A 136962-nucleotide genomic window follows, 5' to 3' on the forward strand; every position below is an offset into this window, starting at 1 on the left:
CTTTTTTTGCTGAGCTTTTTTAAGTAGCCAAGGTGTGCAGTTGCTGTGCTTTTTCCGGCAGGAAGGACAAAAATTTTGTTTAAACCTGACAGTTTTTTTTTTTTTTTCTATTAAAAGAGCTACTTATTTTTTTTTTAAGTATAAAATTTAGATTTTATATTTTAGTTTCCCGCGTTGCGTGGGCTGGTAAATCCGAGCGTTTCTGCCACCGGTTCGGCATGCTACTTGATGCTGCGAACGTCACTCGGACCGCGCGGTAGTTTGTCATGCAGAGATAGCCACGCGTCCCCCCCCCCCCTTTCATTTCAGGGTGCAGTGCAGGCTGCAGGGTGCAGCGCCGAACCGAAACAGATGCAAATGACTTTGGAACGCCACAGGTCATAAATTGATTGGAGAGAGCGCCTTTATCCCTGGACAGAACTATAAAATATGGGGTACAGATGTCGGAACTGGATCTGGTTGCCATGGGGACCACGCGGACGGCGGCTGCCCTCGCGTGCCGGCTGTCTCGCTGTCTCTCTCGCACTCGCCGGAAGGAGCGTAGGAAGTGTGGCCATGCAAAAAGCGGCAGCGCTCCCCTCATTGTATCTTTGTCCCCGTTTTACGACAGAAATGCATTTCGCTTTTCGCTGCAGATCTGCGTGCGAGTTGTCGCAAATCCCTCGCCGCCGCTTTCGCAGGGCGGCTTGCCTGGTGAGAGATGGTTGCTGCCGTTTTTAAAAAGTTAATTTTCTTTTCAAATTAGTAAGGGAAAACGAAGAAAACGGGAATACTTATTTTGAATTGACGTTCCCTTTAAAAGTTCATCTAAAATTGTAAGTTGATCTGCTTTTGCTATTATATTTTTGGGCGTCCGTGAGTGGGCCTCACCAAAAGTGCTGATTTGGCGAAAAGAGAGTATAAAATGGCGGCTCTCGGAGGGTAATGAGAGAGAGAGAGAGAGAGAGAGAGACTGTCACGAGCGACGCGCACGCGTTACTAATCCCATTTACTGGGGCCGGGCAAATACGTATGACATCTCTTGAATCCCTCAAGCGCCGGTGTGCGTGTGTGAGAGAGAGTGCGTGTGCGTGTGTGTGCGTGCGTGCGTGTGGAGCGGACAGGAGTAGAGTGTCGAACGGAGCGAGGGAGTGAGCGGCGGAGACGTCGCGAAACTGACGGAATAGTTATTGAGGGGCTTGCTGGAGAAGAAGGGAGACAATAAGTTGTGCGAAGAGAGCGAGAGAGAGAGAGAGAGAGAGAGAGAGAGAGAGAGAGAGGAGAGATGCAGAAGGAAGAGAGGGGCGTAAATGCTGGAGAAGGAAAAAAGGAAACACAGAGAGAGGCAGAGAGAGAAAGAGAACAGTCAAAGTGATACAAGAAACAAAGGCGAGGGAGGGGGCTCTGCCTCTGTCTGTGTGATTGCTTCAACCGAGAGCGTAGCAGCGCAGTGTGCGGATTCGACGAAATAATAATATATAGAATGGAGGGGAGGGGAGGCTGCAGATGAGTCATTGTGTGATTAGAGACGAGGGTGGCGGGGGAGGCGGGGGAGGGGGCGTAGGGCCTAGGGGTGCGGGGCGGCGGCGAGTGTGTGGGAAGCCTGGAGCGGCTGAAAGCCAGTCGCCCAGGCCCCGGGCTGCCAGGCCCTAGGCTCCAGGCCCTAGGCTCCAGGCCCTAGGCTCCAGGCCCTAGGCTCTAGGCCCTAGACTCCAGGGCCTAGGCCTTGCCCGGCCCGATCGGCACCCGAGGAAACCGTCGTCGCCCCGGCCTCGTGTTGCCGTGTTCGGCTGTCGGAAATTTTGACAGTCGGGGTCCGCCCGCCGCCCCGCCGCCCCGCCGCCCCGCCGCCGGGCCCAAGAAGGCCTGGCCCAAGGCCTGGCCGCCGCGACGCTGCCGGGGTGCCGGGGTGGCGGTGGCGGCAGAGACGGAGTGGACACTGCGAAAAATGGCAGCGGGGGAGGGGGAGGGGAGGGCGGCGAGGAAGCCAGTCGCGCGACATTAGGAGGAGGTGGGGCGAGGCGGGGTGGAAGTTGAAAACCGCGCCCGGCACCGCCATCCACAACAGCGGAATGTAAGGAGTGTCTCAGTTTCCGGCCGGCGTGAAAAAACTGAAAACGCAACGCGGATTCGAACCCGCGTCAGTCAGTGTTCGGCGTGCTACCAAACCAGCGCCGCCGCGACCGACTTCCGAGAGCTTCGTCGCTCTGTCTCGCTCGCACCCATTCGGAACGCCCCATGAGTGCGAGGGAGAGACTCTCGGAATCAGTCCGCCGGTCCGCCGTCTTCCTGTGGGAATCACTCGCCCTCGTTACAGTCGCTTTCCTGGAGGCTGGAGGCTTTTTGCCCGCCCGCCTCGCCACGCCCCCGACGACGCCGCCCCGCCCCCGCCCCGCCCCGCCCCGCCCCGCCCCGCCACGCCCCGCCACGCCATACCGCATCCGGATTTTTTTTTCGCCTTCTTGCCATTTTTTTCCGGGTCGAAAAAGAGGGAAAACGTTGTCGACGCCTGTCTATCTAGCGCTTTAGTGCGCGCGGCCGCATCGCCGCACCGCCGCACCGCCGCGTCTTCGGACCACACCCCAGCCACCCCCTGCGCGCCGGCCTGCCAGCCCGGCGTCCCTGTCCGCGACCGCGCGTCAGCCATCTTGATTTTCGTCAAGTGATGAGGAGCCGGACCGATGGCAGGTCTGGTCTCGGTTGGCCGTGCAGTCCCTCCCCCGCCCCGCCCCGCCAGTGTCGCGAGCACACTCCCACCGCGGCGGGGCGGTTCGCCGTCGTCGTCGTGGACCTCGGCCGGCATTGGCCGGAAGCGCCGCAGTTTTAATCGAGTGGAAAATGAGCGGCCGATACAGTGACGTCACCGCCAGGCTGTGATTGGTCCGATTGGCCGGGTTGGTCGGATTGGCCGGACGATGAGGTGATAAGACGAGTCACCTCCGGGGCGGCCTGCTTGGCCTCCTCGCCGCTATCGAGTCGGCCGAGCCGAGGCCGTGGTGCTGACAGCGCAGTAATTGTCGTCCAATCTCGACACGCGTTTCCGGCCCGGGTTCAAATACCCGCAGGTCAAGATTTTTTTTTTAATGATTTGTCCCTGCGGCTGGGCCGCTGGACCGCTGGCGCGCCAACGCCGACGTGTACACATACGTGTGCGGCTGTCCCTCGGCGACTCTGCGGTCAGCGGCAGCACCCAGGCGCCAAGTGCTCAATCGATGGAATCACCTCATGAAGGGCGGGCGGGTGGTGGCGACGGGGCGGCAGGGCGGGCCCCCTCCGTCGAACCGCAGCGAGAGCGAGGGAGAGCGAGGGAGAGAGAGCCGACAGCGCCGCGAAAGCCGAGATGGACGCCGACGCCTCGATGTGGGCCCCCGCCGCCCCCGCCGCCCCCGCCGCCCCCGCCCGCCGCGAACACATCATCTGGCTTCAATTAATTTATGGTCAGCGCGCTCATTTTACGAGACGATTTTCATTCTTGAAAGTGTCCGATCCAATTCGAACGGCGTCGCCGTCGCCAACGCCGAGAAGGCGGCCGGGGCGGCCGGGGCGGCGGCCTCGCTATGATGAAGCCAAGACGTTGCGATGACCAGCGCGGCGCGGGGGAGGGGGGAGAGGAAAAGAGAGAGAAAGAGTGAGAGAGAGGGCTCTGGCAGGCGGTCCAATCAATGGGGGACGGGGCATCACTGGACGCTCCGACCGGGCCCCCCCCGCCCCCCCCCGCCCCGCCCCGCCCCGCCCCGCCCCGCCCCGCCCCGCCCCGCCCCGCCGAGACCGCCGCGCGACACGCCACGCACGGTGGACACGCCAGGCGCGCCTTGCGGCCAAATAAGCGACTCACGCCCCACTCCAAAGTCAAGCGTGATGAAAATGCGGTGCCAAAGATTACGCGTGCGTGTGTGAGAGTCTGCGTGAGAGAGGGTGAAAGAGAGGCGGAGAGAGTTGCCACTTGGGTCGCGGATTCATCCGCCCAGTGGCCACTCTACACACCGCGCTCATTTGCATACGCAGCCTCGCGTAAAACATCCCTCGTCGGCGCCCCCTCAAACAAGGCGTGGCGGAGCGCGACACCGCCGCCCCGCCCCGCCCCGGCCCGCCCAGTCATCAACTTGTTTACCCCGGGCGGGTCGGCCTTACCCCTTACCTACCCCTACACCCCTTTCAATACACCTCTCGACCCAAACAGGTGCGCCATTGTTGATTCAACCCTTTCGCACTCACTCCTCCACTTGACACACGCAACGCACACCTCCTCTCTCTCTCTCTCTCTCTCTCTCTCTCTCTCTCTCTCTCTCTCTCTCTCTCTCTCTCTCTCTCTCTCTCAGACACACACACACACACGTGTGGAATGGGGTAGATGGGCGTCGATCCGCTCTAGCTCGGCGCCTTCCGAGAGTTTACGGCCTCGCTTTATAAAAACATAAGAACCGAAGCCGAGACACGGAGACAGCAGTGGCATATGAAAAGATGATGGTGTCCTGCCTGCCTTCGGCCTCCGGTATGCAAGAGTGAGCGAGAGAGCATGTATGCATCTCGGATCGATTGCCGTGGCGTGACCTTCGGGAGCCACGGCGTCGGGAAGCGCTAAATAACCAAAATTGTTGGTAACGAATTCGACACGTGTTGGGCTAGCTCAACCGGTCCGAGCCACTGTCCGCAAAAGGCCTCCACCCTCCCAAGCCAGGGGGTTGCTTTTGGAAAGGAAAATCCCGAGCTACTTTGACTGTTGGTTCTTGTCTTGAAGCCGGCCGGTGTTGAACCAGCGACAGCTTCACTGGTAAAACTAAAGCGTAACTCTATGCTTGAGTCAAGCATAAAGTTACGCTTGACGACGTTACGCTTGAAATGAAGCATACTCGGGAAATTTCCCCATGCATTTAGATAGGGGAAATCTTGGCCGATGAGCCTGTTACGCTTGATTTCAAGCGTAAACTGATTACGCTTGAAAACAGAGGGTAATGCTACGCTTTAGTTTTACCAGTGTCGGAGCTGCTGCGTCGCCGGGGTTCGAACCCGGACCGCCGCTCACGCTGCCTCGCAGAGCTTTCGGTTTGTCCGACGCGAAGGTACTTGCTCGCCGACCTTGGCGTGCCGGCCAATGGTTTTGCAGGCTGAGTGTTGGCCGGCTGCAGACTGGTTCCGAGAGTCGCCTTCGTCGCTCTGTCTCTCTCGCACCTGCGCGGCGCGCCCCGTGAGTGCGAGAGAGACAGAGCGACGAAAACGACTCTCGGAATGAGTCTGGCGGCCGGCCGGCGTAGCGGGGCGCGGAGTGCCGAGTCGTGTCGGCCACTGCTCCGGCCGCTCCGCGCGCAGCGGGACGCTGCTGCAGCGCCAGGGGCCGTTTTGGTCGCTCTGTCTCTCTCGCACCCACGGGGCGGGCCGCAGCGGTGCGAGAGAGACAGAGTGGCCGCGCTGGTCCGGCGAGTCGGCACTTCCTGGCCTCTCCACCCTAATGACACTCTAATGATGCTCGGTGTTCCTCTTAGGGCACATATTTAGAAACAGCTCGACGCCCCGGACGCGGGACGCGCGGAGGCCCCCCGCGGGGCCCCGACGCCCCGCGGTGGACTCTGAGTGAGCGCGGCCGACCCGGACCCCGGGGTGCGACCGCCAGCCCGCCACGCCTCAAGGTAGATCTCAGTGACTTCTGACGTCGAGGAAGGCGACGCCACACAGTGAGCCTGAAGACCAGCGCGGGCGGCCAAACCTCTAGAGACGCGTTTTGAGCTCCAGAGTCGCTAAATGGGACTCAAACCGATCGTGTGATCCCACCAATGGATTGCTCTCCGAACGAGGAATCCATTGGTGGGGTCACACGATCGGTCCGAGTCCTGTTTAGCGACTCTGGAGCTCAAAACGCGTCTAGAGTTTTGACCGCCTCCACTGATCCTCTGGCCCACTGCGGCGCAGGCAGCCAAACACTTGCACTGAACAATTTTAAGCCAATGCATTCTTTTTCCCTGGGAGAGTCTGCTAGCCTGGACGCTCAAGCTTCGCCGAGGCCGGACAGCCGCTACAGTCACACCGCCACAGCACCCCCGCGGCCCGTCCTGGCCCGTCCTGGCCTGGCCCGCCTCGGCCTCGGACTCGCACGTCTTGAACATAATCTCCGCGGCAACTATATCAGCCCCTCCCCGCCCGTCCTGCAACACAAATCGATCGCCGTCCGCGCTGCAGGCTCTCTCCGAGGCCCGGTCGCTCTGTCTCTCTCGCACCCGCACTCCCAGTCCCGCGAGCGAGAGAGACAGAGCGGTGCACCCGCTCGGAATCAGCCCTTAGGCGTTTCGAGGCGGCCTCGCCGCACAGTGGGCCAGAAGACTGGTGGAGGCGGCCAACACTCTTGACGCGTTTTTAGCTCCTGGGTCGCTAAATGGGACTCGAACCGAACGTGTGACCCCACCAATGGATTGCTCTCTGAACGAGGAATCGATTGATAGGGTCACATGTTCGATTCAAGTCCTGTTTAGCGACTGTGGAGCTGAAAACGCGTCCAGAGTTTTGGCCGCCTCCCCACTGTGCGCCGTCCCGCCTCAAAAGGAGTCTGTGTCGCACCTATCCGGGACGCCCCGCGAGTGCGAGAGAGACAGAGCGACGCTCGGAGACGCTGTCCGTCCTTGCTGGGGGGGGAGGGGGGAAGGGGGCTGGAAATGTTCCAGGTCCGCGCGCCACTCAAGAAACACAATAGCAGCATCAACGCCACCGTCCTGGTGCACTTTGGCGTTCGAGCGACGCGAAGCACGACGGCACCGATCCTCGTGCAAAGCAGGAGCAGACTTCCTCGTCCGAGGTCCCTTTTTTCGAAAACCGTGGTTTTTGCGTCCCCTGCCTGGACCTCTGGGTGCTGCTGCTGCATGCTGGGTGCCCTCGTCGTGTCCAACTGCCAATCGGTGGAGGCAGAAAAAAAAAAAAAAACTATCGGACCTACCGAGTGAGGCTGAAAATCCTTATCCTTCTCTCATTTCCGCAGAATGGAGGGGGGAAAGTGCGATCGGCGAGTGTAGCGACACAATGAGTGACCACTGGCTGGGGGAAGAGGGTGGCTGCAGTGCTTTGCAGTGCAGTGACAAACAAGGGGCCACTCTGCATGCTCTGCATACAGCTCGTGTCCAGACGAGGACACTACTTTTGAAACAGAGCAAAACGCGACCGGCAAAAAAAAAGAAACGAGGAATAACAGAAAAAACTTTTGATCCCCTCGCGATGGCCTACTTTTTATTATTCCACCCCGCGGACACAATGACGGCAAATTTCGGGAAACGATCGAATGCCGCCGCTGCCTTGTTTCCGAAAGAGAAATCGAAGCAGCGAGGGGGGGGGGCGCCCACCCTCTGGACGAAAACCTTCGACTGGCGGCTCAACTCAGCAATCCAAAAAAAATAAGTTGGTTATAAAATATTGCAGCAATGTGTGGGTAGTCGGTCTTCTGGGTATTCGGGATTCTGGAAATTCCAAGGATAAGGAAGCCTTTCTCCATGTGTGCTTTGTCAGGGTAGCCGTATTTCGGCCGAAGGCTCACCGCCTTAGTCAGACTCCGAACGGCGCGTTCGACGCTCTGTCTCTCTCGCACCCTTGTGGCACGCCCCACGAGTGCGAGAGAGACGGAGCGATATAAAAGCACTGTTCGGATAAGCCCTCTGGCCCACGCCACCAGCCCATCCTTTGATTAGCACCACTCCGGATTGGACGGCAAATGACAACCGAGGGGATGGACTCATGGACTCACTCCGTCGTGGAGGGCGTGCGGGGCGGGGCGGGGCGGGGCGGGACGGGACGGGGCGAGGCGGGGCGGGGCGGGGCGGGGGCGATGGCGTCACATCTCAAACCGCACCGTTTTGCCCTCGCCGTCGCGGTGTGCTTCAAAGTGGCGAAAAGAAGAGGAGGAATGCTGCAGAAATAGAGATGATCACGCGGTTCCTTCGGTTTCTCCGCCATGGCGTCACTCCCCCCCTCCCCCTCCGTCCAAGACACGACCTTTTCTTGTTGTTGTTTTTTTTTGCTCCTTGTGCGAAATCGCGCGCCGGTTCGGCCGGGACGCGCTCGCCATGAAATGAAGCAAATTATTGTCACCTGTGCCCTGGCGGCCGAGGCGGCCGAGGCGGATAGGAGGAAAGGGGACAGGTATAGACGAGGAGGGATAGATTGTTAGTGGAGGCGGTGTGGGGTGTGTGTTTCAATGCCGCCAGGTATAGCCTCGTGCGAGTAACTTAATAAGCCCACCCCCCCTCCTTCTTTTTTCAAACCTCGCTATCCTCCTCGTCCCGTCTTCGTCTTTCCCTCAGGACTCCGAGATATATCGCGCCGAAGGCCCCGTCGGATTGCTCTCACTATTCGTAATGTTTACTTTCAATTTATTGCCGTATCAAACCGCCGCCTGACGCGGAACAGCCCGCCGCTTTCTCCACCGCACGATCGGAGGAGCAGACGGACAGACAGACAGACAGACAGACAGACAGACAGACAGACAGACAGACAGACAGACAGACAGACAGGCAGACAGACAGACAGACAGACAGACAGACAGACAGGCAGGCAGGTAGGCAGACAGACAGGCAGACAGACAGACAGACAGACAGAGCAGACGGACAGACAGACAGACAGACAGACAGACAGACAGACAGACAGACAGACAGACAGACAGACAGACAGACGGCTGCACGGTTGAGCGTTTCTTCGCAGATGTCAATTCAAATTGACATGTGGAATCGACGCGGGAATCGATGTAAAATGCATACATGTAGAACACCAAACGCAGTTCACCAAGACTCTGTGAATATAAATTTGCTCAAAAATTGTAAAACAAAATTCCTGAATTTTGCGGCCGAAAGACCGGGGCGACGGCACGCGGCCTCTCGCACTCATTGTCTTAATCTGCCCCAAACATCCCGTGCCAACACATGGACCGGCCAGACCCTACCCTTGCCGGCCTCCCCCTTTAGCCACCAACACACTAACACACACACACACTCACACACACGCAAAAAATATAAAAAACGAAAAAAAAAACGTAAAAAAAGGGTGTGGCACGCGGCCGCTCCCCTCACCCCGTGCCGAGGTTGTGGTTTTGCCGCCGCCGCTGCGGCAGTAGTAGCAGGTAGTCTTTCTCGCGTGGTGTTGCTGCAAGCAACCCTATCCGAATTGAGCAATATCCACACCCTATCATATACCTTGCGCGATACACACACACACACACACACACACACACACGCACACACACACAGACATACACGCACGCACACACAGGGACGTGCGCAACGCGCTTACGGCGTCAACAGGCGGCAGGGGTTTGACAGAATCCACTTTTTATGTTGTGATTTCCCCCGATTTCGCGGGGATAATGTGAAATGGAAACCGTAATTTTGTGTAAACATGTGAAGTGTGACGGCCTGACGGCCTGACGGGCATCGCGAGGCACCAGGAGGCCGAGGGCGCCGCGGGGGTGGATTTTCCGCTCGCGGACGTCGAGACACTTTTAAGGGATCGAGTGATTTTGAAAGGATTTGCTCGGCTTAGCAGGTGCTTTGTTTGACAGGATTGCTGAAATTTAAGGCACGACAATTTAAAAAAAAAACGGAAAATCCATTTAAGTTTTGTTTTACTTTTTTCGGTTTTACCAAGCGGATTACTGGCGACAACCAGCCGACTTAAAATCGAAAACAAAAGAAGCGCGTGTGGAGATTCGAACCCTCGCCTTCCGGATTTGTAAGTCAGTGCTTTACCGACGCGGCCACGCCGCCGTCACAAACTCCACGCGGTTTCCTTCTTCGGGAAACGATGCATGCCAGCTGACGTCACCGTGGCGCCTTCTAATTTTTTTAGTACTTCCCGCTAAGAACCAGCCATCGCGCGCGCCGCTCCGTTTCGGCGAAGGTTGAAGGACAACGGCAACTGGTTCGGTGAGTGGATTTTACTGTTGCACTTGGAAAAATACGGCCGTTTGGTGGAGCGAGCGGGCCGCTGGTCGCGCGGCGGGCGGCGGGCGGTGGAGGCGGGGGTCGCAGGGAGCCCCCCGCGGGGTAGGCAGGCCTGGCACGCCGCACGCACGGCCGCTGCACGGATTGCCTACGCCCTCCGTGGCAGGCGCGCGCGGACCCAGCCAGCCGGCTCTATAGGGCCCACCCCTTTGGCGGGACATTTTAAAATGGACTTCGGGCATCCAGGCAGGAGGCTCACTTCTGGGAGACAGACAGACAGACAGACAGACAGACAGACAGACAGACAGACAGACAGACAGACAGACAGACAGACAGACAGACAGACAGACAGACAGACAGACAGACAGACAGACAGACAGACAGACAGGCAAGATGCGCACAGCAAACTGCCCCATGAGTTCTTGAAGCTTTTTTTTTCTTTCACTTTTTTTTTAGTGCGGGCGCCGTGACGACACACAACTTTGTTCACGATATTTTTGACAGCTCGCGCGGGGCCGCCACCTTGCCCGGATAGCTCCGGCAGCTCCGGCCCCGCCCCGCCCGGCCCGGCGCGGCTCGGTGTGAGTTGAAGCCGCAGTAACGATGTGAGGCCGCACCCACACCCACACACACTCGCCGAACACGCACACCGACTCACTCTCTGCTTCAACACAACACACACACACACACACACACACACACACACACGTGCGCGTACGCGCGGCGCACACATGCAGCCTCGGACCGTGAAGAAGGAAAATCAAGCCCCCTCCGCGAGGCTACGCGAGGCTACGCGAGACTAGACGCCCAACGATTCCGCGAAGCGTCGTCTCGTCGCTGTGTCTCTCTTTCTCTCTCTCTCTCCCACACACACACACCCTTACGGGGCGCGCCGTGAGTGCGACAGAGACGGGGCGACGAAAAGCGGGTGAGGCGGCCGCCAAGCAGGACGTGAACGTCTTATTTCCTGAACGCGTCTCTGCCTGCGCGGCCTGCACGGCCTGCCCTGGCCCAAGAAGGCGCCGTGCCATAATTGGATATATGGTTAGCTCGGCCGGCGCGTTCCGTTTCGCGTTCCGTTCGCAGAGACTTCTCTAGATCCCATCTCTTTCTGCGGCGGCTCTTTCAAGAACTGGGAGGGGGTTGAAGATGCGGGGTCACGGGGGAGGGGGAGGGGGAGTTTTATTTTTATCATCCACTTGCGAGCAATAGGAACGAACGTGCAGGCTCCTCGTCTAATATCGATTTCGAGGGGGGTTCAGCTACAAAGAAAATAATTTCCCCTTTTTTCTTCGTCTTCTTCTTCTTCCGCCCGCCCTGCTTCTTTTCGGCGTTCCTTATTTCTTAAGGCGCGGCCCCGCCACGCCCCGCCGCGCCCCGCCACGCCCCGCCACTCCGCACACGGTGTGCGCGCGGGTGTGTGTGTGTGTGTGTGTGTGTGTGTGTGTGTGTGTGTGTGCGTGTGTGTGTCTTTGTGTGAGTGTGTGCGTGTGTAGACTCGAGTTGGGATTGGCGTTCGCAGTGCGGCCTGGATTACAAGGATCACGGTGTTGTGCAGGCCGCGAAAGGGAAGTGAAGGGGAATTCCTCCTTGGGGAGGAAGGGGGAGGGGGGAGGGGGGGGGCCACCGCGGCCAGACCACCGCCTCAGCCACCATGGGCACCATGAGCACGCCATTCGCCATTTCATTAAATTACGAGTCTCGCCACCATGCACCACGCCAACCGCGTCACGGAGACGAGGCGGACGGACAGACAGACAGGCAGCAGACAGCAGACAGACAGACAGACAGACAGACAGACAGACAGACAAGCAGACAGACAGACAGAAGCAGACAGACAGCAGACAGACAGACAGACAGACAGACAGACAGACAGACAGACAGACCAACAGCAAAACTTGAAAAATGGACGCCACTCGCTGCAACCGGGCACCGCGCGTCTCGGCGTCTCGGCGCGGCCATCCCTGCTCTGCTAAGTTCATCGCCACAAACGACATTATCAACTTGTCGCCGCCCCTTTTTTATTGCCCAGGTGCCCCGGTTTGGAGCCTGGGCGGAGCCTCCGCCTTCGCCTTCGGCCAGCAGTCTGATCCCGAGAGTCGTTTGCGTCGCTCTGTCCCTCTCGCACTCACGGGGCGTCCCGTGTAGGTGCGAGAGAGACAGAGCTCCCGGTCCGCGGAGCGAGCGACGGAACGGGAACGGGGAATCGGGGCGCACATCGCGTTTGCTTGAATATGCCCGGCAAGACAATAAATTATTTGCTCCCGACGACAAACAACTTCCCCGCCGTCTTCGCCTCTTCGCCCGGTCACTGCCGCCAGTCCGCCAGTCCGCCGCCGCCCCGCGGAGAGTGAGACAGAGAGAGAGAGAGAGATGGTTTAAAATTTGTCCGAAAAGACGAAGGGGCCGCGGGGGGAGCAGAAAGAATCGTCAAACTTTGTGTTGCAATGGCCAGGCGCGCGCGCATCGCGGGGGCGGGAAAAAAATGACTTGCGCGGACGGGGGGCGGGGGCGGGGGCGGAGTGGGGGCGGCCGCTCACTCCCAAAGTTTAGAACGACTGTCACATTGTGGCCATAATGCTGTGGCGTATCCTTCATTTTCAGAGTCGAGGAGCCTGACTGGCTTTTCGGGTGCAGAAGGGGTGCAGCGGCCGCCCCCGCGCCGCCCCGCCGCCCCCGCCGCCCCTCGCCGCCCCCACACACGGCGCAGGCGGGGGCAGCGGGGCGGCGGGGCGACCCACATCGGAGTGTTATTACCATCACTCGGAGACAAAGTTGCATCGGTGTTCGCCAACCCCGCCAACACCCACCCCGCCGAGGGGATGATTTTCCGGCAAAGCGAAAATACCGCAGGCCCTTGAGCCACCCCGCCCCCCCCACCCCACCACGCCCCACCCCGCCCCGCCGTTCCACCGACGTCGACGCTTTAAAATTCGGAATTGGCGTGACTGATGGATCTGATTTCACTTTGCCCAATCTCAAACGTTGAAGCCAGCTCGGGAATCTTGCCACCTCGCAGGCCAATTTTGGATCTTTACCCCACTTTTTGTCGAAAGCGTGAGCGTTGCTGTCGCGTTTCCCTCTTTCGCATTTATTTTGCTGCCCGTTGCAAACAAAAGCACAGAACAAAAATACTAGTGCAAGCTTATCCATGCGCGTCCCGTATTTTTATTTTTTTTCGTGCTTAAAGGGTTTGGTTTTGACTGGCTTCTCTCCGTTTCGGGGCGAAATTCGGTGCCGTGTGTCCAATCAAATCCTTCAATAAAAGGCAGCAAGATCCTCTCTGTCTCTCTCGGCGAGGCACACCGTATGCCTCTGTGCGCCGCGCATCTGCTCGTTTATTTGGATCGCCGGCCTCACCCTCATAAACCCCTTTCGTGTGTCAAGGTATAACATTCAATCCTTTTTCCTTTCTCTCGCGCGCTTTCGCGTTTTTGGGTCGCTTTACGACGTTTTTAAACCGTCCGCGCGACAAACCGTGCACGTGTGTGTGTCTGTTGTGTGTGTGTGTGAGTGTGTGTGTGTGTGCGTGTGTGCACCCCATCGGCCCACATCCCTCATTTGGCAGAGAAGGGTGCAAGAGTGCACAATGCGTGGACAAAGGGGTGGCAACCCTTTTCCCGATTTGGGGAAACTGCGCGACCCTCCGTCTTTCTCTCTCTCTCTCTCTCTCTCTCTCTCTCTCTCTCTCTCTCTCTCTCTCTCTCTCTCTCTCTCTCTCTCTCTCTCTCTCTCTCTCCGTCCCTCTGCAGCGCGTCATTGCCGCGATGCCTCGCTGATGCCTCCGCGTCTTTGTGCTCCGGCTCCAAAACGCCAAAGATTTAGCAGCTAATCTTTTCTTTCCCCCTTTTTTTGTTATTATTATTTTTCTACTTTTTTTTTCGGCGAACGGGGGAAATGGTATCATTGGGCGTCGCTATCGAGCCCGACGGCGCGCGGATAAGAACGGAAACATGCAATAAAAATTTGAAGCTGTGTGTGCGTGTGCGCGTGTGTGTGCACTGTGGAAAGTCGGCGACCCCGCGACGCGGCCTGCGCGCGACAGGCAGATGTTTTCCCCAAATCGGGGGAAAATGAAAATTATTGACAATGACTGCCGGATGCGTCAAAGGGGTCCGGGCCGGCCTCGGCGACGTCGACGGCGGCCTTCCCCGCGCCCGTCCGCCTGCAGGCCGTGCCGGCCGTGCGCTGGGGGACGCATACGGGGGAGATCAATAGTTAATACTCGGTGTAGTGCAGCCCAGCCAGTGTAGCGGACACGGCACCGTTTCTCTCCATTTCCATGATAATGTGCATTTGGCGTCCGGCGCATGCATTCGCCTGCATTTGCCCGTGCATTCCTCGGCGGCCTGTTTGCACTGCCGCCGCACCCTCCGCGACGAGGACGAGGGGACCCCCCCCCCTCTCCTCTTCGGCCGCCTCCAAGGCGGGACGAGTTGCGCCCGCTTTCTGGACCGGAATGTAAACCCAGGGGGCGGTGGTTTCTTTCGGTCCGAGTCGGAATCGAGACATCGACGACGAGCCCTGAGTCCACCACGAACGCCCCGCCCCGCCCCGCCACGCCCCGCCCCGCCCCGCCCCGCCCCGCCCTCGGACCGAGCCGAGGTGTTCCTGGCGATAAATTGGCTCCGACACTGCAGGTTGCTTCGTCATTAGTGCTGCTCCACACTCTGACGACTCCACGACTCGAATCGACAATCGACCCCCTTTTCGATTCCATCGCCGCGCCATGCCGCGCTCCCCTCGCGCTTCGCCGCTCCGCGTCCAAGCCGCACGCGTCAAACCCCGTAAATTGTGGGCCTCATTTGCATTTTTCTCCCTTTTATGACGATTTTGTGGAATCGCGCTGCGCGGGGCGGGGCGGGGCGGCGCGGGGGGAGGACGCCAAATCGAATACGACTGCGTGTGGATGAGCCGATCGCGACTGCAGGGGACCGTCCTGGCCGCCGCCGGGGGCCTTCCTTAAATCACCCGAATGTGGCGCACATCAAGCAAATGCAAACAGAAAAAAAATGTCAGCTGGGCGGATTCGAACCCACCTCCACCGCGTTGGGAGACGAGTCTCTAGTGCGCTCGGCTAAGAGGAAAACCGGAAAACCCCGAACGGCAAAAGCCCCGCGGTACCCTCGCTCCGCTCGCCGCCCAATCGATGAATGAAGGTCAAATGAGCAATGGCTGTTTTGCTCATATCTCGTCCTTGCAAAAACATTCACGTCTCCCATTCGGCCGCCGCGGCGTCCGTGTGTGTGCGTCTGTGAGTGTCCGTGCGCGTCGGTGTGCGTCTGTGTGTGAGCGCGGGCCGCGCATGTGAGTGTGAGCAGCGTTCAAACTTTCATGTGGTGCAAAAGTTCTCTCTGCGCCGAGGCGGGGCGAGGCGGGGCGAGCCGGGGTGCGGGTGTGGCACCGTTTCTGCGACTTCCCAGTACTCAGAGTCACCTTGTGTTACCGTATAGGGGCGCCGCAGCCAGGTTCGGGAGGAGCACGGCGAGGCGGCGGGGCGGGGCGGGGCGGGGCGGGGGGTGGGCTGGGGTGGGTGGGGTGGGGCGGGGTGGGGTGCGGTGGGGTGGTCGACCTGCTCAGCCTCTGTTTGTCCCGCCGCGCATCCCATATTTACAACTTGCCCCCTCCCCCCTCCACCCCGCCGCGGCGCGCATACGCGGACCCGCGCGATACCCTAAACCGATGTTTTTCTCCAGCAGTTCTGTCACAGTCTGTCGAAAATCCCGCGCGCGCGCGCGCGCGTCCAGTTTGATGCGCGCGATTTTGGAAAGTCTGAATGGCGAGACAAAGGGGAGGGGAGGGGAGGGCGGCGTAAAAGGGTTGATGGTTCTGCTCGCTCGGTTAGAGCGCGCCGTCCCGGGCCGTCCTACGCTGGCTAATGCGGACCGAGAGGACGGCGAGGAGGACCTCCCCGTCGTCGCAGTCGACGCAGTCGCAGCCCGGCCGCCGCGCGGCGACATCTTTTGTGAGCAGAACAATGGGGGAGCTTGCAGCTTCCAGACTTGCGAATGAAATTGAAAAGTTTTGGGGAAGAATCGGAGGGAAACGGCAGTATATCGCGCGGAGGGGGAAGGGGGGGGGGCATTTCGCATTGGTAGTGCATGGAAGGGTTGCGCACGGCGCGCGTCGGAATAGGGGTGTTTTTGCAGCGGTTTGCAAGCGCGAGGGTTCTCGTTAAATGATCTGTTTTTTACTTTTACTCTATTTTTCGTACTTTTTTTGTGTGGAAAAGAGTTGGATTGCGTCTGTTGTGCAGATTTCTTCACGCTCCGGTGGAGCCGCGCGCGCTCTACCTTCAGCTCCCCTCCGTCAAGGCGGATCCTCGTCTCGAACCGACGCGCGCACACGCACACACACACACACACACACACACACACACATCGACAGTCTGTACTTCCCCACACAAGCCCCACCGCAATGCTCTGCCAAATTTAGAGTGCCCGCTTGCTGCTGCACTGTAGTGAAGTCGACGAAGCCCAAAGATTCTGCTGCGACATTTCCAGAAGGCAAGCAATGAGGAGAAGGGCACAGCTGAGAGTAAAATTGTCTAGGTCCCGAAATGCAGATTCCGCGGGGATGGGTGATGAAAGCAGGAAGCGCGGTTTCCTGGAAGCCTATTCTCAGGCAGGATCCAGGACTGGGACTGGTGAGGTCCTGGACGCCCGGCGGCACGCGGCTTCCCGAAACGGCGCGACCTTTCGCCACAGTGGCGCGGAAGTAGCCGAAGGAGCCCAACCGAGCCCCACGCTCATTCGGCCCGCTCCGGCCCACGCATTGTCGCGGCTTGAATTAGCCGGGGCCACGTGGGCCACACGTGAGGGTGAAAGGCCACTGGGCGGGCAGGCCGTGCGCAGCACAGCGCAGCGCCCAGAGACAAGGTTCGCGGTTCGCCTCACCGTTGTGCGGCCGCTTTTGTGGGCATCAGCTGGTGCCGACGGCCTCACCGCGCCATTGTAAGCGTGCCCGGTTGCTCTGTCTCTCTCGCACTCGCGGGGCGCGCCGTAAAGGTGCGAGCGAGACAGAGCGAGCGAAGCGATTCGCGCATGCGGTCCGTGCGGTTGCAGTTGTTGGGGCCGACGCGGTGATGACGCGGCGCGGGCCGAGCCGAGTGAGCCGGCCAAAGGGGTAGGAGGGCGCGCTGTCTCTCTCGCACGTCCTCCGGGGCGACGTGTGAGTGCGACAGAGACAGAGTGACGCATATCGGCCTGCCGGCCGCAGGGGTGACACGCTGCCGGACGCCGCACGCATGCAGGCCGTCCCGGACCGTCCCGGACCGTCCCCACATCCGTCTCGCGCGTCTCCGCAACGCCCGCACTCACACACACTCTCACTCTCTCACACACGCACTATTATTCATGCAGGGTGCAGGGGAGATGCAGCTGGTCATATTTGAGGCAGCTGCCGCCGAGGCCGGGCCGAGCCGCCGCCCCCGCCCCCACAATGATGTGTGCATTCGAGGACCACTGACTGGCCGCCCGGCCCTCTGCCCTCTCGTCGCTGTCTCGCTCGCACCCCTACTGGCCGTTCCAAGAGTGATGAGTGCGAGAGGGACAGAGCGACGAGAGCTCTGTTCGGAATCGCTCTGCAGCCTGCGCGACAGTCCCATCAATCCGACCGCACTCCAAGCTGCGTTCCCGCGGCCGGCCAGCCGCCTTGTCCAGCCCTTGTCACCCCGCGGCCCTGGGTTGGGTTCGACTACCGCTGGCGGCGGCGTTTTGTCTATCCAAATCAAGACTATGTCTTGCCCCATCGCAGCAAAACAGAGTAAAGCCCGTGGAGTTTCTGTCCCGTAGTGTTGCGGGTAGGTCCCTGCGACCGGGGCGCGGCCCGGGGCGCCCCCACCTCCAGAGGGGTCTCGTGAGAGGCGACTGCACGGCACGGTTACGGAAACCCTCAGGTGATCCGAATAAGTCCGCCATTTCACATAAATTCCCACTCCATAATAGATTATCGAATTATCGACAAAACTTGACTACTGCGGTGGGTGGCTGCCATACTGCCATGCTGCCGCCGCCACGGCGCCACGGCGCCGAGTCGCGACCCGCCCACCCGACTTGTGTGAGTTTCCTTTCCTTTCCCTTGCCATCGGCCTTCGGCAGCCTTCAGGCTTCCGTAGTCTTCTGCATATTAGAGTCGCGCACATGGATTTATTTTTAGAAGCCGCCTCGAGTCGCCCCGCCTGGAGCGGCGCTTTCGATCCGCTGTCACCGTGCCTATTGATTTCAATCAGTTTACTTCGCGTTGGATTACCCGAAAGCGGGACGCGGGTTGCACTGTTGAAAAAAAAATTTGCGGGATTGTGAAATAATTTGTGACATCATGAAACACTTCCGCTTGATTTTTATTGATACCATAATGCAAGTAAAATGAAATCCACATTGCAATAGACTTACATGTACAGTAATTCAAACTGAACAAGTTCAGCAGCATGACAAAGAAGGATTACTAGCTATTATTAGCTAAAGTTACCCAGCGCACAGACATAAACATGGCTAGAAAACATGTAAGTATTTTGCAACAGATTAACATGGACAAAATATTTGTCACATAAATTAATTAAGGATAGAAAAATAATTCAGGAACACGCAAACTGGTATGACACTGCAGTGTTAACAAGCAGCTTCGGCGAAAACAAAGACTTAGATACCAGACAAATCACAATAATAGATTACTTAAAATCACAAAATTGTCAATCACAATCAAATTACTAAAACTAACGGAATCACCAGTACCACCCCAGCACTAACTTCTTGTATCTTCCTGCTGGTCAGAAATATGGTTAAGAAATCAGCCATGTTGTCACTTGCAGCAACATATTGAACACTAATCAGTCCTGTCCTGATTCAGTCGTTAATGAAGTGATATTTTGTATCAGTTGCTTTAGACCTCTGATCATTGATGTCTTTCTAGACTAGTGGGTACTGGTTTTGTTCCCTTGAATGCACAGTTGTATGGGCTCTAGTCCCACTTTGTACAACATGTTCCAAAGAGCCTCTTGAGCGTTAATGAACATTGTTATATATGCAGCACACTTCAGTGCTAGAATTTCAGCCATCTACATTCAAAGGCAGTGATCCTCTGTGATAGTCGTAGTCTCAGGTCTCAAGTTGAACAGTACTTTCTTCAAGATTCTTGAGTCTCTTCACTTTCTTGGGAGTTTTCTTAATTGATGGCACTTCTGGAGGAGTCTTTTTCTTGAGTAATTTGGCACTAACTTTTTGGCAACTGTCACAGAATTTCTTGGGTTGATCAATGAGATATTTACAAGAATTGCTGCGTAGGGTTGTTGTGTAACGGGTCTCATGGAAATCATTGTTGTCAATGTGACAAGTATCCAAGCTGTTCTTCCACAAGACCCTAAATTGGGGTTTGTTGATGCCATTGCATATCTCTAGCTTACGGAATCTTGAGATTAAACTAGAAACTTCCTCAACAAAGGAACAATGGGTTGCAGCAGTTAAGGGTGTGATGGTTTGATCTGGAAGCAACTTGTGACCATGAGCAAAACTTTGGACTTCACCAGATGAAAAGCTGATGAACAATGATCTTTGGCTAACACGTGCAAGATCTCTTGAATGAAGTGTGATGTGCAAGCCTTCGTTTTCCTTGACCACACTCCAATGACGAGGAAGAAGATTTTGAATGGCTTGCAGCACCATGTTTTCTGGATGCTGTTCTGCTTTTTTGATAGGTGTGGAGGTTAAATTGAGTACTGGTTCTGCAGGTTGCGGCTCATTGATGGTTTGTTGATTTGTTGGCTTGTTGACAGGAGTAGAGGTTGAACTGAGTGCTGGTTCTTCAGGTTGCTGTCCATTGATGATTTGTTGATTTGTTGGTTGGTTGACAGTTATGGAGGTTGCATTGCACGCTGGTTTCTTCAAAATTAAGAGAACTTTAGATGTTGCTGGATGTTTGAGTATGGAGACCGGACGCTTGCGATTGGAAACTGGCGAAGAGGGGCTTGAAACCTGCACACAATGCATTACAATTAGATACACCGCAGCGTGGGAAAGCAAAAGATAAATTAAAACGAATATTAAACATACAATTTTGGATGAAGTCTCTGTAGGTATTGGACAGCAGTCTGAGGTGGCATCTGCACTTATGGAAACCTGTGTTAACAGAATTTAAAATAAAACAATTCATTAGGATACATTTTCAGTGGAGATAATTGCAGGAGATATAGAGAGATTGAAAACAATTTCAATGGTTTTAACAACAATTCCCTCCCCCCCTCACTAAAAAAAAAAGAAGATAAATTAGAACATATGCAAACTAATGAGAGAGCTACACATGAACATCAAAACAACTCCTACCTGATGGGAAGGAAAAACTTTGTCTTGCTCCACAATCACTTGCTGCTCAGTTTCATCAGCTTCTATAGTTTGTTTCTGGTCATCAATGTCAAACACTTGAGTTTCAGCCTGACTAATAGAAACCTGCTAAGACAATAAAGAAACAAAGCCCAAAAAGCACAGGAGATTAGTGGCTGAGCAAAGCAAAAGCAAGAACTGATGCTTACAAAAAGACCTCTTACAGATTGGGAAGGAAGGTAATCATGATCATGATAGTGTCCGGAGAGGGTACGGCCATTGACCTATTATCACATGACAAACAAAAAAATGCTAGTTTAGTGGCTACAAACAACAAAAACAAGAAGATTTTTTCTCTCAGAATAAATATACATACATTTTTATTTGAGCAGTAGTCATGGTCATCTTGAGTTGGGAAGTCATCTCTATCATGGAGAAGCTGTTGTAACTAGCAAAAAATTTGTTAGAACATGAATAGACATTTTTACCAAGCCCAGGTACGGGTTTGTTTACGTATTTTGCCCATGAGCCAGAGCATTTGTGTGGGCGATATTTAATATTTTGGCCATAGTGTTCCATGAAGAATGTTGTAAGGAATGGAATACTGTGGCCAAAATATAGGATATCGCCCACAGAAATGCGCAGGCTCGTTGGCAAAATATGTAAGCAAAGCTTAGAAAGAAAGATCTATACTATGACATGTAAATAAACTAGTCAGTACATATCACATAAATTGAGTACTTACAGCTTTTTTCTTCCGTTTTCGATAGGATGTGGGTGAAAACATCTTCCTGACAGGCTTATGAAAAGTGAAGCTCTTCTTCTTCTTCAGCTTCGGAGACCCAGGCATGGCCCTGTAGTGAAGACAAGTACAGGCGATATGTAAGAGGAAGAGGTTAGGTAGCATATATTTGTCTAAATACAAGGAACTCTATTCTCAGTCGAAACTCGTGTCCATCAAGGTGCGTGTTCAAATTTAATTAAACAAATGGATACTCTTGGCTCACTTCAGTTTCAGTTGATTTCCTCTCAACAATATTCTGGGCCCATCACCTTTTGTGTTTTGACTATCAAGAACAACTTGTCATTAGATCATTTCTTGAGGAATACAGTGGGCCTTCATTCATGGAGCAGCAAATGATGTTTGGCTTCTTGCATACATGCACATGCATATCCACAACCCACAAAAATCTCCCTTGGAGAGCCTCCACGCCTCCACTCTCCACCTTTTCCCCCACGCCCCCTTGCCCTGGATTCGTCGTCTGTCTGTGTGTACACAAACGAACACGGACACACTCATTCGTAAATACAACGAGCTCTCAGGATCAGTCAGCTGACAGCAAGAACGGCAGTGGGATTTCTTGTCGCCCGAATTTTTTAGCACGATCCGCACACCATTCGGCGCTACGACACTCATGTAGTTTTGGTGGTAAGGAACATTTGAGAGGAAACGACGCACTACAAAGTTTCTCAGAGGATGTGAGGTTATGTCTGTCCAGAAAATGCCATTTAAACCCCCTCCACGTACATTTCCATTTGTCGCAACATTTCAAGGCCCCGAGAGGCCGTCTGAAAGACATCTCAGCTGCTTCTATTTTGTTTAAAAGATGATCTGAGTGTAGTGCAGCTGGTTGCGTTGGTTGACAACACATTTAGAATTTTGACAGCTTTTGGGGCCTTTATTCTTCTGCATTTGTTATGGTTTGCTTGTGCTTCATTTCGACTGGACCTTTTCATTTGAAGTTTGTATGCACCATTTTATTTCACAGGTTCATGTAATAGCCTTTCTTAAACTTTCATTTTTTGGCCTTTATATTAATATGGTTGTCTATATGTAAGTAGGCCTTCATTGCCTACAATAGCCTCCACACCTGTAGCTCCCAAACTTCATCGTACTTTGTTTTCAATTATTTTATTTTTTTTATTTCCCTCATTTGAGTCATTAAGATTTAAAAAAAGATGGCATTCTTATGAAAAAGTTCCTAGCTGTCTTTCACATTTTTTCATGAACGCTTCTAGCTTATTCTTTTTGCCTGTTTTCAGGTAATAAATGCACCATGACCAATAAGGAACTGATTGAATGTTTCACTGATGAAGGTGAGTTCTTAGTATTATTTGCTGCAAATCAAAAGTGTAAAACCATTCACAGTTGAATATTAAACATTAAAACTTCTACTTCTTCTTCCTCAACAATATTATAAAATAATGCTTATTCTTGCAGGGTCAACATTACACAATCATCTAGGAAGTGCTGTCTTAGAAGACGATGTGATTCATATTGTAGAAAATCGAAAACGGTTACTGGGAGATAGTTGGTATCACATTCCAAAACCGTTGTTGTTGAATGTTTTTCAGTATCTTTCAGCTCCAGATCTCATAAAAGCAGGTCTCACCTGTAGTACATGGCAACAGACAAGTACGGATGAGCTCCTATGGAGAGATTTACTGCAAAAAGACTTTGGTGTTGACACTTCTACAGGTATCAGACCAGGTAATATTCTTAGTTCTATCATTTTTGACATGTTCCTAGATTTTCCTTCAGATTCTTCAAAGAATAAGGAATTAAATCACCTAAAAATTATTCCATTTCAGGACAAACCTCTTGGTTGAAAGAGTACAAACGTTTGTCATACCATACCCCTCATTGCCAAACTAGTGAACTGAGAAAGCACACAGACCAAGTACTACATGTCAGCTTTGCTCATAATGGAACTATGTTTACTACCTGTTCCAAGGATGGTTATGTGGTTGTAAGTAAAAAAATAATAATTAAGCTCTTCATTTGTGATGGATTTTTTTTTTCATAGTGTTTGTTTATTCAGGTTTGGAATTCCAATCATCCTGTCACAATCAAACATCAAAAGGACATGACAAAATTTTGTTGGAAGTTCACACACTTTTCTCAGTTTAATCAGTCTGACACCCTACTGCTTGTTTCGGGAGTACATTTTGGCTTGCCTCAAAGCACATCAGGCGAGATTGCTGTGTTCAGTTTAGGCGGTAAGGACAATACTAATTTTGAAAATTAAAAAAAAAAACACACACACTTTTGTCTGCTATCAACTTTGTTTAATGTTTAATGTTATAGATGATTTGGAGTTGCAATGCCGTGTTCTAATGAAGCCATATGATATTTGTGGAGCTTGGTACAGTGATCAACATTTTCTGTCGGGAGATGTCCATCGGTTGGGCCACCTTATCAGTCAATCTGTGTTGTGGCTGAACAAGGCTTCACAAGAAACAGCTTCTGAGCACATCCCAATCATGAATCAAATGTTTCGATTCTACAACTGTAATGGCAGCTCTGTACGTGCTGCCATGTTTGCATCATGCCCAGTTGCAGAGAGCAGCTTATCAACAACTTCCAATGAAATTAGAGACACCTCAAGTAACTCCAGCTCGAACCACAGTGGAAAAGATGAAGAGGCTTATTTTGAAGACATGGAGAAAAATTTTGAGCTGGATTCCAAGGAGCTACAATGTGGTATCCCAAATCTCCAAGGTATAGGAAGTTTTGTTAAGTAGAATGAATTTACAAATGAGTAGTCCTATAGTCTTAGTGATGTTGTAATTTTGTAAACTTGACCTTTCTCTTTTCACTCTCAACAGTTGATGAGAAGTACGCAGACGATGCATCAGATGTGTCTGAAATATCAGAAGCATCTGTTGATACAGAATTGAGTGATGATGATGAGTTGTGTGTTCAAGAGGATAAGTTCCTAATATTCACCACTGGCTCGAACACATTTTCTCCGCACCAAATTGGTTTGTATAGACCTCTTTTAAGATTCAAATCCTATTGAGAATTGAGCTTTGTGTACCATGTAATGACTTTTTTTTAAGGTATCAAACGGATCAAGCCCATTTCTTTCCCACGACGAATGGACCCAGGGTTACCTTTCCGAGAAAGAATTGCTAACCTGAATCGAGAATATCAACCTTCACATGAAAATCCAAATGAAGTTCAAAACGAAATTGCAGAGGGGACAGAATATGATGAAGTGGATCACTTAATTGATCTTCATGGTCATATCATCGGCATGGGATTGTCTCCTGATCACAGGTGAAACTATTTCCTGTCCTAGTCTTTGCTTTGAAAGTTTTCCTCTATTTACATATTAATATTGTGTTAATTTTTATTCTGTACCTAGATTTTTATATGTAAATGCTCGGCCATGGCCTCCGGGTTACGTTGTTGAGAATCCTTTAATGCCTCCTCCTTGTGCTCAAGAAATAGACATTCATGTCATTGACCTCGCGTCAATGATGGAATGTGGCAAAGTTTTACGGTCACATATTGCTTATACTCCATTTAATGAATGCTTTTTTATCGCCTTGGATGTGTGTGATGAATTTGTGGCCAGGTATGTCAGTTAAAATTTATGGTAGTGTTTTTAAGAAAACTAATTTAATGTTTGAAGAGATAATTTTACCATTTTCATTTTATTGCAGTGGTGCTGAAGACAAACATGGTTATCTGTGGGATCGTCACTATGAAACATGTTTAAATAAATATCCACATCAAGATGTTGTGACTTGTGTAGCATTTAATCCTAAAGATTCCGAAATGCTTGTTACTGTGTCTGATGACTGTACTGTGAAAGTGTGGCACTCAAAGCATCGTGCCAAAGAGTTAGGGCTGGACTCAAAGTTGTTGCCCAAAGCTCATGAAGTACGCAAAAACTGTTGTGGCCACAGATCTGTTGCCAGTAGTATTCGAAGACCAGCTAATGGTGAAATAAAGCGATTGATGTCAAGGTTTGCAGTACAGTTTGGCTGGTGAGAAGGACATGAGAATGCAGTTTATTTTCCCTTAATTTACTGCATTGCCTTGCAGAAAGGTTCATTGGATTGTCTTGTTTTGCAAGAGTAGTTACCAGTGAGCAGAACTACAATTTTTGTGAATAAGAAATGGTTCCAAAACTGTATCCAACAATGAGCCTGTTTTCACAAATTATTGCATTCTTTGGCTCTAAAATTTTTTGCTTCCGCATATTGGGAAGATTACTATACATTTGTTTTATTTCATAATCAATCAACATAAGTATTGTTTCAACTTTGCTTTGCAAATCAATGGTGCTTTGTGTTGGAATTTTGTTGTGTGTAAGTTATAAGACATGGCTAAAATTAAGATTTACAAGGAGTGAGCAATTTTACTGTGTATTTACTCTAGTCATATAAATGATATTTTGTTCTTTAAAATTTGTTGTCCACTATTTATTTTGGCTTTGTCAAGCCAGTGTTTTAGGTTCATCTTGGTGTTTTAGAGAATGAATCATGAGTCATGTTTTTTTGTGAATTCTGAAGTGGAGGATGAAGCTTAACATTATTTTCCTACGAGAGAATACAACTAACCAACTATAATATAGCCAGCATTCATTCAAAGACAGAGTTGTAATCAACTCCATGGTTGTAATGTTGTACTTGAAAGTTAATGCTGTAGAGAAGTGGAATTAAGTTCATTTCAGATTGTCACAACTTTAAATTCCTTGCTGTTTTTCAATTCAGAAAATGGGAAAATTAGGAAAGGGAAAGAGGAAGGGGGAGGGGGGGATATAATTTACTTTGGATTGGATTTTACTTTTTTCAAACGTCAGTTTGTTTGACCAAATTAAAGAATGTTCTAAGATTTAAAGATAATTTATTCATGTTGGCTTTGAACTCAAAATGTTGTTTTGTGTATAGTTATATTTTCAATCATGTTGAGGCGGTAGTGTTTTTTAGTTGAAATAATTATAATAGACATCTGTATCTTTCATTGTATTTCCAGTTTTTGTACTGTATTGCTTTCTGTTTGAATTCTATATCTAACCAATTAAACAATACTATTTATTGATATTTTCTAACTATTGTTCTGAATCAATCTACCTTACACTCTTCATACCTGCCAAATACTTCCTTTTTGAGAAAAATTCTAGAGCCTACTGTTACTTATTCAGTCAACTACGACTAACCGAGAGCGTGGCAAAATCGGCAAATTCAAAATTGGCCGCTGCTGGGCTTTCCCCTATGAAAAAATTATCTTTCAGTACAGTATGAAAACTTAAACGTGCAGATTTCTTCCTTTTCGATTTTCCATTGTTGTGAGTGCTCTTGAGAAAATCCTGTCTTATGTCCGTCAGCTGATGAGATCACTGCTAATCACCAAGTATAAAGTCCATTTCAACCTTGTTAGTCAGTACTCAGACGCCGCGACCACGGCCGTTGGTCTGAAGATTCTATTTCAAAGTAAGCAACTTGCTGTCAGAGCAACAAACAGGAGGCCCTGTAGGCTGGGCTGCCTTTGCAACACCAACCTCGGTTAGATCAGCAGTTGTATTGTTTTGATGCAATTTAGATGAGCCATTTTGTATGTTTCTCGCCCATGGCGGGCCTTTTTCATTCATCAGACTCCGACTTTTTATGTACTATTTTTATTGACCAGCCAGGCCTAACCTCCTTTGCTAGGAGATCTTAAGCAGCTGTCATGTGTCATCTTGGTCAGTGACTTTGCCTTTGGCGGTGTTGTGCTGTCCTGTCGTATTGAGAGCTATGCTTAATCACACTGCCAAGTACATACGATTCAGAATAGGGGCAACAGCTGATTTAGAAAGTCTACTTTTCTTTGAAAGTTTTCACTTTATTTTTACTGTTTTGTTCTTCTACATCCACTTTTTATCTTGAGATTAACTGTATCACACCTTGGATTTTTTAAATCCTGACAGTAGTTGCAAAACGTCCTAGTCAGCTGTTCCTTTCTATGCAACATCAGCATCATCTTTTTTTTAAGTGACTGATCACAAAGTGGGAGGCTTTCTTCTGGATTGAACTGTTTCCTAAGGCACTGCATGCATCTTGGTTTAGCACGTGGATTGCCTCAGCCTGTACTTTGTTTCTTACAAGCTCTTTCTTCAGCCCTGCCTCCCTCCACCATTCCTTTGTAAGCAGGCATGTCAATCATGAGTCATATCCTTTGTCTGCAATTCTAAAGTTCAAAATTGGTATTTTAATTTTTATTTGATAAATCAACCTTGATTAATGATTAAAATGATTTGTCAAGAGAATTTATGCTGCCACGTACCTCCGACCTCTTTGTCAGAAGCCACAGAGAAAGAACAAAGTTTAACACTACTTGAATCCTCTCAACATTCCATTGCATGATTTTTCAGCTTCTTAACGTTGCTGATTTTGTTCTTTTCAGTAGTGTAGTGTTTGAAGACCATGTGATGCGAAGGATGCTGCTCCCAGGTAGAAGAAGATTTCCTCGCAGGTGAATACTAAAATAAATAAAACAATTTGTGCATCTGTATGTATTTATGTCTAACACTGGCTAGCTTCTGCTTCAAGATGTTGGACTTGTTGAATGTAGTTCCAGCTTTGAACTTCTCCATCCTTCTTATCGTTTGCCATTTTCATTCCATAATCTGCTTCTGCTTTGCATCAGTAACACATATCAATTGTGCCCAATTAATTTTACAAACATTTCAAAATTGCATAATATCCCTAAATGTTTTCAGATGCTGTAGCAAGCTGATACTTAACCAAGATGCTAATTTATCTTGAATTTAAATGCCATCCATCCCTTTCCTTCCCCCAAAAATATTCCTCTCTTTCTATTTATTTTTCCAAACTAAAACCCAATTTTTTTAATTTTAAAAAGAAATTGTTGTGCAGGTACAACTGGTAGTATTACAACTACTTTTCTTTTTCTGTTGCAGGTGTGTATGATTTGATTTAGCGACAATGGAGATAGACCTTTCAGCTTATGAGTACACAATGTGGCGTTTTCTATTTTTTCTTACATGCTTTAGCTTTATGTAAGTACAGAGAGCATGATGAAGGAAAAATTTTGAATTTTGTCTAGTATTTTATAGTTTAGAAGCAACTCCTGTCATGGTTTCATTGGAGAAAACAGGAGGCATATTGAAACTTTCCTCTTGGTTTTATACTAAATTAAAATTAAATGCATTTACAGGCTATTGCTGGGCAGTGCTCATCTGATACTTTCAGTATGTGTATTCCTGTTTGTTGTGGTGCCTTTGATCTTTCGCTACAGTTACACACTCCAAAGGAGTATGTTATTTTTGAATTTTGGTGAGTGTGGTTGTGAAATTCTGCATCAATGATAGTGGATTAGTTAAATTACTAAAAACTAACAAGTTTTTATACAACTTTTAGTGAGATGGCCAAGAAACTTCAATTACAGTGCACCAGAGAAAGCTGGTCTGTCAGGAACAAGAAACTTCCACTTGACCTCAGATGATGGTATTACACTCGGAGTTTGGTTAGTATGTTTAATGATGAATCTGTACTTCAAAATTTTGTTAGTGCTTAAGCAATTACTAAGTATTAAGTGTGCATGTCCACAGGCAAATTTTGCCAGGTGTCCTTATAAACGAGTCAAGGAAAGTAGATGCTTCTGACGAATGGTATGAGGCACAGTTGAAAGATGGGAAGCCTGTTTTTTTATACATGCATGGAAACTCTGGGTCGAGAGCTGCAGAGCATCGTCTTCAATTATATAAAGTGCTGAGAAACATGGATTATCATGTTGTTGCATTTGACTACCGCAGTAAGTTTTATGTCATGCAATGAATATAATAAGTTTTTTTGGGGCCACATGCCAACTTTCAACTTTGTTCTTGCCTTTAGGCTATGGAGACTCAAGTCCAGTCGAACCTTCAGAAGATGGCCTTGTGGCTGATGGTATGTTCATGTACAAGTGGCTCCAGAAGCGTGTGGGTAACAGTCCTCTGTTTGTGTGGGGCCATTCTCTAGGAACTGGGTGAGAAAAATGTTGCATGTAAATTTTTTGCTTTCTTCTGTCTCATGTGGTGCACAGTTACTCAAAAAAAGTTCTATCACTTTTAGAGTGTCTTCACATGCCCTTGCCAAACTTTCCACTGAAGGTATTGAAAGCTATGGCCTTGTACTTGAAGCTCCATTCAATAACATGAGGGATGAGCTCAGAGCTCACCCATTTGCCCAGGTAGGTCAATTTACATTGTAGCATCTTAGTTAAGAAGGTTCTATTAGAACTTATCTTATCTTTTTTATTTTCAGGTGTTTGCCTTCTTACCATGGTTTGATAACTGCTTTGTCTGGCCTATGTACAATAATGGTCTCAAATTTGATTCGGATGTGCATGTCTCTAAGATTCGTGCACCGGTCGCTATCCTTCATGCTGAAGATGACCGAATTGTCCCGTTTCATCTGGGGCAGAAAGTAAGTTTACCATCGGTCCAATAAAGCAATTGCTATTTTTTTAAACTAGGAATGTTAAAGCTTTTTCTCTTTTGCCTACAGCTTTACCATTTTATGCTAGAAAACCGCAGTGTGCAGTCTTTGGGAGAACAGTTTTGGAGATTTGAGTCCAAATTTGGCTATGGCCATAAGTACATTTATAAGGATCATTCTGTTCCTTATATTATTAAGTGAGTGCACGTACCAATCTTTGCTGAAACTGTATATCAAGTATCTCATTCATCTAAAATGTCTTTTCTCACAGGGAATTTGTAGAAACCAGTATTGAAAAGCGCAAGAAATCTACCCAAAAGACAGATTAAATATACCTTCAGAAGCATTCCACATTTCAGTATTGCAACTCCTCTAAGCTGGAAATAGCTTTATCTAATATTTAAAAATTGTGACTTAACTATAGAATAGTTGTCAAAAGATAAGTGATTAGCACAGTAGCAAGAGTGAAATTATTGCTAGCAATTTTTGTGTGTTTCATCTGCTACATCTTTTAGAATCATGGCCTTTCACAATTATCTTCCAACAAATCAAAAATTTATGGCATTTAGAGAGCATTTTAATATATCTGTGATTAATGAGATAGTAATTTCTTTTAGTCCATATTGGTTGTGAATGTTGTTTGTTATAGCTAGTACTGTTCACCTTGTAAGTTATAATATAACATTCCCCAAAGGCTGTTTTATCCTTAATTTTCACTTAATATTGTATTTATTAGGCAAATATTGTACCAACCCCTCTATTTTTTTATTTGTGTCCTTTAGGTTTTGCCCCTGTTCTTTTTTTAACATTATTTTTATATACCTAATTGGAACATGTGTTACTTAGTCCCCGCCTAGACAAGATAACAACCGAAAATAGGGTTTGTAGTGGTCATGAAGATGACCAGTACAAGCCACGAGAAAAGCTCACCAGAACGGAGATTCCCCTGGTTGTGCAGCGTTGCTATGGTTGACCCCTGCAAACAAAACCGTGCAGTTGCTGGTAGAAATGGGCTTGTTTCTCTCGTACTTTCTCTTCGTCGCCTATTGCCGATGTAATGATTGAATAGTCCTGTAGCAAACTAGTTCACAACAGCCCCTCGCACAGCCCCACACTAGCTCCTGTGTACAGTTGTTCTACTGGAGCTTGGTGAGAAATAAGTTTGTTCTTTTGTAACTAGTGAATTCATGACATTCTTTACCAAAGAACTTTTTGTAAATATCAAACAGAATGGGATGTTCCTTTAAGTCTTGCACCTACTAGAGGATTTTATCTTTTAGCCCATTCCAGGTGCCAGTATGTACTATTGTCTTTGATTACTTTCAAAGACTTTGCCAATGAATGGAGTATGAATAAAAACATCCATTGCTTTAATCATTTGATTTTAATGTTAGGTTTTGCTCATCAGCTTATTTTCAATAACATCAACAGACAGTGTGCAACTTTTAACATCTGACTATTAAGAAAAGGTAATAAAGTATACTTTTTACAGGATGAGTTATAACACACATACACACAAAAACATGCCATAAGTGAGCAACAGTCTTCCAACAAAGAAGCAATTTGGTAACAAAAAGTGTAATTTATATCACAACAATTACCGGTAATTATCATCCCTTCTGCCACCACCTCTTCCACCGCCTCTTCCACCTTGATCTCTGTATCCACCGCCGCCTCTATTTCCTTGGTTCCAGCCCCCTCCATGACCTCTGTCTCTGTCTCTGTCATGACTTCCCTGGTTCCCCCTGTTCCAGCCACCACCTTGTGCTCTGTCGTTGCCTCCATGGTGGTTGCCTCCATGGTGGTAGCCTCCTTGGCCCCTGTCGTTGCCTCCATGGTTGTGGCCACCCCCTCTATTGTTACCTCCTTGGTTCCATCCACCTTGCCCTCTGTCATTGCTTCCTTGATTCCATCCACCTTGAACCCGATTTCTGTCCCCTCCGCCATGGCCGCCTCGTCCACCTCGGCCGCCGCCCCGGCCTCCACCTCCACCTCTTCCTCCTCCACCTGTAACAGAAAAAAAAAACAAAAAAAAATAATTAATGGACATTGTAATATTTGAAGGAAATAAATAAGTGACTCAATTTACAATGGGCGCACCTGGATTGCGGTCTTTTTGCCAGCTTGGCATTTCAGGAGGAGGGGCAGCCTGATCAGTGGTGCGACCTCCTCTATCAGGAACCTTATAAACAGATCAATAATCTTAGTGTTGAAAAAAAATATGATAAACCACAGGCTGATATCAATCCCCCACAAGCAAATGATACTTTGCTGTATTTTTTATTACCAGATAGGAAACTACCAAAAAAAAAAACAAGGAAAATAATAATAAGAAGAGACACACCTGGCCGATGATAACTTTGTTCAGTTGTGTTTGAGTGTTCTTGCGCACCGAGGCACTGCTAGTTTTCTCAATGATAGCAAGATCAACACGGGCTGCTAGTAAATCAGATAGTTCAACATTTGGTTCAGCTGACATGGTTTTCCGTTTTGCAACCATTGCCTGAGCAATTTGTTCTCCTTTATGCTTTACACGATCTGACCACTAGAAAATTAATTATACAAAACAAACATTAGGCAAAAAACTAACATACCCCTCTTAGTTTTAAGATATAAATTTGCTGTCATTTAATGTCTGACCTGGAACGATTGTATGGTTACATCTAGTCGTTTGATTAACATTTCTCGACGCATCCTGTACTCCTCATGCAGGTCTTTCTGTACATTGGCAAGATTATGCCACTGTTTATCTGTCAAAACACCTTTGAACAAAGGTTGACTTAAAAGATCTGCTGGAGCTCTGGATGCAACTTCTTTGAGCTGAACAGAAAATAGAAAGTAGGTGTTAATCACAAGCTGTGCAGACACAGGTACCAAAGCTTAATCACAAAGAATCCTTACTCTTTGCTCAACTTTCACGAACAGCTGCGCTGGTTGTATGTTGTCTGGAGGCTTAGGGAATTTGAGAGCTATTAGCATACTTTTCAATTCACTGGCTGTTGTTGTTTCTTGCTAGAAAAACGAACAATGATATGTTATACACAAGATTGATTCAAACTTGCATCTTTTGTCATAAAATAGATGAAGTACATACAAGTTTAATTTCCATAAAAGGTGCAACTGCAGGGCGCTTGAAAGCAACCATACGTGCAGATTGCAGTTCAGTCACTAGATAGTGCAGTAAGAGGAGGACATTTCTCTTTGTTTGAAGTCTTTCAGAAATATGCCCCTCAGTAAGAAATTTGTATTGACAACCTGAACAAAGAAAGATTATTAGCATCATAAAAATGAACACAACTATTTGATAAAAAATTTAAAACTTACCAATTTCTTTAAGAAAACTACTAAGTTCCAAGAGAAATGAAGCAGCATCCTCGGAAGAAGCTACATCATTTACTTCCTCGTCCAACTTGCACAGAGCCTTTAACTCTGCTGCCAGCCAAACTACCACTTTACGAAACTCGTTTGACTTAGTAGAAAGCTCCAACGCGTTCTCCAAGCCTCCTTCTTCCAAAATGGGTCCTTCGTATCTAGGGGCAAATTGAAGAATGGACAGTAGCAGCAGGAAAATACTTCCCTTGACATAGCACACACTTACTGTAAAAAATTTTGAGATGAAATAAATGTGTTGGACACAGTAGGAAAAGTAAACTTGGCAATGGTAAATTGACGAGAAAACACACGAAATGCTGAATATTCAGAAATGTCAATGAGATAACCTTTCCACGTTATTACAGCATGAAACGAGACCTCTGAACTGATGGCTAGTTTTGGCCCTCTAAAAAAAATAATTACCCAACATCTTGCAGCGCATCAATAACGTCATTCTCCATGACTCCAGTAAACTCAAATCTCACAAGACAACTATCATCGGCGTTAGCGAGAGTGAAGGAACCGGCGACCAGGACGAAAATGAATGAATGAATGCGGATCCGGAGGGGGAGGGGAGGGGGTTTTAAAGAGGAGGGGAGGGAGGTGGGGAAAGGGGTTTGGAGCCATATTCATATCCACTTGCGGCAAGTAGCATCCTGCACGGAGACTAGATATGCCTGCCTGTCAGTTTCCAAAACATTTGCGCCGTGTCTTCTCCAAGTTTTAGTATTTTGGTTTGCAGGCTTTAGAAATGGATCAACAAACAGCAGTATATTTGTCCAAAGCAGCGGCCTGCCTGCCAGCGTCTGAAGGCATTTCACAGCTGAAAAGCCATCTGCTGTAAGTAATTTTCTCTTGAATGTGAGGCAGTGTTTCCACGTTTTGACAGGTTAATCTGTGGTTTCTTGTTACTGTAAAGGTTTGTGTTTCGTTGTTTCAGATGGGTTTCCTCGACTGTCTCAGGTGACAATGCCGTCAATAAGTCTACTATGTGTCCGAAATGCTGTCAGGTGTGGAACGATGGTAAATTTTCCTTGAAGCTAAAATCTTCAGGATCTCCAGGTCCACGCATGGTCAAAATATTAAGGAAGTTTGCCGAAACTCCTGCAAAATTAAACCGAGTGGAGAAAAGCTTAATGGAGAGATTTAAGAAAAATGTTCGAAATAAAATGGTAAGCAAGACAATTTAAATCTTAATTTTAACAGATGTTCAAGAGAACTTTTCTAATTGTTTCCATTTCTTCAGGTTCTTCACTGTCAAGCTTGCATGAATGAAACAGTATTGCAGACTACTAAACATGCCCATCCTCAACTTGACAAGTATATTATTAAAACTCCAGTACAATCAGGTGCAGCCACTTTGCCAAAGAAGAAAAAGAAAAGGGATCGTTTTGCTGGTCTGAATGTCTCTGCTGTTTTATCAGTAACTCCTTCACCTGGAGCTAAGTCCTTGATTAAGGTAACGGATCTCACCAGTGAAACATCAGCTACGCGAAGCACTGACCGGCAACAGCATACAAGCGGCACACCATCACTGCCCAAATCTATTCAGAGTGATCCGATAGGTCAATTTAATGTTAAGAAAGGACACCTGGCAGGCAAAAAGAAAATGAACTTTTTGCGGGAAGAAGTCAAGGCCGCTAACCAGGAAAGGTGGATGGAAGAGAAGAAAGCCTTATCAAAAAAGAACTCCAACATGAAGCGGAATAGTAAATTGCAAAATTACTTAAGGACAGCACCAAAGGAGATACACTTGGAGGACCGAATCAATAGCTTATTACAAAAGTAAATTTTAATAAAGACAGGATGGGACAAACTGTAGTCAGTGGTTGTATTTTTGTTCCTCCTCTAAGAGAGAAAGACCATTTGCTCTTTACAAATGTTGTGAATTTCACTTTGACCTTCCAACATAGGTACATTAATATACACAAATATATCACAAAGGGATTTAAAAATAAATACATAATTTAAGATGTTTCATCTTCTTGAAGATCATCAAGATCATCTTCCCACACTCCCTCATCTTCAACCTCTTCTTCATCTTGTCCTTCCGACTCGCTAGAATCTGAGATGCCCTCCGATTTTCTGGATGTATTTGCCTCCAAATTTATACTATCATCTGAAGAAACAAGAATTAATTTAAAATCCAAATACTTGTAGTTGTCAAAACTAATATTCTCTTAAACCCACCTGCATAAGGCCCAACTGTTTTCAAGGTTTCAACAACAAGATTGTTGATTATTTCTCGACATTGGTCTGCAAACCCAGAAGGAAGCCAACCATCTCGTTCATGGCATTTGACATCTGGTACAGGGAAAGGCACTTTCTCTATCATATCTTGAATTTCTGGCACATGGACATCACAGTACTGCAACAGATTTTTCACAAATAATGTGTTGTAAACAATCAAAGCAATCTGCACATATGAGGAGCAGCCAAAAGCATACTTGGTAAAACATTTGTCGGCTTGGAGGAACCATGCCAGGAGTGAATACATAATTGCTTTCCTGGTAGAGTTCAGCACCATCCTTGGATTTTTCAGAAGCCTCAGAACTACTGTATGGAAGTTCTTTATTCAACAGGGCTACTTTTGCCTGGCAAGCAGGTGTCATTTTGTAAGGTAAAAGGTAATTTGTGTAGCTTCGCTTGGCTTTCACTTTTGTCTTCATCCCACCTATAATGAAAGAATACTGAGCAATGGACCACAAGGACACAACATTCATCAACTTAGCCGAATACAAATATGTATCCTCACCCTTGCGACGTAAGCGATAATCTAGAGTCTGGTAGATTCTAGATGAAGGGTCCTTCCTTGGATCATATCCAAATCGAACCCACATGACTCTCCAAGGACCAGTGACAAAGTAAAAAGCTACAGATGGTAATAAGAACTTCAACTGATCATTAGAAAACTTAGTTTTGCACATAAGGGCATATTTAGACCATACAGGACGTTCTTCAAACAACTGTAAAAACACAACATAATGATTATAAATACTTTGAAGTAATAGAAAATAAAATGAGTTGAGGTCAAGGTAAATTAGGTTTATAACAGACCTTTCGGACAGATGCCAAATGCTGTTCCTCCAAAAATTTTACCCGTAAAAGCTTAAGGGCCATGTCTCTGGGCTTCTTAGGAACCTCTGGTACATCAAAGTTAACAAATATTGCATGAATGGATCTTCTTCTACGTGTCCTACCAATGATATTGTGTGGAACTGTTGCTTCAGCTGGTGCATCTTTTCTATACATATAACCCTAGGCAAATAAAAATAAATGTGTACTACTCTAGTATAAATTGACATTAGCATCTTGACAGGGCACTCAGTAGATAGGGACATTACCTGCACTGTGTCCATCCTTGAGAATGCAGCAGGCGGTAGGAAATACATGGCAGGATTATGTATCCAAGAAAGGGGTGCCATGCCCTCTGGTACAAGTGTTTTATAAATGCATTCCATTTTCATAGGATCATTGGGAGGCGCATGCATAGGCAAATATTGGAAATCACAAAGATCTGTGGTAAGGCCGTAGATGTCAATCAACTTGGGAACTTCCCTTTATAATCATAATCATTCATCCAATAAAATAGAAAAACACTTACTGTTAAATTTAAATACATCTCTAATTTTTCCTACGACTCTGGCCTTAGTGCTAATAACTTGATCATCTGTTTTCTTCCGTCTAACTTTGACTTTAAGCAGAACAGCAGACACTTGATGCTTGTCACCACAAGCCGGTTTGCAGAACACGTCGTCGGGACGAAACCGCAGTTCTAATCGACGATTTTTCTCACAGTAGGCCTAAGTTAAAAAGAAATGAAAATTGTGAAATCCCAAATTTTTAAGGGCAGTAAAAACACGACGATCAAATAAAGAAACACAAACAATAAATGAACATAACCTGTACCCACCGTCGAAATGCTTCGGATTCCACCTAGAGTGTTTAGCATCTTGTCAACGTTGACAACACGACCCGGGTACTCAATACATACCAGGGATTTTCCCAAACCTTCCTGAAATTGATTCATTGGGGAATCCATCGATAATTTTTGGATGAAAACTCGCCGCCTCTGCGTTGTTAACGAACAGACGAGCGGTCGAACATTACCACCTGTCGATCACAAAGCGTACACCCTCGCACAAAAACTAAAACGATGAAAACACCATTGAGAGAAAGAAATTTTGTAGCTTTGTCATCAATTTTTGTTTTTATTACGGTGCTGTAGCTCCAACAGATTAAAATCTGAAGAGAAAGATTCCCATAGTTTATGCCCGTAGTTTGGCCAGCCTGGTTTGTTGACAGGAGGTTTTGTTTTCAAATTTGTGTTTGGTGTCCCGGGGATGTCAACTATGGTGTATTTGAATCTTTGCTCGTTGTTAAGTCATTGAAGTAGTCTCAAATACCCGAAAATGATTTAGCGGAGTACCATTGAAGGCTGCTGACATGACAGACCCAGCTATTCTCTCTGCTTTGTGCCAGAAGCTTGGTATGTTTACTTTCAATGGAGGTTAGGCGACCTCACATTCCTCTGTCGCTTTATTAAAAATTTCATTAACTCATCACTTATTTCATTTATTTGATACAGGGCATGGCTTGGAAGAAGTTCGTGTTCGAGCTTTGGACTCAATCCTTTGCAAGCTCGATCGGGGTTTCCTTGAAATAGCTGATCTCATCCGGTCAAAGGATTTCATTGTTAAATTACTAGAATGGTTTGGTTTGCAACCTTGTCCTGCTCAAGAGCGGGTGCTAGCTCTTATCCTGAAGCTACTGAAAGTATGTGATTCTCTGTGCTCGGTTTCGCTTGAGCCTCTTTGAAGTCACCATCTTATTGACACTTTGTACGTTACGTTCTAGCACGAAGGTTCCGATCATTTAGTCGCTCAAATTGGGGCTCAACGTTTCCTTTTGGCTTTAAATGCCATAAGGGAAAGCCTCCCTTCAGACCTCTGTCCTTTACTGGATGACATTGCTGGCTTGGTTAATCGGTCACAAGTAAAAGAGTTGCCTGAGAGGGGTAGTAACATGGATCAGCAACCTAGTAAAAAACTATCAGAAGGAGACTTTGTGACTGGCTCTGGAAGTAGTGCTGGTATTGGCTTTCTGGATGCATCCCTTCAAGAAGCACTGCAAGTTAACCTAGGCCCTTCTGACGATTCAGTTGAGCAAATATTACATCTGCGGTATGAGGAAAACTTTGGTCCACCTTTCCTACTTTTTATTTTCATATTGGCACAGCTTTGATAACATGACTATTTTTCCTAGTGATCAAGACCACCTGGAAGCACCTCTCTCAAGCAGTGTGCTGAAACACATCTTATTACCGTGGCAGCCTCTTGTGTCTACTGATCGTCATGTCCTCATAGCTGTGGAGGGTTCTCTTGGAAACACGCTTGATCGAGTACAGCTATTGAATACATGCTCATTTCTTACGGATGTTATGATGAGAGATTTCCCTGCCGAAATATTTCTTCAAAGACCTTCGATTGTCATGGTATGAAGTTTATAACTTGATCAGAGTAAGAGCGTTCATGTAGATTACCCAGATCATTTCATTATTTCTTTGCAGACATTTATGAGACTTTTGAAGTCAAGCTTTATGTCTGGGGATGATTATCTATCCAGAATGATAATATCTTGCCTCCTAACTCTCACTAACGCCCTTTTAAGCCGCCTTCGATACTACCAGGATCCCAACATGGCTAATCAAAAACAAGAAGTGAGTCCAAGTTTATACAAGTCTTGAAGTTTTGGCAAGAAAATGACACGGATTTTACTAAATTTAACCTTTTCTGCCTTTTATTTTAGAGTTTTCTTCATCATGAGGATGACAATGGGTCTCAGACATCAGCCGAATCTTTTTTGTCCAACTTTGCAGACCAAACTGATGTTGAAGCTTTAAAGAGAGTACCTGAATGGAATGATTATGTCCACAAACCATCTGACCCACAGACCTCTTCTCATGCTTCATCACGAAGCCAGTCATTTCCCGAAGGCAATGGCAGTATGGGGAGATCCCACTATAGTGAGGCTCAGGTAGAACCTATTTTTCTATTTAAATATTACCCTGGATGTAATCATCTGAAATATGGCATAACACTTATACTATTCCATTTTTAAAGGTTCCTTCAGATAGTAGTGCAAGCGAAGAGTCTTCAATGTTGAGGCTTCATCAGTGTAGTTTGCCTCAGTTCAGTTTAATTTCTATGCGTTATGTTATACCACATGTTGATACACAGTCTGAAAGTACTACTCTACTCTACAAACTGAGCTGTTTGCTGACAAATTGTGTAACACCTCAAATATGGCTTGCCCCTGCATCTGATATGGTTGCCACTGACATTGCTACTCATTTATTTGAGATGTTGGAGAAACTTGGAGAAACATTGCTGATTGATCGGTAAGTTTATAATTATGCGTATTTGTTTGTACTCAATGTTTTCAGAGAAAAGAATTTTCCCTAACAAAGATTTTCTTATTCTTCTCCAGGTCGCAAACAGCCAGCCGCTTAACTCACTTACAGTTACTAGCAGTTACCCGCTACCTTCTTCAAAGTCTTGTACCCTTAGAAATTGCCGACCGATGTCTACCTAGACAAATGAAACAGGCTTTATGTGTTACCTTGCTGGATGGTTCCCTTCATGCATTCTTTCCCTCATTGCATTCAGATTTACGTCAGTACACTCAAGTGAGTGTCCCCTTTTTAATTGTTCTGCTCACTGGATTATGATTTGCAGCTCATGATTATTTACCTTGATGTATTTTAAATTTCAGACTTTCAAGAATGTGCGGGATGTAGACAGTGTCAAACTTTTTGAAAGCACTCTCTCAGTGGCTGAGTCCTTAAGCAGTGCAGCCAAACTGCTGACATTGGAAGATTTGTCAGATGGCTCCAAAGTAGTACTGAATACAGAATGTGCTCTAGTTTCTTTGGCATTCCATCAAGATTATAGATTCATACCACTAGTCTTGGACACCTGTGCAAAAAATTATCATAGGTATGTTTTGATTTTTAAAACTCTCTTTTGAACATCAGGTGCCCTGTTTTGAATAAAATTGATTTCATTCTCAGGTGGCATTTAACAGAGAGTGAAAACTCTACACTTTCTTGCATTTTGCTGAAATTATTGTCCCATGCTGACATAATTGTAAAACGGGCAACATATTCTCACCTTCATAGACTGGTTCTGGAGAGCCTCAGTGTGCAACATCCCCATCAATCTCCAGCAGAATCTCTTGCATTTTTACTTTTTAACACCCCATTGTTGCTAGAAATTACTACCCATGGAATTGCAAATGCGGATGATTTGGTAAGGCAGCCAGGAATACTCTGCAACTAGTGTATCTTTCTATTTTGTTCACTGTCTGTATCTTGGTCTGTATTTGTTTCCTTTTTTTTTCTCTCCAGGTACAAAATTATGCTGAAGACATCATACTGCATGCTCTGAAAGGCAGGTTTTTACTAGGGACTGCCCATTGGACACAGTTTCTGTCATCCCTGGAACCAGTGTTGCCCCTGTTACAATGTTGGTCTGACAAACCTACAGCTTTGGGCCGTTCTATTATCACCATGTTGAACCCGGATGTTGGCTCACAAATGAGCTTGGGATCTAATGAGGTTTGGACCATAAAACTTTCCTGGTTGTTACAGAAAATTCCCTTTTTCAAAGCAAATAATAAAATGAAATGGTGTTTGTTTAGCTCTTAAAGGGAAACTTGAGGCTTCTCTTCTCCAAAGACGATTTTGTAAGAGGAGAGGCTCTGTCACGTTTAATTTGGCTTCTAACCAAAGAGGAAGATGCATTCAACAAATTACCTCACATAGCCACATTGCATAACTGCGCCTCAGATAGGATATGCCTTGTGGAGAAAGCAGTCGATGTTTTCCATAATATTCCAGATGAAGTGTTCTACCAGGTATAATCTAATTTCTTTATGGAATTGATATGTGAATAACACCTAATGATTGTCGTAAATCAAACTTCCTGTTCTTACAGGAGAGTAGCCTGATTCAGGTCTTTGAAATTGTCGAGTCAAGTGATTTGGAACCACGAATGCTGTTGTCTGCTGTTACTCAGTTAGCTGCGATGCTAGAAGACCCTAGACATCATGAAACTTTCCTTTCCCGTGCTGGATTAAGTTTATCAATTGAATATCTACATGCTGCAGTTGTAAGATTCCTTCTGAACCCATTATTGCTGGTGTAAGACACCACACTTATATAATATTATCTGATTATATTTGAATTGTGTTTCAGTTTGATAAACGTTTTGAAGTCTATCCAGAAGTGGTAGTGCCGGTTATAAGTATATTAAGAAGTTTAAGTCTTCACAATTCGATAACCAGACATCAACTGTCAAAGAATATTGCCATATTTTATAGTGTTCTTAGAGGTATTGAATTTGCCCCTCTTTTGATTTTGCCCCTCTTTCGAACCAATGTTGTAACTTATTCAGATGCAATGAACCTCTCTTTCCTTTCAGGTCTTATCATGTTTCCTTCAGATATGCGGTTGCGTTTGAATGCATCTCAGCTTCTAGCTGTGTTGTTATACAATGATGTGATTATATCTGCAGCACCTCGTTCTTTGCCTGATGGCTTTGTCATTCGGGGGCTGTCAGTGCCTCACCTCATTGAGTCAAGAATGAATCTCCCTATAGTCTGTACAACACATTGGAGAACCAGCCATTACACAGAACCATTAATGACAGGTGAGACTGAACGGGTCTTCTCATTAATCAGTGGCAGTTTTACTGTATTCAATTCATTAAAAAAATACTAATTTCTTTTTATTCTGGTGTAGATGTGTTGTTACGTAATGAAGAATGCAGAGCTTTTTTAGCCACAGCCTGGAATTTGAGTTACTTTAAAAGTGATCAGTCACCACTTCTATGGACAGGCAAAAGTCTACCTCCACAGGTTCCTGTTGCTCAGAAAAACTTCTCATCATCTTTGTCCTTGAACAAAAAGAATTTGCAAAGTCTACAGGCTTCAGCTATACTTAATGTGTGTCAAAAGCAATTAGTTTGTATTCAAGAAGCATCAACACATTCTGATGTGACAAACTCTTTGGATATTTTAAAAAGGTGAAAGAGAGTACATTATTTTACAGTATTGATAAATGATGGTTGACAGTTCAGGCTAACTTTGAGATGCTTTCTTTTTGTCCAATGTCAACAGTGTTCTTGCTTTGTATAATATGATAAAGGAGACTCATTCAGTTGTTGTGAAGTCGTCATCAGATGTACTGTATTTTAAAAAATTATACAAAGATTTATCATGGCGTCAAACATTTAGACGGTTTCTTATGGCAGCTCCTGCAAGTGTAGAAGACCAGGCACTTTTGGTTCAAATTCTTCAGTTTCTGAGGGCACACGTTTCAAACTCTGCTTCCTTAGGTATGATTTATTTCAATTGACTACCATAATTTCTGAAATGTAACATCAAGGACTAACTATTTTCCTCAAAAACTAAGGAATTAACGACAAAGAAGGAAGATGGCTTTCAAAACTGCTTCAGCATCCCTCCCAGCCTCTTCCAAACCTCTTCCACACTGTGGCTCACACTGGCTATGCGGGAGATAATGAAATGCCTCAGGCACTTTCTCACTTGCCCAAGGTAAGTTAGTATGAAAAGGGAATATAAATAAGGGCATGTCTATTTCTTACTAACCATTTGTACTTTCCAGTGGAAGGACCTCTGCAAGCAGTTACTCAAAGTCATTACTGAGTGTTCGAACTTTGAATATTACCCATCTGATCATATCAATTCTGCCTTGGAAGCACCAAACAAAAACAGTGAGACTCTGGAAGGTAACAAAGAAAACAGAGGAAGTGCCCAGAAGTCTAAGAAAAACAAAAGTTCTAAATCTGGTCCCGGCAGTAAAAGAAATAGTGGGGCTGAACTGGAGCGAGCAGAGGAGTGGGTTGAAGAAGTTGTGTCCAGTGTAGCTGATGAAAAGCAGTCCTCTCAAAACCGAAGTTGGACTCATGTCATTCAGAACATTGTGAGTTGCCTCAAGTCAAGTGACACCCAACACTTCTATAACCTAGGTAAGTTCAGGACTCAGACATCATTTAATTTTTTCTTTCCTCTTCTAAAATAATTCCTGTTCCAGCTTATTTGAATTGGCTTCTGTGGGCTTTGACTCATCTTACAAGTAAGAAAGGCTGGAGCACTGATCTAAGAAGATCGGAATTGAAAAGTCATTTCTCAGAAGTGCTGGGCGTGCTTGTGGAGCTTGTCCAAGCTTTCCACTTGGAGTGTGGGAAGGGTGGCAGCTCATATATGGGACTGAGCATTACTCGGGCGTCCATTCTTTGCCTGAACCATTTATTAGACGAAATGCAGCAGTACCAGGATTTGAAAGTAAGTAAAAGTTTTCCTCTTCTTCACCTCAATTTTTTATTTTAAGCTCTCACTCACCAAATTTAATTATTCTCCCTCTTGATAGTGGGAAGACTTCTGGCACAGGGCAACAAGGAAAGAATTTAAAACAGCCTTTTATGTACCGTGGCTTCCCTCATTGTTCCAAAGTCGTGAGCCAGTTGTCAGAGCAGCAGCCTTACAACTAGCTGCTGGAGTGGCACTTTCTCCACAAGGTTGTGAGAATGTTATGAATATGTTAGTGGATCATCCTGACATCTGGATGACCCCTCTGTGGTATGTTAAAATTATCTATTTGATTGTTTGTTTTGTATTGGTAAAGCATTGATTTACATCTTTATTTTTCCTTGTAGCATACTTCTTGATAGAAATGAGGCCAGTGCTGTTCGTGAGCAAGCTGCAAATCTACTCACACATCTTGCTCGATGCAGAGTAGACAGTAAATCTTGTGGAGATAATGTGAGTATTTTATTTAGAATCTTCAACGAAAATTTGAGAAACAAAACAATTTTTTGCTATGCAATAAAATTAACTAACTTGCAGGCTCTTGAAGATGCTGCTTTTGAAGTGTTGCTTCAACGCATTTCAGAGGAAAGCTTTCTGGGAGAAATTTGGGCAATGCTTGACTCCTTATGTCTTGCTACATGCTGGGAACCTAGTCATAATTTATCTGGGGATGTCGGTGTTGGCTTGATGCACTGGTCAGTGTCAGAGAATGACACTGAGAGCAGAAATTTTGCCCACCTGCCTGGAAACCAGTACATTTTAGTCAACAATAAGTCTAGTAAGTTACAAGTGCTGGCATGTGTTGGATTTTTTGTTGTTCAGAAAAAAAAAGACAATTACTATATTTCTGATAGTACTGAATATTTTTTTCATATTCCAGGTTCAGACCATGACTTTAACCCTGTACCATCTACTCCCGCTCTGATCAAAAGTTTGTGCAGCTTTTTGAGCGCTATTGGTGATATGAATCATGACACCCTGAATACATTTGCTAAAGCAGGACTTTCCACACAGCTTCTAAGGTCTGTTATACTTTCTTCAAATGGCTGAACATCAAGCTTTGATTGAGCTTGATCTAATGTATTGGTTCTTGTTTTAACAGGTGTGTTGGTACTGTGCCTCCTCTGGACTCTGAGAATAAAAGGGCAGTTCATTTGTATTGTGACACTTTGAGAATGTATGCCAGTGTGTGTCATTTAGTGAGTCAATGCATTTCTTGTAATATTGTTAGCTGTCACTACATCCTTCAGCAGCCACACACATTTCACAAGCTTTTAATGCTTTTAGATCCAACTCTCTTTCGTAAGTAAAATTGTGAACTGTGGGAAGAATTTATGCAGCCCTTTTTCCTTCCTTGATTCAGAAAGTTGTCTTTTACAGATTTAGAACCTCCAGCTATGTTAAGTTTACGAAATAATTTGTGGACAGAGGTACTTTGGCTCATATCCACACTCATAGCAACGTCTAGTGAAAGCGGTGCATGCAGAGAGCAAGATGGGCATTCAGTGCTTCACTCGCTTCTCATAAGGTCTCGTGGAGAGCCACTTGCCAGTGTGTTAACCATTGCATTATCTGGTTCAATGTTGACTGAATTGCAGCGAGCTGGTATGGCATGTGTTCAGTCTCTCTTGTCTCACCCAGCAAGTGTAGCAGGACAGCCTTTTGCTGTATTGTTAGATGATGTGGATGCAGATTTCAACTCATCCCTTGTTGTAGTCCAACAGGTCCTGTGATAGATGTATATTTTTATCATTGTTAAATTGAGTGTAAATAGTTTGTACAACTTGTTTTACTGTTTTCCCCTTAGGCTAACTTGGACGACTCAATTGGAGCATCGCTTTCCCGTTCTTTGCTGGCTTTGTATGATGTGCATAGTTTACAAATGGGATCTGTGGATAAGCCTCATCCGGGTTAGTCTTTCCCTCTGAGTGTGATTGCAAACACAAACATTTGGAACTGAAACATTTATTTATTTATTTATTTAACAGGAAGCTCGGATTGGCAATCACAACGAGCGGCTGTGGCCGGGGCCCTCTCAGCAGTTCTGGAAGCATCAGTCACTGCAAAAGCAGTCGCACTGAAGCAAGGTTTAGTTGAGCTCCTGTGTGCTCAACTTGGGGCAATTCAGTCTCATTTGGTACTGGAACCTGGAGAAACAATGAAGCGTCTTGCCACCAAGAAGAAGGTTGTGATTCAAACTAACTCTAAAATATTTTTTCCCTCCCTCTCCTCACTTTAAGAAACCCCATCTACTGTCTTTTCCCCCCTATGTGATATTTCAGGTGTGTCCTGTGCTGCAAGATTTGGACCTACTTCTAGGATTACTGAACAGTCTTACAATACAAAATGTTCCGGCAAAAGAACTAGCCTCTGACGTTGGAGTGACTGATACTATTCACAAGCTTTGGATGTGGTGTCAGTCCCTACCCAATTTATTGCTAACTGTTTTGAGGTTTTTAGCAACTTTAACTTCTGGATGCACAGCAGGTTTGACTGAACATTCCACTTTCATTATCTTATTTGGTCAATCCAAATTTTATGTAATTGTACTGTATGCTTTTTTTTAGCATGCCATTCTTTGGTTTTGACAACCTGTGTGCCTGGCTTGGGCTTAAGGCGGACACCCTCCTCTCAAAGTCTCTTGCATACTTTGGTTGCTCTAGTTCTTCAAGAAACTGAAGCAGCTAGTGGCAGTCATGATTTAACTATTTTAACCATAGCTAGCAGTGTCCTTGGTAATGCCTGCTTTGTACCTGAATGCCGTACTGCCATCACAAAGGTAACAAATTTGATAAGAAGCACGTTAGCTTAACTGACTGTCATGGTAATGGTGCTGTATTTTATACTTCTATGTTTTCCCCCTTTCAGGGTAATCTTTTGCGAGGAATTAGGCTGCTTCATACAAGCTTGTCCAAGAAAAGTAAACAAAAAAGGCATGTAGAGACTATTTGGTTGAAACTTTTGCTCCAGCTCTCTGCTCATCAAGAAGGCCAAGTCATTCTTCCCAAGGTAAATAGCACAAATTATGTTTTTTGTCCCTTGTGACTTCCATACTGAGAAAATAACATCAAGCACTCATAATTGTGACTTTCATGCAGGTTCCAGATTTTTTGGAGTATCTATTGCAGCTATCTCAGGGACAAAACAAGAACAATAAATTAGCTCTTCTTATTCTAAGAAACATTGCCTTTAGCCCAATTAACCGGCCTCGAATGCTTGGTTCAGGTATTCTATGATGATTCTTTTCTTCATCACTGCTCATGAGAAGTTTTGCATAATTTTGTTTCAATCATCTTTCAGGTGAGTTCTTGCTGTTGATCAACAAAAAACTGCGAGAGGGTGATACAGATGAACAGGTTGCTGCTGCAGCTTCTCTATGGGCCCTTGTCGCAAACAATCAGAAAGGAAAATTAACTGCCAAATGTGTCGGTGCTGATGTACATATCTTAGATTCTCTAAGGCAGTTAGCTGTGTGCCAAAAGCCTGGAGCAGACTTTGTTGCCCAATTAATGAATTGCGTTCTCAAAATACTACGCCATGAGCCTGGGAATAAATTGTCATGAATTGATTTTTAAAGAATGTGCTAAAAGTAATTTGTAGTTCAAATTTTATCCATGAAGTACTGTTATGATTTCTAATTAGTTTTCACCAGCCTGTAGAGTGGGCTGCGAGTTGTAGAGCTTCCACATAATTAATAATTGTTGTTTGAATGGTGTCTATTATGCGGGAGAACTACAATAAGATTATCTTGTTAAGTTTTGTGAGAATTATTAATTCAGATCCCTAGCTTGAAGTATGAAAATGTCTATTTCTTTCTAAGAAATAAATGAAATTTTCATTTTAGTTTAGTTTGTACTACCCCTTGACATGACATGAGAGCAAGGTGCTGTTCCAACAATCTTTCTGGGCTTATCATATGCTTGGGAAGTAAAGTCAGGGAAAAAGATATGCCAAAAAGTTAAATTTTACAGGTTTATTGAGTAAAATTTGTACACTGTTTAATCTTCAGGTCATTCTTTTGGAATGAAATTGGAATGTCTTGCAGAGAAAAAAAATGCAATTTAGCTACAGTAGGATCAAATGCTGAGTGAAATGTGGAGCAGTTTGGACAATTGACTGGATACCTCATTAAAATAGTTACAACAAGATTTGAAACAATGGTCATTGCACTCCAACTTCTTTCATACATTTCATTTGCTCAACAAAAATAATGAAGACAAACATTCAAACTATCGTCCAGCAATAAATCTCACAGTTCGTATAAATAGAAATTAAAACTATGGCAGGTTTTCAAAACCCTTCACAGGTGTGGCACAGCCACATGACCAGTTGTCCATCACACTGCTGACCAAACAAACAATACTAACAAAGTTGGAAAATGACATGCTCAGCTCTCATGGATTAACCTAAGCCAAACAATTCCTCATTACAACACTGTGCAACTAGGCCTACTAACTGTCCAGGTCAGCTTTGAGGTGAGGTAATTGGATCTAGAATAAACTTAAATTTACAGCTTCCCTTCAGCTTCTAGCCTCTTCTTGAGGGATTCGGGCATGGCAGGGGGTGGGGGTCGGGGCATGCGGAGTACAACTTTGACAGCGTCATAGATGAACCACTGAAGACCAGTAAGGGTACCAATCATGATAATCCTAGCAGTGAGACCCTTCCACAGTCCTCCGAATCCGATCTTCTTAACGACTCCTCCAACGGTGGCACTCTTGTCCTGGTTGAGCTTGGATACAAGGGTGTCAGCAGGGTGGGAGACCAGTGCGCAGAAGACACCAGCAATGTAACCAGCAGCGAAGGTGACAACAAGCTGCTCGTTCTTGGTGCATTCTCCTCTTGGCTTAGGAACAACATACTGGTACAAAAGCTCAACAGTGCGCTCGAAGCAGGCGAACTTCATCATGGTGTAGGGGATCTGGCGGCACCACAGAGGCACCAATCCCTTGTAGAATCCATTCATGCCCTCTTCAGCGAGGATCTTGGGGTAGCACTGACGGAGAGTGTTGGCATAACCAGGCTGTGTCTGGATGCGCACCTTGGCAGCCTCCATGGGAGACAGCGCAATGTCAGCGAAGAACTCAGCTGAGGCGGAGGCAGCCAGGTACAGGGAAGTTCTGTACAGGAAGGCGTTCTCCTCGCCCAGCATATCAGCGTAGACAACCTTGAAGTACTCGTACAGGCCGAACTTGAACATACCCTGCATGGAGTAGCCGATGAAGGTGGGTGCCCATCCCTTGGCCAGCCCCCGCATACCGTCCTCCTTCATGGTCACGGCGAAGCCCTTGAAGATTCCGGGGTACTTGACGGCGTCCACCTGCATGCGGCATTTCACCAGATCCAGGGGGACGATGGCGGTGTGGGTGATGCCGCAGGACAAGATGCCACCGAGTCCGCATAGCGCGAAATACTGGTTTGAGCCGAATTCACAGCTGTCCCCGGTGGCGACGGCGGCAGCAGACACAGTGCGGCCCTTGACGAGGCTCTGTGCGGCGGGCTGCTCCGACTGGCAGTGTGCCACCGTGAAGGGGCTGAAGAAGGGGTTCTTCTTAGCCGCCTCGAACAGATTCTGCATCATCTTGATCACTTCTGGCGGACTTCCAAGGGGTAATTCGACGAGCGCACTCGCCACTTGCTGACTTTGCTCCAATGGTGGACCGAAAGGACGAGGGTCACGTGACCGCGCCACAGCCTTGGTCCGGTCGGCGCAGCGTTCCTCGGGCTGCCTGTCTTCTCCACTTCTTTTTCGTTTGTTTGGAACAGAGTCGTGAGAGGACGAAACATTTTTTCAAAGAAATGGTAAGCTAGACGTTTTTTGGATAAAGTGACCCACTGATTAGTTTTGGGAAATATTGATTTTATATAGAAAAAGGAACGATGGGTGAAAATCCCTAAAAGAAAAAAATGTTTTGTGACAGGTAAATTTTTCATAACTTATTTACAGCCTTCTCCCCCACCTCCCCTCCCCCACTTTTTTCTTCTGCTGTGCACCGCGGTGCTCAGGTTTTGAATCGGTACCTGGTCCAAACTTTGGTGCATCACTGCAGACAACTCCGATTGAAACCGGCGTTGAACAGTCTCCAAGCTGGTACTGCCACCTTTGCGCTTCTGCCCTGTCTAAGCTATGTCTACGTGCATGTACAAGTTGCGTCCGATTGTGAGCCATGATGAAACCTTGCCAGTCCCCAGCCACAACATGTATCACATAAAACCGATCCAAGAGGCCGCTGGAAAGGTCAGGGCCCATCTGGCGCCACCACGGTACGTCTTGCCGATATCTCGGAGCGGGTGCAGGAGTTGATTCAGGTTAGAAGCGCGTGCGTCTTAAGCTGAGTGTGCCGGGTGACGTGGACCTAACCTCTCATCATGACCTTTCTGTGTGGAGGAAGTGGCCCTAACAAGCAGTTTCCTTATTTGCTGCTCAGCGTTCTCCCATAGAACCACTCTGCCCGTTGGCACCCTATTGACGCCTTCGCTTCTGAATTGTCTTAGCTGTCAGTGTCATTCCGACTGATGATGCAAGCCTTGCTGTGTTTGCGTTATTTGTTTGGCTGCGCTTGTGTGTGCCATCTGTATTGCCAGAGAAAATGAGCAGATTGAATCGCTGACCTTTTGGGTTTAATCTGTTTCTGGTTTGTTCTAGGGTTCTCAAGGCGACATGGCCTCTCTGGAAGGGCGACAGGAGGACATCCTTAAAAAGCTTGCCAAGCTTAAGACTGACATTGAAGACCTGAGAACAATACTCCGACAACCTAGTCAAGTCACAGCAGCATCTGTCACATCTGCCGGCACCTGCCCTCCATGTCCTGAGGTAGGTTCAACATGGATATTCTAGTTGAAGTCATTAATTTTTCATGCCTAACATTTTAAAATTAATTTAAAATTGTATTTCTAAAATTTAGCTGGGAGAGTCACGAGACATTGTTGTGTATGCTAGCCCAGAGCATCCTCCATACTCCCTTCTTGGCCTGGCTCGCTTGTGGGGTGTGTCCTGTCCACTCCAGCTGACAAATCACACCCATTCATCAGTCAAAGAAACCCCAGCCTGCGCTGAGTCATTTTGTAATTCTGTAAATGGAGCTGCCCAAATGCGGATTACATTGGTTTGGAAAGATGGTATATATTTTTTTTCTTGAGCAATTTTTTATAATCTCTCTTCATTATTTTGCGGCTTATTGTTAACTGTATCCCTCATCATTGTATCCTTTTTTTTCAGTTGGTGCTGAAACAGAGCTGGTTATCAATCCTATCAAGCATATTTCAATTCGGGGTGAAACAAATATTCTGAGATTTTTAAGCAGAGTTGGTCCTAGCAATTTGGCATACGAAAACACTTCAGACCTGATACAGATTACTCAACTTGATGAGGTGCTAGACAACTGTCAGCGACTCGCTCGCAGCCGAACAGTCAAGGAGAAGCAGGTAATTAAACTTCTGACCACCAGTTGCTGTTTTAAAATACCATTGGGAAAACAATCTAAATGTCTACCTTGTCTCACTGCAGGCAATCATCAGAAGCTTCAATGCTAGTCTGGGCAAGTCAGAATGGATGGCTGGGCAGGCCAAGGTATCAATTGTTGACCTTGCTGTCTGGTCTGTTGTGAAGCAACTAGGAAGTTCTGCGACACTCACCCAAGCTACAACAAAATGGATGGAGCGTTGCAATGCACTCTTCCAATGAAATGTGCCTTGCTGTCCAAACCTTGGAAACGTCTGTGTATATGGATTATCTCTCTTATGCTTCATCCTGGCTGATGAAGGAGAGCTGTGTGATACCAGTGGTGAAGTAAAGTAACAGGATTATCTTGCCACTGCCTGGTATTTGCTACTGCCAGTATACTCATTGTTCAAGTCTTCCACAAAACTGAAACTTAATTAACTATTTATGCTTTTAAAAAACAAAATTAATTACAATAAAAAAGGAGAGAAACAGCAGTAACATGTCTTAATTAATTTCAGCCACCTTGTGAGTTCCCAGTGGTTGCAGGTGGGCAGGGGACAGGATCCAGCCCGTCGACACACCCGTGGGACTTCCCCTCAGACGAAGGGCTCGCCGCGCTTCTTGAGGGCGGCGAGGAGGGCGGGCTTGGTGGCGAGGGCGCGCTCCAGGGACGCCACCAGGGCCTTGGTCTGGAAGTAGGGCGCGAAGGGCATGTGCTGCAGCGCTAGGGCCGCCACCCGGCCCTCGCGGTCGCCCACCAGCAGGTTGTCCTGGCCGGGGCTGAAGAGCAGTGTGGTGGGTGGCGACGGGTGCGGCCAGGCGGTGCGGGACGCGGGCAGGTACGTCTTGCGGCGCAGGTCCCACATGCACACGTCGTCCCCGGAGATGGACGCCAGGATGGTGGAGTTGCGCGGGCTCCAGACGGCGTCCTCCACGGACTGCGGCACGGCGGGACGGATTGAGTCTCTCCATTTTCCGAAGTGTTGTTCCCGCGACTCGGCATTGGGTCTTACCTGCATCCCCCCAGTCAGGGTGACCAGCGGCTCGTCCAGCCCCACGGCCCAGATACGGACGGTCCAGTCCGCGCCGCAGGTCAGGAAGATCTTCTCGCAGAAGGGGCTGGCAGACGGACAACCTCAAAGTTTGGGACTTGTGCAACGAGCACCCAGGCGATTCGCAGCCAGACTAGTACCTGAAGCTGAGGCGGTACACGGGGCCCGCGTGCGCCGCCACGACGGCCTTGTGGCGCTGCAGGTAGTTGGTGGAGCACGTGTGCACGCAGCCGTCCTCCGTGGCCACCATGTAGCGCACGGGGTCGTTGGGCACGGGCGCCATGCACAGCACGGCGGCGAACTGGCGCAGGCCGACCTCCCTCTCGGGGCAGTGGCCGGAGGCCTCCAGCAGCGGCGGCACCCCCTTCTCGCCGCCCTCCGCCATGGCCACGCGCAGCATGGGCGTCCACTCCAGGCCGCGCTCGCCGCGCCGCCACCGCACCACGCGCCCGTCCTGCCCCGCCGTCACCAGCACCTGCTCGTCGCCCGTCAGGAACTCCTGGCCCGACATCCACTCCATGGACCAGATGGGCTCCCAGGACGGCGAGGCCACGCCGCTCTCGCTGCCGTCGCCCGCGTCCGCCACGACGCTCTTCTCGGTGGCGGACACGTCGAGCAGCGCGAGGCCGCCGTTGCACATGCCGACGGCCAGCAGGTTGGGCCGCGTGCCGCAGAAGCTGAGCGCCGACACGGGGGACGCGAACCGGTACAGGCGCTCCGGCAGCTTGGGGTTCTGCGGGGCAGCAGAGTGGGAACGATCGACGTCCAGTGCGCTCTCCGAACCTAAGCCGCTCGGCCGCGCGGACTTGCCTTGGCGCTCCACATGCAGACGAGGCCGGTGGCTTGGTCCTGCTGCAGGTACTTGCCGTAGCCCACGGCGAGCAGGTCCGTGTTCTCCTTGTTCCACGTGAGGCAGGTGACGGCGCGGCCCGCCGCCCACTCACCCTCCAGGTGCCACAGCGGCTCCAGGTGGTACTCGAAGCGCAGGTCGGCGGCCAGGGGGTCGCTGGCCGGGATGCCGCGGTACAGGACCTGCTGGGCGCGGAACTCGCAGGCCGCCAGGATGCGCTCCACCTGCAGCGCGGCGCGCCGGAAGGACGGCAGCAGCAGCACGACGCGCAGCCGCTCGTCCTGCGTCTCGTCCTTGGCGTCGTCCTTGGACTCGTCCTTGGAGTCCACGGAGCGCGTGTCCGCGTCGCTCAGCGACAGCGACCGCTGCGAGGAGATGCGGTCCAGCACGGTCCGCCGCAGCATCCGGCGCCGCCGCTGCACCGCGCGTCTGTCCACGGGGCTGGGCTGCTGCTGCGGTGCGGGGGACGGCGTGGCGGGCGGCGCGGCTTGGGGTTGGGCGGCGGGGACGGGGATGGCCGGCGGGAAGCTGCCAGCCGAACCACCTGGCCACCGAGGACATGTTGAAGACCGTCTGTAGGGGGAGGTCCTCCGAGGGAAACCATGTCTGTCACGTTGCGCGATGCAAAGGTGGCAGTGCCGGTCCGGAAATGGCATACGGTCATTGGTGGTCCAGTTCCAGGTTTAGTTCGCGCCTGCGAAGCCCAGGTTGGGCCAGCCCGCCACGCACGCGTGTGCAACAGGCTGCCTACCCACGGCGCCTGCGAATCCCAGGGTGGGCCAGCCCGCCACGCACGCGCGTGCAGCAGGCTGCCTACGCGGCGCCTACCGTGCTCCGCGTCGAAGATGTCCCAGGGGGTGGCCTGCACCGCGGCGTTCTTCCTCCGCACGCGCGCCAGGTTGGTGCCCCTGCTGCGCACCCAGATGGCGGCCGTCTGCACCTCCACGGAGTTGAAGGTGTGCACGCCCGAGAGGTAGTCCTCGCGGTGCGCGTTGTCCGCCGCGATGGCCTCCGCCTCCTCGGTGTCGACGGGCGCCGTGAAGGAGGGCTGGTCCAGCAGCCAGATGGTGGGCGTCTCGCTGAGGATCACCGACACCGGCGTGTCTGGCGAGGTGAGCGGCGACGCCTGTGGGTTCCCGTTTTACGGTGGCACGCCTCCTTTCAAACTCGTAAACCAAACCAAGTTGTTTTGCTTTCTTTGCTTCAGGGTTCCAGGCGCTTTACTGAACAGCCCCACAGTGGGCCAGAAGACCGGCGCAGGCGGCCAAAATTCTCGACACGTTTTGAGCTCCAGAGTCGCTAAACAGGACACGAACCGAACGTGTGACCCCACCAATACATTGCTCTCCGAACGAGGAATCCATTGGTGGGGTCACACGTTTGGTTTGCGCCCAACTTAGCGACTCAAAAACGCGTCTGGAATTTTGGCCGCCTCCACCGGTCTTCTGGTCCACTGTGCGCCGGCGCCGCACCTTGATGGACGCGACCCGCGGCAGGGCGAACTGCGACGGCGCCTGGTCGTCGAGCGCCGAGAGCACGGACAGGGCGGAGGAGGCCGGCACCGACGTGCCCAGGTTGCCGATGCCCTGTCCGAGGCCGAACGCCAGCCCCTGCAGCCCCATGAGCGAGCCGGTGGCCACCGACGAGTCCCTGGTGACGGCCACGCCCATGCCGCTGCACGCCGACGGCGCCGGGTGGACGGTGACGGCGGGGCCGAAGGGCTGGGGCCCCGTGTGGGGCGGGCCGGGCAGGCCGGGCGAAGGGCTGAGCCCCGCCAGCAGGTCCCACGCGTTCTGCGTGCAGAGTTTTGTTTCGTGATTTTGTCGGAGACATTGGAAGCCCTGGCTTTCTTACCATGTGTAAGCCTCCAATGCGAAATTAGTGCTCGTATTTTTCTATACTCCTTCCACCCTCTGACGCAACCTCTTTGTTTTCAATTATTTATAGTCACCACACTATCTGTGTACACAGTGCAAACTTGTCAAATCGAAATACAACCCTCTTTTGAAACTAAAGTGTGTTACTGTGTTCTCAAACCCTGTGCATTCACTCAGAGTACATCATGTGTTTTTTTTTTCACGTTTTGGGCTACAATTTTAAATGGCCCAAAGTCGAGTATATCGTGCTGGAGCACTCCCTCAAGACTCCTTACACTATTTCAAGGGCCATTGTCTATCGCTCCTCCACCGCACCGGCGCTGTTCTAGCATCACAGGAAAAGTCATTTCCACTATTGGGCACCAAGCATACGATTCTTAGACCCATAGCAACGTTCCATATGAACTTCAGACAAATCTGGGGTGGTCGACCATTTTCGTCGAAAAGAAGCTAATGCTATATACATCGATTTTTCGCCTTTTGGGCAATTCATTTAAATTGGCCCAAATTCTATTATGTTGAGCAGGAGCTCTCTCTTATGACTCCTGATACTATTTCGAGGGACATTTTGGCCATGAGCAGACTTTTTCTGGCGAAAAATTGGAGTCTTTAAACCATGCTCCGGAAAGGTAGGCAACCCATCGGCCACAGCTTCACCGGACTGGGCTTCAACTAGCGTCACGGAAAAAGTCATTTTCACACCGAATTCAATGGGTCAGAGACCTTTGGGCACCGGGCATCTGTTTCTGGGACCCATAAGAAGGTTCCATATGAAATTCAGACAAATCGGAGGTGGTCGACCATTTTCGTCGAAAAAAATGTTAAGGCTATACATCATGGTTTTGTCACGTTTTTGGAAAAAAAATTAAAATGGCCCAAACTTGATAATATTGTGCTGGAGCACTCCCTCCAGACTCCTGACACTATTTCGAGGGCCATTCAGGCCCTAAACGGTCTTTTTCTGGCGAGAAACTGGACAGCTTTGAGCCTGCGCCGAGCAGGTAGGCAACCCACCGTGCACAGCTTCTCCAACTCAACAAGCATCATGGAAAAAGACATTTTCACACCAAATAGAATGCGTCAAAGGCACTTGAGCAACGGGCATCTGTTTCTGGGACCCATAAGAAGGTTCCATACGAATTTCAGACAAATCGGAGGTGGTCGACCACTTTCGTCGAAAAAATGTTAAGGCTATACATCATGGTTTTTTCACGTTTTGGGACAAAAATTGAAAATGGCCCAAATTCGAGTATGTTGTGCTGGAGCACTCCCCAGTACCTCTAGACACTATTTTGAGGTTCATTTTGGCACGTAACATGCTTTTCTAACGAAAAATTGAGAATCTTTCAAGCCTGCGCCGGAAAGGTTGGCAACCCATCGTCCACAGCTTCTTCGCCGCTCTAGGCCTCAACTAGCGTCACGGAAAAAGTCATTTTCACACCGAATTCAATGGGTCAAAGACCTTTGGGCACCGGGCATCTGTTTCTGGGACCCATAAGAAGGTTCCATACGAATTTCAGACAAATCGGAGGTGGTCGACCACTTTCGTCGAAAAAAATGTTAAGGCTATACATCATGGTTTTTTCACGTTTTGGGACAAAAATTGAAAATGGCCCAAATTCGAGTATGTTGTGCTGGAGCACTCCCCAGTACCTCTAGACACTGTTTTGAGGTTCATTTTGGCACGTAGCGTGGTTTTTCTAACGAAAAATTGAGAATCTTTCGAGCCTGCGCCGGGAAGGTTGGCAACCCATCGTCCACAGCCTTTCCACCTGTACGCGACGTATTGGATGGGTGGCCTGCCGCAAGGCGCACACACACCGTGACTGGCGGCCGGTCGTCCAGGAGGGCCATGTCGTGGAGGGGCCGCGGCGTGACGTCCACGCCGTCCATGGCGATGCGGTGCGCCACCCTCCTGGACAGCCCCCCGCGGCCGCGGCCGCCCAGCCCGCCCAGCCCGAAGCCCAGGGCGGGCCCCAGGGCCTGCACCGAGCGCCGGCCGCCGCTGAGGCGCTTCTGGAAGGACATGATGGACTGGCGCGAGCATGCCGCCGGCGAGAAGGTGCACACGCTGCTGCCCGTCGCCATGATGGTCGTGGATGGTCGGCGCTGTTGCTCGCAGTACCGCCAACTACGCGGCGCGCGCCGTCCGCATTGTCGCCAACCACACCAGCAGATCTTTGGCAGTGTCGCCAACATCTCCACCTGAACACCTCTCGCGCGGACTCGGGGGAGGGGTTGACATCAAAACAGCACTCACAACGTCACGTCAACTAGGTTTTATTCTCAATAATATTTACAATCAATATTTGGCCTACAAAAATATATCTTTGTTTACAAAATAAATAATACAACTATACCGGGTGTACAGTATTTATACACGGGTCACTGTTCATTTTTTTACCGGGTAGGTAGATGGTCCTAAACGTTGGAGATGTGTCTATTTTAGCGGCCAGTCATCAGGGAAGTACTCTCAAGCTCAAAAGTACTGTCGCTCTTCAGAGCCGATTCCCTCCTAAGGACAAACATACAGTCAGCTAGGTAAGCCGATGCTGGGCCAAAAAGACCTCTTATCAGGAGAGATGCATGTCTTTTCTTTTTATAAAAAAAAATGGGGTTAAATAAAATGAGTGACATTAGTAGGGCTGGCGTGCCTCTCACTGTATGTTCAACCTTAAAAAAGCTTCAAAAGCCATGTGAGTTTTGTACTGAACGAGTCGCGTAGTCTCATTCTGCGAGGTTACAAGTTTAACAGTGTACTCCTGAGTGAGCGTCGCACGACATCTCGCTCGCTGACATCTACTCTCATTGAAGGTCCGAACGACAGTTTTGTTTTCATCTCTTGAATCAGGCATCCATCCCGACACACATAAAAACACATTTACTTTCTTACACACAAAACACACACACTCTCACACATACACGCGCAAATAATCACAAGTACACGCACACAAAAGAGAAAGAATGAGCCGGCGCTAACCGACACACTGGCTTTCTACATCAGTAGCACCACCGTTACACAGCAAAGAGGGAAGAAATTACCTACACAATAATATAGCCAAAAGTATGGCCTTGAGTATGGATCGCACACGCCGTGGGCCGTGGAATCTGGAGGGGAATCTTAATGGTTCCTTTTTGGGTCGCAAGACATTGTGGCACCGTACGGAGTGCGGGGGCTGGCCTGGCTGGCCGTGGCGCCGTGGCCAGGCCGTCCCCAACTTTGTAGAGGTAACTAGGTTGTGGCATGGGGCCTGCCGTGCCGTGCCGAGTCCCCGCCCGGCCACCGCCCCTCCCCTCCCCTCCCCGCGCCGCGCCGGCCGCCGACATCCAGTACCCGGAAACCCGTTTCGTTAACAACTAAATCCTGAGCCGAGAGTCGCGGATTAGACTGAGGCGATGAACAAGTCGGTTTACGGTCGGCCGACTCCTAGAATGAGCGAAAATTGAAGGCGATTTCAAATTTAGCACCGCGGGCGTTGAGAGCCGTGCCATGCGGTGGCAGTGTCGGCCGTTCCGGCGGCGACAGCGGAATCGAAAGCGAGTTGAGCATTAGTGACAAAACGGACTTGAGGGTGCTCGCCGGCAGGATGACACACTGTGCGGAAGCGGGTGAAAGGGGCTTCTCTCTCTCTCCCGCGAAGCCAAGCGGAGGAAAAAGGCTAGTGGCACTATCTAACATTATCCCATTTCGCGATGAAGGCGCGTACAAGGCGCCCGCAGGCTGCTTCCGAACACCGCTTTCGTTTCTCCGTCTCTCTCGCACCCGCGCGGCGCGCCGCGGCGTTCCGTGAAGGCGCGAGGGAGACAGAGCCACGGACCGCGGCGGCGAATCAGTCTGCCGGCCGACTTTGGCGCGCATGCACGGCGGGCTGCGTCCGCGCGGCCGCGGCCGCGGCACTGCGAGGAGGCCGCGAAGAGGCGGACGCCGCCTTGGACGGCGCCGACGACGCGGACGCAGCCGGCGGGGTATCGGCCCGGAAAGCACACTAGTGAGTGGAGTGGCTCCAGATTCACTTTCCCTGCTTGCAGCTCGCTCGGCGCGTGACGGGGGCGTGGCGTGGCGTGGCGGGGCGGGGTGGGGCGAGGCGCGGACGGGCCTAACCGCGTATATACAAATAAGTACAGTAGTCAATTCCGTGCGGCCCTGCGGTGCCCTGCGGCCCCGGGACAGAGCAGGGAGTCCCTCGCAGACGAGTCCGATGGCGCGCCGCGCCACCAACGCAGTCGGGTCGAATTGGTTGTTGGAGAACAGGAGACAGATCGAGCGGAAGGGGGTTGGCGGGCGCGGCGGCAGCCAGGGCCTGCCAGGGCCGCGGGACTGACTCCCTGGAGTGCATGCAGGATATGGCGTCCGGTTCGAAGTATGGCCACCAGAGGGCGGGGCGGGCCGCGCCGTCCGGCCGGCGACGAGGGCTGCCACAGAGGCCGCCGACGGGAGCCTCTAACTGGCAGGGTTTGGTGGTTCGTCGCGGCGGTTGGTTCGTCTAGCCTCGTGGAGGGCCTCGTGGAGGGCCGGCCCGCCCGTCGCGTCGCCTTGAGCCTTTCTCTTGTCTAGCCTCGCGGAGGTCCTCGTGGAGGGCGTCGCCCTGGGCCTCGCCGGTCCTAGTTGTACTCGATGGGCGGCAAGAAGTTGCCGCACCGCGGGAAGTTGGGCGGCACGGGCGGCAGGTCCGCGTGGGTGCCCACGTGCACGACCAGGTTCATGCCGATCACGATGTGGAACAGGAAGTGGCAGTGGAACAGCCAGTAGCCTGCAAACAGAGAGCGAACGTTAGCCAAGTGGAGTTGGAAGCGGTCTCAGTCACAGCGCAGACGGGTCGGCCTGGCCCCGGCCTGGCCCCGGCCATTCGGTTCGTCTCGGTGCTGGCCCCCGCAGCCCCGTGACCCACCGCGGTGCACTGCGTCCGCCGACCAGGCCAAGCCCGCCAAGCCTTGCAGAGCGAGTCCTCCGGACGCGCGGTCTCTCTCGCACCCACGGGGCGCGCCTTGGGGCGCGCCGCACAGGTGCGAGAGAGACCGCGCTAGGTCAGTGACCGCGCAGACGGCGTTGACGCGCTGCGTCGTCATGCTCACCGGGGTTGTCGGCCCTGAATCGGAAGACGACGTAGCCGTTGTTGGGCACGGCGATGGTGTCCTTGGAGGGCGGCAGGTTGAACTGGCGGTGCAGCAGACCGCGCCGGTCCAGGTCAAGCGCGTGCTTCAAGTTGATCTTCTTGACGTTCTTGTCGGGGCTGCGGCCCATACCGATCACATTGAAGGCGTAGCCGTGGAGGTGGAAGGGGTGGCTCAGGTTGGGCTGTTGGACTGCGCCGGGGAAGGACAAACGTTAGTCACAGAGTTTCTCCACTCGTTGTAAAGTTTCATTTCTGGGGAGGTGGCTGGTGTTTTTTTACTGTACGGTGCACGTGTTTGATTGAAAGTGATTTCAACATCGTCGACAAAGTTTACGGACTACGATACTGTGGGTGACGCGTGTCTCACACTTTACGTGCTGTACAGTGAATAACTACTCCACCGCCATGCATTCGGAAAAACATATAGTACACTACTCAACAATTAATTTAAAAAAAACTTTTTAAAAAAATTGGGAAAACGATCTGATATTGGTTTTAAAGTGAGTGACAAAATCCACACACCAATGGTATAAATTTTAAGGGATTGCAAGTTATATATAAATACATACAGCAAATCACTGTCATCAGACAGAATCCAAAATTTTTTTTTCTTCTGAAAATGTGTACACTGCTGGTGGCGCGCTGCCGCCTTACCTGTCCGAAGCGGCCTCCCTCCCGCTCCGCGACTCCGGCCCGCTACTCACCCTCGTCGACGAGCACCACCTCGACCACGGCGTTGAGCGGGATGTCGACCTTGTGCGTGCACATGCAGTTGGTTCCGCAGTCGGCGGGCTTGTTGTCTCCGTTGCAGAACTGGTCCGGGCTGATGTCCTCGATCTGCGAGAGCGGCGGCGCGGGCGGCGACTGGTACGAGATCTCGTCCACCAAGCTGATGACGTGGTCGCCGCTGGGCGCCACTGGAAGCAACACCAAGAGTGAACGGGCGTCTCACAGTGTGCCGACAACTCGGTGGCGTGCGGTGCGCTCTAAGATACATTGCAATGTACACGGGGGGTTTACACTGCTTTCTGTACACGACGATCGACAACGGCTACAAGTGCGGAGGATGGCCTGCTTCAACAACCCTACTCCACCAAGCCCACAAACAACAACAACAACAACACAGTGAGGGTGAGGGTGGGGCGTTCGCTCGATCGGCTCCGTGTGGTGGGTGGGGGCCAGGCTATGCCTGCAGACTCATTCCGAGAGTCGTTTTTGGTCGGTCTGTCTCTCTCGCACTCATGGGGCGTCCCGTATGGGTGCGAGAGAGACGGAAGAACACGACTCTCGGAATGAGTGGGCAGGCCGCGCCGACGCTGTACATGGCGGTGCCTGGTGGTCCTGGTGGTCCGGGGGGCCCGCGGGGGTCGCGTCTACCTTCGTCCACAATGACGACCTCGACCACGGCGTGCAGCGGGATGTCCACCTTGTGGACGCACATGCAGTTGGCGCCGCAGTCGAAGGGCCGGTTGTCGCCGTTGCAGAAGCGGCTCGGGTCGATGTCGTCCACCTGGGACAGGGGCGGCGCGGGCGGAAACACGAACGAGATGCCGTCGATCAAACTGATGACGTGGTCGCCGCCCGGGGCCGCTGAGACAAGCAGCTCCTTGAGTTGGGGAGGGGGAGGGTGGGGGGCGGGGCGAAGCGGGGCACCGCGGCTCCAGAGTCGCCAAACAGGGGACAAACCCAACGTGTGACCCCACCAATGGATTCCTCGTTCGGAGAGCTATCCATTGGTGGGGTCACACGTTCGGTTCGAGTCCCATTTAGCGACTCTGGAGCTCAAAACGCGTCCGGGATTCCACCGGTCTTCTGGCGCACTGTGCGGGGTCGCTGGGTTAGTGGTTAGTCCGGCCGCGGCCCGCGTTCCGTGGTTAGTAGGTTAACCCATCCCAGAGCAAAGGGCTGCAAAGGCTGCAAAAGGCTGCGGCTGTGCGTGCCGCGACAGGCGTCTCAGCCGCGGCGCCGCGACCGCGGCCAGCAGAGCGATACCACATGCCGCGCCCATCTCTCTCGCACTCATCGGGCGACCCGCACGGGTGCGAGAGAGACGGAATTGCAGTGCGGGATCGGACTACTGGCCCGGGAACACCGAACTCGGTCGCCCTCAACAGTGACGCTGCAGGCCTCGCGGACCACCCCTGCTAGGAAAACAGCAAATCAAGAAAACAAAACAACAACAAAGGCAAGAACAAGGCGCGCAAGGATGGCAAAATGCTACGAATCCAGTCTGCTTTGCTCGTCATGGAAGCTTTTAAGAAGCGACAAAGCCGCCGCAGCCGCACGTCCCGATCGTAAAGGCAAACACCCTTCCGCATTAATAACGCCGCTAATCGCACCGCTTGTTTAATATGCGGTCCATGCGGTCGCGCGCGTCGAGCGTACTCACCGCACCGGAGCGTACTACCGAGCGTACCGAGAGGATCGACCAGACTAAACGTCTGTGGACCATTTTCGTTGCCAACACTGGGATCAATTTTGCACCTAACCAAAAATCTGGTGGCAAAAATTGTGACCAGCTAGTGACAGCTTTGTGACTACTGGCTGGTTACAATATTTGGCTGCAGATTTGGTAATGCACAAAATTGTTCCCTGTGGGTAACAATAAAAGCAAGCTGACACCTGCGTCTTGTAGTTTTTGGTATGTTTCGATCGAAGTAAAGGTATCGTCTGCTAAAATTTGCCGACAGCCAGCTAGTGTGGAGCGCACCGAGCGCATGGAGATGGCGCGCGCGGTCTCGGTAGGGCCCTGAGCCGGCAGGCAGACGAGCGGCCCGAATCAATCCGCTGCGGTTCCGCCTCGCCATCGGGGGCGGGGCGGGGCGGGGCGGGGCGGGGCGGGGTGGGGCGGGGCGGGGCGGGGCGGGGCGGGGCGCGGAATGTGGGCCGGTGTCCGCGGTTATCTGGACCAGCGACGGGCTGGACACGGGATGGAAGACGCCTTACTTCGCCTTGCGCAACACGCTATGCAGATGGCTTTCACTGCATGGCCCCCCCCCGCCCCGCCCCGCCCCGCCCCGCCCCGCCTCGCACACGTTCCCAGGAAGGCACGCCGCACGCCGTGCGATTGTGGTCGAAATGACGAGTGACGTCAATGCGGCTGCCATTCGGCATTTTTCATGCCGCGTCCAGGCCAGCGGGGCCCTGCATGCCCTGCACGCCGTGCCTCGGACCCTCGGTCAAGAACGAGGCGGCTTGCATTCGGAACGGGAAAAACCTTCGTTGCGGTTATATCGCTTGGCTGCGACCACAGTGAGCCAGAAGACCTGCACTGGCCGCCAAAACTCTAAACGCGTTTTGAGCTCCTGGGTCGCTAAATGGGACTTGAACAGAACGTGTGACCCCACCAATGGATTGCTCTTCGAACGAGGAAGCCATTGGTGGGGTCACACGTTCGGTTCGAGTCCTGTCAAGCGAGTCTGGAGCTCAAAACGCGCCTAGAATTTCGGCCGTCTCCACCGGCGTCTTCTGGCCCACTGCGCAGAGGCTTGAGAGGACCCTGGATCCGCCTCCAGGGCAACGAGTCCATGCAAAAAGGAATGGCTAAAGGTCTTGCCTCGCGGGCCCCACTGATCGATTTTGGCGGATTCTCTTTTTGCCAACGTCAAACCGACGTCACCGCGACGGGGGGTGCTCTCTGGCGAGTGACACATTCCGGCGAGCGCTCCGTCTCTCTCGCACTCACGCCCTGCAGGCCTCCCGGGTGCGAGAGAGACAGACTGCTGACGCAATGACGCGAGCCTTCATTTCCATCCCTGCCGATGAAGATCTGGTTCCGACAAGGCAGTGAGCTGCAACAGCCACGGCGTGAGAGCGGCGCCCCAGTGCCACGACACGGCATGACCTCGGCGGCCGGCAGGGCGGCCAGCCCGTACCGAGCCTGCACCGCGCTGCACCGTGCACGTCGCCACGGGTCAACAAAGCCGCCCCGAGGTCTCCGGGTCGTCGCGGACGAGACGAGTCGAACCGTCTGTCCCTCTCGCACTCACGGGCGCCCCGTAGCGGTGCGAGAGAGAGAGAGAGAGAGAGAGAGAGAGAGAGAGAGAGAGAGAGAGAGAGAGAGAGAGAGAGAGAGAGAGAGAGAGAGAGAGAGAGCGCAGTCTGCAGCTTACCGAGGAACCTGTTGTACGTGTGGGGCTCGAACACCTCCTCGGGGGTGTAGAACAAGAACCGGAAGGGCAGGAAGATCTTGACGTCCGGCCGCTCCTGCAGGATGCCCTCGTCCACCTGCTTGGCGTTCTTCAGCTGGTTCACGCACACGGCGTCGGTGCGGTCCGTGTTGCAGATGGCGTCCAGGGGGTTCAGCACCTGCAAAGCCATTTCGTTGTTGAGATGTGCGTGCGTTGCGCGGCGGCAGAGCCGTCGCTGGATCCGCAGACGAAGACGAGTAGGACTGTGCACTCACGATGCCCTGGGGCAGGCCGACGTCGTAGGTGGGGGCCGTGGTGCGGGGCTGGTAGGGGCCGCGCGCGTAGCGCACGATGGCGAGCTGCTGGGCGCGCGCCTCGCCGCACTCGCCCAGACCGCGCACCTGCATCCAGTACGCGCCCACGGGCTGGTCCGCCGTGATGACGAAGTCGTACCGCTCGCCTGCAACAACAACAACATTCTCACGCCGTCCCTCTCGCACTCGCGGGGCCACGCCTGCCGCCTCTGTCGCTCACCGGAGAAGGAGATGACGGTGTCCACGGGCATGGGGTGCACGGGCTCGCCGTCGGTGGCGATCACCATCAGCGAGTGGCCCTGCACCGTGAGCTGCACGGGGCACACGGAGGCTAGCGAGTTGATCATCCTGAAGCGGTAGCGGCGCCCGGGCGTCATGGTGAAGATCTCCAGCGGGGTGTTGGTCCTGAAGCCGGTCTTGGCGTCCTGGAGGAAGAGAGGAAGTCATTGCGCGATTTGAGCAGCAGGGCGATGGCTGGACGCTGGTGCTTCTATTTCTGTTCCCCCTGGGGCCAGAAGACTGGCGCAGGTTGCCAGAACTCTAGACGTGTTTTGAGCTCCAGAGTCCGCTAAAAAGGACTCGAACCGAGCGTGTGACCCCACCAATGAATTCCTCGTTCAGAGAGCAATCCATTGGTGGGGTCACACGTTCGGTTCGAGTCCCATTTAGCAACTCTGGAGCTCAAAACGCGTCTGGAGTTTTGTCCGCCTCCACCGGTCTTGGTCTTCTGGCCCACTGTGCGCCGCTCCGCCGCACCACTCACCTGGAACTGGCCCTTGCCGTTGATGAGCAGCGTGTCGGGCGTCTGGCCCGTGTTGGCGGCCAGCCTGCCGGGGAACCTCTCCAGGGCGTCCTCGTGCATCCAGTCGGACAGCATGATGACGTGCGTGGTGAGGTCGAAGTCGTACAGGTGGCTGTTGGGGTCCTGCGACGGCGGCTGCCGGACCACGATGCTGCCGTAGATACCGTCCATCTTTTGCAGACCTGGCAGAGTTGACGGAGTTGCTTAGTACAGTACAGGCCCCAAGGTTTGGCCAAAGTGTGCAGTACTTTAATTAATTTTGTAAAATTTTATGTGTAGTTGGCTGATTTAATTCCTCAGAAATTTATTTGTAATTTTTAACTGCGGTTGGCTAGCCTGAGTGTGCAGAATTTTTATGTTTTGTAATTTTTAACTGCAGTTGGCTAGCCTGACTGTGCATATATTTTTATAATTTTCAAGTGCGGTTGGCTAGCCCGAGCAAACAGATTTATTTTTGTAATTTTTAAAATTGCGGTTGGCTGACCTGAGTGCGCGTGCCAGAAGTGCGTGCCCTCGTTGCCCGCCTCCATCTGGTACCGGAACGTGTTGCCCTGCTGGATGGGGCACTGCGTGACGAAGGGCACGCCGTCCGAGTACTGGGTGCCGCGCTGCCAGATGCCGTGCCAGTGGATCGTCAGCTCCATGCCCTCCATGTGGTTCTCCACGTCCACCACGATCTTGTCGCCTTGGCACACCTGGCGAAAAAAAGGAGAAGGCGTTTGGTGAGGCATTTGCAAGTGCAAAGCGCCACGGCCGCCGCGTGAGTGCGCTGCCACTGCCTGGTGCGGGGGGCACTCGTGCGAAGAGCCCTCACGCTGCAGAGCCTGCTGCGCACATGACCTGTGGATGCTTGGGCGCAGACGGCAGCATGAAGTACGGTGTGTTGACGGCACTGAGGATCTAGCATTTTGCACCTCTCCACGCCGTCGGCGAGGACGCACTGGCAGTGCGACCAGACGGTGTTGGTGGCGTTGGGGACGCAGACCTGGCACGCACTGTGGGCAGAGAACGGCCTCTGTCAGTTTGACGCCGTCTTCGGAGATTCGATCACTTTTTCAGCATTTTTGCGAGGACACTGCTCCCAAACTTGTTGCGGTCAAAGCCTCCCGAGGCGGGGCATGAAAGAGTAGGGTCTTAAGAGTACTAGGGCGTTGAGGGAGGCCTTTGACCGCAACTTAATTGGACGCAGTGGCCGCCCAAAGTCAGCGAAAACGGCTACTTTCGAAGATTCATTCGCTGTTTGACCATTTTTGCGAGGCCACTGCTCCCAAACTTGTTGCGGTCAAAGCCTTCCCGAGGCGGGGCATGAAAGAATAGAGTCTTAAGAGTACCAGGGCGTTGAGGGAGGCCTTTGACCGCAACTAAATTGGACGCAGTGGCCGCCCAAAGTCGGCAATATTTGATTTTCGACACTTTGACAGCGTTCCGAGGCTAATCATCATTTGATAGTGTACTCACGCTCCGAGCACAGTGTACAGCTCCACGGTGAAGTGGTAGTAGCACGTCCTGGGCGGCTCGCCCTCGCGACAGGCGCGCGCGCACTCCTCGGGCGAGGACAGGCTGGGGTTCCTCTCCAGCTCGATGAGGCCCTTCTTGGGGGCGTCGATCTTCCTGGGCGGCTGCGGCGCGGCGGGCTGGAGGCCGGGCGAGGCCCCGGGGGCGGGGGCGGGCCCCACCAGCGGGTTCTTCCTCACCACGTTGAGGGAGGCCAGCGGGTCCAGGCCGGCGGGCGCCGGGGCGCCGGCCACCAGCGGGTGAGTCTGCACCAGGCCGTGCGTCGAGCTGAAGAGGTTGGGGTTGTCGGCGCCCAGGTCGGCGGGGCTCTGCCACCAGGAGGCCGCCTGCGTGGACTGGTCCGAGCTATCTGCAACAACACAAGGAGGACGCCGATCAGGACAAGCTCACTCGGCGGGGCAGTCCACCACACTGGAAACAAAATCAAGTCAAAACGCCCTTCAACGGCGAGTTTTAGTTATGCCGACTGCTGGCATAACATGGCCAAAGGAACCAACTTCATTTCAGTCGATTCGATGTGGTGTTTTTGACAGTGGCAGGAGTCCGCCCAGGCACCTGTTGTGTTGTGGCAGGACCTGTCGCCTGTCTGCTCGCTGACGTGCACCATGAAATACGCACTGCTCGGTTCTGTTCGGCTCGGCTCGGCCCGGCTCGGTCCGGCTCGGCTCGGCTCGGCATGTCGGAGGCAGCGTGCACGTGTAGTTCGGAGCGAGCAGCGCGCCGAAGCCGTAAATCTAATTTCATCAACTAGTCCTTCTTGCCCTTTTCCACGGCCTTCCCAATCTGCGGCTGTCATGCCGCGGTCTCGAAACGTCCGACGGCCGCCGCGAGGGGGGGGGGGCTCTTAAAATGAGAACAAGACACTTAAGGGGACCACGCCGCCTGCGAGGTAGGCAGTAGCGCGGGCACGCTGCGCAGAGCAGTGTAGCGGGCTGCCTACCCTCCGATCGGCAGGCGCTCCGGCACTCCGGCCGCCTCTCGTTTTCGTCGCACAGTGGGCCAGAAGACCGGTGAACGCGGCCAAAATTCAAGATGCGTTTTGGGCTCCAGACCACAGTCGCTAAATGGAACTAAGTGTGACCCCATCAATGGATTGCTCTCCGAACGAGGAATCCATTGGTGGGGTCACACGTTCGGTTCGAGTCCTGTTTAGCGACTCTGGAGCTCAAAACGCGTCTGGAGTTTTGGCCCCCTCCACCGGCCTTCTGGCCCACTGTGCGGCCGACTCTCGCTTTCGTCGTCGGGAGCGACTTGAAACAGGGAAGGCGGGCTGTGCCGTTGTGCCGCCGTCGCGCCGTCGTCGTCGGCCAGTGTCCGCGCCGTCCGTGCGCCCTTCTTCTGGCCGGGGCGATGCGGCGCGATGCGGCGATGCAATAAAGGACTGTGGGGAAACCCAAGCCGAGGAGTGCAACCGTCTGGCTCGGACGAGACGAGACGAAACGAGCCGAGAAAATCAATTGAATCTCGGCGTCGCGCCGCGTCGCCTCGCGATGCAGCGTACTGTGTCGTCCCGCCGCGTCCCGCCACCGGCCAACTTTACGACTGTGACGTCGTTGTCCCGTTGCGCGAGAAATTTTTACCGGCGAGATCTGCTCAAATGTGTCGTGAGAGATCCGCCAATCAGGCCATTTTACTTCATTGTTTGAATAACCCATGAAAATCAACGGAGCTCTGTCGTTGACGACACCTTTTTGAGAACAGGCCGATGACAACTATCACTTCAGGGGCTTCCCTTGAGGACATACGCCGCCGTGGATTAAATCTGTTTGTTGTTGTTGTTGTTGTTGTTTTTGAGGAGATGAAGGGGAAAGGTCGTTGGAGACGGGACGATGGAAGAAAGTGAGGCGACGGCCGTCCGTCCGTCCGACCTGCCGGCCGGTGGTGTCAAGGCCGAGGGCGCGCGGTCATCATCAGATCGCGGCGATCGCAGCCGTGCCACTTCGTCGCTCTGTCTCTCGCACTCGCGGGGCTCTCCGCAAGGGTGCGAGAGAGACAGACTGATGAATCGCTCGGCAGGGACAAGCTCATTTTGACGACAACAATGAGTAAGCGGTCTCGGCGTCTTGACTGTCTCGGTTCGGGCAAACCGGAAGGGAGCGCGCCCGATTGCCTGTCAGCGCCAATCTGAACGTGAATCTGGCGGCAGGTGCGAAAAAGTCAATCCGGAGCCCCGCCGGCCGCGCCAGCCCGACGGATGGAGCGGTCACTTCAAAACGCCGAGACAGCAGCGAGAGAGAGAGAGAGAGAGAGAGAGAGAGAGAGAGAGAGAGAGAGAGAGAGAGAGAGAGAGAGAGAGAGAGAGAGAGAGAGAGAGAGAGAGAGAGAGAGACGCAAACAAGAGGTTAAAGACCCGCGCTGGAAAACGACTAGAAAAAGTGTGAAGGAGTGAGAGTGTGATACAAACAACGGTGCGCCGCCGACTCGTCCTGGGAAGAGGCGGCCGAAGAATAGGTATGAGAATGTTGTGCGCGCGCAGACGCGCGGACACGCGGACACCACACTGGAGGGCGAAAAGCGAGCTTTTCGCGGGGATTAGAATGTGGCGCGGTGAGAAAGGCGCCACACTGTAGGGCGCCAACTCAACAAGTCCGACTAAGTACGAGGAGCGGCAAACGCAAGTTGACTTCTTGAAATTTCATTTTTTCACTTTAACTTGAAATTTTATTTTTTCACTTTTAACTTGAAATTTCATTTTTTCACTTTAGCTTGAAATTTCATTTTTTCACTTTAACTTGAAATTTCTTTTCTTCACTTTAAAATCCTTTGGATGAGGCTCGATATGCGGACACCCACGGCCGGTGCGTCGGCGCTCCCGTTCCTAACTGTCCTCTTTAACGGCGGCCGGCCAGTGGCAGACTGTAATTGCCAGTGCACACATAACGTGCGTGTTTATTGAGCGAGGGTTATGCGATAAGGGAAGGTCTCATGCAGGCCGACGTTTCGTAAAGGCAGCCGCACCAGTGAGCCAAGTAGATGAAGACAAGGAATGGCATGCAACCGCCCGCGGCCACCAGCAGCACCGGCCAGCGGACTCACTCCGAGAGTCGCCCTGTCTCTCTCGCACTCGTGGGGCGTCATAGAAGCTAGAGACAGCCGAGCGACGAGAACGACTCTCGGAGTCAGTCCGCAGCAGCGGCCAGCAAGGGGCGCGGTGGGCGGGGCGGCCGTTCGCGAGGCATTCGGGGTGCTCAAATTATTTCACCATCATCTATCAACATATCATCATCATCATCATCATCATCATCATCAACAACAACAACAAGAACAAAAACAGCTGGAAAGAAAGAAAGAAAGGAAGAAAGAAAGAAAGAAAGAAAGAAAGAAAGAAAGAAAGAAAGAGAAAGAAAGAAGAAAGAAAGAGAGAAAGAAGGGAATGCGGGGGAGACAAGTGCAGAGCGCGGTGCAGTCCGTGCAGCATCCAGGCCAAGGCAGCCCCCCCCCCCTCCCCCCCCCCCCCCCGGCCGGTATTGGCGGATGCAGGTGTGGAGGTGGTGCAGTGCCTCGCAGTGCAGTGCCTCGCGCTGCCGGCCGCCAAGCCGGCGTGCTCGCCTATTTGCTCCCACTTTTCTTTCCCGCCTCGAACCGCTATGCTCTCCTCGCGGCCCACGCCGAAAACGACTCTCGTTTTCGCTCGAGGTTATCGGATCCGTTCAAGAGGAAAAAGAACGGACAGGAAAAATGGAAAACACAAACATGGCACCTGGCAATTCCTCTATGTTTTTCAAATATTTTTGTGTCAAAACAAAGTATTTTTAAAAAACCCTGTTGTTTTCTTTTTAACTTGAGAGACGTGAGTCGTATTCTAATTGGCCGGACCTGCCCACGCCGGCCATTCACAATGCGGCGCCCTCCTCACACTGCCCTGGAGGCTTAGCAGGTGGCGTGGCGCGGCGTGAGATTTTTCAATGGAATCGGAAACAATTGGCGGTTGGAGGACAACCTTGTCCGGCAGGCCGCAGCGGTAACCTTTAGTCCACGGAGCAGACGTCGAGCACGGAGCAACGCGGAGCGCACCGATCAAGGGAAGGGGGCCGGCGTGGCCGAGCGGTGCAGAGCGTTCGGAGACAGCGGTCGTGTGTGTCGGTGCCCTTGTCCACTCGTAATGAGAGACGCACACACACACACACACACACACACACGGACGCGCACACCTATACACGCACACACGCAATACATGGACACTTCGACATCTCCGATACATTTCATAAATACCAGGTGAGCGCGGACAGTCGTACGTTTTCTCAGCAAGTAGCGCTGCCAAACAACAAACAACGCACTCAGTGGAGTAAGGCCGTCGTTCGTGTTAACCTGAACCTCATGGGTGAACAGTTTCAACGCCAGCGCACTGCGAAAATGTTGATTCTCACTTATTGGCTCCCACGGATTCAAGGCCAATTTTCCTCACAGGAATGTTGTCAAACAAACCAGTTGATGACATTGTTGTCAAAAATTATAGGGGTTTTGATGTAAATGTCGTTCAATATTTTAAAGGGACAACAAATGTTTCCAGTGCTATCATGGAAAATCGACACGTGCGGTTTTCTTTTAAAGTTTGGCTGTTTCCCGCATTTCACTGGTAAAACTAAAGCGTAGCATTACCCACTGTTTTCAAGCGTAATCAGGTTACGCTTGAAATCAAGCGTAACAGGCTCATCCGCCAAGATTCCCCCTATCTAAATGCATGGGCAATTTCTAGTCTATGTTGATTTTCAAGCGTAACGTCTTCAAGCAAAAATTTCCATGCTATACTCAACATAGACACGTTACGCTTTACTTTTACCAGTGTTCTGTTTCCCTGCATTTCTTGTCCGTCTCTCGTACGGGCAGGTCTCGTCGGGTGTCACAGCGTCACACAGGACTCGGCTCACATCACCTCGACGAACGCTCAAACGTCCACTTCCTCACCCCCCCCTCTCTCTCTCTCTCTCTCTCTCTCTCTCTCTCTCTCTCTCTCTCTCTCTCGGGATGAATGCCTTTTCTCGGCAAGTGCGGCGTCTTGTCTGAGAAAAGAGTTTCACAACAATTTCGTAACGGGAGTAGCCCCGCACCTAGGATGGCCTGGACCGACAGCTAGCTGCAGCTGCACCAGTGCGTGTGTGTGTGCGCGCGCGCTTGTGTGTGTGTGTGTGTGTTAGTGCGTTCGTGTGCGTGAGCAAAGCGCATGTGTGCGTTAGGCCCTTCATGCTTGGCGGCCTCTTCATGAGCATGAAGGGCTTAACACACACAACACACACACACACACACACACACACACACTCGCACGCACACATAGGCAGCGGCTTGACCCCAGTCTCGTACTCTGCGCTCCACTCTACTCGCTGAGGGGCAATTGTCGCGGTCCTCGAGTCCCTGCGTCCTGCGCGCCGCCCACGCCACGACACCTTGGGCAGTTTGACGAGGCCCCTTATGACCCAACCTCGAACAATGCCGAAATTACTACCATAAGTGATAATTACGACGTCTCAATTGTTCTTCCAGTCGGTGTCCTTAGTCCAGGCCTCACCGATAGGCGCAATTTGAACCGAAAAATAAGTGAGGTCTCGAAAACAGCAACATTGGAACACAGCAAATTTAGGAAAAATTTAAGTTAATTGGCAAAGTTTTAGACTTTCAAAGTTCTTTTTCTTTTTAAGCTTTCTGTATGGGACACCAACGCCTTTTCTGATCGACGGTCGGGAATAGCACCGCTCTGTCTAGCGAGGCAGGCAGGCAGGCAGCCAGTCAATCAGGCAGCCAGCCAGCCGTCCGACGCGCGCCCGCGACTCGCCGGCCGTCCTTTCGCTCTCGACGGCGACACACTGCAGACGCAGACGGATTCCGAACAGTCGTCTCGCGTCGCTCTGTCTCTGTCGCACTCACGGGGCGTCCCGCAGGTCCCGCAGGGGTGCGAGAGAGACAGAGCGACGAGACTGGTGGCGGTGGCAATGACCGCTGCCTCTCGGCCCGAGATGGAGATCGAAACAACAAAAAGCGAACGCGTGGACTTGAACTAGACCCTGGCCGCCAGGCCGCCACGCCGTCGAGCCGCGAAAGTGGTCCGCTAATTCCGATTCCCAATCGCCGCGCCGCGAGGACCTGTCGATCTGGACCCGGCGCGACACTTATAATTAAAAAAAGAAAAGACAGAAAAAAAGACGTTCGGTCGAAACCTGCTGACCGGCGCTGCTGGACTTTCCTTGGCAGTGGGTCTATCGCGCAGTTTGTTCCCCATTCCGGTGTGGTGGAAAGCGATGCGGCCGTTTGACTCCGGAGGGCCGAACTGTCAAAATTTCGGCTGTCACGAGGTGACGAGGGCTGAATTTCCTTACAAGAGTGTCATCACACCAGTTTCGGACATCGTTGTCACGCCCATGGAGCTCTGGTGAAAATGACACCAATGCGTGGTGAAATTGCCATTCAAGGGTGGACCCTCGAAACTCAGACACTGTTAAGCTGCCTGCGTTTCGCGCGGAGGCCACTTCAAAACACTTCTTTCTAAAAAAGTTGTAAATTCAAAGCTGAGTGCCGACACCCCGGACTTTTTGGCACGCTTCTGGGTTTTCGAATCGGTTCTTGGCGGTGTCCTGTCCACCATCGCTCTTTTCGTGACGGAATTGTTTCTCGGATCGGGCGAGAGAAATGGCACGGACCGGACAGGTTGCTGGCGGGGCGGGGCGGGGCGGCCGGAGCTTCGCCTTGATCTTGAACCTGACCGGGGCGTCGGCCCATTTGGCAGGACCCGTCCCGACTGAGTCTTTCTTTTCCTTTCCTTTTTACGGCGATTGAGCCTTACTCGAGGCGGGAGCGAGGTGCGAACACGGGTAACGCCTCGGGACGACTTGGTGCACTGTAAAGTCTTGAATTATCGAGTCATTTGTTTTTTGTTTTGGCTTCCAGGGGGGAAGTGGGTTGTGAGAGTCACCCCGGCGACGCGCTAGCGGCTCAGGAGTTCTGTCTCTCTCGCACTCGAGCGGCGGCCCGCAGGGGTGCGAGAGAGACGCGCTGCAAAGTCCCCTGCAGCCACCCTGCGCCCCTCATCCGGAGCAATAAAGGAGCCGAAACGGCACGCCACTGCAGGCTCACTCGTCGCTCTGTCTCTCTCGCACTCACGGGGCGCCCCGTAGGGGTGCGAGAGAGACAGAGCGGTGTCCGGCAGGCCACTACACTGGGTAGGACGTGTCACTCGCACGCCGGCCGCCGTTTGGTCGCTCCGTCGGGACGCCCCATGAGTGCGAGAGAGACAGAGCGACTGTTTGGTTTCCACGACAAGGCACCGCCTGCCCGAAACGCCGCCGGTCGGGCCGTGCATGGCAAGCAGCAAGGCGGTGCCTTGGCGGTGCAGTCGGCCTGGCAATGATCGCGCAATTTCTCTTTTCCCCCAAAACAGGGAAACGGGACCGTCTCGGGACGGAACGCAGTGGAGTGGAATGCAATGCGAAGCGATGCGCCTCCGGAATCGCCGAGGCGACGCCACGCCGCCCAGCATTGCGCTTATCTCCGTCCCACGCCGTGCAGTCTGGCCGACGTGCCTCTCTCTCTCTCTCTCTCTCTCTCTCTCTCTCTCTCTCTCTCTCTCTCTCTCTCTCTCTCTCTCTCTCACCCACGGCGTGCATGTTACGCTGACCTTTCCGTCTGCCAAGGCAAAGGCATCGACAGTAAACCACGGAAATTAATGTGGGATGCAATTTTCCGCGTGTTGAAAGTGGTGGAAGGTTAGTCCGGCTAGGCCGGCCCAGCGCAGGGCAGGGTTCACTGGTGGAAGGTTGCTGTGAGTCCAGCAAGGTTCAGCCCAGCCGGCCAGACCAGACCCACCGCAAAGCAAACGATCACCATCACGGCGCCGACTCGCCTCGCCAAAGGTGAGAAATTTCGCGGTCGCGGCGCATGGCTGCCTGTCTGTCTGTCTGCTTGCCTGTCTGTCCGCCTGCCTGCCTCTGAATGGAGCCGAGTTGGGCGGACACGCGCGGGCCGCCGCCGCCGCCCGGTTCTCAGGCCGAGCGGCAATTAACCATGCAACGTTCGGATTTCACGAAAAAAAAAAACAACAAAAAAGAAAAATAGAGTCTATCTTGCTTTAATGTGCGGTAGCAGGTAATGCGTACGCGCGGCGAGGGGCGCGTGTTTGCATAAGTGCGTACGAGACCGTGGACTGTACTGCGGTGACCCCCATTCCGTGTCCAGCCCACTGCAGCGGTGAAAGGGGTTCGGAACAAACCATGTAACCGAGCTGCGGCCTGCCGCGGGCATGCGTGCTTCGAGCATCCCGACGACGCGGGAAGGCGTGGCACTGTTAAAAAACGTTCAAAATGGCCCGCTAAAATGGTTAAATTTGGTCCGTTTCACTAAATTTGTATCAAAAGCGTTAAAAACGTTCAATTTGGTCCACCGGAAATGTTAAATTTGGCCCGTTCAAAGTCAAATCATCAAGCCTGATTGAAAATAGTAAATTTGGCCCGTTTATCATGTTTCATTCAGCCCTTCGTGACCTTAACTTTGGCCCGTTGTCCGACCCGGCAAGTCGAACGGACTCCCACAGTGTACGCGGCGGTGCGCTGCCTCGGGCGTTCCCCGCGCTATGTAAACGATGTGACGGCGTGTACGCTCAAGGTGTCCGTGCCCGGTAAACGCTACACTGTCCGCACGGTGTGTGCACTGTGAGATTCGCGGAGCGAGGGGCGGCAGCCAGTGGCGGATCCAGAGAGCCGGCCTGAGGGAGGGGCGAAGTACATAGCACTTCTTGCCTACTGCCAGGGCAAAGTGTGACTTTGCCTACCTTTCAGGCGGTTATCTACACCCAGAAAAATGGTTTCTTGATTTTCTTAGTTTTTATAAGAAAAAAGTCTGAACACAAGAAAATATTTCTGCATACAAAAAGAAAAAGTTTGGATAAAAAAAATTTCCTTGAAAAAAAAAAAAAACAAGAAAAGTTATTTTTTTCATCCAAGAAGTCATTTTTTTGTATGTAGAGGCCAAGGGGGCTCAATAATTGACTGAACCCCTGACAATTATTGTCCTTCCCCGCTCCTCGATCCGCGCCTGCCATACCCGAGTGGCCGATAGAGGGGGCAGGGCAGGCCGCTCGAAGATGGAGACCTCCGTTTAGGAGACAGTCCGTCCACTCTGGCCGCGCGGGCCGCGCCCCTACACTGGGAAAACACTCCACCCGGCCGACAGGTTCCCGACCGACCGCTCACTTTCTTCCTATCACCGTCCGCGCGCGGGTTCAGCAACCGTAAAAGCCAAACAAATACTTTTATCGCGCAGCAGTAAAAGTTTTTGTTTTTTGAAGCAGGTGGCGTTGAGGCGGCCCAGTGCCGCGACCGCGTGACTCACCGACATTTATTTCTTTTCTTTTTCTTGAGGACGCTCTGCCGGAGTGTGTCAGTGCGCCAGTACAGTAGGCAGAGCGGCGGCGAAGCGGCGGCACGCGCAAATACAACGAGTCAACGACCAAACATTTGGCCGAGCCGGCGACAGCGCGACAGCCACTGCACTGTTAAAAATTAATTGCAAAATCCCGAAAGTGTGTTCCAAAGCTTCGTCGTGTTTCTAGAAGAATTTTTTTGTGCTATACCTGCTGGAAACTCATTGAAAATAGAAACATTGGAGGTTTCGGAGTTTTCCGAAGATCGGACGCAATTTTTTCCCCAAAGTTGCCCGTTAATTTTCAAGATTTTTTTTTGAAACGGTGTGTGGTTTTGTTTTTGACAGGGTGGAAAGGAGACATCTCGTTGTCCCCATTCTGGCGCCGCACCGCGCCGCACCGCTTCAAGCCAGCGGTGACTGGGTCAGGAGCTCGGCCGGATCGTGCGCCGGAAGTGCAGGGCACTGATTCCGAGAGTCTTTCTCGTCGCTCTGTCTCTCTCGCACTCACGGGACTTCCCCTGTGGGTGCGAGAGAGACAGAGCGCTGGGAGGATGAAGGAGATGAAGATGCCGGGGCCGTCGAGCTCGTCGAGGCGGGCCGCCGGAAGTGAGACCCCTTATCGCCTTTACGTAAAATCAAAATCGCCAACGCGATCGCCGGGACGCGCCTCAGCGCAGCACAGTGGGCCAGAAGACCGGTGGAGGCGGCCAAAACTCTAGACGCTAAGCAGGACTCGAACCGAACGTGTGACCCAACCAATGGATTCCTCGTTCGGAGAGCAATCCATTGGTGGGGTCACACGTTCGGTCCGAGTCCCATTTAGCGACTCTGGAGCTCAAAACGCGTCTAGAACTTTAGCCGCCTCCACCGGTCTTCTGGACCACTGTGCGCAGCAGCGCAGCCGGACCACTTTGAAAGTCAATATCTTAGGAAGTTCACTGTTAAAAAAACAAAAAAAAAATATTGAAAATTCCCGGCAAAATTTGCTTTTGAAAAAATTGCCTCCAGCATGCGTTCAGTACGTCCACAGTGACTGAGCCTCGGTGCGTCATAGGCGACTCGGGTTTCAACGGGGAGCGAATCTCAACCGAACTGAAACTAGTTTTGGGCCGAGCAAACGCCTGGCGGCGCGTACGGCGAGCCTCGCCAGGTCACTACACTGTAACCTCAGCTCACCGCGCCGCGCTCCTCAAAGAGTGTCCGCGCGTGCCGACGCCTCGGCCCTTCCGCACTGTTACGCTTTCCCCCAAAAAGTGGCACCATTTTCTCACACTCGCCGCGGGCCGCCACGGCCGGTGAGGCAAGGCGTCTACAAACACGCGTAATAAAGTAAACTAACACCGTTGCAAAATAATTCGTTGCGCGTTTCGGGGCGTATGCCTCCGGGCGTGTCCAGTCCGCGTGCCCGCGTGCGCGTGCGTGCGTGACACGCTGCCCGCGCCACTGCTAGCGACGCCACGACTTTTCGGTAATCAAATTCGGTGTCGGCTTCCGCCCGGCCCACAGTGGGCCAGAAGACCGGTGGAGGCGGCCGAAACTCCAGACGCGTTTTGAGCTCCAGAGTCGCTGAACGGGACTCGAAACGAACGTGTGACCCCACCAATGGATTGCTCTCCGAACGAGGAATCCATTGGTGGGGTCACACGTTCGGTTCGAGCCCCATTTAGCGACTCTGGAGCTCAAAACGCGTCTGGAGTTTCGGCCGCCTCCACCGGTCTTCTGGCCCACTGTGCCACGTGCGCGGGAAAGACAAACACATCCAGGCGCCTCGCCCCGCCCCGCCCCGCGGATCCACGCGTCCAGCCCGTCCGTTTTCACACACTTCTACTCGCTGGGCGTGTTTCTCAAGCCGCATATCGTTCGATCGAGGCGCCCCGCCAGGCCCCGCCCTGTCTCGCGTGTAGGGAAACGCAGACTTCCTTGGGATCCGCGGCGCACCGCGGTGGCGGCTGTGGCACGGCGCTGAGACGCACGCGTGCGAAGGGTAGCGCGCGAGCACGGCCCGGCCCGGCTCGTGCGTCAGTGCACGCGGCGCACTCACGTTGCGCCACACACACACACACACACACACAGCGAGGAAGCGTTTCTTCACATTTTGCGCCCCCAAAGCGGTACATAATTCATAGATTACCTCTGCCCTATTTACTTTTCGGGCCCCGAAATTGTAACAACAACAACAACAAACAACAAAAACATCAACATGAACGATATCATCATCAAAAACCGACAACAACAACGACTTCGCTGTCAACACCACAATCATCGCAACCAACATCACAACCATCGAACAACAACAAAAAAACAACGACGATGACAACAACAGCAATATTAACGATAATGATAGTGATAATTAATTAATAGTCGGATGCTTTGGCGCCCTCGACCGCGAGAAAGGTCGCGACTGCCCCGCGGTGCGTCATAAATAGATCGGCGCATTGGCTGGCCTGTGACATGGCGGACGAAGCGGACGCGGCGGACGAGGCGCGGACCCACAACAACAACAACACAATGGCGCATTGTGCAACGGCTGCAAGTGGACTGGTTTCAGCGCGGCTAGGCGCCGGGACTTGACCTTGCGCCCTCCCCCCTCCCCCTTCTCATTTCTCTCACTTTCTGCGGGATTTTTTTTATCGCCCGTTCTCTTTAAGTTTGTGCATTTCCTTCTCCTCTCCTTCGTAAAGCTATTGTGAAGGCGGGGTCGACGGTCAGTTCGTCCACGTTCGTTCGTTCATTCATTCATTCATTCATTCATTCATTCATTCATTCATTCATTCATTCATTCATTCATTCATTCATTCATTCGTCCATCATTCATTCATTCATTCATCAACTCATTCATTCATTCATTCATTTCATTCATTCATTCATTCATTCATTCATTCATTCATTCATTCATTCGCTCATTCATTCATTCATTCATTCACTCATTCATTCATTCATTTTGGGACGGACTCACGATGCGCCGCGTAGTCCGGCTGGTCGGCGGCAGCGAAAGGCGTGACATCCGAATCCCTAGGTGTCTCACCTGCAACAAAAAAAAAAACACCTCGTTAGTCTCTCTCTCTCTCTCCAAGCAGTGTTGCGACATTGGCACAAAAGTGCGGAGAATTAATTGGGTTTCTTTTTTGGGAGGCGGTATCGCACTGCAGTTTTTCTCGGCTGGCTTTGTCGGACAGCTCGTAGTGGGTGGGAAGGCGGGGGCGGGGTGGGGCGGGGGGGCGGCCCCACCGCAGTCACTCCACTGTGACGGCGCGCAGACAGTGAAAACGCTCCCGCCATAACGAGGACCCACACACAATCCATGCAAAAACCGTCGCCAGTGGCGGTGCCGCCAGCCGCCCCCCCCCTCTCTCTCTCTATTTAACTCGCCCCCTTCCCGTTTCGAGTCGTGCAGCGAGAGGTCATGATAAATCAACGCGTCAATTACCCGTCATGTTTACTTTCCTGCCCGCTGCATTTTAATAATGATAAACAGAGCGGTTCTGATTATTTTTTTTTCTCCTGCGCCTGTCGCGGCGTGAGTGTGTCTGTGCAGGTCTTTTTTCCCTCCTCCTCCCGATTCGATATAGCGGATTCGATGGGCGCGATATCTCGGTGCCGCCGCCGGGCCAACAGAAAAACGACAACGAAACAAGGATGAAAACAACAGCGAGCAGCGTTTGCAAAGTGCGTTAATGAGGAATGCACGTTCCTCGTTAAAATGAGTGTCGAGATGCAGCCGTGCCGAGCCGTGCAGCCCGGGCCTTTATTATTATTCGCAAACCCGTTCCGAGCGGCCCGGTTCGGCCCCAGATCGGCTCGGCTCGGCTTCGGATCGGCCCGCCTCGGCTCGCTCCGTCACCCCGCTCGGCTCGGCTCGGCCCGCCTCGGCTGGACGGGGGTGGCTGGCGTTCGGACAGCGAGCGAAGGACTCGTGCGAATGTGCAATTTGCATCGCTATTTCCTAATGAAAACCACCACCGTGCGCGCCGTTGAATTGTGCGTATCTGTCTGTCCGCTCGCATGCGCAGAGATGTGTGTGTGTGTGTGTGTGTGTGTGTGTGTGTGTGTGTGAGTGGAGGCTGAGCCCAAACAGTGCTGTCGTCGCGCCGTCTCGCTCCCACTGGTGCGTGGCGTCCCGGTGAGAGAGAGAGAGAGAGAGAGAGAGAGAGAGAGAGAGAGAGAGAGAGAGAGAGAGGGCGGGGCGGGGGCGACGCAGCGTCATGCACGGGAACTTATCCTCCTCGTCGTGGAGCTTGAAGGCGGCGAGGCGGCTGCGGCTCCTTATAGGCCTTCAAAGCGCGGAGCGGCGCCGCGTAGGTCTACACCGCGTGGGGGCTCCATGGAAGCGCCTTCCACATTTTTCTTCTCTCTCTCTCTCTCTCTCTCTCTCTCTCTCTCTCTCTCTCTCTCTCTCTCTCTCTCTGGGCTGGGGGTGGAAAGAAACGCATTGTTTTTCCGAGGGCGGCCAGCAGACTGATTCCGAGAGCCGTTTTCATGGCTGTCTCTCTCGCACTCATGGGGCGTCCCGTGTAGGTGCGAGAGAGACAGAGCGACGAAAACGACTCTCGGAATCGGTCTGCTGGCCGTGGCGCTCGGGTGGCCGTAGGTTCGCCCCGCTTGAATAATCACTCCATTCGTCTCGAACGCCGCGGACGCCGCGGACGCCGTGGGGCCGATGAGGAGAGGCCCGCCCCGTGTCAGTGCCGTGCTGCTGCAGGGCGAGCAGTGTCGTCTCCGTCGCACTCACGGCGCGTCCCGCGTCGGCGCGAGAGAGACAGAGCGACGGCTCAGTGCGCCGCGGCCTTTCGCAAGCTAGCCGAACGACGTGGGGCCGGGCCGGGCCGGACGGCTGGTAATGAAAGCTATTTATTTAAAACATTGCGCCCGTGGGGCCGGCAGGGCCAGGGCAGGGCGGCCGCCGGTTCGCCGCCCGCTGCGTTCAAAGAGTGCGCCGCGCCGAGGAGAGAGAGAGAGAGAGAGGAGAGAGAGAGAGAGAGAGAGAGAGAGAGAGAGAGAGAGAGGCGAGATAAGCAGGTGGACCGCTAATTACGCCTGTCGGCCCCGCCGCGCAACGCCATCTCACAACCCGACGACAGTGCGGCCGAGTCGTCCTTTTGCCGGGCGATGCAATGTATTTTGATGAAACGCCAGACTCGCGTCGTCTCTGGATTTGCAAGTAACGGCCGGCGGCAGCGGTCCGTCGCTCCGTCTCTCTCGCTCCTCTAGGGGCGCCCCACGAGTGCGAGAGAGACAGAGCGAGCCTCTCGGAATGAGCCTGCTGCCGCCCAGATGACACACAGAATTACGGCAAGACCTACTTAGTGAGGCAACGGCGAGGTCCTACACTTTGGCCAGAGTCGCATTTTTCCACGGGCCGCGAGGCAGAACTGCGCGGGACGCACTCGGTTCTCTTTTTTAGGCTAGGTTGCCGTCCGCAAAGTTGACGCACCGATACCCAATGCAATTTTTGAATCGCTGGCTGAGCGGTGTGGTTGGTTCTATGCTACACTCTTTGCACAGTGAAGATTCTCCATATGATGGTGAAAATGTTCCATATTATGGTGGTGCAGCTGACTTCGTAACATACCATTGAGAATTCACTGTGCCTTTATAGATATTTTGACGAATTTCGTTGGTATTATGAAGAAAATCTCCACCATGATATGTTGGTGCAGCCTTTCACCGTGAGACATTTACAGTGTACCAGCCATCAATTTCGAGCAGGACGTCTCCTCGTCTCCAGGCAAAGTCAACAGCCTGCTGACCGGAAGGCCGGAGGATCGGCAGGGCAAAGACTCGAGACACCACGCCCTGCCGGCCCTGCCCTGTCGCTGCGATTGAGCGCGTTAGTCCCTGGGAACGCCGCTAGGTGGCGCTAACGAAGCGACAATGGGCTTTCTCCGCTGCGGAGCCGCTGACTGATTCCGAGAGTCGTCGCTCTGTCTCTCTCTCGCCTATAGGGGACTCCCCGTAAGTGCGAGAGAGACAGTGGTAAGTGTGCCCCCCGGTGACGCGCTGCCGGGTGGGCCCTGCCACTCTCCCTGCCGCTCACTGCCCACCTCGCGACCTTGGGCCGACCTTGAGGTTTCCCGCGTTTTCATACATCCGCCGATTTAATGAAGTCCACTTCTCGAGTTTCCGCGGCGCAGAGAGCAGCGCGAGCAGGGAGTGTCACACGGAAGCGTTGATGGCTGCCAATCAGGCGAGGCTGCCGCGCTCTCTCTCGCACCCCCGTGCGGCGCCTAGCCACGCCCCGCCACGCCCCGCGAGTGCGACAGAGACGGAGCGACCAAAGCACCGTTCGACCGCACAGACTGAGAGTCGCTTGCGTCGCTCCGTCTCTGTCGCGCCCCTGAGTGCGAAAGAGACAGTGTGGCTGCGCACGCCGCGCATGCGAGGTGCCACATTCCGACCGCTACACCGGCAGAGAATGGAAGGCTGCCCGGCGACCTCAGGTGCGCGCACAATGACACTACCTGGCAGTCTTTGATTAAATTATTGTTTATTGATTTGACTAACGCCGGCAGCGGGATTACGCAAGAAGGCGTTCGAGGTCGCGGACTGCACTAGGAGCGCGTGCTCTGTCGGGCCCGGACGGGAAGGCCTCCGTCTGGGAGGAACGGAACGCCGAAACGACTTGGTAAACTGAAATATTTCCATGCGGACACGTCTAAACTTTTCGATTTGTCTAGTCAAATGGGGCGAAATTTTAATGACGGTTTTCGTGAAATTCATCGATTTTCAGGATGGTCATGGAGACTATTGAAGTGGCAGCCAGAGAGACTATCGAGGGGGAAACGACTTCGGTTATCCGATGTACAGCAAATTGGTTATCCGCTATCCGGATAACCAGAAATTTCGAAGTAATCCGGGACATTCGAGGTGGGGTAATCCGGGGAATGAGTAATCGGGAAGTCCGGCGCAATCCAACGGAATCTGGAATTTCGAGTAATCGGAGGTATCCGGGGTACCGGGGTTATCCCTATCCGATGTACACAAAATTTCTCAGTCGTTTCCCCCTCGGAGACTATCCAAGTGGCGGCTAGAGAGACTATCGAAGTGGCGGCCAGAGAGACTATCGAAGTGGCGGTCAGACTATCGAAGTGGCGGCCAGAGAGACTATCGAAGTGGCGGCCAGAGAGACTATCGAAGTGGCGGCCAGACTATTGAAAAGGCGGTCAGACTATCGAAGTGGCAGCCAGAGAGACATCGAAGTGACGTCGATTACTCGCGCGGCCGTCCATCAGGCGACTGGCACTGCGACCACCTTGCCGCGCGCTTCAGCTCCGCGCCAAAAGTGCACTCGCGCTGCAGCCGCAAAATCGGCTAGGCAGCGACCCAAGGCGAGCGGCGTGGCACGGCGTGGCAGCGCAGATCCAATTTCAATCGCCTTTTTGCGTGCCATTAGTTGCCGTCGGTGCAGCACACGCACACACACACACGCACACACACACACGCGCGCGCGCGCTCACGCACGCTCCTAGCGTGCTCAACTCACGTAGACCTCGCCTGCACGGATGCTCTGGGTAATTAATCCAAAGCGCGCTGCATTCCAAAACCACACGTTCGGCGCCGCCTGCACTTTTACTGACTGCAACACCTTCACTTTTTGCTCAGACTGACTTTTTATATTTTTTTTTACAAATGATCTTTAACATTTTGTGAGACGCGATGAGAACGTTTACACGGTTCTCGTTTTACAGGTCTCTGGAGCTGTTGCAAATCAGCTCGCCTTTCTACAAGTAAGTTTGGGTTGGGCGTGTGTGTGGTGTGTGTGTGTGTGTCCACACTCGTCGGGCACTTCACTGGCGGTCACGGAATGCCTGTACGACAACGCGTTCACTCTCCAGCGGGAACACTTAACGCTAAACGCGTCACACACTCCCAGCCTGGCCGAGCGTGGTTGTGGCGGGGCGTGGCGGGGCGTGGCGAGGCGTGGCGGGGCGCGGTGGGGCCCGGCGGGGCGTGGATGTGGGAGACCGGTGCGGTAATACACCCATGCGTGCGATTGCACCTCACCATCTCACGATGTCCGCACACACACACACACACGCACGCTACAACTACAGCGCGCCACGCCAACGCTTCATAGTCACGCGTGAGACAGCGGCTCATGTAAAGGGGCACGGCCGGCCGATCTCAATGCTATCCACTGTAGGATACCTCGCGTCCAACAAGGACGGCAAGCGTAAGCTCTTTATAAGTGCCGCTTTTATAAGCAGAGCGGCGCGGAGCGGCGCGAGCAGCCTGCAGTGCTTTCGTCGCTCTGTCGCGGTCGCGGGGCGTTCTGGAGGGGCGCGAGAGAGACAGGGCAGAGTCACTGCGCTGGAGGCGCCTGCCTTCCACGTAAAAAAAAAAAGAATTTGTTGTACCAACGAAAATGTATCTTTGGTTTTGGGATAGCTGAAAACGAGTTGTTAGAACGAACATTTCGTTCAGACAACGAACGATATCGTCAGGAGGACTAAATATCATCAAAATGAAAAAAGTCAAATGTTTGTACTCCACACGAATTATTTGTCGCGAGAGCAAAGTGTTCGTTGTGACAACAAATTGATTACACCTAACAACTTAGTTTTTGATATCCCGAAATCAATCTACATTTTCGTTGGTACAACAAATTCTTTTTTTTTTACGAGCTCACACCACAGTACACCATTGCACCGGGAAACAACTTTCGGTTTCTGGAATGTATCGCAAAGTGTTCGAAACGTCGTGCCAAGCAAACAACATTCAAAAGTCCGAAAATAATAGGGCGACGCTTCCAGGTCGTAATCCAACTATTTTCCCCCAGGCTGCAACCGTTCACCTCTATTGGCTTTGTTGTGATAGGTAGACGGCTCAGAGGCGAGTCTGAAGCGACCCGTCCAAACAGACGCCGACTTGTACAGACAGGCTGACGCTCGAGTTGAGTGACACGACTGCCCGCCTGTCTGTCTGTCTGTCTGTCTGTCTGTCCCTCGCCGCGGCGACAGGTGGCCAGCGCCTTGCCACCTTTAGTGCCGGATGCACACGCCGCCCTTAACGCCCCGCCTTACGTAAAGTGTCGCATGCGAGCCGAGCAGTGCAGCGCCGCGTCTAGCCGCGTCGCCCCGGGGAGAAACAAGCGGGAAATAAGGAAACAGGAACACATTTCGAAACCCAGGCACACGGCTAGCGAGCGCGCGCGTGCGCACCGCGGCATCGAATTTGGTCGACGGGGGTCCATCCGCCAACGGAGGCAGCGGCGTCGCAGCGCGCACCGTGTCCCTGGTGTGTGTGTGTGTGTGTGTGTGTGTGTGTGCGAGGGCCATGTACGGCGGGGCACATAGGCGCGCACTGCAGTGTGCTACAGTGTGCCTGCACGCGGCTGCATGGCGGCGCATGGAGGTGCATGCTTGCGTGAGACCATCGGGTCACAGTGTTTCGAAAGATCGCCACACGAAGAGAGGCAAAGCGAGGCGAGGGCGTGTGTGTGTGTGTCGTGCCCTGCAAGGATCGGCAAGGCCCTGACTGCAGTGCCAATAGCCGTGGTGCCGCTCTTTCTCTCCTTGCTCTCTTTTTCTCTCGCACGTACTGTCACTGACGCGCACACACGCACGCGCACACACACACGCTCACACACACACGCTCACACACACACACACACACACACACGCACACACGTGTCCAAACAGGCTGCGGGAGAGAAAGGTCAGTCAAGGTTACGGACCACTAATTGGCGACCGATTTTAAAGCCCGGTCGTCATGGCGACCGTCATAGTGTAGAGGCGACGGCCGTTGCGTCACGTCACTGCACTGCTTGTCGGAGCCGCGGATGCCGTCGCTCTGTCTCTCTCGCACTCCCGGGGCGTCCCGTAGAGGTGCGAGAGAGACAGAGCGACGAAAACGACTCTGCAGGCTCCGCGCACGTGAGGCCCTGCGGACACTGTCGCTGCGGACTCGTTCCGAAAAGTGTGGCCGTCTCTGTCGCACTCATGGGGGGCCCGTAGGGGTGCGAGAGAGACAGAGCGACGCAACGCCACTGCTCGGAATCGGTCGGCTGTGCGCGACGCGGCCTGCCACACGGAGTGCTTGTAGGTGGAGCGCGGCCTTGACCAACCAGACCGCCGCCGAACACTGAGTACTTCGATATCTCGTTTCTCAATATCGAGACGGGCCAAGTCGCTTGTACTTCGGTATCTCGATTCTCTATACTGAGACGGGCAAACTCGCTTTGAACTTCGATATCTCGATTTTATGCGCACAGATAGCCCAAGTTGCTTTGAACTTCGATATCTCATTCTCTAAACCGAGACGGGCCAAGTCGCTCCGTACATCGATATCTCGATTCTCGATACTGAGACGGGTCAAGTGGCTCCGTACTTCGATATCTCGATTCTCGATACTGAGACGGGTCAAGTGGCTCCGTACTTCGACATCTCGATTTTCGATACTGAGACGGGTCAAGTGGCTCCGTACTTCGACATCTCGATTCTCGATAATGAGACGGGTCAAGTGGCTCCGTACTTCGATATCTCGATATCGAGAGGAGCCGCACCGCTTCCGCTTCTGACGCAAGTCTCGACGGATGCTGGCCCAAGTGCAGGCCGCGCTGGCCGGCTTGTCAGGGTCCCTGCCAGTCCTGCCAGTCCCTGCACGGCCCGCATGAGACAAAGGCGTCGCTTTGCCGGCTTTCAATTGTTTCTTTAATCGGCCCGCGAAATGCATGACAGAGGGCTTATACAACGCAGGGCCGTTGTGCAATGTGTCTTTGTCACTTCCAGAGCTCGCTTCCAGCGGCCCTTAATAAGGAGCCGAAGGCGGCCCGAAGGTGCCCGAAGGCCGTCGGGGATTCCCGAAGGCGAGCCCTGCGACGGCAGGGAAGGATTTAGAAAGAGAAAGAGAGGGAAGGATTTGGAGAGAGAAAGACAGTCAAGGATTTGGAAAGAGAAAGGCAGTGCCTTTTGGATTTCGTCGACAAACACAGTCTCCGTCTTCCTCCTCTTCCGCGCCAGTCGTTACAGTGTAACTGCAGAGGAACAACAACAACCACTGCCCGGGAACATCCGGTTCTTTTTTCCTAAACGGGAGAAAGAGCCGCTTATTACCCCTTAAAAAAGTAATTGCTCTCGTTGTTTTACGGCGGAAAACTGTCCGAGCTGTCGTGTGGCTCGTGCGTCGGAGTCTCCCACCGTATCCATTACGCTGGTGTTGCGGCCTAGGGCAGTCCGCCGGCCGGGCAGAGGGCCGGGCCGCGAGACGCACCGTGGCCGCGCAGGCCGCGCACACCGCGCACGCCGAGCACCGACGGGTTAAGTGGGATTCACCTTCACTCTCGTCCACCGCGTTTCACTGCCACCGAGACGCACACTGGCAGACAGACAGACAGACAGACAGACCGACCGACTGCGCTGCATGCCCTCACTTGTTCGAGCCGTTCATCATGGGGGGCGTGTTGCCACCGGTGCATGGCTTCTTGTAATGCCCGTGTCGCTTCGCCGTGACGAGAGGGGAGGGGGAGGGGGAAGGACCTCCAAGACCGGCAGCACGTTTGTCCGCATTACGGCAGATAAAGTCGACAAATCGGGGGCAGAGCGGCGACCTTGTGTAATAAGTCTACTCTGCGAAAAATGATTAATAAAATGAAAAAAAAAAACTAGATTTTTTAAAGTTTAGAATCAGCCTAGTGTTTCGAGTATTATCTGTTGGCTTTAGGAAATTAGGAATGAAGTTGCATTCTTAATTTGATCCTAAATCGAAAGAAAGTGTGGTAACTGTTTGGCAAAGGGTGTGTGTGTGTGTGTGTGTGTGAGAGAGAGAGAGAGAGAGAGAGAGAGAGAGAGAGAGAGAGAGAGAGAGAGAGAGAGAGAGAGAGAGAGAGATGAAAAAGCTAGCCATTCCATGCGGTCAATGCGTTTTTCTCGGCCCACTCCGGCGCCGCATTAGGGCTGCACTTTCATAACGCCACAGCGGCGTGGGCGTGAACGGAGAGGCAAAAAAAAGGCCGCATCGAGCCAAACAATATCGTCATGCATATTTATTTCGGCCTCATCGGAATATTGTTATAGGAATTGGTGAGGGAGGCGTCAGGTTGCCCCATCCGGGTGGTCGCGGCTGGAGACCCAGAGGAGCCACGGATCGTGCAGTAACGATGCATATCTCGCATTTCATTCCATTTCCACCTGTGAGTCGTGCGAATAGGAGCGCCCCGGCGGCGCCACTGTTTTTATTTTTTTCGCTGTGGTCTAGTTTCCCAGCGTGCACACTTTGAACTATTACACGAAATGCAAGGCCGGGGCGATGAGATGGTTGTAGTGCTCCCGGTCACAATTTGTGATGCAAGCATGGAACGCCAAAACAAAGAGCGGAGCCGCGGCCAGCGATTTGGACCACGCGAGGGGCCGGCACACTGAGAGTCGTTGTCGTCGCTCTGTCTCCCTCGCACCTATACTGCACGCCCCATGAGTGCGAGAGAGACAGAGCGACGACTCTCGGAATCAGTCTGCTGGGCCAGACGGCCGGGAGTCGAAGCCGTCAACGAGCATTACGGCGAGGAATCGAAACCACACGCGACCCACCCGCGCACACACTGGAAAAGGACTTCTGGCGCCCGAGGGGGTTCATACACTTGGGAAAACATCAAGTTTCCCGAGAAGCACAATAAATTTTCTGCAGGTAAAATTTTTTGTAAGCGGAATTGCAAAAATTTCGTGCGAAAGTTTTGTGCCAAGCACACGCAAGCGGAAGATTGTGCGAGACTTGGACAAAGGAATTTAGTGTGTGCTTCTGGGCGACTGGCATCGTGCCGCGGCGTGGTGAACCCCGCGGGGGTCACGGGGCCGTGGCGGTCGCTAGCCCGCCATACCTCCACCACCGCGGCAACGGCAAGGGGTTGCACAAAATGAACAAAGTGCACAAAAGCATGTCTGTCCGTCTCTCTCGCGCGGCAAAGAGGTACACGTGTGATCCAATGACCGGCCGGCTCACACAGCGCGCCGATTTGTCGGGGAACCTTCGCACACGCCCCGCCGCCCCGCCGCAGCGCGCTGCCCCGGTGCTTTCGTCGGCCGCAGCCGTCTCTCTCCGTCTCTCTCGCACTCGCAGCCCGGCCCGTCGGGGTGCGAGAGAGACAGAGGCGTTGCTCGCAATCGCGGCCCCCGCGGGCTGCAGGGCCCCGCCCGGCCCCGCCCACGCAATGCAGGCCGTGCCGTGCCGCGTGCCCGCACGCGAACAGCCGCGCCACACGCCCCAGCCACGCTGCCCGCGTGCACGCACGCTCGGGGCGGACCGATTATCCAGAAGCGTTCGCCCGCACGCGTCCTTGCAGAAGCACAGTGGGCCAGAAGACCGGCGGAGGCGGACAAAACTCCAGACGCGTTTTGAGCTCCAGAGTCGCTAAACAGGCCTCGAACCTAACGTGTGACCCCACCTATGGATTGCTCTCCGAACGAGGATTCCATTGGTGGGGTCACACGCTCGGTTCGAGTCCCATTTAGCGACAGGAGCTCAAAACGCGAGTTTTGTCCGCCTCCACCGGTCTTCTGGCCCACTGTGAGAAGGCTGCCCTGCTTTGGTCTCGATGAATCATTCATTCATTCACTCAGCCGGAGCGTCTGTCTCTCTCGCGTCGGCGACGGGTTCGCGACGCCGCACGGAGTTCGAGAGAGACAGAGCTGTCCAGAAATCAGCCCGCCGCACGAATCCGTCAAAAAGTCCGGACAGTAAAAGTACACAAACATTTAGAGTGTGGGCGTGGCCGCGGCCGCCCTCACGAAATACAGTCATCCACAAACAAAATAAAACAGCAACAACAACAAAAGGTAATACTAAACCGTAACGTTGCACCTGTTTGAGAGTTTTGAAGCTTACTCCCTTCTTGAGGCGAAAAGGAGCATAAACTACTAGTGCCCCTGTACGCTTCAAGGGTGTATGACCAGTACGCCCTTCTTGAAACGTCATGTTACGCCTTAGTTTTACCTGTGAACAACAACAACAACAATTTTTTTTCGCACGAGACCGGTGCCTGTCGCGCGCCCTGGCACGGCACTGCTGAACCTTTTGACACGCGCGGCCCAGCGTGTCACGCCGCGGTGTCGCACGCGTGACGGCCGGCGTGTCCGATCGGCACGTCATCAACTGCAACGACTCTGTCTCTCTCGCACTCGTGGGGCGTGCCGTACGGGTGCGAGAGAGACAGACTTGCTTGTCAGTGGCGTGCCGCGGCGCACAAAGGCGTAAATTTGATGCATGCCCCGTCCAGGCCTTCCAGGCCTTCCAGGTGGCTTTACTGCTCGTCGCGTTAATCGGACCGCCGCTCGCTATGGACTGCGCTCCTTATGGAAGACTGTTTGCGCGGCCAGCTGCGGAGGCCGGCCCCGAACGGCGTCGCCGTCTCTCTCGCACTCGCGGGGCGCGCCGCAGCGGTGCGAGAGAGACGGAGCGACGTGCGGAATCGGACGGCCGCGGCGCGTGCCGCCGGACCGGCCAGCGGCAGAGTCGCGCTGTCTCTCTCGCACTCGTGGGGCGTCCCGTAGGGGTGCGAGAGAGACGGATCGGCTCTGCTCGGCAAAGCGGCGTAACTCCCTTGGGACAGACGCTTAAGGGCGGATCCATGGAGGCTTTTCCCCTCACTGCACCCAAAAAAACGACTTCTTGGATCAAGAAAAATTTTACTTTTCTTGGTTTTTGCAAGAGAATTTTTCTTAATCCATTTTTTTTTCTTGAATAAAGAAAATTTTTCTTGTGTCAAGATTATTTTTCTTACAAAAACCAAGAAAATCAAAAATCAAGAAACCACTTTTTTGGGTGTGCAGGGACCTAGTGTTGCCTTCTGCCAACCTTCCCGGCTGCTCCGTAGGGTCAGTTGGGGTAATAATGGGATACGGGGTAAAAATGGGACAGCTGATTCCTAGTCAAGATTTGACATTTTTGAACGCATGACATACCAAATGTGATGTTTTTCTTGTGAAAATAACGTTGCTACGGCACAAGTTCTAAAATCTCGATTCTTGACTAAGAATCAGCTGTCCTATTTTCACCCCTTGTCCCATAATTACCCCACCTGACCCTACAAGCCAAACAGAGGGCCTGTACCACCGCGCCTGGGTATGCTGGGAAGGCGGTGGCGTCAAGGGAAAGGCGTGTACAGAGAACGGTGGTTAAGTTCGCAAAGTTTGAATCGATGCAAGAGTTCATGAAGCTCCAGCCCTCGTTGGGCTTCCCCGACCTTCAAGGACTCACCCTCGTCCCCCTGTTGCCGTCCTTGTTCCTCGTACACTTGTGTGACACTCGCACATAGCAGTGTATCTACGGTGGGATTCCCTGCGAAGATACGTCGCTCTGTCAGATGATCACTCACTTGTTCCACGGCGCTTAACCCCTAAACGACTCGGCGCTTCATAAAGCGTCCGCTGGATTGCGGCGGTGCGATCACGACGGCGCCAAGACGTCAGACTCATTTTCCTCGTCGCTCTCTCTCTCTCGCACCTGTACGGCACGCCCCACGAGTGCGAGAGAGACAGAGCGACGACAGTCCGCAGCCTGTCACTCCACTGTCTCCTTACCGGCCACTCGGCGCGAAAATGATGACGCCACGTGACTCCGCGTGACGCAAGGTGCGTTCCATTAGGATACTGCCGCTTCCGATACGACCAGCACACTGAGAGTCGTTTTCGTCGCTCTGTCTCTCTCGCACTCATGGGGCGTGCCGTACAGGTGCGAGAGAGACAGAGCGATGCAGAGCAAGGCAGGCAGCGCGCACGTGTTAATGAAAGGCGACGAGCTGATTAATGTGTCAGTCAGGGGCAACTCGACTGGTCTCGTGTCGACTCACACACATCAACACGCACACACACACATGCTCGGCCGGACAGGCTCGAGCACAATGGCAGAACGCTTATTCGCAGGACGTGCCCGGACTGCCGATAGGCGAAGCGGGCTTATCGAAAGCACGCGTGCTTTCCGGGGGCTGGCACCACAGTGGCGTTACAGATTGAACCAGCCGTGAACACGGTGTCGACAACAACAGAAGACTGAGGGTCGTTTTCGTCGCTCTGTCTCTCTCGCACCTATACGGGACGCCCCATGAGTTGCGAGAGAGACAGAGCGAGTCAGTCTGCAGTCGCAACAGATGCCCGCTGCAACGTATTCAGATTCAGGTCCATGACTGCGAGGCGCACCGTCGCGCTGGTCTCCGCGGCTCCGCGGCGACGACATGCCCGCACACGATCGCAGATATTGGACTCCGGCACGCTCCCGAGGAAATCGAGGTCACGGCGCGAAATGTGACACAAAGATAAAAATAATATTTCAAGGCTCCCCGTGTGGGAATACTGCGGGGCGCGCGACCAATGTCAGCCTGGCATAATGCACTTTCGAGACTGAAACCCTCGCAAAGATCTAGTCGCAGATAAGGGGGCAGCGTTGCGCATGGAGCCCTGCCATGCGCAGGCGAGGGGGAGAGAGAGAGAGAGAGAGAGAGAGAGAGAGAGAGAGAGAGAGGTCACTCTTAAGAGATGTCCTTTCTTCCCAGCCAATCCGGTGCGGTGCGGGGTTAGTGGCCGCGACGCTCGTTGCGAATTTATTAGCATTATTAGCCTGTCTGCTTGAGGGAAAAAACCGTGGAAAAGGAAGCAGCTGCAGACACCGTGAAAAGGCGCGATAAAACTTTCTTTTCCTCCTCAGCCCGACGGTCCTGGCGGCCTGGCGGTGCAGCGAAGACACCTCCTTCCTCCTCGCTGGCCGTCCCCGCCGTCCCGGTGATGGACTGCACCGGGTGATGGGTCTCTTTATCGAATGGACGTGACGTGGTGACGGGCCCGGACATCAACCGGTGTGGCCTCCGGACCCTCCGGATGCCTCCGGACGCCTCCGGACTCCGGGGGACTTTCACTAACTAGTGCGGAGCCCGGCGGAGGCTCTAGACCCAGCGCGGACAGGGCAGACTGGTGGACCCGGCTCGCCCGAGCCTTTCTGCAAAGACTGAACACAAACCAAAGACTCTACGGCGAGACTTTGTTTTGGCCTTAGCACCCAAACAGTTCCACGAGGAGGCACCTCCTTCACTGCAAATCCATAAGTAAGTTTGCCACTCCAGTGGCGCTCCGTTTCGAATGCCAAAATTTGGCGTCTTGCCCTGGACTGTTCTTGTCCAGCGCCCCTAATCACGTGACCACGCCACTCTCCACTGTTCTCCAGCAAGCTGATCCCGAGAGTCGTTTCCTCTCTCTCGCACTCGTGGAGCGTGCCGCACTGTGGGCCGATGGGGCACTTCCTCATCGTTCGTCCCAATTTCAGACACAAAGGCGCCCTTTTTTCGGCGGCTTGCCTCACTCACGGTTTTCATGACGGCGTGCGTCGTCGCAACACGCCCCAACACATCACGCCCTTCCGACTCGGACGAGGCGAGCGGAGCCGAGTAGAGCCGAGTCGAGCCGAGCGGGGCCGAGCCGAGCGGAGCCGAGCCGTGAGAGCTAATTTGACAGACGAGACGCGAGTGAAAGGAGCAGCGTCGTTCCGGACAGACTCCCTCGGAATCTCCGAATCGAATGGCAGCGCCGGCAGCGCATCCGTATAGAAGCGATTAGACGAATTAGGGCTCCTTTGTCTGGTCGGCCTTTCGGTCCTCGTTGGCCTTGAGAAGCCACGAGCCGTTTCGAATCAATTTCTTTGCCGGCTTTCGGCACCTCCCGTCGTGAGCCCCCAATTTCAGATCGCCCAATTTCGCAACGCACTATAGAAACCATTCAAAATCATCGGGTCGGATTTTATTTATTTTCACGGTTATGATGATGACGCTGTGGACGTGGGAAAATGGATGAGGATCCTAGACCGGTTCTGGCCCGGCGTGCCCGTCAATTTCTCCCATTCAGGCGATTGACGAGTTCGCGCGATATCGTAATCATAATCAAGTGGATCGGCGCGCGTTAGCGCTAGAGAGTGAGAGTGAGGGAGTGAGTGGGGGAGTGAGTGAGTGAGGGAGTGAGAGAGGTGAGCTAGCGCCCCGCCCAGTCGGTGTCTAACACGGAGGGAGTGATCTCTCCGACACGGCAGATTGTGTGCATCCGACTGACTAAAAACACGCGGCCAGCCAGCGGCCGGCCAGGACTTTCGAAAGACCGAAACGGAGCGTAGTGCGCTCTGGTTCCGGTGACATCGCCGGGGCGCGCGGTTCGGGGCCCATCCCGCCGCCAAGGCCACACCGCACACCACGCCGCCGTGACCCAATCCTAGTCACGCAGCCCGCGGCCGGAACTTGCGCACCGAGACCTGGCCGAGGCGTCCACGTTCGAAAGGCCTGCCAGGCCTATGGCAGGCCTATGGCAGACCTATGGCAGGCCTGAGGCAGACCTATGGCAGGCCTATGGCAGGCCTATGGCAGGTCTGAGGCAGACCTATGGCAGGCCTATGGCAGACCTATGGCAGGCCTATGGCAGGCCTATGGCAGGCCTATGGCAGGCCTATGGCAGGCCTGAGGCAGACCTATGGCAGGCCTATGGCAGGCCTATGGCAGGCCTACGGCGGCCTAGCCGTCGTCTGGCCCCAATATTTGCACATTGAGCGAAACCTTGCACTCACTCGGTATGCGGTCCGCGCGGCCCGGCCGGCCCGGCCTGACATTTAGGGAAAGGTTGCGTACGAGCCGGAGCCAGGCCAAGCTTGGCCCTGCTCGCGGCCAGGCCACCGCCGAGCGTTCAGGCTCCGCGAAATCGTGCCCCAATTTCCGGAAGGCTCCAGTCCTCCTCAAAGACAGCAAAGCGTGCCAAAAAAATTAAAAAATTAAAGAAACATTTAACAAACCACAAAAAAATGCTTTAAAAAATCACAAAAGCAACTACAATTACGAAAAAAATGGGACACTTCTTTGCGGCCGAATGCTAAAGACCGCGGCTATCTCAGGGCTGCTTGGCCTGGAATCAAAGAGCGCACCAATTATGCAAAAAAAGGAGGAAAGCAGAGCCGCTGTTAGCGCCGCGCCGCGCCTCCGTTTCACGCGTGTAATGGCCCCTACACTGTCCATCCCGCGGATTCGGGCAGCCCGGCTCGGCGCGGCGCGACGCGGACGGGACGGACCGACGGAACCACTTTCGATTTGCTTTCGTTCACACCGTCTAGCCGGGCGGCGACGCAGAGCGGCGACGCTCGGGAAAAAAAATTCGGGCGGGAGGCGCGGCTGTTCGGTGCAGTGTACCGCACAGTGGGCCAGAAGACCAGCGGCCAAAATTCTAGACGCGTTTTGAGCTCCAGAGTCGCTAAGCATGACTCAAACAGAACGTGTGACCCCACCAATGGATTGCTCTCCGAACGAGGAATCCATTGCTGGGGTCACAGGCTCGGTTCGAGGCCTGTTTAAGCGACTCTGGAGCTCAAAACACGTCTAGAATTTTGACCGCTTCCACCGGTCTTCTGGTCCACTGTGTACCGTCTAGCCTCCTGCAGTGTACTAACGGCGGCAGTGTACTGTCCGGGGGCAGTGGCCACCAGGGCGGCAGCGCCTCGCCTTTCCAGGCGGTCGAGGAGGTAACCCAAGCAGCTCCTCCTGCCCAACGCGCTAACGCGCCTCGCAGTCACGCCTCTGGGAAATATGAAAAATGCGCTCGCTCGGCCGGACGCCGCCGCTGGCCGCCCCTGGGAGCGACAGAGACGGATGGCGAGGGCGTCGTCGCCGTCGTCATGCCACACCGCGGACCTCGGCCAGCCTCGGCCAACCTGTGTGTGGTGCTACACTGCCACCGCACTAACGAACGGGACCAATTACTGTTTCGCCATCCCCACTCCGTTTGACACCCTGGGGGTCACCCCGCCCCGCCCCGCCGCGCCCTGCGCTGTCCGGCACCGTTGTGCAACGACGAACTTCATGGAAGGGCCGCCCTGCGGCCGCGCGCGGACCAGCCGGACTCAACAAGGAAAACAATTTGGACGGGTTCGGTTTTCCTCGAGGGGGAAATCACTCTTATAAACTGTGACCCGACTACTCCCTATTACGTTCTATTACGGTATTACAAAAGGCTTATTAAGCCCGAAAAACTCCAAATTTAGGCTAAAATCGGATCCTAAATAGGGGAAATTTTAAAAAAATTGGCATTCGCTTCTATTACGCGTAATACTAGGAATCGGTGACCCGACTTTTACGCGAGGGATTTCTCCCTCGGTTTTCCTACTCGCTGTGTGTGTGTGTGTGTGTGTGTGTGTCAGTGTAGGTGTATGTAGGTGTGTATGTGGGTGAGACAGCCGTGAAATTCCCCCCTCCCCCAAAAATATAGTTGAGGTTTTTAAACCAAAGATTATGAGAAGTAAAAGAAATTTTTAAGAAAGTTTCATGTTGGAATGCGTTTTAGGAGTCGCGTAGTGCGGGGCTGGGCTGCAACGGTCTCGGCGATTGGAACTAACAATCCGGTGTCTTTACGGCCGGGAGGAAACAATGAAATGGAAACGCGATCCCGGCCGTTCATTCCGAGAGTCTGTCTCTCTCGCTGCCGCACGGGGCGCCACCGCGAGTGCGAGAGAGACAGACGTCCGCGGCGTGCGCACATCGCGGCGCACCTGCCGATCGCAACGGTGCTGCCGACGACGACGGGGAGAGAACGCCGAAAAAGAAAAAAGACCCTGCGCGGAAGTTGCGCTCCGCCGTGTCGTCATGTGGCAGAAGTATGGTAAGTGCTGTGTGTATTGCCGGGCGCCATGCCCCCCCCCCCCCCCCCGCGGGGTAAATAGAGCGGTCCGGGCGGCCCAGCCGGCCGTGTCCAGGTCCAGTGTCGCCGCACTGCTGTCGAAAGTGATCGTCTTTCAACAGCATTCCTGCCCTGCCCTGCCGGACACGGGTAAGGGGCCGGCACAAATAACTCACGCTTTTAGAGGGGGTGGGGGTTGGCCAGGACGTGATGAATGTGCGAGGGGGAGGGGGGTGTCGAGCAGAGGCCGGAAACGGGACCCTTGGGAACCCCGTAGCTCGCCTCCGCCGCAGCGACACTGTGCGAGAGAGAGGTCCGAAAAGCCAACGGCGGTACCGAGCTCCGAAGGTTACCGGGTGGCCGAACGCGTCCGATCGCCAAGGGGCCCCCGTTGGCCAGATCACCAGAGGCACGGCAGACGACGGACCCCGGCTGGCGAGCCGCGCTCGCCGGCGCCGGTCAACCCAACAGCAAGCAGCCACTGAGTGCGTCCGAAGGAGTCCCCCGAACAGAGAGGTCCGACACCCCCTGCTGTGCGACAGGAACCTTGTCGCTTGGAACGCAAGCCGGGCACAGCCGCCAGCCCCCTCGGTGCGGGAAGCGGCCGCCGCCGGCCGCCGCCGGCCGTCTGGCTCGTCGCCTCGCTCGGCCTAGCCAAAATCCGTCACCCCTTCCCCCCCCCTCACCCCAGCGGCCAACGACCCCCGTTACATGCACGAGTCTCTGGGGTGGGGACGGGTATGGCCAAGCTGCTCGGCGAGCCGAACCGAAGTTCCCCCGCCCCCCGAGGGGGGCAGCGCAGCGGCCAACGAGACCCGATTCCGGCCTTGGTGTCGAGCCCTTGTGACGTTATTTTTTTAAAAAACCCTATGAAGTCCCCTTTTTTCCGCAAACGACGGCGCTACGCTACTGCACTGCACCCGTGCGCTCTGCCAGAAAAATATTAAACTTTATTTGAACCCTGCAATTTTTTGCTTAAGTCAAAATTCTAATGAAATTCAAATTCTTGACAGCTAGCATTGGTTTTCTTCTAATTCCCATAAATAACGTCACAAGGGGGAAGGGGGGAGGGGGTTCAGCTGGATGTGACAAAATGTGACGAGAGGGGGGGAGGGGTCAAAATGTTCTAAAAACGCGTGACGTTATTTGTGTACGGCCCTAATGGTCGAATGGGCGCTGGAGGGGCGCCTCTACGTATGCAGAGCCTTTCTGCATCCGGTTCCCTACAAAAAAATCCAAAGGGCGTTGGGGATACGTGCGCTTAGAAAACGACATGCGCGAAAAAAAAAAACAACAATCAGCTGGCAGTGCTTTTGGAAAAGAACGTGCCGTGCGACTCCGGCAAGACTGTCTGTCTCTCTCGCACTCACGGGGCGCCTCGTGTGGGTGCGAGAGAGACAGAGCGACGAAAAACGGCTCTCGTGTGCAGGCGGGACGGCGCGGCGTCGAGGAAGCGAGAGTGCGGCGAAAATAGAAACCAGAGCGCTGAAAGTGCAAGCGGTCTGCAAGGCCCGACCGGCCGGCCGGCAAGGTTAGCCAAGGCCGACTGCATAAGGCGAGCAAGGAGCAGAGCCGCTAGCAGACGAACCCCACGGCGCGACGCCATGGCGACGCCCCGCCAGGCCGCCAGCGCGCAATTTGAATAGGAATACCAAGGTCCGAAAACAACTGGCACGTCGCGGCACTGCCAAGTAAGTCGCCCGCTGGACGCCACTGTCGTGAATAGCTGGAGTAAAAATTGAAAAAAAAAGGTCGATACAAGGGTGGTAAATTGACTCCGGCACATTAAAGTTCGAACACTGCAGAGATTAGTTTTTGTTGTTGTTGTTTTTTACGAGTGTGACAATTTCCTACAGCGTGTGCGTGAGTCCATTCCCGCACGTCCTCGTCAGCACTCGTGCACCACGCCACACGGGCACTGGGGCACTGGAAATGTAAGTGCATTATTTTGCTTGCGCGACAATTTGCAGTTGCCGGCCCTGGGAACGCCCCGCCCCACCCCGCCCCGCCCCGCCGCCTTGAACGGTCCACCACGCCTCGCCGGGCCGGGCGGGGCGGGGTAGGGCGTTCTGTACCGTTCTGTAACCTGACCCGGCCTAGAGTGCCTCCCATTATCAACACTTTACAGTGAGCATGCGTCGCGGCCGCCTTGCGACACATTGCCGATAGGAGCAGCGAAGCAGCGGCACTCGAAAACGGCACGCCACTGTAGGGCACGGCACGGCTCCCACGGTCCACTGCGAATCCCGAAACGCGCTGGGAACACGCCGTCGGCGGCCATCCCGTCCGTTTTTTTTATTATCCGCCCTCGGTTTGGTTTAATTGTCCGAACCCGAACGGCGCGCGCGAGAGCCGAAAAGGGAGAATAGACAATAACTGCGTTGCGACAGTGTGTGGCGGCGAGGGGAACTCGTGACTCCGAGGAAGGGCGAGGAGTTTCGGGAATTGAATTCAGCTGCCAATCGCAAAAATAAATGTAGACCCACTCACTAATTTTTTTTTCAAAACATTTTTTTTTCACTGTAACAAAACAAATAGATTTGTGACAGCAAGCTGTTTGTTCACGTTAAAAAAATTAACACTAAAGATTTTTGGTAGGCCTGGAAAACAACAACCTTTTTTTTTTAAGGCCGACGCGCGAAGCCCCTGCGAAGTCGACGGTAGGCAATCCCGCAGTACGCCGGTGCGTGGCGGGCAGGCCCGCCCTGCCAGGCGCTCCAGCCACTCGTCTCTCTCGCACTCACGGGGCGTCCCGCAGAGGTGCGAGAGAGACAGAGCGACGCCACGATCGGCAGGACGAGAATGAGAGTGAGAGGGAGGAGAGGAGGGGCTTGCCGGACGCCACGCGACGCACAGTGGGCCAGAAGACCGGCGGAGGCGGACAAAACACTAAACGCGTGTTGAGCTCCAGAGTCGCTACATGGGACTCGAACCGAGCGTGTGACCCCACCAATGGATTCCTCGTTCGGAGAGCAATCCATTGGTGGGGTCACACGCTCGGTTCGAGACCCATTTAGCGACTCTGGAGCTCAAAACGCGTCCGGGGTTTTGACCGCCTCCACCGGTCTTCTGGCCCACTGTGCGGCGCCGTCCGTCCCGGATGTGTCCGTTTTACGATGCAGCCATTTTTATCGAGATAAGACCGGGAGAGGAGCAGGCTAGGCTAGGGCTGGGCGCGGTTCGGTGGTGCAAGTGCAGCCTAAGTGGCCGCACGGGCCGCACGCCGGACAGAAACCGCAACTGCTTAATTAGCAGGCAGGGCTTAATAAAGGCAAGCCGAGCCCTGACCTTTGTCTCGGCGAAGAATAGAACGTAAAGCGCAGCTTTTGGCCGCCTCCACCTTCTCTCTCTCTCCTCTCTCTCTCTCTCTCTCTCTCTCCTCTCTCTTTCCTTCGGAGAGTCCGTTTTGATTCCACGCCCTCCCCCGTTTCGACACGTGTTCGCCAACCTTTGCGGCGTCACTGGCAATCATTAGGGACGCCCTATGCCCGTAAAATGCCATCGAATCTGTTCCGGCCGTTCTCTCTCTCTCTCTCTCTCTCTCTCTCCCTCTCTCGATCGCGAACCGCGGCGGTGGCGCCGATGTGTTCACCTCAGGCGGGGCACTGTATGTGGTGCCGTGAGTCAGAGCAGTGTATGAGTAACCCTCTCACTATCAGGAACCCGGCTGTGGCCGAGCCAGACCAGACCTTGATCGGCTCCAGTCGCTCTTTCTCCGTCACTCCGGAAATTATTATTACCTTTGTTTAACAACAACAACAACAACAAGTAAATAAAGATAAAAATAATGAAGAAGGGGGAAAAAAGTGTGGCAAGTCGACACCACTGATGGACGCGCGCTGAGCGTTTAGTGACAGCCGAGGGAGCACAATGCAAGGCCTAGGCCTCGCCACTAATTAGATCAACTTAACCTGGAGCCACTGCAAACACCGAGTGCATTTTCTTGAAGGGGAGCCGCCAGTCCCACCGAGGGCACTGCAGCGTGAAAATTTCGGTCGTCGCTCGAGGACAACGGGGAGGCTAATTTCCATTGCAAGAATGTCATCAATGGAGTTGACGACACCGTTGGCACGCCTCTGCAGTAAGTACAGGAGATTTGCTGGAACGCCATCAATTTTTTCATGGATTTGTCATTATTTTAGAGTGATGAAAAATTTATCAATCTGTTTAGAAAGGGGTAGTCTGGGGTTTCTTCTAGTGGTGGTTAGCTAGACCATGAGATTAGCCCTAATCTCATGGCTAGAGGCAGGGGTCAAAGTAGCGCCTACTTTCAAGGGCAAAGATTTGCTTTTAGCCTCCGTTTCAGGTCCAGGACTAAGCGGCAATCGTCCTGTCTTGAGTTACCAGAAAGCTGAGATTTTGCCCATCGCCATTTATGGCTGTTCCCCGCTCCCTAATGACCACGCCGAGGTGGCCGCCACTGCACTGCACTGCATCCTCAGGTCCGAATCAACTCCAGCAAGGCGGGGCGGCCGCGGCGGCCATGCCTAGAAATGGAAGTCCAAAGAACCGGATCTGTCATGTTCAAGTGTACGTGTGTATGCATGTGTGTGTGTGTGTTGTGTGTTTGTGGGTGTGTGTGAAGCTGGTTTCACTTTTTACGCGCGCTGACCGCAAGGGATGGACAAAGCCATTTACCGCCGATAGGAACGAAGGGCGCGATTAGGATAGGATCAAATCTGCTGATGCAGGTTCGCGATGTTCTTTGTCATGGACATTCTGTCCCCCTTTTCCTGTAGTGCCCTGCACCGTGTGATACAGCACGACCTGCCCGTGGTTTCGCCACATGTCTCTTGTTGTGGCGCGGGCAGAGGGAGAGGGGGGGGGGCGTTAGTACACTGACCAGCGTGACCGCGGCGGCCCGTTCGGCCCTCGGACAGTGTCCCCGTGGGGAAACCCCGTCACGCCCAGAAGCATCGCGGCCGAGAAATTTCCCGCCGGCCGAGGGAAGTTTCCCGCACAGCGGGCCGCGCCACTGCGACCGCCACTTCAGCAGTGCGTCAAACTCCCTGCAGATGCGCGTAAATTCCCCCAGCAGCGCGAAAACTCCCGCAGTGGGCTGCAGGAACAGCACCCAGCCTTGTCGTGCGGCGTCGGAGACAAGACAAGCAAGAGACAGCTGGTAATAGGTCAGCCAGCATCTGTCAGCAAGGCAGCCACCGCGAATTCCTAGTCACCCTCGCTGACGCAACGGGCAGAACGTGCCCGCCCCGGAACCAGCAGGGCCTGGCCCGACCTTCACCCCGGCCTAACCTAACCTAAAGGGCCGGCGGCCCCATTCCGTGGTCCTTAGGGCCACTTTGGCTCGACGTCCTTGGCGGCCCTTGACGCGGCGCTGCCCTTTGGACTGCAATCAGGGAGCCAATCTGACGAAAGGGAAGCAGTCACAGTTTATTCGAGACACTCCGTTGGGATTCCAGAGGCCGCAGCCTCCTCCTTTTTAGCAGGAGAGAACAGCACGATGTGAAAAGACACAGCGACTTATAATACCAAGACTCGGGCCTTTAAAAAGGAAATTAGATCTGCATTATAATATAACTTTTTTTTTCGGAAGGAAACAAAATAGTACTTGACGGAATTTTTCGAGTGTTACGGACGCGTGATCAAGTCCAGACACCCCCACCCCTTTCCAGCGCGTGCTTTTCCAGGCGGCTGGCTTTCCAGAGGCGCTGGACTCGCTGGAGAACGGCGGCGGGCTCTTGAATGGCGTCAACGGGACCGAATTAGGCGTCTCGCCGGCAGCCCGAGCAGCCAGCCAGCCTTGCCGAAAAGGTAAACGGTGGCACGGTAGCGCCGCATCCGACTGGGTCCTTCCCTTTCACTCGATGGCGATAAGCGGCCTGCCCGGCCACAAGGGGCTTTTATAAATCACTCGCCGCCTTTCCTGCGCCACTGTAAACTCGGCGGGCGTTTGGGGAAAGAGGGACGTCTTCGCGACTGCCACGGGGAACCACAGCGGCCCGCAATCCGGACAGTGAACTTTAAAGCATTTAGTTTCTATTCTTTCGACTGAGTACATCGCGTTAGCCAAAAATTCATAATTCACAGCGCACTTTCTTGCTCAACAGTATTTTTTTACGAAGAAAATCAACCAGTCGATTTGACTTGGATTCATTTTACAGTGGCCCTCCCCGATTTTCCTTCCCATGCTGTGACGGAGTAACTAACGGTCACCACCTCGGTGACGTCAACTAGTTTCACGGTTTTACGGGCAGCCGTATTTTGACGTCATTTCCCGCTGCGGATGACTGCGCTGGGCGTTCCCTCCGCCACGCCACTGCACCGCACGCCACTCGGCCGCAGCCAGACGGACCGCTGCACTTGTGCCCCGCTGCAAACTGGGGCAGCACGAAGTATGCTGGCAGAGGGTCACTTTATGATAAAATCTACCGTGGGTGACATGTTCATTTCTTGAAAAATTATGACAATTTATCACATATTCACGATGACTTTTCACCAACTCCAATAATTTTTGAGATGACGTCATCTCAACGGGTTTGATGACATTCTCGTAAGGAAAATCAGCCCTTAAATTGGTATGAAGTGACGCCCAGGAACTATGACAGTGCAGTCGCCGCCCAAAATGTGAACCCGAAGGGTCACAGGCTGTTTTCCAGCAATTGCTTTCCGTCCCAGTGTCAGCTTGGCCTCTCGTCAATTACTGATTCCTGCCCCAAGCTTGGGTTCAGACGAGTCGTGACGTCCCTCCGTCTCTCTCGCACTCGTGGGGTCCTCCATGAGGGTGCGAGAGAGACAGCCTGAATCGCTCGGCAGGCGGCATGGCCGCCTTGAGGCGTTTCCAAGACGTGGTCCTCCTCGAACCGAGACGCCTGCAGTGCACAGCCTCCAAGAGGTCCCCCAGAACACAGTCCGCCCAGGTCCACGACGGCGACCCCGACCGTGACGGCGTCCAGCTTGTCGGCGAGCAGGGCTGCAGGTGCGGTGTCTTGGCCGAAGTCCTCTTGCCGTATCCCACGGTAATCCTCGTGCACTGACTAACCTTTTCGCTTCTTGAGCTTGGTCTTGGGGCTGGTGGAGGCGGGCGTCGGCGAGACGGCGCTCGCTACGACCACCACGGCGCATAGCGCCAGCAACACAGCGCGCATGGCTACGGTATTCACAGATGTTGCACTCGGCGTCGTCGGACTCGACGCTCGGATCGGGACACGCGCGCTACTCGGTTCACGACAGCATGCGGGTCGCGCTGGGGCTCGGCGCGCTGTGGCTCGGCGCGCGCACTGCGGTGGACTGCGCTGCACAGCGTGGACTGTCTGGCGCGCAAGTTTCTCCGGTCCGGGGCGGCGGGCTGCGGCGGGGGCCGGCCTCCCCTTAGCCTGGCCGCCGGGCCGTCCCGTCCCTTCCAGCGCCGCCAGAGCCAGCGGGGCCCGCAGCGGGGCCCGGGCCGGGGGCTGCAGCAGCGCGCCAGCAGCCTGCACAGGGCCGAGTTCCTTTCTCTGGGCCCCGCGCCCCGCCCCGCCCCGCGGGAGGGGGGAGTGCCTTTCTCTGCGGCGGGGAGGGGGGGGGGGGCTAGCTGCCGGACCCCACCCGCCGCCAAGGAGCGGCGCGAGCGGCTGAGCCGCCGACCGCGGCGCCGAACTGGGCGAGGACCCGAACCCGTCCGAAGGCACTTCGGGCGGGGGTGTGGTCCAGACTCGCCCTCGTCTCCGTGCCGCAGACGCCGCTGACGTGTTTCCGCCCCGGCGAGCCCCCCGCGTGCCGCACGCATCCACGCACGCAATCGGGGTGCTCGCACCTGCACCGCGCTGTGCCTACACTGCCAGCCCGGCCAGGCCCACAGTGTGGGCACGGCCGCCTTTCGTTGCGGGCGGTGGGCTGCCTGCCGTCCACGGTCCATCGGCTGGCCGTGGAAGCTGCTTGCCAATCGGCGGGCCTAAGGGACAAGCTAGCGCTTTTAGCTCACTTGCAGGGGCAGAAGGCTTACGGGACGAAAGGCCCTTTAACTTTGCCAGTGTTCCTTGCTTCAAAAAACAAACTTCCGCGCAAGCGAGCGGACGTTGTCGACACCCCACCTAAGCTTGAGGGCCTGTTTGCGTTTCGCATCCTTCGGCTACGCTTAGGAAGCAGAGCTGGCCCTTGGCTGGCCCACGTTGCACCAGAGTGACGCTGGCCTCGATTTCGGCCGACTGTGTCGGGGTTATTTCAAATTCGCCATTAGCATCAGCGGCGTAGTTTCGCCCCTACGGCCGGTTTCCACAAAAAGGGGAAATAGGGCCCGGGAAATGTGGAGCAGCTTGCGCAACCACACTGCCATCCATAGCATGCATGCTGCTGGGAAAATGGACAAGGCGGACGTAACGCGGCGTTTCGGCGCCCGGGCCACTACTTTTCATCTTTTATCTCTTCTCTCTCCGAGCAAGGACACCAGTCCGCAGAAGAACCGAAAAGGACAGACAAACGCAAAGATACAACGGATAAACCTGGCGAGTTGGTGAGGGGCTCCCTGCACTGGCAAAAGTCAGAGCTTACCGAATGACGCGAGGCTTGGCTTTGCCGGCGCTTTGCGGAGCGAGATGAGAACTAGTTACGCGGAACGGTTGGAACGGTTACGTCAGCCACTCAGCAACATGTAAGTACTGTGTCGCGGCGGCACTGCCTTCGCGCTTTAGTGCAGTACTTTGTAACGTGGGGAAAAGGTGCCATGAGAGAAAAGTTTCAGGGTGGCCACCGCAGAGGCAGGCAGTCAGCGGCCGCCGCTCGGCACTCGCCGCCGGAGAGCGCTCGGGCTGTGCCGTGCGTGGAAGTCTCCGGCCCCTTCATGCATTCGTGTTCATTCAGTCTTTCGTATTATTTCATTCGTTCAGTCAGTCAGTCAATTCATTCACTCATTGAATTCATTCGTCCTGTTCATTCATTCTGCTTTCATTCACTCATTCGCGTTCGTTTATTAATTCACATTTGTCGATTCCTTCCTGCAAGCCGCATGCATTCATTCGATTCATCTGTACTCCAGTCATGCATTCGTTCAAATGTTGGCGTTAATTCACTCGGGTATTGAAAGCCATTCATTTGTATTCATCCATCCCCACCGTATTTCAATGATTCATCCATTCATTGCCATCTCGCATCGTTTAACAGGGCCAGCCAGACTTTCCCGGCGTTTGAGGAAGACCACCGCGGGCCGTCCCCGTTGGCCCGGACGGCCTGGACGCATCGCCCTACGACGTGCAAGCACTTGGAGTGCACTGACCAGGATGCCGCCTGGCCCGCCTCTGTCTCTCTCGCACCCACACGGGACGGCCCCGAGTGCGACAACGACGGGGCGACGAAAGCACTGTTCGGCCTGGACGGCGAGTAGTGCAGGGAGTGTTTCTGCCGCACCTGGCCTGCAGTGCCGTTATTGGCAGAGACCTCCGCGTGCGTGCCCAACACACATGCTCTGTGTGTGTGTGTGTGTGCAGGTGCGCGTGGCGGTGTGTCAAGGCAGGAGGGTGTGTCCAGTGGCGAGCCCCTATCTAGTCTAGACTGGCCGCGGTGGGGCGTCGACCTGCCCCGGCGGGGCCCCGCCGTCGAGGTAAACGGCAGACAGACCACAGGTGGGGCCCGGCTCGAGTGAGTGCAGCGAGGCGTGCCCACGTGGGAGGGCCCCGCGGAGCCCCACGTGGGGGCCGCGTGCCAAATATCCAATTGCACTTCGCGGCTGACCCAGTCACAGGTTCCCTCCACCCATAAAAAAAAGGGAACACATTACAAAATTATTGTTATCTTTTGGAAAGAAAGAAACTTTTCTTTTATGATGGAAATATAATGTGAAAGTTAAGGGAAAAGGTGCAAAACCAATGTGAATAAGGAAGCCTTGTATAAAAGCTTTGAAATTCCACAAGAATGGGATGCTTGGTTCTCCGTGAAGTTACAAACATGATAAGGCAGCAAGTAGTTCTAAATATCCTACCAAGGTCCTAGTCTCTGGCGCTCTCTTCAAAATCGAAAGCCTTCCCACTCACGGACGGGACGCTTCGGCTGCTGTCCGAGTGTTTGCCAAGACTAGATCGTGGGATGTAGCAGGCTCGCTACACCTTCTTTTTCTATTCCTGCGTCGTTTTGGGAGTTTGCCAGAATGCATGTCGGGTCAGAGAGAGAGAGAGAGAGAGAGAGAGAGGGAAAGCGTCCTTGGACATGTCCAAACAACCAATCACTTGTCGCCTTTTTTCGCCCATGGGGCCATGTGCGGTCAAACAGTTGGAATCTGAGAGTGAAGGAGAGAGAGACCATTGAAGAACAGGCAATATCTTTCTCCCTGACCCACTAACCTGACTTTTTTCACCAGTGTTCTACAACGAGACTATTTCTATCCCAAGTTTGCACTTGCACTGTAAACCCAACCACTTTTCGGCCTACTGGCATAGCGACTGACCCACTGCAACACCTGCCGATGCACATTTGCATTTCAATTTGCACGTGGGGTGCGGTGCTCACCAAACCCGATCCCCTTAACCGTAAGTGAGATCACCCTCATTACTCTGCGACTAGCCAAACACAAACAACAACTACACCTCAAGGATCAGTTCCAAAACAACAACAAGAACATTGAGTCGAAAAAAACAGGTAAACCTTTTTCCGGCTAGTCCCAGATTTTCGCGGCAAATCCCAGTTTTACTTTTTTAGCACGTAGCGGGCAGTGACTAGCAGTTCTTCACACCGTGCATGTGGGGACCATAAAAGCAGATCGTTCCCTTCTTTCCCGGTCGTTTCAAATCAGCCGTTAATAGTACTTAGCGGGCGAAACAGGAAGTCGCACTTTTACACTCACACACGTACACAAGCACTCTCCCTGGGCGACCGCACACGCCAAAATGTCCTCCCCGCACCTCCAGCGAGCGCGGCCACTTCCTTAGATCTGTCACGATCTCCGCGTCTTCGCGCGCGTCGCTCGCCGCCACTCGCAAACTCCGCGCCGCTTCGTCTGGCAAACCCTGGAGGAAGTCACCACCCCGTCCACGGCGGGTTGCGCAAGGCGTCGTCCCTCGTCGCATAAATGTAGGCGGGCGAGAGTGTGTGCGTGAGTGGCGAGTGTGAATGTGAGAGGAGTGCCGGCGTCGTGTGAGGGAGAGTGCGAGTGTGTGTGAGTGAGTGTGTCAGTCAGAGGTTTACGGAGAATCCACCCGGTGGTGCTTTCCAGAGTAGACTAAAACGCGCGGCAACGAGAGCGGACAGGAGGACGAGACGAGCCGCTTCCTCCTCTCGGCAAGGCAAGCCAGACTAATTTCGCTGGGGAAGGGCGCAGGACGGCGCAGGACGCCACAGGCTGGACTCTCCAGGCTGGACGCTCCCGGCTGGACTCTCCAGGCTGGACTCTCCAGGCTGGACTCTCCAGGCTGGACGCTCCAGGCTGGACTCTCCAGGCTGGACGCTCCAGGCTGGACGCTCCAGGCTGGACTCTCCAGGCTGGACTCTCCAGGCTGGACGCTCCAGGCTGGACTCTCCAGGTTGGACTCTCCAGGCTGGACGCTCCAGGCTGGACTCTCCAGGCTGGACTCTCCAGGCTGGACTCTCCAGGTTGGACTCTCCAGGCTGAACTCTCCAGGCTGGACGCTCCAGGCGGGACGCGCCATGCGCCGCGTCACACGCTGCCAGTTCTGCCGAGCGGTTCCGAAGCCTCTCTCCGTCGCTCTGCCTCTCTCGTAACCCCACGCGTCACCTCACGAGTGCAAGTGAGACAGCGGCGAAGAAACCACTCCTCGGAATGCCGCCGCGCTGCCGGTCGCACGCGACAAACACGCCCATTCGCCGCACGGCCGCCCTGCCCGCCTGCCCTCCGTTTTGGCAGCCGCTCAAATCGAATGTGAATCGCGCGGCGGCCATTCAAATGAGGCGGCACTCGCATTCACATTCACATTCGCACCGAATCAAGTCGACGCCTTCGCCAAGGTGTTCGCGCTGGCAGTGCCTTCTCATTTTTGCCAAGCTGTCATTATTGCCGGCCGTGGACGACAAAGATTATAAACGGCGAGCAGAATCTTTTTTCTTCTCTTTTTCTAAAAGCATTCAATTAATGTGATACTCAGAACTGAATGGCATTGGAGGAAATCAATAACCACCACTTGTGCATTATTCAACCCGTTTTAATTGTTGCCTCGCATTAGTCCCGCGTCGTGTGAGTTTCAAAAGTCGCCTTCTTTGACAGCTTCCGCCAGTGACGAGGCCAAAAATAATGGGTAGCAGTAAATAGGTAAAAAAAGATACCCGGACCGAGCGGACACTCAAGTGCATATTTCGGCAGTCCAACTCCCTCCACTGGACTGCGCGCTTTTCCGAGCCCAGGAGAGCGGGCAATGGCGTTCCACATCATCCGGTGTGGTAGAAAAGCTAGAAAATTAGTTATCATTAACTTATAATTTCTTAAAGGTGATGAAACATACGTAGAATCTCATTCTATGCTCACTTTTCCAAAAGTGAACGATGGTAGAAACGAATGTGAATTATGATCGCACTACGCCGACCTCTCTACCCACCCGTATTTCCCATGTGCTAATGCAAATAAACAAAGAAACCATAACGTTTGAAGGCGAACGGGCAAAGCGCACATTTTTACAAGGTATTTTCACTTTTGAATGAACGCGAGTGTGCAACGGGCCGGTTTCGTGAAGGAATCTTTTAAAAAGGATAATAAACTTCTCAGCACTAATGCACGGAGCGAACTCCTCGCCGGCTGTGGTCTCCGCATTCGGTCCGGAGCGAAGTGACTTCAGTGAAGTGACCCAAGGAGCCGCCAAGGCGAACCTGCCAGTTCTGTTCCTCCGGCGCCTCTACGGCAGGCGGCAATGCTCATGCCTTCGGCGCCGAACGACGCCAAAGTGAACCGACTAAACTGGAAAAGGGGATTCAATTGTTCCCGCGCGAAGCACGCGCACTTTTGTCCCGCTGAGTGTCGCGCCTGCCTTCGGGACACTGTTGGCGTACCTTCTGGACACTGTTGGCGAACCTTTGGGACACTGTCGGCACACTGGCCCAGAGCTGGTTAGCGAAATCCTGGAGTCGTTCTTCTGGAGCTCCCGCGGACTGTTAAGTAGGATGTTTAGCCCGCGTTCCTGGCCAGCAAATTCACCTGAGGTTTGCTCAACACGACGCGCGGTTGTCCAGTCCCACTCCAGAGGTACGACGGTGAACCAAATAGCCTCAGCCTAATGCTCGGGCTGTTGCTTCACGTCAATATGGCCGCCCCGAGGGATTGCCAAAACCACGGGGCACCCTCCCCATGAGCCCCCGGACACCCCTGGTGACGCTGGCCGGAGGATTATCGAAAATGCAAATCAAACTGGTCGGTGGGAAAACGACGTCAAGGTTGGCGGTGCACTGCCAGTGTAGTTACGGCGTTCGTGAAAGGACTGGGCAGCGTGAGGTGTAATGCGCCAGCCGCACCAGTCGCTAGACGCCAGGCTAGACGCTAGGCGTGGCACCGCCGGCGCTGTGAATTTTCCTCGCCGTTGCACGTTCCGCGCGTTCCAGCAGTGGGTGTAGCGCGCGAGTGTGCCGCCGTTCTTAGTGAATCACCGACCAGCTACGCTTATCTTTCTTGTCGAGGGAATTCCAGACTTGGGAATAAATTTTGGCAGTCCCTTAAAATGTTACTTTGTGCCGTCAATTTCACGGTGAGAGATCCGGCGGTCGGTTCAGCAGAGATTCCCGTTCGGCTGAACTGCATCCCCGAGCGGCGGTCGGCGGACGACGACGAGTCTGCCTGGTTCGGTCCCCCTCCCCGCAACCTGGCGCTCGCCGGCGCTGGTATTAAGCCACTACCGTGCTCAGCCCGCCACAATTATGAGTCATAAAATCTACATTAGAAAACAGAACGAATCGGACGACGGCCGTTCGCCGAAACCGCCGCGAGTGTGCGTGTGTTTTCCCGCTGGTGTCTCCGCCGAGCAATCGGCGTTGAGAAATGCGGGACAACGCGTGGGAAACGCGATTTTTGGCGCGAAGAGGCAGAACGGCGTTCTGCGGACACATTATGCACCTTGCACTCGGATTAGACCGGACGGCTTCCGGTGAAAGGGAACAGTTGTCACCCTCGGCAATTACGGTACAGTCCGGGACAAGAGTCCTCGCTGCATTAAACATTATCCGGCGGTATCTCCCGCCGGCTGCAGGCACTGGCTGCAGCAGCGCGCTCCGGCGGCCGCATTCAGAAACAGCTTGTCCGCATGATCGCCCGGTACTTAGGGCCTTCCGGACCACGCAGATCCTCTCGGATGCGTTTCGCCACAATCGCCTTTTTCCCGGGACCATCCTGAAAAAACTCTCACTTTCCAGGATTATGTTAGAAATAAAAAGAAACTTTTTTCCAGTTGCAGTCCTGTGAGCATGTAGTCATCTAGCGGTTTTCGGAATGCTGTTGGATTTACCAGAGAAAGGGAGACAGTCAGTGTACCCGATGACGCCTGCAGCTTGCAAGGGTTGTCACATGGAGGAATCTGCACGATCCAGACCTCGTCTCGTGAGCCAGACTCCCCCCTTCCAACTCCGAGCCCCCACGGGGACCACACTACACTACACGTGCTAAAACACCGGGCACATCACGTATGGGAACCCGTCGTCCAGTAGTTCGTCAAAACGTCCCGAACCCGGAGCTCCGAAACGGCCTAAAAGCTTACAGACCCGCTCCTCATGGACTCTTCCTTTCTCTTTATTAATGACGATAGCGTTGTGTGTGTGTGTGTGTGTGTGTGGTGTGTCTGGCAAAAAGTGCCTATTAGTGCGGACCGGATCAGTTTTCGCGGCGCGCGTTAATCGGATGCTCACAATTACGCGGCCAGACTACTTTCGTTGAGACCGACACGTGTTATTACAAGCGGCGGCCCGACGCGGCATTCTTCTTGCTCTGCGAAACCACTCGATGGAGGAAGAGGTATGCTGATCCAAAGTGCGACGAGCTACAAAAAATTACCTCTAAAGGTGAAAAGAATAGATTGGAGCACTTCTTTGTCAAAGGTGAGATATTTTTAGCGGGTACCAAGAGTGGTTTTCACAGCACGCACATAAAGATCGTCTCCTTCTCGGGATTAGCCACTTCCTTTGGGAACGGGGGCCGCGGTAAAACGAGGACACTAAATTCGTACGCCAAGATGAATGATGGCGGCGCGGTCGGACACCAACGGCGGGAGTCAAACTGGCGCCGGACAACTGGTAGCTACCGGTCTAGCAGCCGGACGCCGCGACTCCCCACGTAGAAGGAATGTTTATTTTTATTTGGGTGCACAGTTTTTTCTCAGTAAAGAGATTTAAGGGAAATAAATAAGCAAACGGCTTTTCGCAAATCCCTTTCCCAAAATGGCGCATAATTTTGCCGCCCTTCCCCGCGCGACAGCTGGAGGCCGAATGCCCTGAATGAAGGAAAGCGAGCGGGCGGTACGTAACGCTCTGATTTATAGCGCTCTAAAAATAGTTGCATGCAGAGTACGTACTACACCGTCGGCTCCCATGTGAACAAACCAGCCGGGGAAGAAATACAGTGGAGGCGGCTGCGGTGTCTGTGTGCTCACCTGCGCGCAAACATGTGCGGGCCGCGGACAGCAAAGTGTGACCCGACTGTCACGATGGATTAGGCGGTTTTTGCGATTTGCGAACCCGATGACAGGACCGGGTCGAAGATGACGCCGACGATACAAGTGACATGACGATAGAGCCGTCACCAAGGCTGCCCACCTGTCTCTCTCCTTTCACATGGCCGTTATTTTTTCGCGATCGCTGGACTAAAATTGGCGGCGGAAAGCCTTGGAAGCGAACGGCAGTGGGCTTTGAGTGGAGCCGTCGTCGCTGGAAAGTAGACCGACTGGTCCGCAGAGCGAACATCTGTCAACGCGAACCGATCGGATCTCAATCGATTCTGTTTCTTTGCGTTGTTTTTCGTTGCCCATTTCCCCACAGTGCCGCGCGGCCAGTGCGAATTAGCAGATGGATGAGTAGGCTAGAGAGGAAAGCGAATGCTTTCTGTCCCGCGCGTAGAGAGCGCTAATGACACGACTGGCGTCACGCACATGTCATCAGGAGCACTTCCTGCGCGCTTCGAACACTCCAGTGTCATCAGCGGGCTGCTCTTCGTCCACAGTACGGGCAAAGATGACGTGGGGTGACTTGGAGGCGCGTTTTCAACTTGTATCAGTGCCTTCAGGATGGGGCACCCTAGCCCTGCGAGAGATTGATTGGCACTTGTAGCACTGTAGACAAAATGGCACAGTGCGACCAAGGGCGTGTTTACTACTTTCGTCTAGAAATGTAGACAAAATGGTGCAGTACGACCCAGGGCCTGTATACTACTTTCGTCTAGAAATGTGGACAAAATGGCGAAGGGTGACCCCGGGCGTGTATACTACTTGGTGGATGCGGCAGTCGCAGGCATCCACCGCCTTGTGTTTTCTCCTGGATTCCGCGGCCTAGTACACGTGCTGCCTCCTGGCGGACGCAACAGGAAACGCGGCGTGTAAGTGAATGTAACTGAAGAGAGGCCCTCGCCGCCAGCGCCCAGTGCCGATGCCGGACAGCGCCTCTCTCTCTGTCGCACTCGTGGAGCGTGACGCAGGGCCGCGAGAGAGACAGGGGCAGTAGTGTTCCGGAATGCGCCGCGGGGCCGCCACGCCGCCACGCCCTCGCGCGTGTCCGCCAGCCCGCGTCAGCCCGCGCCAGCGCCGTTCACTTTTGGACCGGGAAACTGATTGATTTGGGTTGGCACCGCAGCGCGGCGTAACGGCCGCGTAACTCCGTGGCACGGCTAATTAATGTAGGGCCGCCATTCACACTCACACATGCCGCGCGGAAGACGAATGCATCGTGGGGAGTAAATCAAAAGGAGTTGTAAAGTTCCTAGAGAGAGACGTGGCCTGCCGGCCGAGTCGGGCAGAGTCGGGGCGTGGGACTGCGCCGCGTTTCAACACGGATCTGCAGCCGGATAGCCTGGCGGCGTGGCGGCGAGGTGCAGCGCGAGGGAGTCGCGAGTCCGCGAGGCACGACGACCAGCTTGCATGCGCAGCCAGCGCAGTGCCGTGCGTAGGCGGGGGACTGAGGTGTCGGTGGCTAGCGGGAGATGCGGGAAGTGAAGTGGAGCCGCCTCGCCACGCCCGTGCCACGCAAAGATCCACTCGATAACTTGTCTCAATTCATCCCTTCTATAAACGTTTACGTTTAGCGTAACCAAAGCGTAATCAGCACACGGGGCGAGTAAAGCACGAGGAATGAACATGACAGTGTCCAAAATAACGCACGGAAAGTCGATATTTGACTTATTTAACAGTTATTTTGAGGAAAGTTCCGGAATGACGAGTTTAAGTAAGTTGGCTGGGGTTTGCTTGCTTTGGATTTGACCGTCTCTCCAGCGGCGGTGCAGGGCCCTGCCGTGGCCTTCCCTTCGCTGCCCCGCCCCCGCCGCCCTGGGCCCTGGCCGTGGTGGCAGCCGTGGCGGCAGCCCGGCCCGGCCTGGCCCAGGTATCTGGAGCGGCCGGCTAGACGCGGCTAGACGCGGCTAGACTGGAGGGAGCGAGATGGAGAGAGTAATGAGCGTAAGAGCGCACTGACAGCAAGGTCGCGGTGCTGGGGCGTGGGGGCGTGGCGGGGCGTGGCATGCCCCGCGTGGGGCCGGCGTGGGGCGCCCCCAATGCTGCGCCGCGCGCTGCGGACACGGAACGGCCTAGGCTAGGCCTGGCCTGCCCTTGACTACGCGCGGCCGCCCTGCACTGACTCAGCCGAATTGCCTTTCGGCCCGTCGGAGTGTCGGGCCAACAGCTGCTTTGTGACGCGAACGAACGCCGAACGGAACCGGACGCGCGCACCCGTCATCGGTGACGTACGCCCACTTCTGTCTCTCTTGCACCCCTACGAGATGCCCTAAGATTACGAGACAGAGCGATTTGAAATCCGGCAGCGGAGCGCCTGTCGGGTCCAGTGTAGGCAACCACGAGGCAGCCGTGAGTCGAAGCCGCACGTTGCCTACCTCGCAGGAGCGCAGGCAGCCTTATCATGTAAAATTTGTCGGTAATAATGTCTTTGAAAATGAAAAACAACCGAGCGCTGGCGGTCCAATTAGACTTAGCTGTCGCTCCATCGGCGGCTTCTAACGACAACGACCGCGAAAGTTCAAAAAGCGGCAGAAAAAGTGCATCCTACACGAACTCGTTTGCCATTAGGGGTAACCTTGCGACGCGGCGCGCCGCACCGCCACCGCTGGAATCACGACTGAGTGCGCGGAGTGCACGGAGTCATGACGTCTTTCGAGTTTTCCGATCTGTCACGCCAACGACCGGACTGCAGTGGCTCCGCGTGCGTCGCCGCGTGTCATGCCTTTTCCCGTGCACTTGGCACCGCCGCGGCCACGCCTGCCACGCCCCCACCCGCGGTGACGTTACGACATTGCCCTTCATTACATCGGAAATGTGGCGCGCACGCAACCTTGGCGTCCTGTGTTTCTCTCTTTCTTCACTTTCACTGTCGTCGACTGTATCATTCGACTTTTCATTGATTCATCGAGTTCCTCGCTTGTTCGTCTGGCACCTCCACGATTGCGGGGAGTCACACCAGCGTTCGTGTATGATGAGTCACACACCGAGGGGGCAACCACTCGAGAAATCCTGTGTCCCCTGGAGCCCTAGAAATCTCTGAAAATCCGAAATCTTTCCCCCAAAAGGCCCAACACAGGCAGATTTTAGGGCTAAAAATGGACGAAATCCGACGAAACCTCTTGTCTTAAGAAATCTTGTGTCCCCAAACATCGTCCCTGGTTGCCCCCTCGTCACACACCCAGCTTGATTGGGTCAGCAGAGCAAAGTTGGAAGGCGAGGACAAGGCTTGCTGCAGCATTGCACGTGGATGGTACCACACGCGTCCTTGCGAAGGGATCGGAGACCCAGCCACCGTGGTGCACCGGCAGCGAGTGGGAAAATAATGCTCCTGATTGATTCGTGGCTGCGATACCTGATTAGCACGACGAGGCCAATCATTGCCAATCTTGTTTTCGAACTGACGCGGCGTGCCCATTATTGCCATTATTCGCAGCAAGTGTGGCGCGAACCCTATTGACTGGCCGCCCCAGGGGGATCCGGCCGACCCGCTGACTGCGAAGAACGCCCGCGGAGGCCGCCTGTTTACTCGCGTGGCCTCTAAGGAAACGTTGTCTGTCTTAAGAACAATGCTTACAAATTTGGAAAAAAATGAGAGAATAAAGTGGGCATGAAGCTGCTTGGAAATTTGGAAAAAGCTCATGAGATGATAGGGTGCAGCTATAATCAAAATAAAAAATTATTCTTCGTTGAAAATAACATCAAAAGAAATTCTGTTGTGACAATTTTGGGGAAACCATGAAAAATGGGTGAGGGTCTACGCTTACAAAGGTGTGTTCCACTTTATTTGTTTTCTTCGAGTGCAACAAATAATTGCACTGCAGCAGAACAGTGTCCAGTCCAGTGCAACATTCCAGGCCGAGCCCTGCAGCCATCATTAGAGAGCCGCCTGTATCCCTTCGGTTTATCATTACACACTTTTGATCCAGATATAATTTAAATGCGCTTGGATTGTACCGACGTCATTGCGGAAAACAGGCCGCGTTTTGCGCAATGTCTCTAACGATCGCTATCAATTTGCGCGACCACCACCGCGAGGTGCGCCACGCGGCTTCCGTGCCGTGTTATTTCTCTCTGACCGCCTTTGATTTTCAATAAGTTAACTAAATTGCTTTCGCCGGTTATTTGAATAATAATTATTACCGCCAGCCAAGTCTCCCGCGAGATGTCGTGAGCCTTGTAACGCATGCACTGTCGTCTGTAAGTGTGCGTGTGTGCCAGTTCTTGGGACGTAGGCGATCCCGTCGCGGAATTCACAAGAAAAAAAAAACAACATTGTAGGATCAATTTTCCGAGTTTTTAAATGAGTAGACAAATGACTGCTTTACGGTGCTTCCGTCCGCGGCGGTCTTCGTTGCTATTCTGCGCGACACCGGCGGCACGGTGTCGTGCCGTATGGGAATTTGTTCCCTATTACCGTTGGCATGATGGAGTGCCGGCAGCCCGCGGTGACTTACGAGCTTGCCGATATGGAAACATGGACGCGCCGCGGCACCTTCGGAAAAACACGGAAAACCGGAAACGAGGGGAAGATGAAGCACTTTCCGAAGTTAAACAAACGGTGCATTTTCAAAAGAGTCAGTAAGTGAAACGTGTGCCCAAAAGCATTTAAGAGAGACATCATCACACAAGGAGTATATTTTTTGGAAATAAGCTGATATAAGTGCAAAATATGATGAAATCATTGTCACGCACGGTTCAAAAAGAGGAAATTTGTGTGAAAAAGTTAATTTGAAATCAGAGGGAAAAGAGTTAAATGTAAGTGAACACGATTTCTTGAAGTTGGTACCACCCTTGTTCGCACTCACTCCCGCAGTCAAGCACGAATAGTATATGTTTACACTCACGCTGCCGAGCGTGAGTCCGTCTAGATGTAATTCTCGGTCACCCGGGGGCACCACTTATTTGATTTTCCGATTGTTTTCTCGTTTTCTGATTCCGGGGGCGCGCGCAGAAGTGGCCGCGCCGCTCCATATAGGAAGTAGGTGGAGGTCGATAGCCAGCGCAATTTGTATGACAAGTTACGTGTAACCATGGCAACGGCGCGACCAACAGCAACAAGGCGGCAATAAAAGACGCACACACGTCCACGTCGATCAATGGCACTAATCGTCGTTTCCTTTGAAAAGAAAAAGAGCGAAAGCAAGTTTCAATAAAATCACTTCTTAAAACGGAGGGGAAAGCCTCTTTTTAAAAAATAGTTTTATTTGGAGTCGCGATTGAGGTTTTCTTTCTCGACACTGCCGCCGCACCTGTTGGTAGCGTCCAAAGGCCACTTAACATGCCTCATAGGTCAGCAATGATGCTGCACTGTAACTTACTGACATGTGAACCATAAATCTCGGGTCCCGAGCATCACCGCTACTCGCAACTGGTGCGCGGACAGACGGACGCAACCGACACACAGACGGTCATTAGATTTATAATTATTTGGCGACCGGAGGGTGCCTCTTTCCTCGTGCGGCATCCGAGTCACCTGATCTGGTTAAGTTAGGCTGAAACAGAGCCAAAATGCGCTCTACACATGACAAGTGCGAACCGCGTGGCGGCTTTTTTCGAGACAGATTGCTGGAATCCGAGAGAGTGCGCAATGTGAACGCTGCGGCAGGTGGAGAACCGTCGGCGACTTGGAGAGAACCCTTTTTTTTGCCAGCTCCTCTGGCCTTTTTTGTCCGAGCGTTCCAATAATTCGCACCTGGTCATTGCTCGGCATTGCCGCGGCCCGTAATCAGTTAATTAACACGGATTAACTTGTCTGCTAAATCGGGTGGTCCGTCTTTTTTTGCCGCCATGTGTGGCGCGTGCCCGTTGCAGACACGTGCTCTTGCTCTGTTCCACCCTCCCAAGTTTGACTACACCCGTGCTTGCTACCGGCTTAATTTTTCGTAACATCGTATTGGACTGGATGACAAGCTAAAGAAAAGGCTGGTGAGTTCACACAAATATGGCACCCACATATTGAGTGTTTCCCGATTTCCCGCCTTAGATTGGACGCAGTGGCTGCCTAAACTCAGCCCAAGCCACAATTTCAACACTGAAGTTCGAATGAATGTGACGTCACACTGTTGAATGCCCACTGACCGTACTAGACTGGCTAGACAAGGTAAAGCTAGAACAGTGCGGGGGAAAAAATGGACGGTTCCCTCTTTCGTGGCCTAAAATAAATAACCCCGCGACTTTCATATCTGCCCTGCGGCCTTCGGCGTTTATGACAATTTCACGATTTGGATTGGTTCCGCGCCGCGCGTAGGTCGGACTAACAGCCTCGAGCCGAGCGGGCAGCCAGCCAGCCAACATAGCGCTTGCCCGATCCACGGACCGCTACCCTTGTCTAGTGTATCGGCAGGCGGATTGACGAAACAATTAGGAAACAATCAAGGTGGAGGGCACTATCGTTTTTCCTGGCGCGGAAACGTGAGCACTGGGGCGGCGCCGCGGTGCGGGCAGCGTCCCGCCCCACCCCGCCCCGGAGCGACGCGTGGTGCTGGTTGCCTAACCGCACGGCGCTTGGAACGCCGCGCCGGCCTGCCCGGCCCATCACGTATGAGGCGGCCCGTGAAATGGAATATAGATCGGAATGACCCATATCGCACACGGCTCGTGATTTCCACCCAACCGCGCCCCGCCCAGCGGCCGCGCTGATGAACAGTGCACCCTGTCTCTCTCGCACAGCCCTGCGGGACGCCACGGGACGCCACGTGAGTGAGGTAGAGACAGAGGTGGCGTCGCCGACGTCCACCTGCCGGGCCACGCTGCTGTGCGAAGGCAGGCAGAGATCGACACAGCACGATGGGGGTCCTACGGGTCCTATGTCTAGGCTTAAAATACTTTGTGATAAACAGCAACTTTTGTTCGCAAGGCCCAAAATAGTTTGAAAGGCTGTGTGTTTGGAATGCGGCCTTGGCTCCACCAACTGCAAACTGCACATCCGCGAAGCTTGCTTGCGGCTGGGCACCGAATAGGGCCTAGGCGGCCGCATCGAGGGCCCCATCGAGGGCCCCACTCCCCACAGGGCCCCACAGGCTACAGCCCACAGGGCCCCGGCGCGGCCAACGCGGAACACAATGTGACAGCTGATCGAGCCAAGCAGGCACGACTTGGGCCGCGGCGCGACTTAGACTGGCCACTACAAGGAGACACCCCCCCCCCTCCTCCTTGCGTCATGCCCCACGTATTTCGCGGGCACAATGTAATGTCGTTCCTGCAGCACGACGGATGACCGTGTCTCTGTAACAAGCCCGGCGAGGTGCGAGGCGGGCGACGGCGACGACGGCCACACTGCCGGGCTTGCCGCTGCTTGTCGCGGCTTGTCCTGATGAGCCGAGGAACACGCCGGCTGCTCCCACAGGGGCGAAAGGTCGCGGAGGACAGCGGCGCCGGTTGTGGCGGCGTTGCCAGCATGCCCGGGTTCGAGTACCGACACCGGCGCAGGCATTCTCTGCCAAAGGCTTTTCAGTTCTCACTAGTCAAACACATGCGTGAATGCTTTGGGATAATTTGAGACAAGACTCGTTTTATTAACTACCTCTTCCCTGTTGAAAGTAACGTCAAAGAGTGGTATCAGAAAGAAAAGTGCATGCGATTTAGTGTTAGCCCTCTTTGAGACCAAACTGAGGGTTGAAAGTGTGTTCCAAGTTACCCGAAAATTGTTCAAAATGACCCCCAAATTCTCTTTTATTACTTCAGTTAACTGTACAGGTGCCAAAGTAATTCGGGGGTTCCCTGGGCTCGACTTCCCTGCATTGATTGTCTCTCTCGCACTCATGCGGAGCACATCGTGAGCGCGAGCGAGACAGAGCGCGGTTCAGCAGGTTGCATCGCTGCGTTTCGTTTCCCCTCATTAAAAATAAAAGCGCGCCGGTGGATCCCCCAGGGGGACGCATCCGCGACAACTGCGCGTCGGTGCCAGCAGCCTGCCGCAGCAGTGGCGTAGCTAAAGGCCAGAGACCGCCAGCCCGCCATTCCGAACGTGCCTCTCGTCACTCCGTCTCTGTCGCTCCCACGGCGCGTCCCGGAAGGGTGCGAGAGAGACAGCTGGGACTGCAGCACGAGCGCGCCCTGACGTGACTAATGAGGAACAGTCCCTCCGCGACATTAAGACAATTGGGCAAGAGAGAGACAGAGAGAGACGGCGGCTTGTGAAACGTGAGCGTGAGGACGCCCCGCAGCGCTGCCGCCGCGCCACGGCGGACCCGGACCATCCCCAACATCCCTGCCAAGTAGGTCAAGGTCGCGACGCATCCGTCGGAAGCGTGCCGGGCGGGGCCCTCAAGGACGCACAGTGCGCCACACACATCCCTTGTCGCGGTGTCACAGTCGACGCGCCGTCGCCGTTGTTTCGCCTAGAAAAGTGCCCCAGTTTCTCTACTTGTTCTAGACCTAGGGGATTGAATTGAATAAAAAGTAACCTCCAAGGGTGCTCGGTGGTTCCTTCAGAAGCTAGCCAGCCTCAAAGTCAGAGCCGATCTCAAAGTTAGATCCAGTCTTAAAGCCAGAGCCAGCCTCGAAGCCAGAGCCAGGGCATGCGTGATGTGTGCGAGGCAGGCCAGGCAGGCCGTGGTCGTGATCGGGGGATGCACCTCCCGCCGCGCGGCCCGCGCCATGGCGCGCCACCAGCAGGGTTCAAGGACGATGGAGGCCCGCGGCAGAGCCAGCCAAGCCCGCCGAGCCCCTTGGAAGGGCAACGCGCAGATGCTGCACGTTTAGAGCAACGCGAAAATTGCCGGTCGGCAAGGCTGCGCACACGTCGTGGCTTCGAACGGGCACTGTGAAAATCTTGCTTGTCACGTGATGACCATTTCAAAGGCTAATTTTCCTTACAAGAATGTCTTGAACGAGTTTAAACCAATTTTATCTGAAATTCTACATAATCCTGTGTAGGGAGCCGTGTTAAAAATGTACAGAAATGTCTCAAAGTTGTTTTTTCTTGTTGTCAAATGGTTTGGTGTGAGGGTCGTTCATCAGTATCGATGAATCTACTCCCAAATCTACTCTGGCCCTCAGAGGGACTCTGTGGCCGATAGCGAGGTGAGTCCATCACTGCAGTGGAATTCACCGCGGGTGCCAGAGCAACGGCTACCGCGAATCAATGACTAGAACACGCTTCTTAGAGTGCGGGTGTCGAGCGCGGGCGGCCTAGACACGGGCCAGACACGAGTCGGTAGTGTTTCTATTATTTATTTTTTTAACGGGGCCAGCCTTCGTCGTGTTGCGCGCCGGGCCGGGCCGGCCGGGCCGCGCTGGGTCATTGTTTGCCCCGTGACATAACCAGTAATTGTTACAACGCGATCCAAGGTCCCGCACGCAGGTTGGTCATTGACTCACAGCACTACAAGCCTTTCTTCCAGTGGCCGAAACGGCCAGCCAAAGGGGCCAGGCCGGGCCGTGTCAGTGCTTTCGTCGCCCCGTCTCCGTCGCACTCGCGGGGCGTGCCGTAGGCTGCCGTGGGGGTGCGAGAGAGACTGGCGGGCACGCGCGGCCGGCGGTACAAACTGTGCGACATGAGGCGGGCCACACGCTAGCCAGCCACGCTAGCGGCGTGAGACTGAGAGAGCCGCCTTGTTTTTGGCCACCCCGTTCATGTATCGACTAGCAGCGCAGCGTTGTGGGATTCCTACACTGCTTTCTTGCATTATATTTTTTCGGGGCGGACGGCACTGCAAACAAGAAAGGTCCGTAAAAAAAGATTTGATTTTAGTTCCATCGCTCCACCTTATCGCAGATTAGGAATTGGAAACGCCACTGATGGTGGTGCCAACATGTTTAGGTACTGTAATTGTGCATTAACACTGCCATAGTTGTGCATACGAGTGCAATTCAATACATAAATTAGGTACAATAACCATACTGTGCTTAAGTATTCATAAAGTTGTGCCTAATTTATGTACAAATTTGAACAGGACGCACACCTGCACAACGTCGAAACTCATGTACAAAAAGCCTTTAAGAGTTCAGCTTGTAGGCAGACAGCCGCACTTTGACCCTGCGAGCAGACAAACAATGCCACTGTTCGGCCCTCGACCAGCAAGCGGATTCCGAAAAATCGTTCTCTTTCACTCTCCTGCGGAACACCCCGTGAGTGCAACAGAGACAGCGACGAAGCGGTCCTTCAGGCGGCTGGCCTTCCCTCGGGCCTTTCTGGATCCGCCTGCTCCATTTCTACGAATGGAGGTCCGCGGCGTCCCTTCGCCGACTGCCGGCCGGTCGCCAGTGTGCTGGTCAGTATGAAAATGAAAGTCAAAACGCGTTACGTAAGGGCAAGCGTTGATGCAAAAGGAGATGCACAAGGGCTGGCGTGCCAGTGCCAGCGCCAGGCCGGGTTGACAACGGCGTCCTTTCGCTCCGGTCGTCGTGCACGTGTCGCGGCGAGAAAGGCGGTTCCGAACGCGGCGGTGAGCGGCACGCCAGGGCACGCCACGCCAGGGCACGCCATGGACCGCGGCGCTCTCTTTGCATAGAATAGACGAGTCGCGGGCCGAAACACGCAACACCCCGCCCTGCCCTGACCAGGAGGACCAGAAGGATGAGGAACAACGGCAAGAACGACGCCACCGGGACTGTCCAGGATCGCGATGACGTCAAAGAGGAAGACGACGACGTCGAGGACCGCGTCGGCGACCGCCACCTCGACACTGTCGCCGGAGGAGCGTAAGAGAAAGGCAAGCCTACCGATTGGTATCGAATTGGCATACGACGACGACCTAGAGTCCAGGTCACAGCAGGGCAGGGCAGGCACGGTGAGCGCGCGGCCGCCTTGGTGAACTTGAGGACGCCGGGGTCGCTACTCGCTCCACTCCCTTTGGGCACGCGTTGGACCGCTCCGGCCGCCTGTGGCCGCCTTTGGCAGGTCGACACATTTGTCTCTCTAATTGACAACACCCTTGGCACGTCAGGCGGGCTCTCTAGCCTCTCTAGCGCCGCGGGCAGACCGCCGCTACCGCCTCCCTTCCGACAGGCATTGTGATTTGAATCACGCACAGGCACTAATGGAATAACCCGCACCTCCTCCCTGCCGCGTTACGCCGCCTGCACGGGGATCAGTCAAGCACGCCGACAGGTGGACGCGTGTTTACACTGGTTGTGTCACTTTTACCCACGGAGAACGAGAAAAAAAATCAGGACTAATCCCGTATAAATTTACTGTCGAAGATCCTTAGTCGGATCGAAAAAAAAACGTACTAGTTAAGGATTCGCGTGGTCTGCTGCACATTTGGCCAACTTTACAGTTATTTTGAGCAAATGTTAGGTACAAACTTTTTTGTTTATACGAAGATATAGTTTGTAAATTACGAAGTATTTTCTCTGCAAGCTTAATGTAGGCTCAAAATACTTTGTTATAACAAGCTACTTTTCTTTGTAAGGCCTAAGATAGTTTGATAGGTTTTCAGAGTGTAGAAAATCAAAAATAAGTTTAAAGACGTTCAAGCAGCAAAAAAAGTGTGATTTGGAACGTGACTAATCTCCATGAGCGAGACCAATCACCATAGCGACTCCCCGCTTGCCGTTTTCCGAAACGCCAGTGACTTGGATGGCGTGATTTGAATTTCCCGGCGCGGCCCCGCGGCTGTGGACATCATCAGTGCGTCGGCTTGCCACTGCCATTGTGCGCAGCGGGCGCAGCGCTACTCCATTTTCATCGAACAGCGCAACGGCGATCTGTTGCAGTCACAGCAGCTGCGCATCGTGCGTACAGTGCCGCGAGGTAAAGCGGGCGAGCGGGCCTCTCGGATCGCAGTGTTGAAATGAAAATTTCACCGGCCACAGCAACGGGGCGCGGCACGACGGCGCGGCACGGCACGCGTTGCGCCACGCGTTGTATGCACCTAGACACGCACGCGCGGGGTGGGGCGTGCGTTAAACTACTGGCGCGCCACCCACCATCGCTCCGGATGTTTCCACGATCAAAGCGTTCACTCTAACATGAAATTTCCCATACATTCCAAGCTTTGAACAAACGTCGGTTTTCTTCGCATGACGAAGGATTTTCTTCGTATCTTCCAATGAAAATACTAAAAAAAAGGTCCGTGTTATGAAGAAAAATTCTCGAGACGCTTGCGCCGAATTCCCTGTAACATAGCTCAAATTTCATTGTGTTAGACATGCAGAGTGTTCAATGGTCCTTCTTCGGGAGTCGCGTCGATTTTTCATAGCTTTGTTGTTGTTGTTTTTCTTAATTATTGGGACTGGCCGATCCGTTTCCCACGGACGAGGCTAGCCGCTTTCACGCGGCTTATCGACGCCGGTCTTTGGCACCCATTTGACGGGCCCGACTGCACGCACGCACGCGCGTGCCACGCCACGCCCCGCCACGCCCCGCGCGCAGTGACCTTGCGCGCCAAGGACTCCCTGGAGAAAGGGAGACTGCAGCGGCACTGCGCTCCAGGACCTTCCAGGACCCCACAGCCACTTCCGTTTCGCTCCACGGTTCATCGCGAGGTGCACTCTGTCTCTCTCGCACTCGCGGGTCGTCCCGTAAGGGTGCGAGAGAGACAGAGCGACGAAGACTGCAGCTGGTGCCCCATGTAAGGCGCCGGCCGCGGCTCCAGCGCGCTCCAGCGGCATTATCACCATCCACTGGACTACCACCGCACTACCATCGCCGGCACACTGTTGCGTCACCGGGACAATGCTGCACTGTCAGCACGCGTGCGGCTTGAACTTGAACTTGCGCGGCGCGGCCGGCGCCTGCACTATCATCGGGTACTACTATCACTCCGCACAGTGCACTGCAACCGTCATCCTTGTCCGGGATGCTCACGTGGCTGCTGCACGTGCCTTCCGAGGCGGGTCAGCGCTCCGAACCTGCCGCATTATCGCATCCATTGACGCCACAAATTAATCGCGAATTTGCGTTACGGGACAATCTGCCTTACACCGTGCGAAGCAATTGAACTTGACACTTCGGGCTTTACCGCGACTATACGGTATATACCTGCTATTACAGTGACTGAACCGATCTTTCGGATGCATACCGGGCGCTCACCGTTCCCATGATCCCGTGGTTCGACCTAGCCTGCACCACTCAGGGAAAAGTCTTCTTAATTTTGGGAATGTTCATGCCATCGTCGAATAAAATTTTCCTCCACGAGAGATTTTACTCACGAAGGCCTAACAGTTGCGACAACACGTCGATTTCGTCGCCGCATTCCAGCGCTAACACGAACGAAAAGAAAGGGAAGAAAACGGGCCATAAATTATTTAACGCCCTTCGAACTTCGGCCTCCAGCGCCGGCCAATCAATATTGGCGCCATTAGTTTGAAAATTTGACAAAGTGGCCGGCCGGCTATCCCTGCGGCCATCGGCAATCGCCGACACCACCCACGCACCGCGCCTCCGTCTCTCTCGCACCCGTGCGGGGCGCCCCGAGAGTGCGAGAGAGACAGAGCGACGTTCGGAATCAGACCGCTGACCCCCGCGAGCCCTTGACCCGCTGCTGCCCAAACACTAACGGGAGCCCCGGACGGACAATGTCGGCGTGTCGGCCTGACTGGCTGCCTGACTGGCTGCCTGACTGGCTGGCTGGCCCACAGCGCTAAACAACAACACGCCTTGGCAGCCCGAAGGACGAAGGACGAAGGACTCGTGCTGCTAAGGGCCGTCGCGATGGGCGGCAGTGCCTGGCAATGCCAGCAACACGCCTCATCGGAGCCTGTCCCACGCGCTCACACACACACACACACACACACACACACACACACACACACACACACACACACCGAGGGCGATTGCTCTTTATGTATTTCAAGCCCCAGTGATCGAGTCCTCAGTGCGCCGCCGCACGTCTCTGTCACACACACACACACACACCTTCACACACAGAGTCACAGTCGCGGTGACGTCACTCCCCGATTGGCCGAAGCCAAAGGCTCTGTCCGACGCTCATTTAAACTGGACCCCAAAAAACTCGTGACTTTTTGATTTGTGCGTCACTCTGGCCGCAGCCACTGCAGCGCATGCGCCACGCCGCCGCGGCGTGTCTGAAATTTGGGACCGTCTTTTGTCCGCAGCCAAGTCTGTCCCCCTCCACCGCGTGCCCTGCATTCGGAATCGCATCGCCCCCGATCGCCGCGGCGGGCGGGGCGGGGCGGGGCGGTTGCCAGTGGTCATCTGGGGTCGGCGCCTACTTGCTGGCACGGAGCCTGACACAGCAGCGCCGCTTGTTCTCGATTCCTCCTCTTCCCCTTCTTCTGCCTCTTCTTCTTCTTCTTCCTCTTCTTCTGCTAAGAAAAACGCGCAGATAATAACAACAAGCAACAAGTTTTTAAATCTTGGACTCGAAACTTAAGCGCGCTGGCTACAGAAACTGTTTTAACTTTGCTAAAAGCTTTCCGAAGCGGGAGCACTAGCCTTGATCCATAATCATTAACAAATCATCACCACAGGCTGTCGTCAGAAAGGACAAAACTGTACCTACCCGGTTCTTTTCCACAGCTTAACTTCTAGCTCTGAACTTCTAACGCGACGCCCTCAACCCCGTCTCACTGGGCACAGCCACACAGTATAGCTCTCTCTCTCTCTCTCTCTCTCTCTCTCACACACACACACACACACACACACACACACAGCGCGCGCTCCAAATCCGAGTTCCTCCCGGCTCGACGCGGAGCGTGAGAAGGCAAATATGAGATCAGCGGGCCGGCCGCCGCACCGCCGCCACCCCATGTAGGTCCCCGTTGTCGCCAATGCCTCCCCCCCTCCCCGTGCGAGCAGCTGGGTGTCGTAAGCCGTCACACACGCGGAGGGAGCGGAGGAGGGGAGGGGGATCACACATTGCATATTCCAAGCGATGGAAAAAGCGAATGCAGTTCACATATCGAGTAACATGGCATACCACGGCGGAGCGCTCCGCCGCCAGGGGACGCACCGCAATGCCTGTCTCTCTCGCACTCGCGGGGCGGGCCGCAGGCGGTGCGAGAGAGACAGACGTGCTCGCATGCCTGCGGCCCGTATCCGAAATTCGATACGTTTCGGCAATTCCAAGAATCTGTCGAACGCTTGGCACACTTTGATGATGGATGCCATGGTGGTCGCAGTGGGAGTTTTCGGTCGCAAGTGTTACACTTTTTCAGACTGAGTCGGTCGTAAAAGCCAAGCCCCGCTAAACAGGTCGAGTTGGTTTGCATGTTCCCTCGCGTTTACGTACGGAGTTGGGGCGGCCCGACTCAAATTCGACCCGTTAGTGGTTTAGTGGCGCGGGTCGAGAATTTGAAACCCTGTAGAGGCATGCCTTGGTGTCCGTGGGGTGGCATCACCGGCCGGGTCGCCTGGGTGTCGCTGCCGGGACGCAGCGCGCCTGGCGCCACGCTTCCTGAAATCGAACACCCTCTCGCGGCGCGAGCCACGGCTCGGCTGGCCACCGTTAGCCGCTTCAGCTACTCCACTGCAGTCCCTGCCGACCAGCGGCCTGCAAGATCCAGCCTACCCGACGGTGCACGGCGACACCACGATCGAGACTAACCGACACCGACAGGAACCTACCGTTTGGACACAAAGCCCTGAAGCAGTGTCAGTGACTCAGCCGTGCTGATCCAACAGAGACACCTCGTCGCTCTGTCTCTCTCTCCCCTACGGGACGCCCCATGAGCGCGACAGAGACAGAGCGACGCAACGACTTGGTTAGATTTGTGCAACACGTTGGCGGTGGTCAGTCGCACCACTGTTCGCGCCTCCGCACTGCAGAGATTGCGGACCAAATCGCTCGCTAGGTGGCGTCTCATTAGACCCAATCCTAATCCGCGTCCTGGTTGCGACATTCCGACAGTCCTCGCTCCTTCTCTCTCGCACTCACGGGGCGTCCCGTAGAGGTGCGAGAGAGACAGAGGGAGACTCTCGGAATCAGTCTGCTGCGGTGGGTGAGGCGTACCGCTTGCGCCCCGCGCGTTAACCGCACCGCCGGCCAGGAGACTGATTCCGAGAGTCGTCGCTCTGTCTCTCTCGCACTCACGGGGCGTGCCGTGCAGGTGCGAGAGAGACAGAGCGACGAATCAGTCTACGGCTTGCTGGCTGCATCTCGTCAGCCGCTCAAAACCGAGTGGAGCGGTCCCCGTAAAATGTGTGCACTCGTCAAAGCCGGAGGCAATGAGGAAGCTGACCGCTACGCACTCCGACGCGCCAGGAGTCCTCCCTGTCCCTCTCTACCCGTCCCATTCACACTTCTCCTCGTCCAATCTCATCCTCTCCTTTTCCTCCTCGCTACTGAATACCGAGGCTCCACTGACAAATCTGCTTCCCAGAAGAATGGAGTCCTGAAATTTCATGCCCGCCCATCGGCATAGAGTCCATCCTGCCTGGATAAAGCCGTCGCGGTTTCTATCCTCCTTGCCCCGGTTCTATCCCCCGCTGTGATCCCACTTCTATCCGCTCCGCTCCGTGACCCTCTCCAGCTGCCCTGCCCCAGTTCCTGCCACTTTATAGGTGACCCTAGGCAACTCGACTTCAATGATCGCAGATGAAAGACGTTTTGAAACTCGGCCAGTGAAGCATCCGATTGCAGCGTGCGGTGGCGTGGCCTGGCGTGGCCTGGCGGGGCCTGGGGCGGGGCGTGGCGGGGCGTGGCGTGGCGTGGCGGGCCGCGGTCAGTCAAGTGTACCGGCGGGGCCGGCCAGCGCCTCAATAGTAGCAAAAATAACACCCTTCGAGAAAACTTTTCATGCCTCGGCCGGCCAAATTGAATCGAGCCTCGGCGCGCACCGGTCCGGTCCGGGTCGGCGATGCGACATTGTTGTCGCCGAGCTGCGAATTGAGACATCACGTTGCAAACTGCCAGCCCCTGGCAGCCCCTCGGCCGGCCCGGCGAGCAGGTTTAGATGATTTGGCCTGCGGGCACGCCCGGTATGGCACGCCACGCCCCGCCTCGGCCGGCAGACTGATTCCCAGAGTCTCTCTCTGTCTCTCTCGCGCTCATGGAGCGTCCCCTGTAGGCGCGAGAGAGACAGAGACAGACTCTCGGAATCGAGCCGCAGCCCCGCGAAGCTCAACAAGCCTTTGATTTATCGCAACAAGATTTTGCTCCGCTTGTCCCGCTTTTCGTTGCGAGGCATCCGGAGACGTCTTTAGCGTTGACGGCTGAGCCGTTTCGACACGGGATACCATACGACGGCCTCTGCGGTACAGTACAGCACAGTGTGGTGTGTATAATGGGGTGGTGTATATAGTCTCAGCGGCGTCGCGGGTTATAAAGGACCGGTCTAGCCTAGGGGCTTGATCTCGCTCAGTCCGCTCAAGGAGGTGGTCTTTTCGTGTTTTGTGCCCCGCTTCGGGTGTGCGATCCACAACCGCAGTTTGGGGGCGCTGCATGCAGCACGTGCCAAGACGAATCCCAACAACGGTCGCGAACCAAAAAAAAAATTCTTATTTGGATGAAAAAAAAATTATAAACAAAATAGTACTTACCTTCGTTTCATATTCTTGGTCCAATTGTTGCTTTGTTGCACAAAAAAAGAAGTGTATCAAGATAGGAGCAGCTAGAGTCCTCTATTTTGACGAGAGAGAAGTGCGCCCTTGCTCGGTGCGCGACATTCGGAGACTCAAACGCGCGGCAGGTCAAGAGCGCGGCGCCCCGCCGGGCGCAGGATTGCCGGATTGGGCCACGGCCGGCCGATGCGTATCGTTTGGCGAATTTGATCGGTTTGATTATTTCGCTAATGGTGCTTGGCGCGGGGTGGGGCGGGGTGGGGCGGGGTGGGCGGGCGGGGTGGGGCGGGGCGGAGTGCGGACCGCCTGGGCGGCCCGGCCGAACCGATGGGGCGCCTCGATAGTGCATGGCAAAATCATCCCAAGGGGAAGACGAAAAAAAAACTTTGCCGGGCGGCAGCATTAATTTTTCAGCCGCGCAAAGAAAAGGGTCTGAAACGTCGACGTCAGATTCGAAAAGTCCGTCCGGAGAGCAAGAAATGCAGCGGGCAGCGCATGGCCAGTGAAGGCATATCGATGTATCGATGTGACTGGGCCGCTGCGGTGCACTCCCACGGTGCCGGCTCTGCTTGCTCTGCTCCGGGTGCCGCGCCGTGCCCGCCGTGCCCCGCATTGCGTTGTGACTGCTGCAGCCATTCCGAACAGGGCTTCGGTCCGTCTCTCTCGCACCCCGACGGGGAGAGAGAGAGAGAGAGAGAGAGAGAGAGAGAGAGAGAGAGAGAGAGAGAGAGAGAGAGAGAGAGAGAGAGAGACTGCCCACTCGGCACCGACACGCGCCTGCAGCTGCCTCATCTGTTTCAGCTGCCAGGTCATGTCTCTTCCTGCCTTTGTTCCATAAAAGCCGGCCAGGCATGCAGATCCAGGACCAATAATAACCGCGGTGTGTGTGTGTGTGTCTGTGTGTAGTGTGTGTGTGTCTTGTTGTTCTTGTTGAGATGCTCTCTCCGAAGGCGGCCTGATGGCCCGACGCCAAGAGCAAACAACGAAATTGAAAGTCATAATAACCTGACAAAAGTGTAGGAGCAGGCGCCCTTTTCTGCTTCCATGACCGAAACTACACTGTTAATTCCAAGTGTGGACCAAGTTCACGCTTGAAGGTCTTGAACGCCTTGAAAGCTCTACATGCGTCCTGGAGTTTTATCGAAACTACGGGGAGGCAAAACAATTAAGTTCACTACTTGAACGTGAAGGCAGCAGGTTCAGTCCGCGGCGTCCGCTCTATTGCGATCCGGTAGCAGTGTTCTATGTTAATGAACTAGTTATATTCCGCCATCGTTTAGATACGAATCTCGCGTCCCGATCACCTCGCGCACTAGAAAGTGCGCGGAGGCGACCTTGGCGACATCGTCAAGGAAACGCCGCGAATTCTGGCATTCCACAGCCCCCTGCATATCGACAGGCCGCCGGCGTCGTGATGTAATAAAACTTGTGAGCTGCAGCAGACTGATTCCGAGGGTCGTGTCCGTCGCTCTTGACTGTCTCGCACCTAGAAGGGACGCCCCAGGAGTGCAAGAGAGACAGAGCGACGAAAACGACTCTCAAAATCAGTCTGCAGCTGAAAAAAAATTGCAACAGGTGGCCTAAAAAATAAACACCTAATTTTTTTAAAACGAAAATCATCTGTTAGGATATATACGAAATCCGTTCCGGATTTTTACGTCAGAAATCCATTTTGCCGCGCAATTTATTCATCGGCCGTTCTATCCGTCTCGCGACATTTTATTGATGACCGCGGCCACTGTAAGCCTCGCCGCGGCTCATTACCATGGCCGTCGTCTTCGTGTCCAGCGAGAGCGAACGCCCCGCGGCACGCCCCGCCCCGCCCCGCCCCGCCCCGCCCCGCCCCGACACTACGAAACTGAAAGCGAAGAAGGCAAGGGGGACGCCAGCTGCCGCTTCGATCAGCTGAAATGGGTGCGGAGAAATTGCCGTGCTGCGCTGACGCAACTCGAGGATACTAGGCGGACTTGGGAGCGTCCAGCTCAGTCTCGGGTTCAAATACTACGCGTTTTTCCTTCTTTTTTTTGTCTCCCTTCGGCCTCCTCGTGGTTTTCCTTTCATTATTTTTTCGTCTCCGCCACTCATTGCTACCAACACGGCGCCGTCAATAGTAATCGTGACGGCCGGCTTGTCCGGGAAGAGGAGAGAGAGAGAGAGAGAGAGAGAGAGAGAGAGAGAGAGAGAGAGAGAGAGAGACAGAGAGAGAGAGGAGAGAGAGAGAGAGAGAGACAGAGAGAGAGAACCATAGGGCTTGCTGGGGGAGAAAGAAGGGCAACTAGAGGGCTGAGAGAGAGAAGGACAACAGGCGGCTGTCCCCGCTGGTCGCGGCTGGCCCAGGCCGGACTAAGTGGTGGACTCGCAACATGCCGGTCGCCACGTAAGCGCCGCTTCGCCGCTTCATGTAGACCGACCGGGTGCACTGAATGCGATTGCATCTGGCGGCGGCAAACAACGTTAGATGTGGCCACCATTTGGCACCCGGCGGCCAGCGCGCCCAGCGGCCGGGGCCGGCAACATTGTGGCCTAGACGGGGTTGTCTGGCACCGCGGAAAAATGTCAAGCTGGAAAAACAACAACACTGTTGAAAAGAAATAAGAAAATCGCGGAAAATTACGTAAAGTGCGCGTTCCAAAGCTCCGTTGGGAGTTTCTAAGAGCTTCGTTTTTTCAATAAGGATTTTTTTGTGCTATACCGGCTGGAAACCTATACAAACAATAATAGGCGTTGGAAGTTTCGAAATTTCCTGTAGAAAGATTTTCTTTTAACAGTAAATGTGAAGAAGTTTCGAAAAAAAAATTACATGGCATGTTTGTCACAATGCAACTGACTTTAAGTTCCGAAAATCAAGTTCCTTTACAGTGATTTTTTTTAAATAATGAAAGTTTTGTTGAGGAAAACTGCAGCACCTTATGGCGGTGGGAAAACTATCCGCGCATTTGAATCGGAAAGTATGGATGCCAAGGTGAGACGGAAGTGAATGCAGATGCGCCCTCTTCAACTCCATTATTGGCTCCTCCACTGTAACACGATAATGGCGGGGATGCTTGGGAAAATTAATCGGCCATAATGTGGCCGAGGCCGAACTGACCCCGCCGCCCCGCCATGCATCAAAGGTGACGGCCTGAGCGGCACGCGATTCGACGAATCGAATTTGGGCTCGGCCGACCGGCAGACTGTCGCTGTCTCTCTCTCTCTCTCTCACACGGGACGCCCCATGAGTGCGAGAGAGACAGAGCGACGAAAACGACTCTCGGAACAACAGTCTGCTTGGCCGGTGGCTCCACCCCCCGCGACCGAAATGTGTGTTCCACCTGGTGCGTTTCCCAACGCGGCGCGGCGCATCCTAGTCCTATGAATCATGTAACGGAGCCTACCGGAGGGCGGGCCTGCAGGCCAGGCCAGTGGCATTACTCTGACTGGTCGAATTTTTCATACGCGTGACGGCTGCTCTGGCCCTGACACAGTGCATCGTTCGTCCGACGGGCCCCGCTCCGCTCGGCACGGCTCGGCACGGCACGGCTCGGCACGGCTCGGCACGGCTCGGCGTGCGACGAAAACTAGAGGACACGTCAGTGATATGACGAGTGTGGTCAGAGCATTAGAATGTTGTCCCGCAGGGGCCAAGGTCGTGCCTGCCGCGCCACGCTCCAGGCGTCAAAGACCGGCCGCCCCAGCACGCCCGCAGCACGCCCGCCACTCCGTCATTTGAGACGCACTCCGAGCGTAATCGAGTAATCATGTCACGAGAGTCGCTCTTTATGATCTCCAAACGACACCAATATCGATCGACCAATAAAAAAAACGCAACGTGGTTTATTTTTCTACTTAAGTATACTGTGAAAATATTTGAACGCGTCACTTGATGACAAGTCAAAGTTCATTTTCGTCGCATCGAATCTGTTTATGATATTTCTGACGCCAATGCAATAAGTTTAGGAGCTTTCATGAAAATGTCACCACTTTGTGACGAAATCGTCATTTTTGTTTCCATATTCCATAGTAGTAAAAATATCTGATAAAAAAAATTCCAAAGAGATGAAAATGTTATTAACAATTTTCTTTTTTAAAAAAAAGTAAAAATGTCATTTTTGATTTTAAAAAAAATTATGAAAATGTCGTCTTTAATTTTTTTCATGAATTGACAACGAAATTTTGAGAGTGTGGTAGCCACTCCGCAGGCTTCGCAGCCGTCGCCCCGGCGTGGCGAGGCTTCGCCGCACTTTGCCGAGCTTTGCCGGCCCGACGTCTTTGTCTCCACGTTGTGACCGTGGGAGCGGCAGGGAGCGGACGGACTACGACACTTTTCGTTTTCTTTGTGCCCCCTGCGCAACATAAGTGCGCCCCTTGACCTTGGACTTATGGATTCTAGAATCCCCCCCGCAATTCAACAGGATGAGTTTGCTGAATCGCAAAAAGGGGTCAGAGGCCGAAAAAAAGTGACGGCTTCGGCGTGGGCAATCATCGACCGAGCAGAGGCCACACTCAAGTCCTCAAACTAATTCTAGATTCTTTTCTTTCCCTACCTCTTCTTTTTTTGCGCAAATTTTCAAACAGTGGAAACGCAGCTACGCTGTATAAGGCGCATACCAAGGTGATGTCGGCGTTAAACCAAGAATGCAACAATCATATCAGAATCGATATATCGTTTTACTGCAGCAATGGAGCCTATCTAAATACCAACCTCGTCAAACAATTGATCGATCTGCTGCTATAACTCCGCGACGGTGACATGCGCACACGCGGATCTACTTACATTGTTAAAAAAAGAAGTCGAGTCCTCCAACCAATAATCTTCTTCATCCAGGTGACTTTTGAAGTCTGCGATCACTGACCTGGTTTATTCCGGGTCTTCAGCCAACCGCGCTTTCTGCATCATTCGGAATTCTTTCTCCGCCTGGCTTCACTTTTTTCGTTGAACCTCGTCGTGTGTGTGTGTGTGTGTGTGTAGGTGTTTGTGTATTGGTGTGTGTGTGTGTGTGTGTGTACTCTGGGCTCGTGACGCGTTGGCCATTCCAAGCGGCAGGTGTTGCTGGCTTGGCGTGGCTTGGCGTGGCTTGGCGTGGCGCTGTACGTTATTTGCACCGCGTGACAGTCGAGACGGCATTCCGGCTGGCCGCTGACGAATGCCATTCACATCATCTCTTTGGGCTCAATGGCGCCCTGGATGAGCTTCGTGGCGACACTGCCTTGCGTCACATTTCTTCCCTATCGCCGCGCTTTCCCGGTCCACGATCAGGGGAGAGAGACACAGAGAGAGAGAGAGAGAGAGAGAGAGAGAGAGAGAGAGAGAGAGAGAGAGAGAGAGAGAGAGAGAGGAGGGGGAGAGAGAGGGGGGGAGGGGGGACGAGGGGAAGGGGGTACAAGTGCAACAACATTTTACACGCGTCCTGCTGGTCTGCATGGCCCCTGCCGCCGCCGGGGGACTATTGACTCGGAGAGAGCAAAAATAAAAACAAAAACAAAAATAAAAAAATGTCTGCCAGATTGTTATTGCTGGATGGGCTTTCACTGAGCGCCGGCAAGCGCCTTGCATGTTGTTCTGCGTCATCAAAGCTTTATTTTCCCCCGGAATGGGAGGGCATTGTGTGGTTGGCCAGCCTGGGCCTGCGTCGGCCCGCGTGGGGAACGGACAACCCGTTTTATTATGTTCACCCAATTAGGACTCGAAAATTACACTGCAAGGGGGAAAGGAAAGCAAATCCTCTTCTAGAAAACGCGGAACGGCCAACAGCCACACCTTTGGCCGGCCGCCCAGAGGCCCGCCAGCCCGCCTCGCGCGTACTTACTCGAGCCAACGTTTCGGTTTCGGGGTGCGCGTGTGAACCGAGTGGACGCAGTGGGCACAGTGGCCAGGGAGTTTGGGTCGGCGTGGAACCCGCCCGAACACTGTGAAAATTTGTTGTCACTTTATGACAAAAACGTGAATGACATTTTCATCACTTTGAAATGATGACAATCTCGTCACAAATTGATGACATTTTCATCAAAGCTCCTATACTTATTGCATGGGCGTGACAACAATGTCATAAAGTGACTTGATGACAATCCTTGTAAGGAAAATTAGCCTTGAAATTGTCATTAAGTGACGACTCAAATTTTCACAGTGAAGAGGCCAGCACCCTAAACGCTATACACTGCCAACATTTTGGTCGAGACGACACGGGACCACGGGACAGAACAACCTAGTATTTTCAATGGGTTTCCCATGTGACTTACGCCCTTACGCCCAACGGGGCCGCTAAATTTCAAGGCTGATTTTGTCCTTAGAAGAAAGTCGTCGAACGAGCTCATGACATTGTTGTGACGCCTATGCAAATAAGCAAAGGAGTCGACCACACACACACACACACACACACATTCACTCATCACACACACGAACACACACACCAGTGCAAACGCCCTTTTCCGCTCGTTCGGCGTACCGGCCGACGGACGGTGGCGGACAGCAGTAAAAGTGGCTGACTAGGGACTAAGCCGGGAAGGCAAGGGGAGATGGCCGCTAGACAACAAGACGCATTGTCTGGGGAGCCGTTAACCGTTTCACGACCCGGCCACTTTTTTTCTTGTTGTTGTTGTTGTTCCGCGATGACGACTGTTTGCACAACGGAAGTCAAGGCGGGCTCCGCGGCGCTCCGCGGATGTGGCACCCAGCCGCCCCGGCCGCGGGTAGTAACCATGACTCTCTGCAGAGCAGGGATTGCTGGAAAATTGGTGAGAGTGAAAAAAAAGGAGGTCCGTTATGAGGGACTTTAGTAGTCGATACTAAAACAAACGACAAATATTTATGCCGAAAGAGAGAGCACCTTTACAGCACACTCTCCAGTTGTCACAGCAAATAAACGGGTACTCGTTGATTCAGCATCAAGTAGCCCACCTGGTTTTTTGTTGATTTTTTTTTTGTTTTCTTTTGTGTTTTGGTGCGGACAATTTGCATACAGCTCGCCATGCCGGTACAACAGTGTACACACGACACAACGCTTCATCGCAGCCTCCATTTCTGCAGCGTTTTGTTATCACGTCATCGGTTCTTGCTCCGCCCGCCCCGCCCGCCCCGCACTGACCCCTGACCACGGGCCTGGCCACGGCCTGGCCACGGGCTTGTCGCAATGGGCGCCATACTGTACTTAGGGTGTAGGCGCTCGATGCCCTCGCTGAAGGCCGGAGCGCTCGGCTTGGGACGTATTACCCTATCTCAACGAAAAACGGAGACTTTAATGGGCAAATTGCCACATCGCGTTTTTACCGTTTCGTTATTTCATTCCGACCGACCAGCTTCTAATTATTTCGCGACCATTTCCAGACTCGCGTTTTGGACGCCGTAAATCATAAAACGTATCCCCCTCTTGTTTTCTGGCAGTGTACCCGCCAGCGCCGGACCGGGCGCGCCACGCCTCCGAGGTGTTAATTGGGCAACGAAATCAAATCTGCCTCCATTCGCTACAAACGCGGCAACCCGGGAACCCGGGGTCACCCTGACGGCGCCCGACGCCGTGACAGGTTCACCCCAGACAGGTGCAGGGTCGGGCCCTGGTCGGGCCCTGGGCGGGCCGGCCGCGTCTGGCGGCTGTCAAAATTGCCCCATTCCGTTTTGACGGGCCGCCTCGCCTTGCCAGTGGCGTACACCAAATTTGCTTCAATTTTTGTTTTTGTACCAAAATGAAATTTTCTTCGAATTTTATTTTTTGCATCACGAAAAAATTTCTTCAATTTCATTTTTTGTGCTACAATAGAATGTTCTTCAACTTCTATGGAAAAAA

At 53.0% G+C, this 136962-nt stretch overlaps 11 protein-coding genes across 24 annotated transcripts; 5 read left to right on the forward strand and 6 right to left on the reverse strand.

Annotated features, from left to right (window-relative positions):
• Nucleotides 1–18204: 18204 nt before the first annotated feature.
• LOC117639504 lies at nt 18205–21760 on the reverse strand. Of its 7 annotated transcripts, none has more exons than XM_034375233.1 (7): nt 21726–21760; nt 20943–21051; nt 20574–20645; nt 20422–20481; nt 20201–20323; nt 19931–19996; nt 18205–19852 (listed from the first exon to the last, which is right to left on the reverse strand). In XM_034375233.1, exons 1-7 carry the CDS (start codon nt 21743–21745, stop codon nt 18980–18982), a joined length of 1323 nt encoding a protein of 440 aa, XP_034231124.1. In that variant the 5' UTR covers nt 21746–21760; the 3' UTR covers nt 18205–18979. The 7 variants fall into 7 exon arrangements, with proteins under 7 accessions (XP_034231124.1, XP_034231122.1, XP_034231121.1 ...); XM_034375231.1 differs by lacking the exon at nt 21726–21760 and adding an exon at nt 21424–21645 and having other exon boundaries at nt 20574–20636; XM_034375230.1 differs by lacking the exon at nt 21726–21760 and adding an exon at nt 21424–21645.
• LOC117639503 (F-box/WD repeat-containing protein 5) lies at nt 21499–26039 on the forward strand. 2 transcript variants are annotated; one of them, XM_034375229.1, is made up of 10 exons: nt 21499–21626; nt 22241–22294; nt 22419–22688; nt 22790–22947; nt 23020–23197; nt 23286–23699; nt 23807–23962; nt 24041–24260; nt 24349–24561; nt 24650–26039. In XM_034375229.1, the coding sequence occupies exons 2-10, from the start codon at nt 22255–22257 to the stop codon at nt 24978–24980; spliced, it is 1980 nt and encodes a 659-aa protein (XP_034231120.1). In that variant the 5' UTR covers nt 21499–21626; nt 22241–22254; the 3' UTR covers nt 24981–26039. The 2 variants fall into 2 exon arrangements, with proteins under 2 accessions (XP_034231120.1, XP_034231119.1); XM_034375228.1 differs by lacking the exon at nt 21499–21626 and adding an exon at nt 21735–21943 and having other exon boundaries at nt 24650–24980.
• Nucleotides 26040–26248: 209 nt separating this feature from the next.
• LOC117639507 (lysophosphatidylserine lipase ABHD12) lies at nt 26249–30787 on the forward strand. 7 transcript variants are annotated; one of them, XM_034375243.1, is made up of 11 exons: nt 26250–26497; nt 27378–27446; nt 27895–27993; nt 28152–28270; nt 28355–28460; nt 28546–28748; nt 28829–28961; nt 29048–29165; nt 29240–29401; nt 29483–29610; nt 29685–30787. In XM_034375243.1, exons 3-11 carry the CDS (start codon nt 27920–27922, stop codon nt 29740–29742), a joined length of 1101 nt encoding a protein of 366 aa, XP_034231134.1. In that variant the 5' UTR covers nt 26250–26497; nt 27378–27446; nt 27895–27919; the 3' UTR covers nt 29743–30787. The 7 variants fall into 7 exon arrangements, with proteins under 7 accessions (XP_034231137.1, XP_034231136.1, XP_034231134.1 ...); XM_034375241.1 differs by having other exon boundaries at nt 26250–26425; XM_034375246.1 differs by lacking the exon at nt 27895–27993 and having other exon boundaries at nt 26249–26497.
• On the reverse strand, nt 30779–33366 carry LOC117639506 (protein FAM98A). Its single transcript, XM_034375239.1, has 8 exons — nt 33209–33366; nt 32738–32943; nt 32508–32668; nt 32315–32425; nt 32054–32233; nt 31758–31958; nt 31514–31595; nt 30779–31420 (listed from the first exon to the last, which is right to left on the reverse strand). Exons 1-8 carry the CDS (start codon nt 33244–33246, stop codon nt 31011–31013), a joined length of 1389 nt encoding a protein of 462 aa, XP_034231130.1. The 5' UTR covers nt 33247–33366; the 3' UTR covers nt 30779–31010.
• Nucleotides 33367–33429: 63 nt separating this feature from the next.
• Nucleotides 33430–34606, forward strand: LOC117639511. Its single transcript, XM_034375250.1, has 3 exons — nt 33430–33625; nt 33726–33957; nt 34032–34606. Exons 1-3 carry the CDS (start codon nt 33537–33539, stop codon nt 34572–34574), a joined length of 864 nt encoding a protein of 287 aa, XP_034231141.1. The 5' UTR covers nt 33430–33536; the 3' UTR covers nt 34575–34606.
• Nucleotides 34602–36916, reverse strand: LOC117639505 (general transcription factor 3C polypeptide 5). The gene is made up of 8 exons (XM_034375238.1): nt 36699–36916; nt 36390–36588; nt 36130–36302; nt 35843–36043; nt 35541–35751; nt 35233–35459; nt 34976–35153; nt 34602–34904 (listed from the first exon to the last, which is right to left on the reverse strand). Exons 1-8 carry the CDS (start codon nt 36825–36827, stop codon nt 34753–34755), a joined length of 1470 nt encoding a protein of 489 aa, XP_034231129.1. The 5' UTR covers nt 36828–36916; the 3' UTR covers nt 34602–34752.
• Nucleotides 36917–37095: 179 nt separating this feature from the next.
• On the forward strand, nt 37096–47020 carry LOC117639501 (rotatin). The gene is made up of 33 exons (XM_034375227.1): nt 37096–37274; nt 37374–37561; nt 37643–37968; nt 38051–38279; nt 38355–38504; nt 38594–38821; nt 38908–39185; nt 39275–39473; nt 39560–39783; nt 39858–40095; nt 40194–40403; nt 40487–40702; nt 40783–40956; nt 41043–41178; nt 41269–41496; nt 41589–41871; nt 41966–42183; nt 42261–42403; nt 42474–42837; nt 42903–43153; nt 43239–43447; nt 43525–43630; nt 43715–43955; nt 44058–44199; nt 44280–44479; nt 44558–44901; nt 44985–45087; nt 45166–45362; nt 45460–45664; nt 45745–45956; nt 46046–46186; nt 46276–46402; nt 46478–47020. Exons 1-33 carry the CDS (start codon nt 37232–37234, stop codon nt 46738–46740), a joined length of 6816 nt encoding a protein of 2271 aa, XP_034231118.1. The 5' UTR covers nt 37096–37231; the 3' UTR covers nt 46741–47020.
• Nucleotides 47021–47135: 115 nt separating this feature from the next.
• LOC117639509 (phosphate carrier protein, mitochondrial-like) lies at nt 47136–48864 on the reverse strand. The gene has a single exon (XM_034375248.1). The coding sequence runs from the start codon at nt 48756–48758 to the stop codon at nt 47685–47687; it is 1074 nt and encodes a 357-aa protein (XP_034231139.1). The 5' UTR covers nt 48759–48864; the 3' UTR covers nt 47136–47684.
• A 274-nt stretch (nt 48865–49138) lies between these two features.
• LOC117639510 (aminoacyl tRNA synthase complex-interacting multifunctional protein 2) lies at nt 49139–51115 on the forward strand. The gene is given in 6 exon segments (XM_034375249.1): nt 49139–49407; nt 49410–49486; nt 49824–49991; nt 50083–50296; nt 50397–50602; nt 50685–51115. Coding segments are annotated over 6 exon segments (945 nt in total). The 5' UTR covers nt 49139–49304; the 3' UTR covers nt 50862–51115.
• A 67-nt stretch (nt 51116–51182) lies between these two features.
• On the reverse strand, nt 51183–52927 carry LOC117639713 (WD repeat-containing protein 78-like). The gene is made up of 4 exons (XM_034375588.1): nt 52484–52927; nt 51814–52406; nt 51635–51740; nt 51183–51559 (listed from the first exon to the last, which is right to left on the reverse strand). The coding sequence occupies exons 1-4, from the start codon at nt 52925–52927 to the stop codon at nt 51218–51220; spliced, it is 1485 nt and encodes a 494-aa protein (XP_034231479.1). The 3' UTR covers nt 51183–51217.
• Nucleotides 52928–58345: 5418 nt separating this feature from the next.
• On the reverse strand, nt 58346–103481 carry LOC117639576 (laccase-5). Its single transcript, XM_034375390.1, has 11 exons — nt 103233–103481; nt 66219–66624; nt 65668–65755; nt 65245–65497; nt 64722–64942; nt 64179–64383; nt 63920–64104; nt 63627–63822; nt 60219–60431; nt 59474–59704; nt 58346–59151 (listed from the first exon to the last, which is right to left on the reverse strand). Exons 1-11 carry the CDS (start codon nt 103336–103338, stop codon nt 59003–59005), a joined length of 2253 nt encoding a protein of 750 aa, XP_034231281.1. The 5' UTR covers nt 103339–103481; the 3' UTR covers nt 58346–59002.
• Nucleotides 103482–136962: the final 33481 nt, after the last annotated feature.

The sequence above is a fragment of the Thrips palmi genome, unplaced genomic scaffold (genome assembly GCF_012932325.1).
Source record: "Thrips palmi isolate BJ-2018 unplaced genomic scaffold, TpBJ-2018v1 HiC_scaffold_11, whole genome shotgun sequence".
Classification (NCBI taxonomy): domain Eukaryota; kingdom Metazoa; phylum Arthropoda; class Insecta; order Thysanoptera; family Thripidae; genus Thrips; species Thrips palmi.

Excerpts from the sequence above, each read along its gene's own strand:
- LOC117639507 (XM_034375240.1), top strand. The coding sequence starts at position 27,025 with ATGCATCTTGGTTTAGCACGTGGATTGCCTCAGCCTGTACTTTGTTTC. Across the intron at positions 28,749-28,828 it reads TGTTGCATTTGACTACCGCA|GCTATGGAGACTCAAGTCCA; the intron begins GTAAGTTTTATG and ends TCTTGCCTTTAG. Across the intron at positions 29,611-29,684 it reads TCTGTTCCTTATATTATTAA|GGAATTTGTAGAAACCAGTA; the intron begins GTGAGTGCACGT and ends CTTTTCTCACAG.
- LOC117639511 (XM_034375250.1), top strand. The coding sequence starts at position 33,537 with ATGGATCAACAAACAGCAGTATATTTGTCCAAAGCAGCGGCCTGCCTG. Across the intron at positions 33,626-33,725 it reads CAGCTGAAAAGCCATCTGCT|ATGGGTTTCCTCGACTGTCT; the intron begins GTAAGTAATTTT and ends TCGTTGTTTCAG. Across the intron at positions 33,958-34,031 it reads AAAATGTTCGAAATAAAATG|GTTCTTCACTGTCAAGCTTG; the intron begins GTAAGCAAGACA and ends CCATTTCTTCAG.
- LOC117639501 (XM_034375227.1), top strand. The coding sequence starts at position 37,232 with ATGACAGACCCAGCTATTCTCTCTGCTTTGTGCCAGAAGCTTG. Across the intron at positions 42,838-42,902 it reads CCAACACTTCTATAACCTAG|CTTATTTGAATTGGCTTCTG; the intron begins GTAAGTTCAGGA and ends TTCCTGTTCCAG. Across the intron at positions 46,187-46,275 it reads GCCAAGTCATTCTTCCCAAG|GTTCCAGATTTTTTGGAGTA; the intron begins GTAAATAGCACA and ends ACTTTCATGCAG.
- LOC117639505 (XM_034375238.1), bottom strand. The coding sequence starts at position 36,827 with ATGGATTCCCCAATGAATCAATTTCAGGAAGGTTTGGGAAAATCCCTG. Across the intron at positions 36,044-36,129 it reads CAAGGATGGACACAGTGCAG|GGTTATATGTATAGAAAAGA; the intron begins GTAATGTCCCTA and ends TTATTTGCCTAG. Across the intron at positions 35,460-35,540 it reads TTATCGCTTACGTCGCAAGG|GTGGGATGAAGACAAAAGTG; the intron begins GTGAGGATACAT and ends CTTTCATTATAG.
- LOC117639576 (XM_034375390.1), bottom strand. The coding sequence starts at position 103,338 with ATGCGCGCTGTGTTGCTGGCGCTATGCGCCGTGGTGGTCGTAGCGAGC. Across the intron at positions 66,625-103,232 it reads CAAGCTCAAGAAGCGAAAAG|ATAGCTCGGACCAGTCCACG; the intron begins GTTAGTCAGTGC and ends GTGTTGTTGCAG. Across the intron at positions 60,432-63,626 it reads CACGTACAACAGGTTCCTCG|TGGCGCCCAGCGGCGACCAC; the intron begins GTAAGCTGCAGA and ends TGTTGCTTCCAG.
- LOC117639509 (XM_034375248.1), bottom strand. The coding sequence starts at position 48,758 with ATGATGCAGAATCTGTTCGAGGCGGCTAAGAAGAACCCCTTCTTCAGC.
- LOC117639506 (XM_034375239.1), bottom strand. The coding sequence starts at position 33,246 with ATGGAGAATGACGTTATTGATGCGCTGCAAGATGTTGG. Across the intron at positions 32,944-33,208 it reads GATGCGCTGCAAGATGTTGG|ATACGAAGGACCCATTTTGG; the intron begins GTAATTATTTTT and ends ATTTGCCCCTAG. Across the intron at positions 31,959-32,053 it reads TAACCATACAATCGTTCCAG|TGGTCAGATCGTGTAAAGCA; the intron begins GTCAGACATTAA and ends TTAATTTTCTAG.
- LOC117639504 (XM_034375230.1), bottom strand. The coding sequence starts at position 21,614 with ATGAGTGTCGTAGCGCCGAATGGTGTGCGGATCGTGCTAAAAAATTCG. Across the intron at positions 20,482-20,573 it reads ACTACTGCTCAAATAAAAAT|GTCAATGGCCGTACCCTCTC; the intron begins GTATGTATATTT and ends ATGTGATAATAG. Across the intron at positions 20,324-20,421 it reads ATTACCTTCCTTCCCAATCT|GTTTCTATTAGTCAGGCTGA; the intron begins GTAAGAGGTCTT and ends TTGTCTTAGCAG.
- LOC117639713 (XM_034375588.1), bottom strand. The coding sequence starts at position 52,927 with ATGCTGCGGCGGACCGTGCTGGACCGCATCTCCTCGCAGCGGTCGCTG. Across the intron at positions 51,741-51,813 it reads GTGTACCGCCTCAGCTTCAG|CCCCTTCTGCGAGAAGATCT; the intron begins GTACTAGTCTGG and ends TCCGTCTGCCAG. Across the intron at positions 51,560-51,634 it reads CCCTGACTGGGGGGATGCAG|TCCGTGGAGGACGCCGTCTG; the intron begins GTAAGACCCAAT and ends GCCGTGCCGCAG.
- LOC117639503 (XM_034375229.1), top strand. The coding sequence starts at position 22,255 with ATGACCAATAAGGAACTGATTGAATGTTTCACTGATGAAG. Across the intron at positions 22,295-22,418 it reads TGAATGTTTCACTGATGAAG|GGTCAACATTACACAATCAT; the intron begins GTGAGTTCTTAG and ends TTATTCTTGCAG. Across the intron at positions 24,562-24,649 it reads TGTGATGAATTTGTGGCCAG|TGGTGCTGAAGACAAACATG; the intron begins GTATGTCAGTTA and ends ATTTTATTGCAG.